The following is a 136,218-nucleotide window of genomic DNA, read 5'->3' on the forward strand; positions in this document are numbered from 1 at the left end:
GGGCCAGGAGCAGCTGGGAACCAGAGATAAAGAGGAGGAGAAGGGAGACGGCACCGGGCGCGGGAAGGTGTCAGGAGACGGGCGGGTGGATGGATGGATGGATGGATGGATGGATGGATGGATGGATGGATGGATGAGATGAGCAGAGCAGGGAGGAGGGAATGTGGAGAGGTGTCCACAGGGCTGTGGGGGAATGAGCAGAGTGCCCAGCATGGCGTGGGTGGGGGCCAAGCAAGGTTTGGGGTCCAGCCGTGCAGGAAGGGGTGAGAAGTGCCTGGAGCCACAGGGGTGGGAAGGAGCAGGTTTGGGATCATGCCAGGGAGCTCCACAGTCATGGGCTGGGACACACGTGTGCCAGGCACGAGGGATGGCACGGGCAGGGGGCATCGGGGCCCTGGCTCTGGGCACACGGGGAGGGGCTGGCAGGGCAGGGGGCTGGGAGAGGGCACAGAGGGTGTGCCTGAAAGGGGAGTGCAGGGCCTGGGAGGTGAGGGCTGTGCAGGGCTGAGTGAGCGTGCAAGGCGTGCAGGGCCGGGGGGGTTCACAGTGAGTGTGAGCAGGGTGGGAATATTTGTGCAGGGATGAGTGTGAGCTGTTGGATTTGCTCATGCAGGGATGAGTGTGAGCAGGGTGGGAGTGCTTGTGCAGGGATGAGTGTGAACAGGATAGGATTGGTCACAGAGGGATGAGTGTGAGCAGGGTGGGAGTGCTCATACAGGGATGAGTGTGAGCAGGATAGGATTGCCCATACAGGGATGAGTGTGAGCAGGATAGGATTGCTCACAGAGGGATGAGTGTGAGCAGGATAGGATTGCCCATACAGGGATGAGTGTGAGCAGGGTGGGAGTGCTCATAGAGGGATGAGTGTGAGCAGGATAGGATTGCCCATACAGGGATGAGTGTGAGCAGGATAGGATTGCTCATACAGGGATGAGTGTGAGCAGGATAGGATTGCCCATACAGGGATGAGTGTGAGCAGGGTGGGAGTGCTCGTGCAGGGATGAGTGTGAGCAGGATAGGATTGCCCATACAGGGATGAGTGTGAGCAGGGTGGGAGTGCTCGTGCAGGGTTGGGTGCTCACGTGCTGAGCGTGCAGAGGGTGCAGGTGCACACGCAGGGTACAGTGCAGGTGCATCTCCAGGCAAGGCAGTGCCTGTGTGCTGCACAAAGGTGGCACCTGTGCCCTGACATCCCCGGGTCCCCACACCAAGGAACAGGCTGGGCACAGCCTGGCACTGGCACCCAAAGGGGGTGAAGGGGCAGAATCCCAAGCTGAGCTCCCAAGGGCTGTCCTGAACCCCCCAGTGCAGGGCCTGGCTCAAGGACAGAACCCCAAATCCTGCCCAAATTCCCACCTCAAATGCCCAGGTGAAACCCAGATGGAGAGAGGGCCCTGCCATGGGGTGATACCACCTCCCAGGCTATCAATAGCTCTGCCTTTACCTCCACACACAGGTAAATGTTATTTTGGGAGCTCCAGGGAGGGTGTCAGGGAGAAAGGGACACACAGGTGGGGCAGTGCAGGACCACGGGGATGTGAGAGCACCCATGGGAATGAGATGACGGGAGGTGTGTGGGGTGGCACTGTGGAGGGTGACAGTGCCCTGGGCAAGGTGTGGGTGCTTGTGCAAGGTGTGCCAGCCTGCAGGGTGCAGGACAGGCCTGTGCATGCAGGTGACAAAGCACAGGAGGGACTGGAGAGGATCTGTCCCCAGCTGGGACAGCGATGCCACCGCACTGGGGCACAAGCAGGAGCACACAGAGCCAGGAGAGGGGGGAAGGGGTATCCTGTGTGACCTGGAAAGGGGAAGATGCTGCAGCCCTGTCCCAGAGGGATGGTTTTGCTCTCTGGATGATAATTCCCAGCGTTTGGGGCTGTCAGTTCGTGCTTAGCAGCTCCCCCTCCGCGGAGCTGCTCCGTGCAGTTGACACCACAATTGTTTTCTGAAGAGAACACGCGACTCTCTTCTTATGTATTCCCTTTCCCGGTGTTTGTATTTGCTTCAAAGTCTCCTCATCACCCTGTTTGGTGACAAAAACTCATGTCTGGAGATCAGGGTAATGTGTTGCTTTTCAAAGCTCAGGGAGGAGGGGGTTGGCAGACATGGGTTTGCTGCATTATTTACATCCCTGCGGCACCCTGCCTCCCTGGCAGCCCCCCCTCGGGCTGCTGGGACCCCTCTGTGACAGCTGGGACCCCACCCTGGCAGCTGGGACCCCCATCCTGACAGCTGGGACCCCACTGTGACAGCTGGGACCCCCATCCTGACAGCTGGGACCCCACCCTGACCAGTGTGACCCCTATCCTGACCACTGGGACCCCTCTGTGACAGCTGGGACTCCACCCTGACCAGTGTGACCCCCACCCTGACCATTGGGACCCCACTGTGACAACTGGGATCCCCATCCTGACCACTGGGACCCCCATCCTGACAGCTGGGACCCCACTGTGACAGCTGGGACCCCACCCTGACGAGTGTGACCCCCATCCTGACAGCTGGGACCCCCACCTTGACAACTAGGACCCCCACCCTCACCACTGTGACCCCACTGTGACAGCTGGGACCCCATCCTGACAGCTGGGACCCCCATCCTGACAGCTGGGACCCCTCTGTGACAGGTGTGACCCCCACCCTGACCAGTGTGACCCCCATCCTGACCACTGGGACCCCCATCCTGACAGCTGGGACCCCTCCAGGTGCTCAGCACCCCCCAGTGTGCTCTGGGGTGGTTGGGGGCACCCTGGCACAGCCAGGATGAGTGCAGTGCTGGGGATGCCAGGGTGAAGAATCCCCCTGGGCAGGATTTGGAGCACTTACACCCTCCCAGCTTTGGGCTCCCTGTGTCACACGGGGTATGTGGCACAGGGATCACCTGCACCCGTGGTCACCTTGGCTGGTGGCCTGTCCCCTCCACTGGGGACACCAAGCACACCCAGGGTGGGCACAGCTCTCCCTCATTGAGGCGTGGGCACTGCCAGGTGTGCTGGCACAGCCCCCCCTCCTCGTGTGCTCAGTGCCACGAGCACAGGCAGTTCTCTATCTAATTGATCAATTAATTATCTCCAGCATTCAGCTGCATATTGGTTTTAGATGAAGGGAGAGGCTAACAAGAGGATTAGGCATGTGAGGCTTCAAGGGAGCCAGCGAGACGTGGGAGGAAGGGAGAGAGATGGGAGACAGGGAAACACGGGATGAGCACTCTCATGGTGAAAAGGATGGGGCTGGGAGCTGGAATTGGCACTGTGGCCACTGGAATAGATCCCAATATCACCGGGTGGGACGTGCCTGGGCTCCTCTGGCCCTTGCTGCTTGACCAGAGGTGGCCACTGTGGTGTTTTCACCTCAGAGACACCCCTGGCTGGCTGGATGCTGCAGCTGGCACGTGGAACAAGTCCAGGCAAGCAGGAATTCAGTTTTTACCTCTGGTGGAAAGGCTTTAGGCGAGGTGAAGAGGAAAAGGAGACTGATTCTGCCAGAGGGTTTAATCCAGAGTTTTATTCCATGGTCACAGATCTCTGAATCTTGTAACAGCTCCAACAGAATCCAGACTGCGTGGTCCCGTGTGTTTTTAAGCCCGGGGAAAGGGGAAGGGGAAGGGGTCTGACTGCCACCAACCAGGTGGGAGGGGGGAAAGGCTCAGGGGACAATGACACCTGGATAGGCCGATGACTCCAGGGCTGAGAAGCATCTTTTGAACTGCACTAATCACACCACACCCTTGCTGGAATGTTAAGATTGATGGGCAGCACTTAGCAAGGGGGCAAGGGAGAGGGGAAGGGAGAGGTTGGCACACCTGGGAAACTGGGATAGCTAAAACAGGATATTGCTTCACACTGCAACACGCGGGCACAGCTGCAGTGATGAGGAACTGAGCAGAGGATGCTCCACAAACGGAGATGCCAAGGCAGGGGATGCTCCAGAAATGCTGATGCTGACACCAGAGGATGCTCCAGAAATGCTGAGGCAAGGGGATGCTCTAGAAGGGAAGGACTGAGGCAGGAGGATGCTCCAAAAATGGCGATAATGAGGCAGAGGATGCTCCAGAACTGCCATGCCAAGGCAGGAGGATGCTCCAGAAGGGATAACCTGAGGCAGGAGGATGCTCCAGAAGGGATAACCTGAGGCAGGAGGATGCTCCAGAAGGGATAATCTGAGGCAGGAGGATGCTCCAGAAGGGATAATCTGAGGCAGGAGGATGCTCCAGAAGGGACAATCTGAGGCAGGAGGATGCTCCAGAAGGGATAATCTGAGGCAGGAGGATGCTCCAGAAGGGATAATCTGAGGCAGGAGGATGCTCCAGAAGGGATAACCTGAGGCAGGAGGATGCTCCAGGAACGGTGGGAGGGTGATGCTGTGCCCCAGACTCTCTCAGGGTGCCCAGTGCCCACCATGACCGGTAGCCCGGGCTGGGCTCAGCCTGTCTCCAGCTCCTTCCACCCTGCCCAGGATGGCTGGGGACAGGCAGGGGACACTGCTGAGCCCCTGCACACTCACAGGCTGCACCTCCTGGAACCCTCAGCCTGCCGGGCTCAGGCACACCCAGGCAGCTTCCCAGCGACGTTCGGGAGAAACGGCGGCATCAGTGTCACCGCCCAGAGCCCCCCCGGCCGAGGCTGGCGGTGGCGAGCCCTGGGGATGGCCCCAGGAGGTGGCCGCGGGTGTCAGCCGGGGGCCTGGCAGCGGCTCATTAGCGCGACAGGCTGTCACTCAGGCTGCAGCCAGCCCCGGGGCACCCCCAGCGCCGCAGGGACCCCTGGCAGCGGAGGGCAGCGCCTTTGCAGCCCCTGCACGCTTGGGGACAGCGGGGGGACAGCGGGGGGACAGCGGGAGCGCTGCACGGCCACCCCCGGGCAGGGCAGCGGGACAGAGGTGACAGCACGATCCGCGGCCCCCTCCTGTCACCCCAGAGCGCCGCAGCCCGGAGCGGTGTCAGGCGCTGGTGGCAGCTGTCAGCACGGGAGGTGACAGCCGCTAATGACCGCTCCGCACGCAGGGGAGGGACGATGGTGACATTCCCGCAGCCCATGGTGCTGCCACCGCTCCCTGCAGCCCTGTCAGCCCCGCCGTGCCCTCGGCACCCTCTGCAGCACGGACACGCCACGGCTCCGTGTGGCACAAGCGCTCGCTGGTCACACACGCAGCGAGGTATGGACGGGTACCCCTGGAATTCAGCCCGGATCGTAAAATCACGGAATCCCAGAGCGGCTCGGGCTGGAAAGGACCTCAAAGCCCATCTCATTCCACCCCCTGCCACGGGCAGGACCCTTTCCACCATTCCAGGTGGCTCAGAGCTCCATCCAAGCCCTGTCTGTTCACACAGCCACACATTCTCTGTGGGATGGGGGCGCTCGGGAAACACCCCCAGGGGCTCGAACACCCCTCACCCCGGGGTGCTCAGCCCTGGGAGCTGCATGCAGGCACTCCCAGCCCGCTCCCTGCACAGCCACCACCTCCCCAGGCCAGGGCTCTGGGGCAGGGAGCACCCCAGGCTCCTGCCCGGGCACCGCAGGCATCAGCACATCCGGATTGTGCCAGCTGGGAATTCTGGCCTGTCCCCGCTGAGCTCCTGCTGATCCTGGCACAGCACAGTCCCATCCACCAGGCCGGGCAGCCACGGTGTCACACAGCACGGCAGGAGCAGGAAGGAGGCGAGCCGGGCAGTGCCGCGACACCGCCAAAAGGAGGAGGACGAGGACGGCGACAATGCCAGGCAAAGCTGCGGTCACCGCGGGGTTGGCTGCCTGGCTGGCTGTGACAAGGCCGCGGTGACAACGGCGCTGTGACAGCGCTGCTCGTGTCCCCAGGGCAGACAGCATCTCCCTCGTTAGGAGCGCTCGGGCCGCCCGCAGCTGCTGCTGCTGCTCCCGCCGCTCTCTCCCCGTAATTAAACACCCAACGACCTTTGCCGGCTGCCGGAGACGCTGCCACAAATGAACGGTAAGCGCCAGATTAGAGCCCGGCTCAGCGGCCCCGCAAATCCCTTTAATGAGCATTTAGGCAGGGCCGGCGGGGCGCCTGCTGCCGGGGTGGGCTGGCACGGCGGGGATGGCACCGCGGCCAGCCCGGGGACAGCGACACCGAGATCCCGCTGGGCCCGGAGCCGCGGGGCATCACCCCCGCAGGCAGCCGGCACTCAGCCCTTGTTGGAGGGCGGCTCCAGCTTCTCCCACATCCCCCTTTGCACCCACAAGTGCCCCAAAGGATGTGGGAGCAACGCTGTGAGTGGCACCAGGACCAGGCTCCTGCAGGGACACGGGGTCCCAGGGAGTGGGGACAGGGCTGGTGGCACTGGGAGCAGGCTCCTGCAGGGACAGGGGGTCCCAGAGAGTGGGGACAGGGCTGGTGACACTGGGACCAGGCTCCTGCAGGGACACAGAGAGTGGGGACAGGGCTGATGGCACTGGGACCAGGCTCCTGCAGGGACACAGAGAGTGGGGACAGGGCTGGTGGCACTGGGACCAGGCTCCTGCAGGGACACGGGGTCCCAGGGAGTGGGGACAGGGCTCGTGGCACTGGGACCAGGCTCCTGCAGGGACACAGAGAGTGGGGAGAGGATGGTGACACTGGGAGCAGGCTCCTGCAAGGACACAGAGAGTGGGGACAGGGCTGGTGGCACTGGGACCAGGCTCCTGCAGGGACAGGGCTGGTGGCACTGGGACCAGATTCCTGCAGGGACACAGAGAGTGGAGACAGGGCTGGTGGCACTGGGACCAGGCTCCTGCAGGGACAGGGGTTCCCAGAGAGTGGGGACAGGGCTGGTGACACTGGGACCAGGCTCCTGCAGGGACACAGAGAGTGGGGACAGGGCTGGTGACACTGGGACCAGGCTCCTGCAGGGACACAGAGAGTGGGGACAGGGCTGGTGACACTGGGAGCAGATTCCTGCAGGGACACAGAGAGTGGGGACAGGGCTGGTGGCACTGGGACCAGGCTCCTGCAGGGACAGGGGGTCCCAGGGACACCCAGGGAGCCCAGCCCAGCACTGCAGGGAGGTTGATCCCCTCCATTGCAATATCAAAAGTGGAAAAGCCTGAATGAGTGGCAGGGCCGTGTGGCTGGGGGTCGATGGTGACACGGCACGCGATGGCACCGCTCAGATTTGTGCCAAATGAAGCTGTTTGCTCCAAGTTGCCCCACACAAGGAGGAGCCAGGGCTGGCACAGGGAGCAGAAGATGGATGGTGATGCTCAGGGCCCAGAGGGGGGGTGTTTCCTGCCCTGACAGATAATTTGGAACAACAACACCTCCCTCTCCTCGCCCTCAGCTTTGGAAGGTGCAGATGTGCTGGGGGGACTGGGAGAGTGCCAGGATTCCATCCAGGCAGGCTGAGCACCTGGGATTTGGGCTCATCCAAGAGAGCCTGATAGCCCTGTCCCCCTTCTGGGACCAAAGTGTCCCCAAGGTGCTCAGTGACAGGGTCCAGGTGGATCAGGAAACACAGGCACATCCCATCTGGACTCTCACTGAGCTGACTGGTGTCCCCAACTCCTCTGCACTGTCCCAGCATGTCCCTGCTCCAGGGGTTATCTCCAGTGTCCCTGTGTGCCTCTGAACAGGGGCATTTATCCCTGGTGTCCCTGGCTGAGGCCATCCAGGGCCATTTATCCCTGCTGTCCCTGGCTGTCCCCACCTGAGGCATTGATCCCTGCTGTCCCTGGCTGTCCCTGCCTTGGGACATTGATCCCTGGGCTCCCTGATCTCAGGGTTACTCTCCACATCCCCGTGCCAGGTGTTTCTCTCCAGTGTCCGTGGCATTCAGGGATTCTCTGAGCCCCAGGGCCTGGCCATGCCCAGCCCTGCCCCATGTCCTCTGGCCACCCCATGGCTGTGACATCGTCCCCATTCCAGCTGGGGAGTTCCCAGCTGGCCGAGTACCCATTCCCAGCAAAATCAGAGGGAAGAGACCCAGAGGATCAGGGAATTCAGGTCAAACTCAGCCAGCCCAGGAAGCAAAGCAGGGATGCCACACAGGAGAGCAGCAACATTTTCCAACCTGCTGATTGCAGCGTGGCTTGTTCCAAGCTGACCTTAATCCCTGGCTAGCCCAGCCAGTGCCTGGCACCTCCTGGTGGCATTTGGGACACGTGTGACAGCCAGGCAGCGCCCAGAGCCGGGGGTGGCGGCGCCGGGGCCGCTCCCGCCTCCGGGAGAGGGCAGCGGGCAGAGGCGGGGGCCGGCAGCATCCACCTCATGCCTTTTAATAAAACATGAATTAGGTGCCAAGGCGTATTAGATTCACTTCCCCGGTGACAGAAAATCAAAGGCTTCTCCCATCTTTTCTAGAGGCGCGTTCCTGATTGATCTGGAAGAAGCAGCTCAGTGCGAGGGAAGGAGTCTATACACACCGAAACAGCTCTTTAATTTCTTAATTTAATATCTGACACGTAAAGATTCTCATTAAGCCAGTCAATGAAGCCTGGAAATACAATTTTCGTGCAAACTGTCGCTATCATAACTTACACGAAACTTCAGATGGTGCCCTGTGAGCGCTGTGATTAAAACCATTCATCTTCCCTGGCAGCCGCCGCTCCCGCCCCCCGGGCCGGCCCCCGCCCCGTGCCCACCCGGCAGCTCCCGGGGTGCCCCCACGGCCGTGGGCACCCCCGATGGATCCTGCGGGATGCGGGCAGCGCTGGCTGCAGCGGCAGGAGGGCTGGGGAAGGACCCTGGGCAGATCCCACCGGGCGCAGCATCCCCAGCGCGTCCCCGAGCACGGGAATCTCCCCCATCGAGGCATGCGCGGGAGGGAGAGCTTCCCAAAGACGCTAATTAGGCAAATTAATTCCTACTGAGTCGCGGCTCTTCGCTGCCTTAAAAGAGGGGAGGAAAAAAAAAAAAATACAGAAGCTACTTATTTCAGTGCTGATTAAATCCCAAATATTGAGACACGGATTAGAACTGAGAGTTTTCCGTGGGAGGTGACCCCACAGCAGAACCCACAGCAGAACCGGTGCCCACCGGGCACAGAGCAAGGGGGAGCCCCGAGGTTGGCATGGGGACATGAGCCCTTCTGCTCATTCCTCACATCCCCTGGTGCTGCCAGCTGGGCTCCTTCCTCCTCCACGGGCTGAGGAAGAGGATGGTGACGCCATGTGGGCACAGGACACCACCTTGGCACAGGGCTGAGCCTCGGGGTGCCCTCAGGAACCACCATGAGAGGGATCCGGGCAGGGATCCATCCTCAGCAGGGCCTATGAGCAGATTCATCATTTCCTGCCTCTCTCACCCTTCATCCCTCTCCACTGATCCAGCCCTGCAGAACATTTCAGCTCCAAGGAAACTCCAGGAATTTCCCAGCAGCTGCAAATCCATTCAGGACATCAGGCTGGGAAAGAAAATCCACCCCAGGGACTCTGCAAAGGCTGCTGGATCTGTGTCACTGCACTGGGAGCAGGGAAGTGTCACACAGAATCCCAGAATGATTCGGTTTGGGTTGGAAGGCACCCCAAAGTTCATCTCCTTCCATCCATGGCAGGGACACCTCCCACCATCCCAGGCTGCTCCAAGCTCCAGTGTTCAGCCTGGCCTTGGGCACTTCCAGGGACCCAGGGGCAGCCACAGCTGCTCTGGGCACCTGTGCCAGGGCCTGCCCACCTCAGGGATTCCTGTGCCAGCCACTGGTGTCCATCAAAGAGGAGCTGGGGATGGGATTGGGGACAGGGGCTCCGTGGGCTGTCCAGCCCTTGGGGCTCTGCCACCAGCCCAGTGCACCCCACGAGGTGCTGCCTGTGGCTGTTGGGTGTCCCACACTGTCCCCAAGCCCTGCCCTCCTGCTGGGGAGGGGACACATTCCAGATGGATTCCCCAGGGTCCAGCCACCATGCCTGGAAACCAAAGGATGCTCCAGCGAGGTGGAGACTGGCGAGAGCCTCGAGCACCAGGATGGCCCCTGCCCCCCTTGCCCATGGCACAGGATGGGGTGGCACTGGGACCACCTAAAGGTGTCCAGCTCTGCTCCCCAGGATGCCAGAACTCCATGCAGCTCCAGGCCAGAGGGAGGAGACGAGTGGGCACCAGCAGGGTCACCCAGCCCTGCCTCTTTGAGAGACTGTGACTCCAACCTGTCAGAATCTCTGCTGCTCAGAGTGACCCCAAGAGATGTTAAAAGTCTCTTTTCCCATCCTGGCACTTGAAGAAGGAGTCAGGGCTCTTCATTTCTCAGTCTCAAGGTTGTTTATTGTACCTTATCTGTAAAAAATTCTCTCCTGCCCTGTCGAGGTCCATCCAGCAGGACAGTTCCAGGCACTCTGCCTGCCCCCAGGGCAGGGTTATGTCTTTATACTAAATATACTAAAAAACTACCTGTACAATGTTTACAATTCCTTTCCAATACCTATCACCTATGTTAGACAGTGAGCTTCTACTCTAAACCAATCCCAAAGTGCCACCATCACAGCAGAAGATGGAGGCCAAGAAGAAGAAGGAGAAAGGCTGGACACACCCAGATCCCTCCATCTTGCCTTCTGAACCCCCATACCAAAAACCCCCAAAATCTACTTTTCCACCCCATGATAACTTCACTATCACTCTACCTAATTTGTCATGGCTTGCAGATCTTCATCTAAGGTTGGTAACTTGCTCCATGGGCCATAATCAAACCCACGCAGGCATTCTGGGCTCTGTGCCAGGGTCTCTGAGCCCCCTGGCAGGGGTGTCTGGGCTGCTCAGGACAGCCAGAGGGATGTGCTGGGTTCCCACACCAACCCCTGGCTAGGGACCAAACCCGCACCCAGCTCACCCCAGCACGGCTCCTGCACCCAAGGGGCACCTGTGGGTGTCCCGGGGGCTCTGGAGGGCGCGGTGCCCGCTCTCGCTGCTGCCAGAGCCGCTCCCCTGGTCCCCCTCCCGCGCGTTATCGGGGCCCTCGGGGTGGCAGCTGCTGCCAGCGCTGCCTGACGTCGGCGCGGCTCGGAAGCGCGCGTGGCGTGTTTGATGTCAGGATTACCGGCTGGCTGTATTGTAAATGCTAAAATGAAATAAGGAGATTAGAGAAGAAAAGCGCCGCTCCGCAGCGCGCGCCTGCCGATTGCCTGCCGAGGGCGGGGGGGACACGGCCCGCTGGCAGCCAGCCCTGCCAGGCAAGGGTTAAACGGGGCCGAGCGGCTCCAGAGGCGCCGGTGCTGCTGCCACCGAGCCAGGGGAGAGGTGGATGGAGCCCTTTGCTCTCCCGGGGGTGCTGGGATTCTCTGGCTCACGTGAGTATTGATCCTGTCACCCCAGGTGGCTCCTGGCAGCCCTGTGTCCCCGGGGCAGAGCAGGTAGGGGTCACCTGGGCTTGGGTGGGTGTCTGCAGCCTGGCTGGGGGGGCTCTGCATCCCTTCCCACCCTGCTGCATCCCTGCCCAGGAATGAGGGCACGGCTGCCTCCCAGCCCTGGGAGCTGGTGCTTGGAGGGGAGGGGGCTTGTGCAGCCTCAGAGGGGGTGAGGACCCTCTGCAGGCCTTGCTGGGGGAATCTGGGGGCTTCCAAAGCACAGGATGGTGCTCTCTTCCCTCAGGACGTTCCTGAGCCCAGATCCAGCAGGGAAAGAGAACCAGGGATCAGGAATGTGGGCACCTCCACACCCCTCCTGCACCTCCTGCTCCCCCCACAAGCCTCTGTCACGGCCCTGCAGGGAAAGAGAGCCGGAGGGAGGGAAGGAGGGAGAGCTGGCACAGGGTCAGGCCCTGCTGAGCCTCTCTCCATCTCCTGCTGACAGCACCGTGCCCCAGGCACCTCTGCTGGCACCCCAGGGCCCAGATCCACGCACACCAGGCTCTCCGTGGGCAGCAGGGCACGGGATCTCAGTAGCAGCATGATTGGTCTTTGTTTTGAGCTGCACCCTTGGCCTCAGCCTGGCAGAGCTGTGGGTTGTCCTGCTGGGCCCAGCGCTGGAGGAGGAAGAGGAGGAAGATGAGCTGGAAGCCACACCAGGATTTTCCCGGCATTTTTTGTGCTGGTCCTGCAGCAGCGTGTGGGGCACAGGGCTCAGCCTCACACACAGTCCCACATCCCTCCTGGCAGGATAAATCCTGGGCCTCGCAGCTCCTCCCGGTGCAGCAGAGCACCCTTGGCATGACCCCACCCAGCCGGGGCAGGCTCATCCCTCCGGGAATGCTGCAGGATCCCCGGGGCTGGATGCAGCAGCCAGGAGCATCCCAGGTGCTGCTCCATCCTTCACCTGCTCAGGGCAGCCCTGGGGCAGGCAGGACAGTGTGAAAGGAACCTTCCTTCCCTTCCCTTCCCTTCCCTTCCCTTCCCTTCCCTTCCCTTCCCTTCCCTTCCCTTCCCCTTCCCTCCCCTCCCCTCCCCTCCCCGGGGCCTGGCCCTGTGCCCGGTCCATCCCGGTACCTTCTCTCCCGCATCTGTTCCCAATCAAAGCCTCCTTCCAGCCCTCAGAAGGTTTTTCTGCTCCTGCTAACGAACGCTATTGTTTCCCCGATGTTTCCCCGATGTTTTCCCGAGCCCGGGAGCAGCGGCTCGGGCCCTGCCGGTGCCAGCTCTGCTCACACACGTGCGGAGAGAGCCTCGAGCAGGATCCTGCTCCTCTCTCCTCTCCCTCCTGCCGGGACGGGGGTGAATCCATCCCCAGGGCGCAGCGTGGGGCTGGAGCGGGGAATATGGGGCTGGTACGGAGGTAACTGCGGGTTTCACCCCTCTGCCCCTCAGTTTGGCGCTGGCAGCACTCGGTGCCCGGGTTAATGTCCCCACAGGGCTGCTGGGCAGGTGACACCATCACAGCGCCCACCCACCGCCCCAGGCCAGCCTCGCCCAGGCCGTGCAGACCCCGCTCGCCCCCCGGCCGGGGCTGCTCCGTCCCCTGCGGGACTCACCCCTACCACGTTGCCGCGGGGCTTCTGCTGCTTCTGCGTGCCATTAATGAGCTTTAATTGCCTGTAAACACATCCCCGGCAGCGCCAGGGCTGCCTCAGGGAGGACGATGGTGTCGGGGAAAGGGAATGGGAAGAGGAAATCGTGGTAACTGTTGCTACGGCTGGAGCCGCCGTTCCCAAATGGGGCTGGGGGCTGGGGCGGTGCCCACGCGGGGCCGCTGGCACCGCCCAGACCCGGGCGGGGGGCACAGCACAGCCCCCGTGCCCCCCCCTCAGTGCCACCAACCCTCTGTGCCACACGGGGCTGGGCATCACCCCGAGAGCCCCCAGCTGGGATGTGACTGCATGGGGGTGCCACAGAGGGGCTGTAGGGACAGTGGGGTCCCTGCCCTCCCCTTTTTGCTGTGTTTGAGGTCTCACAGAGAGGGTTGTAGGGACAGTGGGGTCCCTGTCCTATCCCTCTGGCTGTGTTTGGGGTCCCACAGAGGGGCTGTAGGGTTGGAGTAGGGGGCAGGGGTGTCCCTCTGCTGTCCCCTCGCTGGACACACACGCGGCACTGATGGAGCCTGCACAGGGGCTGGCTGTGCCCGGGGAGGGGGCTGTAAATGCCATTTTCTAGCTCAGCGCCCTGGAACTCTCCCTGAGCTGGGGCTCCAGCACCACAAACAGCGCATTTTGGTCACCCTGAGAGCTCCCTGCCTCCATGGCGGCCCCTGGCCCTGCCCCCTGGCACGGGACAGGTGGCGCTGGGTGCCCAGCGCTGCTCCCGAGGTGCCCCCGGGCGCGGGGACCGATGTCACAGCAGGCGGGAGCGACACCGCCCGTCCCGTGAGTGGCACTGGGGGCGTCACAGGGGCCACATCCCTCGGGGGAGGGGGGGGGTGGGAGGGGTCTCGAGGTGCTCGGGAGTGGCCACGGGGACCTGGACAAGCCCGAGGAGGTTTAACAACACCAAGTGATGGTGCTGCCCCGGGGTGGGGACAAGCTCCGGGGTCAGTCCAGGCTGGGATGAGGATCTGGGGGTGCTGGGGGTGGGAGCTGGACCTGCCTGAGTCCAGAACCCCCAGCCCTGGGCTGAGCCCACAGCAGGGCAGGGGGGATTCTGCCCCTGTGTCCCTGTGCTCAGGTGATTTCCCACCTGCAGAGCTGCCCCAGCCCTGGCCCAGCACAGGCAGGAGCTGGAGCTGCTGGAGCCAGGCCAGAGGAGGCTCCAGCATGAGCAGAGGGATGGAGCAGCTCTGCTGGGAGGAAAGGCTGGCACAGCTGCCATTGTTCACCTGCACAGGAGAAGCTTTGGGGGGACCTCAGGGTGGCCTTGCAGGGCCTGAAGGAGCCCCAGGAAACCTGGAGAGAGACTGGGGACAAGGGATGGAGGGACAGGACACAGGGAATGGCTCCCAGTGCCGGAGGGCAGGGATGGATGGGATATTGGGAATTGGGAATTGTTCCCTGGCAGGGTGGGCAGGCCCTGGCACAGGGTGCCCACTCTGGATCTCTGGCAGTGCCCAAGGCCAGGCTGGAGCACCTGGGACAGTGGGAGGTGTCCCTGCCATGGCAGGGGCGGGATGGGATGAGGTTTTATGAGGTTTCAGCGCTGCAATCCGAGCAAGTTTCACCCTGAGGGCTGGGTGTGGGAGCAGCGGGAGCAGCGGCAGAGATAAATTCCTGCCACAAAGTTTCTTTCGCTGCTAATTTTCTGATTAGGCGCTGTCTGATGCGGAGCTTATTCCGAGGCGGGGTAATCTCGGTAAGCAGCAGGAGGGGCAGGGCCGCGCTGAGCCCCGCGCACCGAGCCCCGCTCCGAGCCCGTCACTCCTCAGGGGCTGACAAGCGCTGTGGAAATCCTGTCTGCGGATGAGCCGAGAGGATTCTCCCGCTATCCCCTAAAGCCTGCGTGTCACCTAGTCCAATAAAAGGCATTATCGGCAGGCTGGGATTTTGTTCTGGCGTATCTCGGGCCTCCAGCCCAGCCCCGGCTCGGCTGATTTGCATGAGAACGGGGGGGTTTGGGTACGGTGGGTGCTGGGTGCTGCCTCCAGGGATGCTGATGGGAGGGGAGATCCCGCCCGTTTTCCATCCTGCATTTTCACTGGCCTGTGGCCGCCAGCCCTGCCCCTGGCTGGCTCCTGCCCTGGGGATGGCAGCAGCGCCCAGCGCTGGGGCTCGACCCACCCATCTGCCTTCACGGGGGCATGGGGAGCTCGGGGGGCTCAGAGCATCTTTAGGGTGCCTCAGCTTCATCCTGCTCCATCCACCAGCTCAGAGTGATCCTGCCCCGGGTGAGCACAGCCAGCTCTGGGGAGGCATGCCCAGGCTGGGAGGAGTGTCTGGAAGGGAGTGCTGGGGTTATCCCCCCCAGAATGAAGAGCTCAGGGTGCAGGGCGTCACTCTGGGCTGTGCCATGTCTCCTGGATCCTGCTCCTTGCAGGAGATGCCACATCCCCAGGGATGGGGTGGGTACCAGGGCACAGAAACCGGCTGTGCCCACACCTGAGGGGACATCAGCCTGAGTCCTGAGCTGGCAGGGGATTCCGTGCAGAATGAATGGGTTATCCTGGGTTATCCCCTCCCAGAATGAAGCCCTCAGGGTGCCGGGTGTCACTCTGGGCTGTGCCATGTCCCCTGGATCCTGCTCCTTGCAGGAGATGCCACATCCCCAGGGATGGGGTGGGTACCAGGGCACAGAAACCGGCTGTGCCTACATTTGAGGGGACACCAGCCTGAGTCCTGAGCTGGCAGGGAATTCCATACAGAATGAAGCCCTCAGGGTGCAGGGTGTCACTCTGGGCTGTGCCATGTCCCCTGGATCCTGCACCCCACGGGAGATGCCACATCCCCAGGGATGGGGCAGGTACCAGCTGCTTGCTGTGCCCACACCCGAGGGGACACCAGCCTGAGTCCTGAGCTGCCAGGGGCTTCCCTGCTGCCACCCAGCCCCGGGAGGAGGGCAGCAGGCACGGGCAGCCTGGCAGTGGTGGGAGCAGCCACGCCTGCTGCGCCCGGCTAATTTACTGTGTGGCTGCGCGCTGCGCCAGCCAATAACTTTGAAATGATGTGGAGATTTGCAGCCAAACCTTCTCATAAAGAGATTTAGGAGGGTGACAAAGATAATTAAACATCCTTCCCTGAGTATTGACTTGCAGCTGAAAGGGGAAAAAATAACTACATTTTTCACAGTCCTTTTAAATCATCCTGAGGCCTGGCTGGGCTCTGTGCAAATAAGGCTTGGCCTGGCAGCCGTGGGGCTGTGGGTGCCAAATCCCTGCCTGCCAACATGGGAATAACAACTGTGGGGAGCAGGGAGGGAGTTCGGGGAGCCCAGAGTGGGCAGGGAGGAAGGCTCCAGGGCAAAGAAAGGGGGGGGACATGAGCCTGGCTGTCCCCTGAGCTGCCCTGAGGATGAGGATTCGGCTGAAACAAGGAGAGGAGGGGTGGGAGGGACAGGAAAGGAGGGACACAGGGACACAGGACAGGGACAGGGGGAGGTGGCAGCTGTTGGAGGATATGAAGGAGTGGCAGAGAGACTCAGGAGATGGATCACAGCATGGCTGGGGTTGGAGGGGACCTTGAAGGCCACCTCACCCCAGTCCTCCAATGGATGGAGTCCCACCATCCTTCGGAGGCTCCTGCAGTGGGGCAGAGCTGCTGTGGGACCCCCAGGAGCCCCCCATGCACTGAGGGCACAGCTGAGGCCAAACCTCATCCCATGGATGAGCAGCAGAGCCCCACCCACCCTTCCCTGCCCGTGTGGGCAGTGCCAGCCCCGGGAATGTGCCTGGCTCCTGCCACACCCCGTGCTGTGCCAGCGGCGCCACCCGGCTCTGCCCGCTGGGACCTGCCAGGGCTGGGCACCCCGGGCTGGGCTGGGCACCCCGGGCTGGGCTGGGCACCCCAGGCTGGGCAGGGTCCCGGCTCCAGGGACTCTGGGGGTGACCCCACTCACACAGAGACTTTGCCTGAGCCCAGAAACTCCCCCAGTGCCCACAAAAGCTCCGTGTTAGAGCTGGGGGTCCCGGGCACAGGATGTCCGTGCTGTCCCTGCTCTGTCTCCACTCTATCCCTGCTCTATCCCCTCTCTGTCCTCACTCTATCCCCGCTCTGTCCCCTCTCTATCCCTGCTCTGTCCCCGCTCCGTCCCCGCTCTGTCCCTGCTCTATCCCCACTCTGTCCCTGCTCTGTCCCCTCTCTGTCCCCTCTCTGTCCCTGCTCTGTCCCCGCTCTGTCCCTGCTCTATCCCCACTCTGTCCCTGCTCTGTCCCTGCTCTCTCCCCTCTCTGTCCCCTCTCTGTCCCTGCTCTGGGGAGCTCGGGATGCCCAAGGTTGAGGGGCTGGGCTGCTGGGAGCTGCCAGGAGCAGCAGGGATGCAATGGCAGCATAAGGAGGAGGAGGAGGAGGAGGAAAATTTCCGAGCGATTTCCACCCCATCCTCAGTTTGAGGGTGACATTTCCGGACAGAGTCCCCTCTCAGCCGAGGGCTGACATCACAGTGGGACAGGGGGACGCTGCCGGTGTCGCGCTGCTCCTCGGGGTCCCTTTCCCGGCCGCTCCCGGCGCTGGCCGTGTCGCTCCGTGCGTGGAGCACGCGTGACACCCGGTGGGCGAGCGGGAGACTGCAGGAGCCGGTGCCCGGGCACGGGGCACTGCCCGGGGGTGGCACCGTGTGCGACACAGGCGCCTCCCGAGGGCACGGGCTGGCCCTGCCCGATGGTTTTATGGGGTTAACCCGGGTGGGGAGCGCTGCAGTCCCAGGGCTGGGGGCGCTCTCTGGGGTCTCCCCAGGACCTGGTGGCTGCAATGACCTTGGGGTTTGGGGTGTTCCCAGGACCTGGTGGGCCCTGTGACTTTGGGGTTTTGGGGTCTCCCCAGGACTTAGTGGTTCCTGTAACCTTGGGGTTTTGGGGTGTCCCCAGGACCTACTGGATCCTATAACCTTGGGGTTTTGGGGTCTCCCCACTACCTAGTGGGTCCTGTGACTTTGGGGTTTGGGGTCTCCTCAGGACCTAGTGCATCCTGTAACTTTGGGGTTTTGGGGTCTCCCCAGGACCTACTGGATCCTATAACCTTGGGTTTTGGGGTCTCCCCAGGACCTGGTGGGTCCTGTAACCTTGGACTTTTGGGGTCTCACAGGGGCTCTGGGGTCTCTCCAGGCACTCAGGGGTCCCTGCAGCCCACAGCTCTGGGGTCTCTCCGGATGTCTGGGGATCTCCTCAGGAGTCTGGGGGTCCCTGGAGTCTCCCCAAGGCACTCGGGGGTCCCTGCAGCCCTGAGGCTCTGGGGTCTCTCCACACCCAGGGTCCCTGCAGATCTGGGGCTCACCAGGGCTCTGGGGTCCCACTGGGGCTCTGGAGTCTCTCTAGGATCTTGTCCTTGTAACTTTGGGGTCCCACCTGTGTCCTTGGGCTCACTGCAGCCCCAAGGCCCTGCTGGCCATGGGGCTCTGGAGTCTCCCAGGGACCCCTGGGGGTTCTGCAGCCCCCAGGCTTTGGGATCTCTCCAGAGCCCCTGTGGGGGCCCCTGCAGCCCTGGGGCTCTGAGACCACTCAGCTCCAGGGCACCTGCAGGCCTGGCCCTTTGGGATCTCCCCCTGCAGCCCCAGTGTTTGCTGCCTTGCACCACTCCAGGGTCAGGATCTCCCTTTCCCTGCCTCTGTCTGTGTCCCTCAAGGACCCTGATGTCTCTCAGGTATTCAGCACCTTCCTGGGACCATCCTCACCTCCCAGCCCCATCTCCTGGTGCAGCTCTGACCCTTCCTGGCTGCTCCAGCTGGGTTTCTCTGGGACAAGAAACTCTCAACCCATCTTCTGCTTTTCCTCCTGGCTCTCTTGTTCATTCCCTGGGGGATAAACCCTGCAGGAACAAGGATCTGAGAGGAGTCAGGGCTGTGCTTCACATAAAGCCAAAGCAGAACCGTTTTCTGCAGGAAAAACATTTTCATTCCAATTTGCAAAGGCTTTCAAAGGTGATTCTCAGAGGAGCAGGAGCAGCTGCTGCAGAGGGGATTGGATGTTCTTCTCCAGCTCTGGAGAGGCTGGGAGCTCATCCTGCTGAGGCATCCAAGTCATTAATGGATCTGTGAACACCCACATGCAACACCCTGCAACCCCACTCCCAGCATGGAAACCCCACATCCCGGCTCTGGGGTCTGTAAAGACACTGGGAGGGTTTAAATGGACCTGGAGAGTGAAAAGGGGAGCAGGAGGAGGGAGGGAGCAGACAGGACAGAGCTGGGTGCTCCTCATGTGCCCCAAGCAGGGCCCCACATGCCCTGACCCCAGCAGGCTCTGCTCAGGGCATGGGGGGACCCCTGGAGCTGCTGGTGTGACAGTCCCTGTGTCCTCCCCTGCCAGGGACAGCGTGGCCCAGAGCAGGACCCTGCTGCTCCCAGCAGCTCTGCTCAGCCCAGGGAGTGGAGCTCCAGCCCAGATGGGACTGATGGGACTGTTGGACCTCAAGGGCACGTCACAAAATTGCCTCTGAGATGAAAGAATCCTCACAATCCCAGCATGGTTTGGGTTGGGAGGGATCCTAAAGCTCCTCTCATCCCACCCCTGCCATGGCAGGCACAGATCCCACTGTCCCAGGTGCTCCCAGCCCCAATGTCCAGCCTGGCCTTGGGCACTGCCAGGGATCCAGGGGCAGCCCCAGCTGCTCTGGGCACCTGTGCCAGGGCCTGCCCACCCTGCCAGGGAACAATTCCTGATTCCCAATATCCCATCCATCCCTGCCCTCTGGCACTGGGAGCCATTCCCTGTGTCCTGTCCCTCCATCCCTTGTCCCCAGTCCCTCTCCAGCTCTCCTGGAGCCCCTTTAGGCCCTGCCAGGGGCTCTGAGCTCTCTCTGGAGCTTCTCCTCTCCAGGTGAGCACCCCCAGCTCTCCCAGCCTGGCTCCAGAGGGGCTCCAGCCCTGGAGCAGCCCCGTGGCCTCTCTGGACTCACCCAGCAGCTCCATGAGGAGAAGTTAAACCAGATGTGACAGAGACAACACCAACATGAGGCTCCACATTTGCTGCACTGATCTTCCTCCTCCCTTGGGCAGCTCCCAGAGCACCCCCAGACCCAAACCTTGGCTGCACAAGAACCAAAGACGGTGGTGAAGGGGCTGGTTGGAGCCCTGAGTGTTCCAGGTGGGCCATGGGAGCCCAGCTCAGCCCAGCTGGAGGCTTGCAGGGGGATGTGGTGGTGAGCAGCAGCTCCTGGGTGACCTGTACAGCTTTCCCCAGGGGCTGCTGCAGAAGGGAAGAAAGAGCTTTCCATTCAAGTTTCCAGCTGGAAGAGCCAGGGAGAGAAAATGCTGACACCCCTGAGGTGCAGAGCGGGGCTGGTTCCACCTCAGTGGTGCTGTGCTGCTCCTCCACTGGGGATCCTCCATCCCAGGACTGCAGTGCCCTCCTCCTCTCACCCCATGGACACCTGGGCAGCTCCAGAGCCCCAGCTGGGCTCCCACCCACAGGAGCCCCTCCAGGCTGTACCTGGGGACAGTCACTCACAGCACACTGCAGCACGGGGCTGGACAGCTCTGGGCTATAAATCTGTGTGGCCAGAGCTGCTCCACAGCCCCAAGGCCACCCCAAGGTCTTTCCAGGCCGGGATCTGCCCCTCCCCTCCACTGCAGCAGCTCCTCAATGGAGCGTGGCACTGCCAGCCCTGCCCTGGCTGTGGCACAGCCCCAGGGACAGCCTGGGTGCCCGGGGAGCAGCAGGGCAGCCTGGGGAAGCCTGGGGCAGCCTGGGGCAGCCTGGGGCAGCCTGGGGCAGCCTCTGCCCTCTGGGAGCAGCTGCAGCTCCCCAGGTTCCTCCCTGCTCTCCTTCCCTGGAGTTTGTCCCCATTTCTCAGTGCCCCGGGGATGCTGTCCCAGGGTCAGCACTGGGGCTGTCCCCAAATCTCATCCCAGGGCTGGGTGAGGAGGGAGTTGCAGCCTGGCCTTGCAGGTGAGGCTGATCCAGGGGGAAGGGATGTGAGAGTGGTGCAGCTGCATTCCAGGTGGGCTCCAAGAACCCCAAAATTCCAGTCAAGAGAAACCTTGTGGACATCAACAGGATGGGCAAGATAACCCCAGGTGTCAGGCAGGCTGGGGCCTGGGGGCTGAGCAGGATCCCAGTGAAAGGTCCTGGAGAAGGCTCTGGACAGGAGGATGGACAAATGGACAGCATGAGGAGGATGTGGTGGTCTGGGGCCTGGGTGCTCTGTGCAGTGCCAGGGAAGCCCAAGCTCTGTGCTCAGGGTGGTTCCCAGTCCAGGGAGAGATGGAGGGGCTGGGAAAGGAGCAGCAGATGCTGCTGGCAGGGCCAGAGCTGGGGGAGAGCTGGGCTGGGCTCTACCAGCACCCTGCAGGTGCCCTGGGGGCAGAGCCAGTCCCTCTCAGCAGGGCATGACTGGTGCCCAGGGACAAGGGACATTCACTGCAGCCCCCGGCTGGGCAGTAGAATCGATATTTCACCCTGGGGAGGTGGCACAGCTGTGGCACCGAGGTGGGCACATCCATCCGTGCAGGCTGGGCCGAGCCCTGGGTGACCTTTCCTGTGCTGCTGGTGGGAGGGGGCTGGACACCCCCGGGGGTGCAGCACGCTGGGAGCCCAGCGAGGGCCCCCTCCCCTCCCCAATCCTTCCCCCAAGCCGCAGGGAAAAGCTGATAACCCATCCTGAGCCCGGAGCCCTGTGCACTGGGCCGTGCCCCCTGCCTGGCCCACATCCAGCTGATGCCTCCGGGCAGCCGCTGCTGCAAAGTCAGGCACTCAGATTGCCGAGGAAGCAGCGAGGGGACAGCAGGGGTGGCAGCCCGGGGGGCTCGGGGAGCCGGGGGCAGCCGTGCCCTGAAAGCCGAGCCACCTGCGCGCTGCTACCTGCTGAATAATAGAGGAGCGCAGAGAAATGTGATGCTGCTGAGGCGGCCCGGGAGGACATCCGAGCTGCCGACAGCAGCTGCGAGAGCGACCGCAGCCAAGGAGCCTCCTCCGAGCCCCACGGAGCCTCCTCCGAGCCCCACGGAGCCTCCCAGCCCCGCGGGCTGCCCGCAGCGCTCTGCCCGGCCTGCCCGGGGTGCCCGGGCCGCTGCAGGGGCACGGGCTGGGACTGGCAGGACCATGTGAGCTGCCCGGGCACCCAGCGAGCGCAGAGCCCAAGGGCAGGGCTGGGTGTCCCGGCAGGGGAGGCAGAGGCTGCCCAGAGGCGGTGCCCGCGCCCGCCCGGGGGCAGCAGCTCAGCCCCATGTCCAGAGGAGGGGAGATGGTTTATATCCCCGATGACTCCGACTTCAGCTCCTTCAGGGATCAGTGCGAGAGCCTGGAGGGCTGGCACTGCCGCTACAACAAGGCTGGCGTGACCGTGTGGAGTCAGGGCCAGGAGGAGAGCTGCACCGTGCAGAAAATCAAGGTAAGCGGAGATTCCCTGCCCCAGCCGTGTGCCGGCGGCTCCGAGGGTCCCTGGGCGCTGCCCCGTGCCAGCCCGGCCTGCCTGGGGGTGTTTCTGCCCCGAATTACAGGGCTGGGCAGGGTTAGACCCCCGAAGCTGCTTCCCAGCTGCTCCTCGGGCTCCTGCTGCCGGCCCGGGGCTGCACCCGCCGGGATCCCCCAGCTGCTGCTCACCTGGGGCTGTCCCTGCTCCCCACAGCATCCTGCTGCTCACCTGGGGCTATCCCTGCTCCCCACAGCATCCTGCTGCTCATATGGGGCTGTTCCTGCTCCCCACAGCATCCTGCAGTTCATATGGGGCTGTCTCTGCTCCCCACAGCATCCTGCAGTTCATATGGGGCTGCCCCCTCTCCCCACAGCATCCTGCAGTTCATATGGGGCTGTCCCTGCTCCCCACAGCATCCTGCTGCTCATATGGGGCTGTCATGTTCCCCACAGCATCCTGCTGCTCATATGGGGCTGTCATGCTCCCCACAGCATCCTGCTGCTCATATGGGGCTGCCCCTGCTCCCCACAGCATCCTGCTGCTCATATGGGGCTGTCCTTGCTCCCCACAGCATCCTGCTGCTCATATGGGGCTGTCCCTGTTCCCCACAGCATCCTGCTGCTCATATGGGGCTGTCATGTCCCCCACAGCATCCTGCTGCTCATATGGGGCTGTCATGCTCCCCACAGCATCCTGCTGCTCATATGGGGCTGTCATGTTCCCCACAGCATCCTGCTGCTCATATGGGGCTGTCCCTGCTCCCCACACCGGCAGGAAGGCCCCAGGATCAGTCACATTGTGGACATGGCCCTGCCAGAGCCCCCCCCAGGCTCATGGGACGTGTCCCCAGTGTCCCTTCCCCGGCTCTGCCGTCCCCTCCCATCCCCACGGGCTGGGATCCTGTGGCAAGGCCAGGTGCTGTTCTGGGAGGTTTGTCACTTGCCAGGGGCCACAGCTGGGGTGCTGCAGAGGGACAGGAGGCTCAGCCATCCCTCAGGTACCTTTTGGTTGGTCTGCACCGCCCCAGTGGCACTGCCAGGCAGCCCTGGGCATGCCAGGAGTGGCTGCAGGGGGCACAGGGTGAGCCCAGGGTGAGCATCCCAGGCTTTGGCTTTTCTGGCACCAAGAATCCCAGCCCCTGGGCAGGGATGGGACCTGCGAGGAGAGGAGAGGAGAGGCAGAACATCTGACCTGCAGGGCAGCCCAGCTGCTGGAGAGCATCAGGGTTAAGGTTAGAGTTCACCCAGCAGTGTCACCACAGCCTCGGGGAGGTGAGGAGGAGGGAACAACGCCCTGGAAGAGGCTCCTGAGCACAGGACAGCCAGCAGTGCCTGTCCTGCAGCTGGGGCACGAGGAGGAGCTGGGCACACACGGCTGCCATGGACAGAGACCCCTCAGGGCCAGGGGGAGGAGCAGGAGCAGCACTCTCGGCAGGGCTGCAGCTCCAATTCACATTTCCCTGCTGCTGTGAGCCGGGAAGAGCTTCTGCTCCTGGGTCAGGGAGCATTTAAACCAGCTGGGCATGCACAGGATTAAGGAGTGCTGAGGGGTCAGGCCAGGACCTCTGTGAAAAGTCCTGGTGACTGCAGCAGGTCCCTGACACGTGGGAAGAGGCAAAAATCACATTCCTGCCCCAAAAGGAAGCTCCAGGGTGGCACTGTGGGCACTGTCACCTCCATCCCCGGGAAGGACATGGAGAACGTGCTCCTGGGAGCCATGTCCTGAAGGACGAGGGCAGTGGTGGCAGCAGCAAGGACCTGCCAAGGGCAAATCCTGCCTGAGCAGCCTCTGCAGGGAGAGCTCTGGCTCTGTGGGCAGGTCCAGCCTTGGCCAGGCCTTCCCGTGGTGAGATCTGGACTGGAGATGTGGATGCTGCTCACAGTGACCAGGACAGGCTGGCAGAAGCCCCTGGAGTCCCCAGCCTGGCAGAGGGGCTGCAGCTCTGTCCCCCCTGCCACCACTGAGCCCCGCAGGGAGGGGACCCCAGAACAGGCAGGTCCTGGGCAGTCAGGGAGCATCACCAGCCTGGTTCAGGGCAATCATGGGGGTGTCCCTGCCCTGGAGAGGGCCTGGGCACGGTGCAGGGGTTGGCACTGCACCTTCCAAAACGTGGATGCAGCCTGAGCTGCAGAGCTCTCTTGGGGTCAGGAGAGCCTCAGTCTGTCCATTAACTGAGGGAGTTAATTACCTCAGATTCCCTGAGCAGCTGGAGCTGTGGATTTTTTCCCACTCGAATTCCCTGTGGATGGGCTCTGTGCTTTCCCCATCCCTGCTGCTGTGCCTGGCAGGGCCGCTCATCCGAGCCCGCAGGGGGTGGTGGGCAGGCTTTAGTGGGGCATTTGGGGCTGCGACGCTCCCTCCGTGACAACCGGAGTCTCCTGCAGGCCCATGAGCTCCACCTGCAGCTGGAAAAATCCATTTCCTTGCAGCAGCAGCAGCTCCAGACCCCGCTGCAGCCAGGGAGGGAGAGCAGGAGGCGGGGGCTGGGTGCTGCCACCCTCCCCGTGCCCTGGGCACTGCAGCACATCCCCGAGCCCGGCCTGGGCACGAGTCCACCCAGCCCCGGCCACCAGGGAAAGCTTGCCCGAGATTGATGGCACCTGCCACGCTCACGGGGCCATCTCCGCTTACACGGCGCCTCATCAAAGATGCAAAGGCTCTAACGAGGAGCAGATGACATCTCCCTCCTGCCGGCACTCGGAGGAGCAGGGCGGCCGCCTTCATCAATAATGCACGGCTGGCGCGGCCGGGCAGCTCCGGAGCTCCGGTTACAGCCGGGCCCGACAGCGCCGGGAGCGGGCCCGAAACCCCCCGGGAGGGGGCCCGAAACCCCCCGGGATCGGACCCCACTCCCAAAACTATCATGAAGCACACGGGCAGCCCTTTGTTTGCCCTGCCAAATAGGGTAGGGGGCAGGCACCAAAGCTTGGACCAGCGGGATCACTGGTGTGAGGGTCATTCCAGCCCCACAGTGGCTCCGGGGCTGTCCTGCAGCAGGGACTGTCCTGTATCCTCCATGGCACAGGGACAGCCCAAACCCCTCGTGCCATCCTCCATGGCACAGGGAAATGGGACAGCCTGAAGTGCTGGTGCCATCCTCCACGGCACAGGGACAACACAAAGTCCTGGTGCCATCCTCCATGGCACAGGGACACGGGACAGCCCGAAAGCCCTTGTGCCATCCTCCATAGCACGGGGGAACAGGACAGCCTGAAGTGCTGGTGCCATCCTCCATGGTGGCACAGGGACATGGGACAGCCCGAAATCATGGTGCCATCCTCCATAGCACGGGGAAACAGGACAGCCTGAAGTCCTGGTGCCATCCTCCATGGCACAGGAACACAGGGCAGCCCAAACCCCTGGTGCCATCCTCCATGGCACAGGGACAGGGGACAGCCCAAAGTCCTGGTGCCATCTTCCATGGCACAGGGACAGCCTGAAGCCCTGGTGCCATCCTCCATGGTGGCACAGGGACAGGGGACAGCCCGGAGTGGGCCCAGCCCGGGCTGGTGCTGCCCCTCTCCCCGCAGACGCGCATCTCCTGCAAGGACGTCCCTGCAGAGACGCTCTATGACGTGCTGCACGACACCCGCTACCGCAGCAAGTGGGACTCCAACATGATCGAGACCTATGACATCGGCCGCCTCACCGTCAATGCTGATGTGGGATACTACTCCTGTGAGCACCCCTGAGAGCCCCGGCCCCCTCCCCAGCCCCCTGAGTGTGTGTGGGGCCACGGGGCCGGGGCTAACGGGATCTGCCCGCAGGGAAGTGCCCCAGCCCCCTGAAGAACCGGGATTTCGTCACGCTGCGCTCCTGGCTGCCCCTGGGCAATGACTACATGATCATCAACTACAGCGTCAAGCACCCGGTGAGCCCCGGCTGCCCCAGGCCTGGCAGGGCTGTCTGCGGGCACAGGTGGGGCTGGGCAGGCTCTGAGGTACCCGGAATCTCCCCACAGAAATACCCACCCCGCAAGGATTTCGTGAGGGCCGTGTCCCTGCAGACCGGGTACCTGATCAAGGCCAACGGGGATGGTGCCTGCATCCTCTATTACCTCACCCAGGTGGACCCTCGAGGTGAGTGCCCCTCACCCAGAGCTTACCCCCCTGGCTCTGATTTTATATTATGCCACTTTTGGTTTCCCCCTTCCCTTCTCCAGCCTAAAAAGGTTCCATCTGTCTGCTAATCTCTGATGCTCCCAGCCATAAGAACTACTGTCCAGTCAGTGGAACTCAAATTTTGGTTTGTAGGATCATGGACTAAAGGCTTTGGGATCCTGTGTTCACAGAAATATGCGTGTCACCATATGTGTGTCTCTGCTATGCAGGTTTATTGCATGTCTTTTAATGCTGCAGAATTCTTTCCAGAAGGTAGGCTCAAGGCCAGAGGTCATGTAGGAAGACATGGTATTAATTAGAAAAAGAGTAACTCTGGCCTGGTGTTCTGCATCTGCAACAGTCACAATCTTCTATTAATTCAAAAGTAATACAATTTATTTTTATAGAATAACCTCTTTTTCAAAATCCAACAGTAGAATTAGTTCCACAAAGTCATTCTGAAGCCCTCCCATTACTACATTACCTATGCATATCCAAATGGCTCTCCATCACCCAGGCACCCAGGAATGGGGACAGCCTGAGGATGCAGGGGTGCCACGCCAGCCCTGGGGGTGCTGCAGGCCCGTGGTACCTCCCCTGGGGCTGGCCCTGCTTCTCTGGTGACAGAGCTTTGGGCTCTTGCAGGGTCCCTGCCGAAGTGGGTGGTGAACCGCGTGTCCCAGTTTGTGGCACCAAAGGTAAGGAAGGGGATGGGAATCATGGGCAGCAGGGATGAGCTGCCCAAATTACCCCGGGTGAGGGCAGGGTGGGTGAGCCCAGGGCTCACAGGGTGGGTGCTGGGTGACCCAGGGCTCTGAGGAGGGATGCTGGAAGACCCAGAACTCATGGAATGGTCCTGGGAGACCCAGAACTCATGGAATGGTGCTGGGAGACCCAGAGCCCACTGAGCAGGTCGTGGTTACCCAGAACCTGCAGGACGGGTGTTGGGTGGTCCAGAGCTCACAGGATGGGTCCTGGGTAATCCAAGGCTCAGAGGATGAGTCCTGGATAATCCAAGGCTCAGAGGATGAGTCCTGGATAATCCAAGGCTCTCAGGATGGGTGCTGGATGACCCAGAACCTGCAGGATGGGTCCTGGGTAATCCAAGGCTCTCAGGATGGGTGCTGGATGACCCAGAGCTTGCAGGATGGGTGCTGAGCAATGCAGGGCTCACAGGATGGGGCCTCAGTGATGCAGAGCTGCCAGGAGGAGTGCTGGGTGACACAGAGCATGCACTGGACACGTTGCTGGGGCAGCCAGGCCCCAATCCCCTGCCAGCACCCCAAACCCTGCAATGGGGTGCTGGGAGCTGTGCCCACAGCCCAGAGCAGCCCAAACCCCAGCCCTGCTGTGCCCTCAGGCCATGAAGAAGATCTACAAGGCTGGGCTGAAGTACCCGGAGTGGAAGCGCCGGCACGACCCCGGCTACAAGCCCTGGGTGTACCCCGAGCAGAACACGCTGCCCAGCGTCAGCCTGGCCGAGCTGTCCGTGCAGCACGCGGATTCCCTGGAGAACATCGACGAGACCGGCCTGCCCGAGGAGCACCTGAGCACCAGCGACCACGAGGCCTGAGCCCTGAGCACAGGGAACCCCCTCAGCACCCAGGCTTGGCACCCAGGGGGCACAGCTGGGAATTCGGGCTCTCCCTGCTTCCCCGTAGTCACATCTGCTCTCCAAGTCCTTCATCGTTGACCCCTCTCCCTACCCAGGCAGGGGGAACTGTCCTGTGGGATCTGTGCAGCCACAGGGGCTGGGAAGAGGCAGGATGGGCACCCTGGTGGCCCCTGTGCCCATGGAGATGTCCCCACAGGAGACAGAGCGGGCAGTGGGTGTTCAAGAGAGGCTGGGCAGGAGCTTTGCTGGCACCAGGATACGGCTCTGCCTCTCTAAGACCCTGAAAGGCCCAGAAGTGGGGGGTCTGTGAGGGTCCTGCCCAGGCTTTGCAGCAGCACAAGGTGTGGATTGACCCTGTCTGGCCTGAGGTCCAGCTCAGGCTGGACCCACTGCAGCCCCTCCAAGCTTAGTGTGACCCCCCCATCTCAGGGAGCCCTCCCAGGCCCTCTGCTGAGCACCAGGCTCACCTCTGCAGGCTGGCTCCAGCCCAGCTGGCTCTGGAGGACCCCTTCCCCTGCTGGTTTGGGGGGTTTGTCCTGGCACTGGGGTCCTGGGCCTCCTGTGTCCCCACTCTCCCAGTGTTTGCCGCTGCTGTGGTTCCTGGCACAATAAAGGGGTTGGTGTGTGTGAGAGCTCACGGGGCTGGCACAGCATGGGGAGGGGGCTGGCACAGAGCCCACCCAGAGGATCCAGCTCTGAGTGGGACAGGAGGGCCCCTCCACACAGCCCCAGCACCCTGGCGTGACCCTCAGCAGGGACAGAAGTGGCTCCAGCAGGGCAGGACAGGGATGCTGGGCTCTGCACCCCACGGGAGCGTGCGTGGGCAGGGGGCAGCTTCCACCAGACAGCGGGAAGTTGGTCCAGACAGGCACTGCCGTGGGAATTCGCTGACAAATGAGGGATTTTCCACCCCCTCCTCGCCCCCACACCTGAGGCAGCTGCTGGGCTCTGTCCCCAGCTGGGTTTGAGCCTGAGCTGTGCAAGGTCAGAGCGAATGGGGGTGTCACTGCAGCTTTGGGGGTCCCTCTGACCCAGCTTCACCCCCCTGAGCCCCCTGACACGCTGGTCCCACTCCAGAGGTGTCCTGTGTGTGCTTCCCCCACTCCTGGAGCTTTTCTCCACCCCAGTATCTCAGGCACGGATGCCTGCTGTCCCTCTTTAGCCACCCTGTTATGTCACAAATGTCCCTGCTGCCTCGGGGGACATCACACACACACAGAGTGCTGGGAGGGGGACAGCAGGGTCTGGCTGGCTGTTGGGACAGCTGGATCCGGGGGTTTGCAGCAGGGCTGGCTGCACAGAGGCCACCTCTGCAAGGAAAATGTGGAAAACAGGCAGGGGATGTGCAGCTCACAGGGCTCCCTCTCCCCACGCTGCTCCCACCTCTGGCAGCACACAGGGATTATTTTACCTGTTAAAAGACACAAACCAGACCCAAATTGCCCCAAAACTGCCCTGGCAGAGTTGGGAATTGTAGAAAATCACCCCTGGGTGCTGCCCTAATGGGGCAGATCCCTCTGGCACCCCGAGCCCGGGGGGTGCTGGGGTGCAGACCCTTCTCCTGCAGGAAGGATCCTCATCCCTCGTCCCCTGGCATTCCCGGATGTTTCCCTGCAGGATCCAGGCTGGGGCTCTGCCGGGAGTTATTTTTAGCCAGCCCTGAGTGGGAGTCAGGAGCTGCAGCCTGAGCGCGGGGAGCCCCAGGGAAAGCTGTGCAGGGCTGGGTGACACCTCAGGCCGGGATGTGGCACAGGGAGTGTCCCTGTCACCATCCAGCACTGGGCTCTGAGAGAGCTCCTGGCCCCCAGAACGAGCCAGGGTGGGTCCGGGGGGCACCGTGGGGTGTCAGCAGCCCCAGCACGGTGACTTCTGTCATTGGTATCAATAAATCCCCCTCTAACAAACCACCCATCGCTCCAAGCACTACCCCCTGAACCTGACCATGAACTTAAGCTTCTTTGAGCAGTTTTCCAGCCCATCCTTCCTAGGAATCCCACTAATCCTCATCTCAATAGCATTCCCAGCCCTCCTGCTACCATCCCTGGATAACCAATGAATCACTAACCGACCCTCAACCCTCCAACTATGGTTTATTAACCTAGTTACAAAACAACTAATAACACCTCTGGACAAAAAAGGACACAAATGAGCCCTAATTTTAACATCCCTCATAATCTTCCTCCTACTTCAACCCTCCAGGATTACTAGGTTTCCTGTGGCACAAACAGGAAAGGGACCGGCCACCGGCATCCCCGTGGGGCGGGCAGGGTGTGGGGGGCTCGGAGCCCCCCGGGGGCCTTCGCTGGGGTTTTGGGGGAGCGGGTGGCCCGGTGGGACGAGGGCCAGACCCGCGGGGGCTGCGGGCCCGCACGAGAGCCCAGCTGGGCGCTCTTCCTGCCCGGCTCCGAGCGCGGAGGAGCCGCCCGCCCGCGCGCAGAGGTTGGAAAGGAAACGGGAAGCTGCTGCTGGATGGGAGATTAGCCCGGGGCAGTGATGTCAGCCGGCCCTGATGGATCGGGGGCAGCGGCAGCGTGCGACGGGCCCCATCTGGCCACACACCGTGTCAAACGTGTCCCTGCTGGGGCAGGATGTGACTCCATCCCTGGATCCCGTGATTTGTGACTCCTGAGCTCATGGATAGGTCTTGGGCAGCTTTCGGCCCCACCACCCAGACCAGGACAGTGAGGAGCCCCCCCAGCAGCCTCGTGGACTGGCCTTGAGCAGGGCTTTTGCCTGGAGAGGTCCAGCAGATTTCCAAGACTCCAGTTTCCTCCTCCCCAATCCCTGCCAGGGGCTCAGCTCTCTGCTGTGCCCTGCAGACCCTCAGGGTCAGTCCCAACCCCACATTCCCAGCTGTCCAGGGTGGTATTTCCTCTCTAGGGATGAGCCCTCAGTGTCCCTCACCCTTCCTGCTCCCCAGAGATGCTCCCACCATCACCCCACATGTGAACTGCTGGGGCTGAAGGTGAAGCAAAATCTGGCCCCGGGTGCAGAAAAACTGATGGCTGGGGAGGGAGGGATCCATGGAGGGATGGATGGAAGGAGAGGAGAGGAGAGGAGAGGAGAAGAGAGGAGAGGAGAGGAGAGGAGAGGAGAGGAGAGGAGAGGAGAGGAGAAAGGAAAGGAAAGGAAAGGAAAGGAAAGGAAAGGAAAGGAAAGGAAAGGAAAGGAAAGGAAAGGAAAGGAAAGGAAAGGAAAGGAAAGGAAAGGAAAGGAAAGGAAAGGAAAGGAAAGGAAAGGGAATGGAGAGATGGAGGGAAGAAGGGCTGTATGGATGGATGGATGGATGGATGGATGATGGATGGATGGATGATGGATGGATGGATGGATGGATGGATGATGGATGGATGGATGATGGATGGATGGATGATGGATGGATGATGGATGGATGGATGGATGGATGATGGATGGATGGATGGATGGATGATGGATGGATGGTTGATGGATGGATGACGGTTGGATGGATGGATGATGGATGGATGGATGGATGGATGATGGATGGATGGATGGATGGATGGATGGATGGATGGATGATGGATGGATGGATGATGGATGGATGGATGGATGGATGGATGGATGGATGGATGAGGGATGGATAGATGGAGGGATGGATGGATGGATGGATGGATGGATGGAGGGATGGAGGGATGATGGATGGATGGATGGATGGATGGATGGATCGATGATGGATGGATGGATGGATGGATGGATGGATGGATGGAGGGATGGATGGAGGGATGGATGGATGATGGATGGATGGATGAGGGATGGATAGATGGAGGGATGGATGGATGGATGGATGATGGATGGATGGATGGATGACGGATGGATGGATGGATGGATGGAGGGATGGAGGGATGATGGATGGATGGATGGATGGATGGATGGATGGATGGATGGATCGATGATGGATGGATGGATGGAGGGATGGATGGATGGATGGATGGATGATGGATGGATGATGGATGGATGGATGGATGATGGATGATGGATGATGGATGGATGGATGGATGGATGATGGATGGATGGATGGATGATGGATGATGGATGATGGATGGATGGATGGATGATGGATGGATGGATGGATGGATGGATGGATGGAGGGATGGATGGAGGGATGGATGGAGGGATGGATGGATGATGGATGGATGGATGATGGATGGATGGAGGGATGGATGGAGGGATGGATGGATGATGGATGGATGGATGGATGGATGGATGATGGATGGATGGATGGAGGGATGGAGGGATGGAGGGATGGATGATGGATGGATGGATGGATGGATGATTGATGGAGGAATGGATGGATGGATGGATGGATGGATGGATGGATGGATGGAGGGATGGATGGATGATGGATGGATGGATGGATGGATGGATGGATGGATGGATGATGGATGGATGGATGGATGGATGGAGGGATGGATGATGGATGGATGATGGATGGATGGATGGATGGATGGATGGGTGATGGATGGATGGATGGATGATGGATGGAGGGATGGATGATGGATGGATGATGGATGGATGGATGGATGGATGGATGGATGGATGGATCGATGATGGATGGATGGATGGATGGATGGATGGAGGGATGGAGGGATGGATGGGCACCTGGACACAGGAATCTTGAGGGACACTGTCATCCTGGGTACTGCCCAGAGAAGGGAAGGATCCTTTCATGCTGGAAGGTTCCAACCTTCATTTTGATGTTTGCTTCCTGCATTCCCTGCCAGCATCTTCTCAAAGCCCAGTCCAGCCCCGGGGGGGTTTTCTGATCCTGCCCATCTGCCTCCTCCTGGGAGCAGGCACGACCTTCCTGCTCTGTGGCCATGGCAGGACAGGGCTCTGTGCCTCTGCTCAAGCATGCTGCTGTCTAAATATATAAATATAAATATATTACTATAAATTTAAATATAACTATAAATATAATTCTAAAACAAAATATAAATATAAATATGAATATAAATATACCTATAAATATAAATATAAATGTAAATGTAAATGTGTCCCATCAGCAGGCTGGCAAACACTAGGAGCAAGCAGAGGCTTTGAAACCTGCTCTGCAGTACATGGGCTGATAGGAAGCCCTCGGGAAACCTCCCATCCCTGTGCCCTGCCCTGGTGCCCTGCTGTGCCCTGCTCCCCTCCCTGTGCCAGCTCTGGGTCTCTGGGGTGGTCCCATGGCTGGGGGATGTCCTGGGTGGGGTCTGGGAAGGAGCACTCCCCCTTGGACACCAGGTGCTTGAGCAGGAGCTCCTCCTGCCAAGGGAACAGAGCCCCAAACCCAGGAATTCAGTGCCTGGGAAGGAGAAGGGAGCAGTGGAGAAGGTTTTCTGCACCAAACTGCCCTGTAAGCAGCCATCAGGGTGTGGGAACTACACCCTGTCCTTGGGCACACCAACCCTGCCAGGACAGTGACCTGCCATGGTGAGGACATCCCAGAGACAACATTTCCCTGTCCTGCTGCCCATCCCTGCCCTCCTGGCAGCAGGGAGGAGCACTGCTCCCAGCAGCAGGTTCTGAGGGCTCCCCAAAGCACTGCCAGCAGAGCCCTGTCCCTGTGCCCAGCCCTGGGAACACCTCTGGGGTGATCCTGCCCCTGTGCCCAGCCCTGGGGACACCTCTGGGGTGATCCTGCCCCTGTGCCCAGCCCTGGGGACACCTCTGGGGTGATTCTGCCCCTGTGCCCAGCCCTGGGGACACCTCTGGCTGCTGTGTCCAGCTCTGGATCCTCAGCACAGCAGGGACAGGAGCTCCTGGAGCTGAGCAAGGGCCTGGAGCATCTCAGTGCCCAGGAAAGGCTGAGGGAGCTGGGGCTGCTCAGCCTGGAGAGGAGCCCCAGGGAGAGAGAGGGGCCTCAGCCCTGGCTGTCCCTGGGTGTCCCTGTGTCCCCAGTCTGTCCCTGTGTGTCTCAGTCTATCCCTGTGTCCCCAGTCTGTCCCAGTCTGTCCCTGTGTCCCCAGTCTGTCCCTGTGTCCCCAGTCTGTCCCAGTCTATCCCTGTGTCCCAGTCTGTCCCTGTGTCCCCAGTCTGTCCCAGTCTGTCCCTGTGTCCCCAGTCTGTCCCTGTGTGCAGGGCTCAGGGCAGCCCCAGGCTCTGCTCCAGGCCCAGCCATGGCCCCAGAGCCACGGGCAGGGCCTGAGCCCAGGAGCTGCCCCTGCCCAGGAGGCAGAGCTGCTGCCCTGGGCAGTGCCAGCCCTGAGCAGATGGTGCAGAGGCTGTGCAGTGTCCCTGCCTGGGGCCATGGCAGAAGCCTCTGGACACAGCCCTGTGCCCTGAGCTGTCTGAGCAGTGAGTTTGGACCAGAGGAGCCCCTGTGGATCCTCCCAGCCTGGCCCTGCCTGGGTTCTGTCCCTGGAGGTGCTGCAGGTGCCAGTCTGCGCTCTCTGCTGCAGCACAGCAGGACAGAGATGGTGACAGATCTGTGCTCTGTCCCTCCCAGCCACACCACAGACCTCAGCAGCCTTCCTCAGAACAGCAGGGCCCAACAGCTTCCTCTGCAAGGCAGGGGGATGGCAGGACAGACTGTGCCCTCCCCCTGCACACCCCGAGGGTCCCCTGGCACCCCGAGGGTCTCCACACCCCACGCACAAGGGGGTCCGTGGGATCACCCCTGCCCTGGGGATGTGTCACTCCCTGCTGGAGCAGCTGCTGGGGAAAGGGAAGGAAGGCAAAAGCCTTGCCAGGCTCATGCTGAATTCTGCTTCTGCTTTGCAGCAGCAGCCTGTGGTGAGTGCCTTTCCCCAGAGCTGCACGCAGGGGTTTTGTAGGGTGGCCCTCCCACACCACCCCCACAATGGGCACTGCTGGGGTGGGGAAGGACCTGCAGGAGCTGCAGCTGGAGCAAGGCAGTGCTCAGCTCACAGGGCAGGGAGATGTTATCAGCATGGCATCAGGAGGGAGATATCAGCCTTGACAGCCTCAAGGTTGGGTAAGAGCTGAGCTGGGCAGCCCTGCTGGGGCTCTTGCAAGAGGTGTTGTGTTAAAAGCAGCTGGGCCAGGCTGTGCTGAAAGCTCAGGCTCCTTGCAGGATGGAATCCCGTTGGATGTCCCTGTTCCACGCCAGCCCCTGCTGCCATCCTGCCCCTCAGCTCACCCCACACCCCCTGCCCAAAGGGCACCAGAACTGGGATGAGGTGCAGCACTCCTGTCATCCCCACAGCACAAAGGTGTTGATCTCCCCAAAATTTCACCCAGCCAGCCCCCCAAGTGCCAGTCTCTGATTCCCATAAGCAGCATGAATATTTTAGCCTCTTTTCCTCAGTTTAGCCCCAAGGAAGGCAGAGCCTGGTTGAGGGACAGGACCCAGCGCAGCCGGGGCAGCGTCATGCCTGGAAGGGACAGGACAGAGGGTGGGACACGATGGGGACCAGAGGGCTGGCCTGGAGGAGGGACCGGCAGTGGGAGGCGCAGCCTGGGCGCCGCGGAGCCCGCGGCAGTTCCTGCACGGGACTGCCCTGGCATCCCCCTGGAGCCCGGAGAGGGTGGCCCGGGAGCCCAGAGGACGCTGTCACCCGCTGTGCTGCCCCACCAGAGCCAGGACACTGCCACCCCGCGTGCTGCCCCGCCGGAGCCGGCCCGGGGGGCTGCGGGCCGCCAGAGGTGAGCGACAGGCGCGGGGGTGGCAAGTGAGGGATGGGACAGATTTGGGCACGCTGGGGAAGGGCCAGGGCTGGGACAGTCCGTGCTCGCTGTGCCAGCTGGGCAGGGGTTTGTGGGCACGGGGATGGCGCCCACCTGTCACTGCCCACGCCCTGCACTGCCCCAAAGGGCCACACCACAGCACGGTGCCCGGCACGGCCCCGGAGCCCCAGGCACCGAGAGGTCTCAGGTGCCAGCTCCTCACTGGAGAGGCCCCAGGCAGGGCAGGCAGAGGGCAGAGCCGGCCGCAGATCCCTCAGGGTGATACAGGCATGAAAAAGGGGGAAATTGCCCCATTTTGGGCCCAGCTACTGGGCAGAAGTGGGTACAGCCCTTCCACCCTGGGGCACAGACACCCAGCCCACATCGCTGGGAGACATCGCTGCCCTCCTCTGCCCTGTCCTGCCCTTTTTGTGAGGGACATCACTGTCCTGCTCTGCCCTTTCTGTGTGGACATCACTGCCCTGCTCTGCCCTTTCTTTGAGGGACATCGTTGCCCTGCTCTGCCCTGCCCTGCCCTTTTTGTGAGGGACATCACTGTCCTGCTCTGCCCTTTCTGTGCGGGACATCGCTGCCCTGCCCTGCCTTTTCTGTCGGTCCTGCAGAGCCTGACAGCTGCCCTGTGCCCCTGTCCCAGGCCCTGTCCTGGCTGTCCCTCCTCCTCCTCCTCGCTGACAGCGTCCCCCACGTGCTGGCGGGGGCACCGCAGCCTGGCAGAGCACCCGGGCAGCCCTGGCACGGGCTCGGGGGCTCAGCCCGGCTCTCCCGGCTCTGTTCGGGACGCGGCTCGGCGGGAGGGGGCAGGGGATGCGTGGGAGCGTGCAGGCAGCAGGAAGGAAGCCTGCGCCGAACAATAGAGGGAAATGGAGGAACTGGAAAAAGAGCCAGTGGCAGCACAGTCAGCACAGATGGTTTAGCGCGGAGCTGCGTGATTCATGGGAAAAGGCCCTCAGCAGGCTCTGTCCCGGGCTGTGCCGCGGAGTCATCTCGGGCTGAGCGTCCCTGGTGGCACCCGAGCCCGGCCGTGCCTCTGCAGCGATGTGCGGGCGGGTGTGTGGGTGGGTGGGAGTCTGTCCCCCCTCTGTCTGTCCGTGAGTCATGCTGACCTCTCCCATGCCCTCGCCAGCAGTGAGAGAGACAGATTATGGTCTGGCCCTTCCGGCCGCAGAGCCCTCCCCGCGCTGGCCGGCACAGGAGCTCATCATCCCCGGGGAGGGGCCCGCGGCTCCCCCGGTATCTGCCCGGGCCCCCCCCGCGGCTCTGCCCGCCCGCCGGCCCCGCGGAGCCTCCCGGAGCTCGGCATCTGCCCCGGCCCCGCTCCCCGTGAGCCCCCGGAGCCTCGGTCCCTGCCCGGGCTCGGGTCACGGCTCCGGCAGCCCCGGGGAGCGCTGCAGAGGCTGGGAACAGCAGGACAGAGGCTCCCGGAGCTGGGAGTGGGAGGTGAGCGGCTGCGGGGACGGCAGCGATCTGTGGGCACCTCCGGGAGCATCCCGCGCTCCCACCCGCGGGATCCGCGCCCCTCACGGCAGCTGAACCCACCCCCCTTCCCTTCCTGCCGCCTCCTCAGCCCCTCTCTCCCCTCCTCGCACAGATGATGGGCTGAGCATCCGTCCAGAGGCACCCCAGGGCCATGAGCTCCCCGTGCGGGCCTGACTCGGATATTGCAGACTGGCTGGCCAGCATCCACCTGGAGCGGTACCGGGATGTCTTCAAGCAGCACGGATACCACGTGGCCAGAGATGCCACCTCGCTGGACAGCCACCACCTGCAGCAGATCGGCATCACCGCCACCGGGCACCGCAAGCGCATCCTCACCCTGGCGCAGCAGACTCGGCTGCTGAGCCAAGCGCGGGGCAGAGCCGCGGCAGGAGACTCCCATTGCCGAGGCACGGAGGTGCTGGATGCCCCCCAGGAGGGCAAGGATGCCATGAGAGCAGAGCCGGGAGGGACCAGCGACGCCTTTGGGACGCAGCCGCGTGTCACCGTGCCGGGCCAGGCACCGCCTGGAGCCAAGGACGCTGCTCCTCCCGCCCCGAAGCCGGTTCCCAAGCCCAGGACGGTTTTCCCTCGCTCAAAGGCGGAGCAGGGATCTGTGCCCGTGCCCCCGGCACGCCCCGCGGTGCCAGCGCACGGCCCGGGCAGCGAGCGGGCACCAGCGGCCTTTGTGGTACTGGAGGGCTTCGTGCCAGGGGAGAGCTCCACGGATTTGGAGAGCCCGGAGGCGGCTCCGGGGGCAGCTGTGACCATGGGCGCGATCGCGTCCCGGCTGCGAGGGCGGGACAGCGCTCGGGAGGAGACGCGGCCATCCCCGAGCCACGGCCAGGGCCTGGAGACAGCGGAGAACAGACAGACATGCCCCCCGTCCGTGCCCAGCGTGCCCCCACGGCACAGGCACAGGGCCCTGGCAGCCCAGCCCAGCCCTGGCAGTGCCCAGGAGGCTCCCCCGGGCAGGAGGGAGCCCTCGCCGTGCCCCAGGGCAGCCTCGTGTGAGCCGGGCTCCGGGCAGCCCCGGCTGGAGATGGTCTCCAATGTCATCTACGAGGGACTCGAGCGCCCGGCGGCAGCCGCGGAGGAGCCGGGAGGGGAGGACGGGTCCCGGGGGGAGGGGGTCCCGCCGCCCCCGGCCCCGTGCCCGCAGGAGCACAGCCGGCCGGAGGACAGGTCTGAGCGAGCCCATGCTTCCCCTCAGCGCCGAGGGAGGGGCGCAGAGCAGGCAGAGATGAGGGTGCAGAGACCCCCCCAGCCCCGGGACTCCCCCAGAGCTGCCCCCAGGTGCTGACGAGCCCCTTTCAGCACCCTCGCCGTGCCTTTCCCGAGCTCTGGTGCGGCAGCTGGGATCCCTCTGGGATGACAGGACGGCCCTGGGCCCCCCGATGGCTCCTTGTGGATGCAGGGGGAAGCTGTGCCCTTTCTGTGCCCCTCTGGCAGCAGCGCTGGGGGTCCCCAGCATGCTGAGGGGGTGGCTGAGTGAGGTTCTGGAGCTGGGCCTGCTGGGAATGAGGTGGGAGATGTCAGAGGGGGGAGATGCTGCGGTGGGAAATGCCCCACAGAGCCAGAAAATGTCCCAGCAGTGCCAGGGTGGGAAGGGAAGGGAGCAAGGAGGGCGCTGGGAGCGGGGAGGGGACGCTGCACATCCCAGGGGACAAAGCCGGGCTCGGGAGCAGCCAGAGCGGCCAGCACGGGCCCCATTCCGGGCACATAACCCTGTCCTGTTTCCCTGCAGCCCTGGCTGGCCCGGGGCCCTGCCCCCCATCCCACAGAGAGCCACCGGCAGGCCAGGTGAGACCCCGGGGCACAGCAGGGACCGCGGGCTCCCGGCAAGGGAGAGGGCGTCACCCACACCCCTGCCTGCCCCTGCCCCTGCCCCTGCCCCTGCCCCTGCCAGGACCGGGGTGGCCATGCCAGGCACAGCCCAGCCCCTGTGCCACTGTGTCACTGTGTCACTGTGTCACTTTGTCACACTCCCTGCGTGTTGGGGGGCACTGTGGGGTCCCTCCCAAGGGCTGGCAGTCCTGGCTGCTCTCTGCCTCCCCTCTGATGCTCTCCCTGCCCTCTCTGCCCACAGAGGGGAACGATCCCCCCATCACCCCCTACAGCGAGACCATCTTCGGCCATGTGGGGCTGCCCCGGGAGCCAAAGGTGAGGGGACACTGGGGGTGGTGGCTGTCCCCTGCTGTCACTCTGCATCCCACCAGCTGCTGCAGAGCCTGGAGCTGCAGCTGGGGAGGCCACAGTGCCCAGCAATGCCCAGGGAAGGTTCTGCCCCCAGAGGGTGCTGGGCACTGCCCAGGCTGCCCAGGGAATGGGGATGGATGCAGGAGCTCCACCAGCCCAGCAGGCACAAAGGGGTCATGGCAGGAGTTCCACAGTGCCAGGAATATTGGGGGGACACAGGGAGGGAGCAGCTGGGCTGGGTGTACAGCAGGGAGCAGGATTTAGGATTGGGGATCTGCCTGGTTTCCTTTTGCTGCCTGTGAAGAGGAGAAGGACATGATGCCAGGGGTTTGGGGACATTTGGTGGTGGCCTGTGTGACATTCCCTAAAGCAGGGAAGCCCCAGCCTTTGTGCCATCACACAGGACTGGCTGAGCCTCGAGCTGCTGGTGGCCATGGGGCTCCTGAGCACTCCCAGAGATGCAAACCCCAATAGCCCTGAGTGCCCCAGAGCTGGGCTGCCAGAGCTCCAGGAGCCTTTGGCTACCAGGGATGCACAGGGGGGACTGCTGGGGGGTCTGGGCAGGGACAGGAGCTGGGCTGGATGTGTCCTTCCAGCTCAGGAGATTCTGTGCTTTTGGGTTAGGGTCACAGGTGAGCCCCTGCACTGAGGGCCAGGCAGGCTCAGGGGCTCTGGGATGGCACAGGGCACAGCAGATGTGACCATTCTCTCCTCCCAGGGTGTTGGCAGCTCCTCTGAGCAGAGCTACGAGGCCGTGTCCGAGCTGGAGCTGGAGCGGGAAGGCTGCAGGTAGGGATCAGCTCCTGGGGCCTCAGGGGCTGAGCTGGGGACAGGGGACAGGGCACAGCCCTGGGGACAGCCTGAGAGGGAATAGGGGTTTCACCCCACAGCAGAGCTGATCAGGAGCCTCTGGGATGGTGTCAGCTGCCTCTAGAAGGGCTGATGGGTTTGGAGATGAGCAGGAGCTGTGCTGGTGGGAGATTTCTGAGCCACAGCTGGGGCAGCACCAGGGGCACTGCACACCTGTACACCCAGAGGAACCTGGGTTTGGCCTCTGGGAATAGGGAAACACCATGGGGGATGGGGATTACTCAGAAATTAGCTGGTTCCAAGCTCCAGATGAGGGGCTGTGCAATCCCTGAGGGCTCCAGCAGCATCAGATCAGCATCTGCTGCTGCTCAGGCACTCTGTGGTGGAGGACAGTGAAATTGTGAGGGGCACCTTTAAAACACTTTTGAAATGTACTTTCCATAACTCCTGATAGCATCTCAGAAAGAGGAAGGAAAGCTGCTCTTCCCATTTCGGATGGGGAGGGTTCCTTTTCCTGTGTTGCTTAGTGAGGAGGAGGTGAGCTGCAGCTCTGTGGCCTTCAGCCCTGCTGTGGCCTTGCTGGCCAGTGCATGTCCCTGTCCTGCCTTTCTGCCCACTCTGGGGACACTGCCAGTGCTCTGGGTGTGTGGCACTGTGGTGGCACCTGATCCATGGCACAGATCAGAGCCACGGATGGGGAACTGCAAAGTTTTCCACCCTGTGATATTACACACTTCTAATCAACTACACAGCCGTAATCCCAGTGCTAGCAATCAGTTGTGGAAGCCTTTTCCATGGCCTCAGGTCACATGCAGTGCTCTCCTGGGGGTCAGAGTCTGTCTGCACAGAAAGTCTAAAATTCTCAGGCTCCAGAACTCCAGCACCTGGGTATTGGAGTTTTGTACAGAGAAATACTGAAATCTCCTGTGGAGCCCCTGAATCAGCTCAGAGAGGAGCTGGGCACTGACCTGTCTGCATCCAGTGGCTTCCAGGGACTTGGGTTCCAGAGCATCCCAAGGGAACTGGCCAGGCACTGGCAGCTGTGGGGTTTTGCAGCTGGACTTGCTGAGAAGAGGCAGGATGTGACCATCAGCAGTGCCAGGGACAGCAGTTCACAGGTTTTTTTCTCCCAGCCAAGCAGGGCTGGGGTGTTGAGAGTGGAAGAGGAGACAGAAAAGCTCTGAGACCCATTTGCCCTGTGTTCCCAGCCTCCATCATCCCACCCCAGCCCCTCTGGTCCCAGCCCATTCCCTGGAGCAGAGCTGTGGGGTCCTGCTCAGCTGCTGGGGGGCTGCTGGCCAGCCCTGGCTGCCTCTGTGGGACCTCCTGATCCTCCCCTGCAGCACTGGTGTTTCTCCAGTCCTCATCCTTGTGTCACTGGGAATGACCAGGTGTCCTCTGCCCACCCATCCACTTTGGGTCATGGGGAATATTTCCCAGTCCCAAACCTCCGAGAGGCCCTTCTGCCCCTTTTCCTCCCTGTGGTACCTCCTCTTGCCCTCTTCTGGAGGAGCTTTGTCTGGCCCACACTGCTCCCTGGCTTGGGGTGTGCAGTGCCAGTGTCAGGGGTGAGCAGAGCCACCTCACCTGCAAGAAAATACCCCAGAAAGAGGAAGAGGAATGCAAAATTCCTGCAAACTGGGAGCTGAGGGTGCAGCAGGAGGGATTTACCTGCTCTGAGTCTGAGCACCCCCATCCACGCTGGTGATGCTCAGCCCCCTGAAATGCTGGTGCCCTGCTGCAGCCCCAGCAGGACACAGAGGTGGCACAGCAGTGTCCCTGTCACCCCACGGAGCTCAGGGGACGGGGTCACACTCACCAGGCACTGTGGGTGCCTGATGCTCAGTGTCCTCTGTCTCTTTGCAGCTTCATTGATTGTAAGGCCCGGCTCAGGGAGGGGCTGCCGTGGATTTTTTCCCGTTTTCCTCTTTTCCTGCCCCATTCCGTGGGTCTGCCTCCCTCTCAGCCCTGGCACTCAAGGCTGCTGCCTGCCTGTGACTCGGAGTCCCCCAGCCACACCGTTGTTCCCTGTCCAGTCCCTCCTGAAGCATCTGCAGACAAGGCTGGGATTCCAGCCGGATGAGTCACCGTGCCAAGGCTCTGTTGTGCTAATTAAACAGCGATTTTCCTTGTGCTCCGAGCCTCGAGGCCAGCCAGGGCCATTTCTTGTCTTTCCTGGAGCCACTCCGGCCGTTTTCCCTCTCCATCCCTCCTCAGCCCTGGCCCTACCCCGCTTCTCTGGGCAGACCCAGCTGGGATGGCTCCAGCATCTTCCCAGGCAGATTTTGGGGTTGCTCCTGTCCCACGTGGATCAGGGACAGCTGATCCTCAAAAGGTGCCTGCCCAGGGCCTGTCCTAGGATGAGGCAGTGCCCAAATCCAGCTGTTGGCAGAGTTTAGGAGTGTTTTGGGTCCTTCCCCTGGTCCTGAAGCTTCTCATGAACTTACACTGGAGACACTTTCTCACATTCTGTGGGATTCTTCTCCAAAAATGTCTCCATCTCCAAGGAGGGTTCCTAGAGCTCATCTGCTCCTCTCCCACATGGTTCTGCCCCTTGCTCCTTGGCTCTGTCTGATGTCCCCTCTCGGGTTTTTGGTTGTTAACCGCTGCCCCGAGATGTGCAGGATGTCTCTGCTTTGGCCTGTGCAGCTGAAGAACGAGTCAGAGCTCTTCAGTTTTCAGTCTTGATGTTGTTTATTAATTCTTACCTATAAAATTTTCTTTCTGCCCAGCCGAGATCTGCTCAGCAGGGCAGCCACAGGCTCTCTGCCTGCCCCCGAGGCAGTGTTGTCCTTTTATACTACAAACTGTATAACATATTTACACTTAATTCCCAATACCTACCACCCATGTTAGACAGTGCTCTTCCATTATAAACCAATCCCAAAGTGCCAGCATCACAGCAGAAAATGGAAGAACAAGAAGAAGAAGAAGAAGAAAGGCTGGACATGCCCAGATTCCTCCATCTTGTCCCCATAACCCCCATACCAAAAATCCTAAAATCGACATTTTCACCCTGTGATAATTTTATTATTGTACTATTTAAACTTCTGTGACTTTCATGTCCCCATACAAAGCTGGTAATTTGCTCCATGGGTCAAAATCAAAGCCAGAGGTGCTCTGGGCTGTGTGCCAGGGTCTCCGAGCCCCCCGGCGGGGTCCTGGCAGCTCTGGGCACCCAGAGGGATGCACTGAGTTCCAACAATCACCCAGCTCCTGAGGCTGAAGCAGTGATGGCCAAGGGAGTCCTTCCAGTTCTCCTCATGGCCCTGCCCCATCACCCACCCTGTCCCCTGGAGATGCTCAGGTGCTCCTCAGACAGAAGCTGGGACAAGACTTGGATTGTCCTTGTTGCCTTTTTAGGATCCTTCTCTTCACCCTGGCATTGGATTCCTCAGGGGAGTTTGGCATGGATGCTGTCCTCTGGGTGCTGGGGTGTCCCAGGAACTGTCTTCTTCCCATCACCATTGCACCTGGGCAGGCCCCTGTGACCTCCTGGGACTGCCAGACATTTCCCAGCACATTTCCTTTCCAGGGAAAGAAAAGCACTGGCTGAGAGGGCTGATGGGAAGGGGCAGGTTTGCAGTTTATTTTTATAATTTCCTTTTATTGTTATGGCTGGAGAGTCCCAGCAGGGCTGGTGGGCGTTTAGCATGGATTCCCAGGAATGGGGATGGATGCAGGAGCTCCACCAGCCCAGCAGGCACAAAGGGGTCATGGCAGGAGTTCCACAGTGCTGGGAATGTTGAACAGGGAGGGAGCAGCTGGGCTGGGTGTACAGCAGGGAGCAGGATTTAGGATTGGGGATCTGCCTGGTTTCCTTTTGCTGCCTGTGAAGAGGAGAAGGACATGATGCCAGGGGTTTGGGGACATTTGGTGGTGGCCTGTGTGACATTCCCTAAAGCAGGGAAGCTCCAGCCTTTGTGCCATCACACAGGACTGGCTGAGCCTCGGGCTGCTGGTGGCCATGGGGCTCCTGAGCACTCCCAGAGGTGCAAACCCCAACAGCCCTGCGTGGCCTAGGCAGGCCAGGCTGAGGCCAGGAGCAGTGCCAGGTGTCCCCAGACAGGGTGGCATTGCCCAGGAGCAGTGCCAGGTGTCCTCAGTCAGCGTGGCATTGCCCAAGACTGTGCTGTGCTGTGTGCTGCCCAGCCAGGAGCAGTGCCAGGTGTCCCTAGGCGGGGTGGCATTGCCCAGGAGCAGTGCCAGGTGTCCCCAGATGGGGTGGCATTACCCAGGAGCAGTGCCAGGTGTCCCCAGATGGGGTGGCATTACAGTGGTGTCCCCAGATGGGGTGGCATTGCCCAGGACCGTGCTGTGCTGCCCAGCCAGGAGCAGTGCCAGGTGTCCCCAGACATTGCCCAGGACCGTGCTGTGGTGCCCAGGCAGGAGCAGTGCCAGGTGTCCCCACATGGGGTGGCATTGCCCAAGAGCAGTGCCAGGTGTCCCCAGATGGGGTGGCATTGCCCAGGACCGTGCTGTGGTGCCCAGCTCCCTCCCAGCCCCTTTTGGCACAGGACCAGCAGCGAGTGCAGCAGCGAGGGCCGCAGCGAGGATGAGGAGGGCCGCAGCCGGCTCATGGAACGCATGGCCCACACCGACAGCGAGGGCTATTCCACGGTGGAGGCGCCGCGGGCCCAGGGCTCCCCGTTCAGCCTGCCTGCCCACCTGTACCCCGACGAGCTCCTGGACGACCTGACCATCTCCCCCTACGCCAGCTTCACCTCGCTCTGCGAGCCACGGCCCACCATGCTCAGCGGCTGGCTGGACAAGCTGTCCCCTCAGGGGTACGTGGGGCTGCCGGGGGGTCACAGCTTGGCTGGACAAGCTGTCCCCTCAGGGGTACGTGGGGTCACAGCTTGGCTGGACAAGCTGTCCCCTCAGGGGTACGTGGGGCTGCCAGGGGGTCACAGCTTGGCTGGACAAGCTGTCCCCTCAGGGGTACGTGGGGCTGCCGGGGGGTCACAGCTTGGCTGGACAAGCTGCCCCCTCAGGGGTACGTGGGGCTGCCAGGGGGGTCACAGCTTGGCTGGACAAGCTGCCCCCTCAGGGGTACGTGGGGTCACAGCTTGGCTGGACAAGCTGTCCCCTCAGGGGTACGTGGGGCTGCCAGGGGGTCACAGCTTGGCTGGACAAGCTGTCCCCTCAGGGGTACGTGGGGCTGCCAGGGGGTCACAGAGGGCTCGGGTTGGGAGGGACCTGAAGGTTGTGCGGATTTTTCGTCACTCAGGGTCACCAGTTGTGGTGGTGTTCACAGGGGTCGCAGGAAGAGGGGAGAGATGAGGATCTGACTCCATGTTTCAGAAGGAATTTATTATTTATTATATATATTTCAGAAGGAATTTATTATTTATTTATATAGTTTTCATATATTATATATATTTATTATATATTTTATAGATTTAATATATTTATAATTATTATAATTCTTCACATATTTTAATATATTTTTATATATTTATTATTATTTATATTTCAGAAATAATTTATTATTTATTCATATTATATATATTTATTATATATTTATATATTTATATGTTTATATATTTTTATATATTTAATATATCTATAATTATTATAATTATTTCTATATTTAATATATTTATATATATTTATTATTCTTTTATATATTTCAGAAGGAATTTATTTATTTATATATTTATATGTATTATATATACTTATTAAATATTTTTATATATTTATATCTATAAATATATATTATAATATATTTAATACATTTATAAATATTATAATATTTCTATATTTAATATATTTATATATATTTAATATTATATCTTTCAGAAGGAATTTATTATTTATTTATATATTTATATGTATTATATATACTTATATATTTAATTATCATTTTAGTTATTTTTATATATTTATATATTTAATATGTTTATAATTATTATAACTATTTCTGTATTTAATCATTTATATATATTATTAGTGTAGTATATATATATTTCAGAGGGAATTTATTATTTTATGATATATATATTATATTAAAACTATGCTAAAAGAACAAAAGAAAGGATTTCATCAGAAGGCTTGAAAGGAAGGCAGAGAATGGAATGATAACAAAAGCTCCTGACTCTCAGAGAGTCCGAGCCAGCTGACTGTGATTGGCCATGAATTAGAAACAACCACATGAGCCCAATCCCAGATGCACCTGTTGCATTCCACAGCAGCAGATAACCATTGGTTACACTTTGTTCCTGAGGCCTCTCAGCTTCTCAGGAGGAAAAATCCAAAGGAAAGGATTTTTCATAAAACATGTCTGTGACATTAAGATCATCTCATTCCACACCCTGCCATGGACAGGGACACCTTGCACTATCCCAGGTTGCTCCCAGCCCTTCCAACTGGCCTGGAGAACCTCCAGGGATGGGGCAGCCCCTGTAGGTAAAGCTCCCTTGGGCAAGGTGAGGTAGCTGCACTGGACACTGTGCTCCCCTTGGAAGAGGAACCTCTTGGGTGCCCCTCTGTGCAGCCGTGCCTGGGAGGAGGAAGGGTCTTTGAGGGCCAATCCTCCCCTTCCCAACAGTTTTTCTGCCATCCCAACAGGAACTATGTCTTCCAGAGGCGCTACGTCCGTTTCGATGGGAAGAACCTGATGTACTCCAGCAGTGAGAAGGTACCAAAGGCACAGCAGGGCAGGGTGGGGAGGCTGAGCCTTGACACCGCCTGGGGAGCTGCCACATCCCCTTGGCCTCCCCTTGTCCTTCTGGAAGGAGCCAGCAGTGCTCTGCCATCACCAGGGTGGAGCAGCCAATGCCTGGCAGGCTCCCAGCACAGCCTCAGCCGTGGGGAGCCCAGGATAGCAAGGGTCCCTCTGCCAACAGGGAGCAGAAAAGGGGAGATCCTGGTGGAAACAGGGATAGCCATGGATCCACCCCTTCCTGGATCCCCAGCACTCACCTGGCTGCTGGTGCCCGCAGGCAGTGCCGTGAGGCAGCACCAGCAGAGCACCCAGGGCATGTGGAGGATGGGCCAGGTCATGGAGGTGCCCTGTGGGAAGGGCAAAGGGGGTAACCCCACCTGGGGCTCGTTCCAGGAGCCCTACCCCAAAGGAGTGATCCCGCTGTCTGTGATTGAAATGGCTCGTTCCACCAAGGACAACAAGTTCCAGGTCATCACCAGCCATCGGATCTTTGTCTTCCGTGCTGAGAACGAGGGTGAGTGAAAACCTGGGCCAGGGCCCACCAGCCCTAAGTACCCATCCCTGCCTCCCTTCTCCAGGCAGAGCACCCTACAGGCAGCTCTCACCCCATCCCCAAAACATCCCCTGCTTCCCTGCTTGCCCTCTGGGTGCTCTGCTCCATGCCAGGGCTGTGGGGAAGGGCTCAGCCCCGCTCCCTCCTGCCTGGTCCCCAGCCCAGAGGAATGAGTGGTGCTCCACGCTGCAGAAGAAGGTGATGGAGCAGCGCCTGGTGGGGTCCCGGCCCCGGCCTGCCAACACTGCCCACTGCCAGAAGTCAGGAACCCTGGAGCTGAAGGGCCACAAGTCCAAGGTTTTCGCAGCCCTGAGCCTGCCTGAGATGTGGCTGTACAAGAGCGAGCAGGTTTGTGGCCAGACCCCCACGTGGGATGAGAGGGGTGGAGGGAGCTGAGGCAGGGCTGGTGCCAAAGAGAGAGCAGAGAGGAAATGGGTGGGCAGGGAAAAGGGAATGGCAGAGCAAGAAGCTGGAGATCATCATCTCCACCAGGCATTTTGGTCTTGGTCACACCAAGCATCCCAAGCCATCCCAGGGCAGCTGCATCAATGGCCACAGAGTCAGCAGCAAACACATCTGCTGCAAGGGACACTCACAGGGACAGCTGGTCCCTGTCACCTCTCACGCTGCTGCTGCTGCTGTTGCTGCCCACAGAATACCTCACTTCCTTCCTGCTGAATTTTCTTAGCACCCCTGGTTTTATTTCCATCACTTCACTTGCAGGTGCCTGCTGTGTACTAAGCAGCATCAGCTCTGAGGAGCTGGCTCAGGTTGATATTTGTTTTATGAGGGTGCCTGACTCAAATCCCCAAAAGAAAGGGACCTGGTGTCTTGGTTTGGAAAGACAGGTGTCTGCTAAGGAAGAGATCCTCCCCTGAAATGGAAAATGTAAACCCCTCCCTCTGAATTGTTTTAATTTTAAGAGGCTCTCAAAGATATGGGAGCAGGAATAACAGTTCCTTACTAGGAAAATTAAAAATACAAATGCAATAGCACAAACAAAAACTAAACCAATGCCAGAGTCAGATCAGGCCCTGTCCCCTGTGTGTCAGGGGGGTGGCACAGCCCCATCCCATGGGGGCTCAGCCCTCCTGCAGTGCCAGCTGTGGCTCTGCTGGAGCAGGGATCCTGCACAAGGGGGGAGTTTTCCTCTGCAGCTCCAGGGCTGCTGCAGATGGGCCTGGGCTCCCTCTGGCCATGCAGGGCAGCAGAAGCTGCTCCTCTGGCAATGCACTGGGCAAAGGCTGCTGGGCTGTGCCAGGCTCACATTGGATCCAGGTAGGAATGCTTGGCTCCTGCCCTGGGCAATGCAGCATCTCCCCATGGGATGCTGGAATTGGATCAGCCCTGCAGGGACACTCAGTGGCCATGGACAGCAGAGATCTCCTGCAGGGAGGATTGGCTGGGGGAGAGAGAAAGAACAAACTGCCCATGGACAGCAGAGAACTGCCCCAGCTCTAATGGATGGGAAATAGAATAGAAACCACATCTTGCAGCCCAGGACACGTGGGTATTCACATTTCAGGGGTTGTGGGCAGAAGCTGCCTTTCATTTGAAGGTGTTTGCAGGGTGCTTTATGTCAGATGAGAGGTGGCTGAGGGAGCAGCAGGGGCTTGTCCAGGCAAAGCAGGGATGGGATGCTGGGGATGCCATGGCTGCAGCCCCAACCCCACAGGCGTGCCCAGGGTGGTGCCCAGCAGAACCAACAGCGCTGTCACCCTGAATTGCAGTTCTTCAAGATGGGCATTGCCATGTGCTTCATCGAGATGCGCGGCTCCACCATCCGCGAGGCCAAGAGCCGCAGCTTCGAGCTCATCACCCCCTCCAAAACGTTCAGGTACACTGGGATCTGGGCGATGGGCAGGGAGGAGCAGCCCGGGCTGGGCTGGGCGCTGGTGGCTGCAGCCCCTGAGCCCTGGCTGTGCTGGTGCTCCCAGCTTCGTGGCCGAGTCGGAGCGGGAGAAGCGGGAGTGGATGGAGGCGCTGCAGGAGGCCATTGCTGAGATGCTCTACGACTACGAGGTGGCAGAGAAGATCTGGTCCAACAAAGCCAACAAATACTGTGCTGACTGCTGGGCTCAGAGTCCTGACTGGGCATCCATCAACCTGTGCGTGGTCATCTGCAAGCAGTGTGCAGGTGGGACAGCTCCTGGGGGGCACAGGGGCATCCTCGGGGTGTGGGCTGGGCTGGCTGGGGCAGGCATGGTCTGCCTGGGACGTGGGCATTACTTGGGGCCCAGTTCCCTGGCAGGATCAAGGGGTGCTGACTGTCCTGCTCCCTGCAGGGCAGCACCGCAGCCTGGGTTCCAACATTTCCAAGGTGCAAAGCCTGAAGCTGGACACCAGCGTCTGGTCCAATGAAATCGTGCAGGTGAGACACTCAGGGGTGCAATGAAATCGTGCAGGTGAGACACTTGGGTGCAATGAAATCATGCAGGTGAGGCACTTGAGGGTGCAAGGAAATTGTGCAGGTGAGACACTCAGGGGTGCAGTGAAATTGTGCAGGTGAGGCATTTGGAGGTGCAATGAAATCATGCAGGTGAGGCACTCAGGCATGCTGTGCTCAGGGGCCAGGCTGCTTCTGGCGGGGCAGCAGCATCCCCACAGCCTCCCTCAGGATGCAGGAACACCGGGAACGCTGCTCCTCCTGCTGACCCTGGGGCTCGCCATGACCGCGGGACTCTCCCACAGCTCTTCATCGTGCTGGGAAATGACCGAGCCAACCGGTTCTGGGCCGCTCGGCTCCCCACCGCCGAGGCCATCACCCCGGAGAGCAGCGCCGAGCAGAGACGGGAATTCATCGCCCGCAAGTACCGGGAGGGACGGTACCGCCTGCCCCACCCCCAGTACGCCACTCAGGAGGAGGTGCTGCAGGTAGGGGACACCTCCAGGGGCTGGGAGCCCCCCAGAGCTCCTGGTCTGAGGTGCCAGCCCCTCCTGCCTGGCTGCGTGTGCTCACTCCCTCATGCCAGGCAGATTTGGGGAGGTTGTGCCCTGGTTTGGCTGCCTTGGAGCAGCCCTGGGAGGGAGCTGGGGTCTCCATAAGCCAGGGCAGGGTCCCTAAATGTTCCTGTTTCACCCCAGGCGCTGTGCTCTGCAGTGGCAGGACCAGCCCTGCTCAAGACCATCCTGCAGTTCTTCTCATCCTCGGAGGCTGCTCTGGCCTCTGACCCTGCTGCCAGCGAGGCAGCCCCGGGGGCCGACCTTTGGTGGGGACCAGAGAGCAAAAGGCCCAGGAACCTTTCAGGTAAGGAGGAGCCTTGAGCCCCACCTGGCTGCGGTGGAGGAAATTCCGTTTTGCTGCTGGCCCTGCCCCTCCTGGCATGGCCCAAGGCCAGGGACACTCAGGGTGTCAGGTGTCGTGGCTCCCTGGGGGACTCATCCTGTTGAAGGATTCCTCTGGAATCTCTGATTAGCAGGTTCCTCTGGAGTCCCTTTTCAGAGAACCCCATGCCTGCACACCCCGTTGCCTACACCTGCATGAGGGGGATCTCCCTCTGTACCCACAATTTGGGGGTGCCTTCTTCCCCCCACCCTCTGTACTGTGTCCCACAGGGAGCCCCCGAGCACAGGACCCGGGTCCCGAGGGTGTCTACAACGAGATCACCCAGCCAGTGACACACAGCGGGTACCTGTACCGGGCCACGGCCCCCCCAAAGCTCCCAGGGGCCAAGAAGAGCAAAGAGGGTGAGTGTGGGCAGCGTGGGAGGGCAGGCAGAGGGTGCCCACCCCAGTGGCACTGAGCCCCTGTTCCTGCAGACTTCCAGCGCACGTGGTGCTCCCTGGAGAGAGCCCTGCTCTTCTTCGAGACTGAGAAATGCACTGAGCCCCTGGGCCACATTGACAGCGGGGATCTCATCTCCCTGGGGGTCAACAAAGCCCACCAGGCACTCACCAGCCCTGGTCCCACTGAAAGGTACCCCCGGCCGTGCCCCCAGTCCTGCCCAGACAGCGTGGGGCACACAGACAGCAGGGCTGGGCTCCCTGCTCTGGCTCTGGGGGCAGGGACAGGGCTGCCCTCATGGCTGCTTCATCCTCTGCAGGTTTCGCTTCACCCTTGAGCTCTTCCTCACTGGGGAAAAAGTGCAGCAGCTGGGAACTGATGGGCCCGAAACGCTGCAAGCCTGGGCCAGTGCCATCGGCAAGGTGAGCCAGCCCCAGCGTGTCCCCAGACTGTCCCTGCTCACCTACTGTGACTCCTCACAGCTCCCCATGCCCTTCATTCACTGTGGGAAGCGCTCTCCTCCCTTTCCAGGGCTCCTATCCTCCCTGGTGAGCTGCCCCCATCCTCGTGGGGGTCAGCCCTGGGGATGTCTTCACCCCGCTCATCTGTTCCATCCCACAGTGGTTCACCCCCGTGAGCTGCCACTGCCTGCTGGGCTACGAGTTCCAGCGCGTGGGCCAGCTGCGCTACAAGTGCATGCTGAACCCCGAGCGCTGGCAGAGGGCCTTCTTCATCCTGCAGAAGAGCCACCTCTTCATCTGCCCCGCCGAGGAGGATGGGGCTGAGGACAGCATCAACCTGCGGCGGCTGCAGGAGCTCAGTGAGTGCCGGGAGCTCAGAGGGCCGGGACGGGCACCGTGGGGCAGCCCTGTGTGGCTCCGACTGCTCAGCTTCTCGCCCAATGCAGGTCTGGTTCCCCCCACGGACACCCCGGAGAAGAAGGAGCTGCTGGTCCTGGTGGAGATGGGGAGGTGAGTCCTGGTTGTGGGGGTGATGGGGAATGAGCCAAGCGACCTCGGCATGCTGCCCAGGGCAAAGGCACTTTGGGATGTGTTGGGATTCAGGTGTTTGTTGGTTCTTATCTCACAGTCTCACAGACCCTGAGTTCTACAGCACTTCACTCAAGCAAACTAAAAAATGGAGCCCCATCTCTCTCTCTACAAGGCCTTTTAAGGATAAACTCTCCAATTAAGAAATGACACCTAAATTATTTTTACTTTTAACCCAATAACTAACCACCCGTGGCCCGCAATGAGGACTTTTTTATTCAATTACACAAAACCACCCAAACCCATGGAGAAGAAGATGAACAACTAGCCTCTGCCCTAAAACCTCCATCTTGATTTATTTATATTACTATATTCTAAAACCCCAAACCCTAAGTTTCCCACCATGTGATATTACACACTTGTATTCAAACTCCACACTCACAATCCCAGTTCTGTCATTCCATTTTGGAAGCCTTCTCCATGGCCTCAGGTCAATGCAGTGAGTGTTCTCTTGGGGGTCAGTGCCTGTCAGCACAGACAGTCTGAAATTCTCAGTAGCCAGGGTTCCAACAGGGATGGGCCAATGCTGATCCCAAATCCCTGGTGGGGAAGTTACAGGGACAGCAGGGCTGAGACTGAGTGCCTTGCAGGGGTGTTTTGGTGGGGTAGGGTGTCCCTCAGCTCAGCCTGCCTCCCTGTCACAGGCAGGAGGGATAACCTGCCCCTGGGACTACCCTCATTCCCTCTTTTCTGCCCTTGTTGTTCTCAGGACATTTTACCTGCAGGGCTTGTCGCGGGCAGACTCGGCAGCGTGGTACAGTGACATCCAGGCATCGGCAGGGGGCCGGGGCAACGCTCTGAGGGACCAGCAGCTGAGCCGGGGGGACATCCCCATCATCGTGGACTCCTGCATCGCCTTCATCACCCAGTACGGTGAGCCCAGCACCCCCAGCACCCTCCAACACCTCGGGATGGCCAGCAGATCCAGGCAGGAGGCACCGCTCCGGGGCCACCAGCTCCATGAGGGATTCTCTGAGCAGGACCCGGCCCCTGTGACCCCGTGTCCCTGTCCCAGGGCTGCGGCACGAGGGGATTTACCGCAAGAACGGAGCCAAGTCCCGGATCAAGGTACTGATGGAGGAGTTCCGGCGGGACGCCCGCAACGTCAAGCTGCGCATCAGCGACAACTTCATCGAGGATGTCACTGACGTGCTGAAGAGGTTCTTCCGGGAGCTGGAAGATCCCATCTTCACCCTGGAGCTGCACCCGCAGTGGAAGGAGGCTGCAGGTACCTCCTTCACCCAACCCTGCTCTGCACTGGCTTCCCTGTGTAGGAGTGACAGGGGTAGGACGGTCGGGATGGATGGAGAGCAGAGATCTCTGCAGCCAGGTCATGGAATTTGGGGTTTATTGCAAAGGGCCTGGGTGCAGGGCTCTGCTGGGAGCTGCCAGGCACAGCTCAGAGCAGGACTGAGAGAAGAGAGAGGGAGAGAGGATGAGAGGATGAGAGAGTAAAAGCATAAGAGAGTAAAAGGGGTAAGAGCGTAAAGGGGTAAAAGAATAAATGGGGTAAGAGAGCGAGGTTCCTGTTACAATACAATAAATCATCATCTGTGTTGAATATTCTCATTCTCACTAACCAATCTAGTACACAATATACAAATGCTATAGCATTTACATACAGCCTATAAGAATCCCTACATTACCATACTGTGTTACATTTTAAACCCTAAAAATTCCTCTTTGGGCCCCTTCTGCCAAGCTGTAGGGTCTGCTCTGACCCTTGGAGCTGCCTGCAAGCAGAGGGTGTTGTTCCATCCAAAGGGGATCACCTTCAGCTGGCCACACCATTGTTTTCCCGTTGTTCAGTAACTGAGGGATCTCAAAGCTTGCTTTCATTTCAATCTCGCTTATAGTTTCCATATTCTCAAAATCTTTTGCCAGACAATCATATTTATAAGGCTTTCCTGTTTCATCTTCCCCAAAACCCTGGGGCCAGTGTTTCTCTGGATGGGTCCTGGTGCCAGCCTTGGTGCTGTGTCACCTCTAGATCCGCTGGGTTCAGCCAGGATCTGGTTTTCCTCTCTCCAGAGATCTCCTCGAAGCCGCAGCGCTTGGAGCGGTACAAGGAGCTCATCCATCGCCTGCCTCGCCTCAACCACAAGACCCTGGCTGCGCTCATCGGACACCTCTACCGGTCAGTGAGGCCCCCCAGCCAGGGTTCCCTGGTCCTGCCAGCCCTGTGGGGTCTCCCTGCTGCCCAGGGAGTGCTGGCTCCTATCACTAAGGGACAGGGAGGGCCCATGCCCTGCTCCACCCACACATCTGGTGCTGGGACACCTTGAACATTCCCAAAGTCATCCTGCAGCAAGGGGGAGCAACAGGAGGTTTGGGACTAGGGGACACCACCCTGTAGGATGTAAATGTCATCCAGTGCCCCCAAAAGACAGAAAACACTCAATTCCCATTGTGAGTCAGAGTTTGAGGTAGCGCCGTTGTCTGGTTTGATATCAGAGGGAAGTTCTCAAAACAGGAACTGCCCAGTTTGGAGTTCCCACTGCTGAGGGGCTGGGGGTATCCAGGCTGTTTGTATGAGGCAGAGGAGAGTGGCTGGGGCTGAAACCATACCCTGAGCAGGACCAGCCCCTCACCTGTGTGCTCCTTGTGCCAGGGTGCAGAAATGTGCAGACCTCAACCAGATGAGCACCAAGAACCTGTCGCTGCTCTTCGCACCCAGCCTCTTCCAGACTGACGGCAAAGGGGAGCACGAGGTCAAGGTGATGGAAGATCTGATCGACAACTACGTCAGCATCTTCAATGTAAGCAGGGGCCTGCAGCCCCCTCCGTGCTGGCCCTGACCCCTTGGATCCCCCCATAGCCCCACCTCTGCCTCCCCCTGTGTCCCTCCACCCTGGCCCTGTGTCCTCAAGCTGGATCCCGCTCCACTCTGACCCTGTGCACCCTTCCTCTGGCAGATTGATGAGGATCAGGTATCCCAGATGGATCTGGAGAACAGCCTGATCACCACCTGGAAGGACACCCAGGTACTGGGAATGTGCTTGTTGGCCCCACCACATCAGGGACCCCTGGGCTGAGGGGACTGCCTGGGGGATGGGGACACTCCCAGCTGCCCACCATGGGTCCCCACTGTCCCATATCCTCATTTGGGAAAGGATGTTCCCCCTCTTATCTCCCCTGTGCCCACCACCCTGAGTCTCCTGCCCAGGGGAGGAGCAGCCCCAGTTTCCCAGGACACCATCTCCAGCCCCAGGAAAGTGGGATGTGCTCAGCACCCACACCAACATCTCACCAATGCCACCACTGTCCCCACAGCTCTCCCAGGCAGGAGACCTCATCATCGAGGTGTACCTGGAGCAGAAGGTGTCCGACTGCTGCGTCACCCTGAAGGTGAGTCCCAGAGCAGGGCTGTGCCAGAGCATGTGGGGAGGGAGCTCCTGGCTCCCCTGGGACCCATCCTGCACCACCCACTGCAGCTGCCCGTGTGTCCGGCCCCAGGTGTCCCCCACCATGACAGCAGAGGAACTGACCAACCAGGTGCTGGAGATGCGCAACGTGCCCGCCAGCCTGGACATCTGGCTGACCTTCGAGGCGCTGGAGAACGGGGAGCTGGGTGAGCACGGGGGGATGGCCCAGGGGGTGCGCCTGCCATGGCCAGGCTGCTGAGGGGCAGGCATGGGGGACAGCGAACCAAAACCACCTAGAACAAGAACCCACCAACCACAACCGAGTCTTTGCTACAACAGTAATTCTAGCTCAGCTATTCATCCTCTTGGCCTTCTCGGCCTCAGAGCTAAATACTCTTTTACATCACATTCAAAGCCACCCTAATCCCCACCCTCATCCTCATCACACGATGAGGGAACCAACCAGAACACCTAAACGCTGGCATTTACCTCTTATTTTATACACTCGCCAGCTCACTCCCACTACTCATTGCTATCCTCCACCTGCACAATCAAATTGGTACACTGTACTTCCCAATACTCAAACTTTCACATCCTACATTAAACTCTTCTTGATCAGGCCTGGCTGCAAGCCTAGTTGTTCCACTAGCCTTCATAGTTAAAGCCTCCCTATAAAGCCTGCATCTGTGACTGCCTAAAGCCCACGGAGAAGCTCCCATTGCCGGGTCCATACTGCTAGCAGCCCTGCTTCTAAAACTTGGAGGTTATGGTATTATACGAATCACAATCCTAGTAAACCCAACATGAAATCGCCTTTCTGGTGGTGGCAGAGGGGACAGGAGCTGGCACGGTGGTGAGAGTGTCCCTGTGTCCCCAGAGCGGCCCCTGCACCCCAAGGAGAAGGTGCTGGAGCAGGCCTTGCAGTGGTGCAAGCTCCCAGAGCCCAGCGCCGCGTACCTGCTGGTGAGGAAGGTGCCCATCGGCGAGGGCAGCTGTCTCTTCACAGGTAGGGTGGGCACAAAGGGACCCAGCCCCTCGGGGTGTCCCCAGAGGGGCACAGCTCTGCCTCAGCTTCCCCTTGCAGCCATCAGGGGCACATCACCGATCCCACAGTGGGATCCCCCTGCAATGCCACCCTGCCAGCCCCCTGACCCTTCTGTCCCCACACTGGGCAGGTGCCAAGCGTGAGACCCCCAAGTGTGGGCTGCTGAAGTGCCGGGAGGAGCCCCCCAAGCTGCTGGGGAACAAGTTCCAGGAGCGTTACTTCGTCATCCAGGACAGGAGGCTGCTGCTGCTCAAGGAGAAGAGGGTAGGGGGGATGCTCTGGGATGGGCCTCAGCCCCGGGGGTGGCATGAGGAGCCTGGGGACAGCAGCAGCACAGTGGGGGCTGCTCTCCTGGCAGGGAGGCTGGCACCAAGCTGGGCTGACCTACTGGATGTCCTTTCCCAGAGTGCCAAGCCAGAGCGTGAGTGGCCCCTGGATGCTGCCAAGGTCTACATGGGCATTAGGAAGAAGCTGAAGCCACCAGCTCAGTAAGTGGGACCTTCCCGGGCATGGCACTGGGGCAGATATCCATCCCACAGTGCCTGCTCCTGGCACCCAAACCCTGGAGTACACCTGGACCCAAAGCCTGTGCCCATGGGGCGAGCTCAGCCCCCTGCCCCACTGTCCACAGACCCCAGGCTGTGTCTGAGCTTGACACTGCTGTCCTACAGCCTTGTGTTCCTTTCCAGGTGGGGTTTCACGCTGACCCTGGACAAGCAGCAGCTGTGAGTACCTTCCCCTGCTGTCCTGGGGCTGGGAGAGGTCGAGATCTGTCCCCAGTTTTGGTGGGGGTGGGACAGCCAGGGCCACTGGTACAAGGCACTGGGGCTGGGGCAGAGCTGGGGCTATTGAGAGGCAGAGTGGTGGCACCACATTGTCCCTGGCACAGGATGGGAGCCAGGCTCCAGGGGCCACCCACATTCCTGCCTCACAGCCTTCCTGCCTCCCCACCCACCCCAGCACCCCATGGGTGGTGCTGGGTGCCCTAAAAGCTCCCAGCTTGCCCTAAAGCAGCTATTTGGGCACACAGAGATTTTCAGAGATTTAGCCCTGAGGGATGTAGATGAACCTGAAAGCCCCAGGCTCACGGACAAGGTGACAAGGTGACATGGGCCCCACTGGCCCCACTCCTTGGCAGCTTCTCCACTATTTGCTCTGCAGGTACCTGGTGTGCTCAGGGCAGGCCGAGCTGTGGGACTGGACCACCAGCATCCTCAAGGCTCAGGTGGGTGCAGGCTGGCAGTGCCACCCAGCTGGGCAGGGCCGGGAGGGGGCTGGCAGGGCTGGCAGGGGGCTGGCAGAGGGCTGGCAGGGCTGGCAGGGGGCTGGCAAGGCGTGACCCCCGTGCCCACCCTGTCCCTGTGCACAGCACGATGACCTGCGCCCCGTGGTGCTGCGCCGCCGCTCCTCCTCCGACCTGGCCAAGCAGAAATTCGGGACGATGCCGCTGGTGCCCCTGCACGGGGACAGCACTGATGCCACCATGCTCTCTGCCAACCAGACCCTGGTAAAGCCCCTGCAGCTTCCCCTGCCCACAGGTGCTCCTGCACCCATCCTGCTCCTTGTACCCGCCCCAGGCCCCCGTGCCCACTGCCGGGCTGGAGAGGCTGGCGCACCGATGGGTGCTGTGTGTGCTGTGTGCCATGCTCGTGTCCGTGCCCGTGTCCGTGGCAGCTCTCCGTGCCTGCAGGCTCCTGCAGCCTCTGCCCTCCCCTGCCTGCCCAGGCAGCCGTGGCCCTGCTCTGTGCTCTCCGTGCTCACCCCTGTCCGTCTCCTCTGTTTCTAGCGCCGCCTGCACACGCGAAGGACTTTGTCCATGTTCTTTGTAAGTACCTGCACAGCTGGAGCACCTGCTGCTGGCTTTGCACTGTGCCAGGGCTCACCTGCAGCATGCCACAGGCACTTGGAGATGTGCCCACCTTGTGTGGCAGATGAGGGGGGGCCCACTGTTCTGCATGTTCCCTGCTTGGGGATGTGGGTCCCTGCATGGTCCCGGTGTGGGCAAGCAAGGGCACACCAGTCCAGCCCAGTTCCAGAGCCTCTCCCATTGGGCACACATTGCCCATAGGGTATCAATGGAAGAAATGTGAGGAAAGAGGTTTAGGTGTGCCTTGCCATCAGGTTATTTCCAAAAAGGCCACTGAACCACATCTCTCCTGGCCTTGTGCTCTGCATGGGATCCACCTGCCCACCCCACCCTGAACGCTCTGCCGAGGGGTGCTGGGCTGGTGGCATGGACCATGCCCAGGCAGGGACCAAAACTGCCCCTTCCTCAGCCATGGGGAAGAAAGGGCAGCAGTGCCTGAGCCGAGGGACCTGGTGGAGGGCGGGTCCCCTGCAGGTGTCAACCCCATGGTGAGGTTCAAGGATCCCAGGCAGTGCAGGGAGGGCAGGGTGAGGGGGACAGAGGGGTACAGCTGAGCTGTGTGGACAGTGCCCCTCACCCTGCCCCCTGCCCTCCCCAGCCCATGAAGATCCACCAGGACTCCCTGGAGGAGCAGCAGGAGAAGGAGGCAGACATCGATCCTGTCTATGAGGAAGTGGGGAACTTCCCCGAGCTGGCGGCGCTGGACCTGGGGCAGGGGCTGCTGGCAGAGCTGGCGGCCGTGCCCCCTGTGGACAGGTCCAAGAAGCCGTCCCCGTTCCCTGAGGAGCCGCCAGGCACCGCCCTGCGCTCCTCACTGCCTGCCAACCCAGCCCAGAGGGTGACAGGGCCCTCTGTCACCAAAGCTGTGTCCCTCGAAAGGGGCTTGAACCTGGAGAGCAGCAAAGCCCCGAGCCCGGGGCTCAGACCCACCAAAACGTCCTCTTTGGAGAGGAACATGGAGCCTTCCCTGGCTCTGGGCAGGGACTGGGAGCAGGCAGCCACACCAGGGAGCAGCCCCACTGCAGAGACCTCCCTGGAGCTGCCCAGGAAGAGGAGCTTGCAGCCTCCCTCTCCCATCAGTGACAAACTAATGCAGGAGCTCAGCAGTGTCATCCTCAGGAAGAGCGATGGGCAACCCCCGGGGCCTGGCCAGCCGGTGACGTGACCTGCTGTGCCAAAGGGGTGGCCACCGACCTGGGGTCAAGGCGTGCCCGGTGGCAGCGATGCTGGGTACCCCAGTGGCAGAGAGGATGGGTACCCCACACTCCCACATCGTGGAAGCCCCACCCTGCTCCTCCTCCTCCTCATCCCGGAGCCAGGCTGGGATTGGGAACAAAAGGGACAAGTGGTGACCAGGATGTTGGGCCGTGGTACCCCCTCGTGGGAGGGCTGGGACTGCTGCCACACACTGTGCCCTTGCTCATGGGTGGCACACCTGTCATGGAGCCCAGCACCGAGGGACACAAGTAAAGGGGAAAACAAAACAGGAACGTGGTGCCCGTATGGTTTGGCAGCACAGCACCGTGCCAGGCAGGGGCATGGGGTGCCTGCCAGTACGGGGGCACACAGCGTGTCCCCTCCAGCTCTGGGCCTGCAGGGCAGGGCCAGCACACCCAAGCCATCCCCCCTGCCCCTCTTGCATCCACTGGGGCATAGTCTGGGGGGACAGGGGGAGCAGCAGGAGCAGGGCTGGCCGTGTGTGCCTGGCGTTAGTCCTGGCGATGGAGGGCAGCCCCTCCTCTGCGAGGGTGTTTGTACCTTTCCTGCCACCAGCAGGGAGAAATAAAGGTTTATTTGTACTCTGGAGGGTTTGGTCACTGCAGGAGGAGGGGTGAGGGATGCCAAGGTCTGGCGGGTGGGGAGATGGGGGTGCCAGGCACCCAGCTGAGGGTCCCAGGGAATTGGGCAGCGCTGATGTCACCAGGGGGGCAAAACCAAGGCAAAATCCTTGTGAACCTCAATCCAGATACAATTTTTTGCCCAAGTCTATTGTCAGCCCTTCATGGTGGGCATGCTTCAGGCTCCCCCATCCCCTGGGCAGGGTGACACAGCCTGGCAGCCGTGGCTCTGCTCACTGGACCTCAGGGGCAGGGCTGTTTTCTCTGTGGACCTCCCTGATGAGGCCTCGAGCCCCCTCAGGCAGCGGCCTCCAGCATCCTGGAGCCAGCCCCGAAAATCCCGGGAAACGTAGAAGTAGATGAAGGGATCAAAGCAGTTGTTGCAGGCGCTGAGCACCAGGGCCAGGGCATAGGAGATGTAGGTGCCGTTGTTGCAGCCCGTGGGCTCCAGCAGGTAGTGGATGAAGAGCAGGACGTTGCTGGGCGTGAAGCAGAGGATGAAGACCAGGAGGACCAGGGCCAGGACACGGATCACCTGCCCGTGGCTCCCTCCCTTGGCCAGCAGCCGTGCCAGGATGCAGCTGTAGGAGATGATCATGAGCACGAAGGGCAGCCCAAAGCCCAGCCCCACCAGGAACAGGAAATAGTAGCCAAAGAACCTTTGGGTTTCCTTTTCAAGCACATCATGGCACGTCGTGATGTTGAGGCTGGAGATATCGTGAGTGTGGGAGCGCAAAAGCAGAGGGCTCATGCCCAGCCCCACCAGCAGCCAGATGCCCACAGAGATGCCCACTTTGCCCCTCGTCCAGCTGGAGCTCTTCCACAGGAAGGGGTGTGCCACGGAGATGTAGCGCTCCAGGCCGATGCAGGTGAGGAAGAAGATGGAGCTGTACATGTTCCCGTAGAAGAAGGCCACCATGGCACGGCACAGGTAGTCCCCAAAGGGCCAGTGGTTGCCCAGGAGGTGGTAGGAGATCTTGAAGGGTAGCAGGAGGACAAAGAGCAGGTCAGCCCCAGCCAGGTTGAGCAGGAAGACGGCGCTGGAGCATCTCCTGAAGTTGGTGGCCAGGACGCAGCAGGCCAGAGCGTTGGCTGGCAGCCCCACCAGCAGCACCACGGAGTAGAGGGCGGGCAGGAGGCGGGTGCTGAGGGTGCTATTGAGAAAATCTTCCTCGGAGGCCTGGGAGCACACGTTCTTCTCCTGGGGAGTGAGGGGGAGCAGGGCTCGCCCTTTCTTGTTGGGCACTGCGGGGACACAAGGCATCGGGCTCAGCCAAGGGCAGGAGCTGTCACCCCTCCCTGCAGAGCCAGCACTGCACACAGGAGGTGGCATCTCCCTGTCCCATGGCAGGGGAGCCCCCAGCACCCTGCTGCACTCACCCTGCAGAGCTGTGCCCTGTTCTGTGCCAGCCCCCACCGCAGCAGGGCCAGCCCAGCACGGTGCCCTGCTCTGAGCCTGGATGGGCTCTGCTCCCACAGCCCTGGTGCTGCTGGTGTCCCTTGTCCTGCCCAGCCTGGCACAAAGGGATCAGGAGGGCAGCACGGGGCTGGGATAGTCCCAGCCGTGTCCCCAGCTCAGCTCCCCACCACAGACAGAGACATCTCCTCATCCTCCTGTGGTCAGGGGATTTTCATTGCGTGCAAAGAACTAAAGTGAAGAACAGGAAGGTCCCAGGACACCAGAGAAACAACCCAGGATCAAATCCCTTTTCTGGCTTGCTCAGAAAAAGAAACTAGACAGGCTCTACACGTCATCTCCAGCTGCAGAATTTCTATCCTGATGGTCCCCAGAACACCCTGCCCTGGGGGGCTTTGGTTATATCCAACACAACTCCCACAACCTCTGCCCCCTCTCCACATCCAGGGGATGGAAAATTCAGGTTACAAGAGCAGCAATCTGAATTTTGCTGCCAAAAGGGGAAATGCTGGCTGGATCTCAGGTCTTCACTCAGATTCTCAATGTGGACACAGAGGGAAGGCAGCAGAGCAGGGCCCCAAACTCTCCCCATGGTACCTAGCCATCACCTCCAAGTGTCACAGGACGTGATGTTGGGGTGTCCCAGTGAGATGTCCCTGCCCTACCCCATCACCCCAGACCCACCCCAGACCCACCGAGGCACTTACCTGAGGAGGGATGGGCAGCAGAGCCAAGCCAGGCACAGCTGAGCAGGAGGATGACACAGGCAGCAGCAGAGGCAGGTGACAGCACCCTCCAGGACATCTCTGCAGAGTGGCCGCTCTGCCAGCCGGGTCTGCACCAATGGCACAGGGCTGGTGACACGGCGGGGCTGTCACCCGTCCCTTTCCCTGCTGACACCCCCCTGTGTCTCCACCACGTCACAGCAGCGTCCTGCCCACATCCCTGCGGTGTGGCAGCCAGACTGAGGCGCGGGGTCACCGCCAGTCGTCACCACGGCGAGAACCCGGGGCACGCCATCGCCATCGGGGGGAAATTTCCAGCTGCGTCACACGACCACACAGACCGTGGGGAGGAGGAAGCAGCGGTGGGCAGCTGAAGGCAGCCAGGAGAAGCACAATGGGGAGATGGAGCTGTTTGTGCCCCGTGCGGGGGACAGGAAGGTGGCAGCGGGTCCCCAGCCTGGTGACGTAGGGCCCTGTCCCACTGCAGCACTGCAGGGCTCTGGGCATCCTGCCTGCCCAGCCCTGTCAGGGCCACACAGCCCCAGGATCCATCACTGGGGCCAGGCTGACATGCTGGTGTCACAGCTTGGTGTAGATGGTGCCAGCCTGCATTGTCCCTTTCCTGTCACCAAGGTGGCTGGGTGACCGCCGGTCCATTTTTCCAGCTAAGGAGGGGAATACCAGAGCCAGTGGCACATCCCCAGCCCAGCCTTGTGCATTGTCACACACCCAGGGACCAGGACATGCACAGCCAACCCCAGAAATGTCATGGGAGGAGAAAGATGGGGACGAATGGGACAGTGGGGAGAGCCACGAGCTGTGCAGGAACAGAGAAATCCAGACAGAAAGAGAAGTGAGAGATGAAGGGGGTGGGAGAGTGTTGGGATAGACAGGGACTGGTTCGGGTCCCTCATGCTTCCAGGTGGCCCCAGTGAATGCCACTGCTCAGCTCTGTGCCCCTGTCCCCACAGCAGGGTCCTGCCAAGCCAGGGGCTCTGTGTCCTCCATGTGATGTGGGACCCCACATGTCCCTGTGCTGGGGCTGTCCCCTCAGTGTCCCACATGTCCCCACATCCCAGGGCCAGTGCCCCAGCACCTCATGTGTCACTACATCCTGGGACCAGTGTCCTGTGCATCCTCATGCACAAGGACTCAGTCCCCAGAGATCCTGGGGACTGCCCAAGGACAGTGCTCCCCATCACCCCATGTCCCTGTGATGCTGTGCCCACACATCCCCATCTCTCACAGCCCTGTGTCCCCATGTATGTCCCTGTCCTCCTGTCTCCCATGTCCCCATGTCCCCACGTCCCTGTGCCACATATCCCTGTGTCCCCATGTCCCTGTCTCTCCATCCCCATGTCCCCACGTCCCTGTGCCACATATCCCTGTCCTCCCATGTCCCTGTTTCCCCATCCCCATATCCCTGTGCCACATATCCCTGTGTCACCATGTCCCTGTCTTCTCATGTCCCTATGTCCCTGTCACCCATGTCCCATGTCCGTATGTCCCTCCCTCTCATATCCCTGTGTCCCCATGTCCCTGTCTCCCCAATTCCCATGTCCCCACGTCCCTGTGTCACATATTCCTGTGTCCCCATGTTCCTGTCTTCTCATGTCCCTGTGTCCCTGTCTCCCATGTCCTCATGTCCCCAAGGCCCTGTCTCTCATATCTGTGTTCTCATATCCCTGTCTCTCCATCTATGTCCCCATGTCCCTGTGTCACATATGCCTGTGTTCTCACATGCCTGTCACCCCTTATGCATCCCCATGTCCCTATGTCACATATCTCTGTCACATGTCCCTGTCTTCCCACATCCCCATGTCCTCATGTCCCTCCCTCTCATATCCCCGTGTTCCCATGTCCGTGTCTCCCCGTCCCGCTGTCCCCGTGTCCCAGCGCCCCGCCCACACGTGCACCAGCGACCACCAGGCGGCGCTGCAGCCCCCGAGGGGCGGGGCTTGAGATGGGCGGGGCTCCCGGCAGCGCGGGTAAAGGGGCGGGGCTGGTTGGAGGCGGCACTGGGGGCGTGTCCGTCAGTGAGTGGTGGGCGGGGCCTGATGGGGCAGGGCTCGTCTTGGGGCGTGGTCTGTGATTGGGCGTGGTCTGTGAGGGGCGTGGTCATTGGGCGGGGCGCGGGCAGTGGGCGGGGCGCGGCCGGCCCGGCAGTTCCGGGCTGCGCGCACGCGGATCGGGGCGGCGGCGATCGGCACCGGGATTGGGATCGGCACCGGCACCGGGGCAGCGCAGCCATGCAGCCGCCGCCGCGCAAGGTGAGCGCCGGGCCGGGGCGGGCCGTGCCGGGTCACCGGGGCCGGGTTCTCCCTCGCTGCCGTGTCCTGCAGCCGTGACCGAGACTCGCCCCCGGCGGAGCCTCCCGGGGCTGGGGAAGCGAGGCCGCGTTTGGGCGGCGCTCAGGAGGGGGGGCCGGTGGGCAGCGGTACCCGGGCAGGGCGGACAGCGCATCCCCGCTCCCCGTGCCCGCCGCGGCCGCGGGGCTGAGCGGGACCTTCCCGCAGGTGAAGCTCACGCAGGAGCTGCGGGTCCATCTCCTGGAGCAGCTGTCGGGCCTGCAGAGCAAACAGCAGCGGGACGCCGAGCTGCTGGAGGACATCAGGTAGGGCCCGCACCGGTGACACGGGGGTCGAGCTGACACCGGGCAGATCATCCCCTGTGTGTGTCTATGTGTGTGTCTGTGTGTGTGTTTGTGTGTCTGTGTTTGTGTGTGTGTCTGTCTGTGTTTGTGTGTCCCCAGACTGAGATGAAACAGCTCGTCCCACCAGTGTGTGTGTCTGTGTATGTCTGTCTGTCTGTGTGTGTCTGTGTCTGTGTCTGTGTCCCCAAGCTGAGACCGGGCAGCTCATCCTGTGTGTGTGTGTCCCCAGGCTGAGATGAAACAGCTCATCCTGCGTGTGTGTGTGTCCCCAAGCTGACACCGGGCATCTCATCCCGTGTCTGTGCATGTGTGTGTCTGTGCGTGTGTCTGTGTCTGTTTGTCTGTGTCTGTATGTGTGTGTCCCCAAGCTGAGACCCGGCACGGGCGGGCCAGGGACCGGGCTCGGCTCACCTTGAGCCTGTCACCTCGAGGTCATGGGCTCCATCACCCACTGGGGTGGCCTGATGGGGACAGGATGGTGGCAGGGGGACATGGTAAGAGGAGGATGGTGGCAGCCGGTGATGGAAGGGGTGGCCCATGCCTGCCCCTCTCTGTGTGTCCTCCCTGTGTCCCCTCTCCCCCCAGGTCCTACAGCAAGCAGAGGGCCACCATTGACAGGGAGTACGGGCAGGTAAGGAGGTGCCACGGGATATGGGATCAATGTCCTGGGGGGCCCAGGCCCCATCCTGCCGGCCTGGGGCAGGAGCTGGGCAGGCCCCACTCAGGCAGAGGGCAGCCTCGGAAATCACCCGAGCGTGGCTGCTCCGTGCTGGCCCCGCAGGGTGGTGGCAGATGGCTCATTCTGCCGGGAGGACCCTGACCACGTCCAGCACCCGCTGGGGGCTCTGCTGAGCACGGCGTGGCCCAGACCTTGGGTGTTTTGGGAGCCTGGAGGGAAAACCTTGTGGGGGAGGAAACCGCTGGGCTCTGCTGTCTGCTGGGTCATTGCAGGGCTCTGCTCTGAAATGTCAGTTTGGTTTTAATGTGAGATGTCCCTGCAGCATCCCCTGGGGACATACTGCAGCAGAACTGTGTCCCCCCTTCCTGCAGCTGGTCACCGTGTCACTGCCCTCCCTCGCACCCCCCAGGCTGGGGGTGACCATCCATACCCCCAGGGTTGGGGTCTTGCTGTGCTTGGCTTTGCTGGGGCTCCTCTACTCTGTATCTGTAGCCAGTGTCCCTCAGTGATGTCCCCTTGCAGGTGCTCTGTGCCAAAAGCCACAGCGGGGGGATCCTTTCATTGTGGTGGCTGCCCCCCAAGAAGGTTTTGGGGAGCACAATTCCTGCTGACACCGAGCCATGGGGATGTGTCTGTGCTCTGAGGGGACACGTGTGTGTCCCCAGGTCCATGGGGTGGGCAGCCAGGGTAGGGGAGCCCCGTTTTGGGCCCAGGGGGGGTTGGTGGGTGCTGGGCTGCTCGGCAGGGTCAGGCAGTGCTGGTGATGCTGGTTCTGCCTGCAGGCTCTGCAGAGGCTGGCCAGCCAGTTCGTGAAGAGAGACTGGCAGCGGGGCCGTGGCGAGGCTGGCGACTCCAGGTGGGCTGGGGACAGGGACAGGGCTGGGGACAAGCAGCTGGGGCTTGCCATACCTGCCCATGGCCCTCCCAGTTTGGAGATGCTTAATGCCAGCCAGGATTTGGGTGTCACTGGGACACAGCTGTGGGTGGGATGTCCCCAGTTCCAGTCTGCTGTGACTGGGGGTGCTGGCAGTCCTGCTGGGCATCCCCAAAAGGTGTCACGGGGCAGGGAGTGCCTGGCCCTGTGTTAGCCCTGTGCCCACAGGAGCGTGGCAGCTGTCTGGAAAGGCGTCATCGAGGGGACAGCACACGCTGGGCAGGTCCGTGTCACCGCCTCCGAGAGCTACCGCGCCCTGGCCGCCGAGGCCGCCCGCAGCGCCCGCCTCTGCAAGGAGAGGACGCTCAAGAAGGTACCGGGGCAAGGCCATGTCCCTGTGCCCGGGCGGGGGGACAGCTGTCCCCCCCAGCTGACACTCCCCGCAGGGCATCGAGCGGCTGCAGAAGGCGCAGGTGGAGCTGCTGGAGACGGTGAAGGAGCTGGACAAGGCCAAGAAGCAGCTCAGCCACCTGCGGCGCAGCAGCGAGGTGGCCAAGGACAAGGCGGCCGACGTGGAGGCGCGGTGAGTGGGGCACATGGAGCCGGGGGCTGCGGTGGCTCAGGGTGGTCTCACACCCCCCTCCACCCTCCCCAGCCTCCGCAAGAGCGACCGGCGGATATTTCACACCAAGGCCAGCCTGCAAAAGCTCAGTGCCAAGGTGGGTGGCATGGGGGATGGCAGGGTACCCATGCTGGGGACACGGGGCACCACTGCCAAGCCTCGCTGCCCACGTCCCCACAGTTCTCAGCACGACTGGCCGAGCACTCGAGGCAGCTGGCGGGGGTGCAGAACGAGTACAGCTTCGCCCTGGTGTCTGCCTCTGCCCACCTGGAGCATTACCAGCGTGTGGAGCTGCCCGCAGCCATGCAGGTAGGAAATGCCCAGACCCCCCGTGCCCCTTCCCCAGGGTCCCACAAGGAGCATCTCCCCACTGCCAGCACAGAGGGTCCCACTGCACAGGGTCAGGGCTGGCTGCCCTGGGGGTCAGGCATGCTCCAGTGGGAGGATGTGGCAGTGCTGGGGGGTTCCCTCTGCTTTCCCCCAGGCTCTGGATGGGGACCTCTACGAGCGGCTGCGGGAGCACTTGTCAGCTGCCAGCAGGACGGAGGTGGAGACCTGCAGGGCCACCCGGGACTGGTTCCAGGGTGTTGTGGAGGCATCTGCACGGGTAAGAGCACTGTCCCCCGAGCTGGGTGGGACACGAGGGCACAGGTGAGCCCCTGGCCCCACGCCGCTCCCCTGCTGCAGGTGTGCCGGGAGCAGGACCTGCTCCTCTTCCTGCAGGACCACCCCGCCTTCTCCCTGGCGCCCGAGCAGCGCTTCCAGCTCACAGGGATGGAGGAGGTAAGTGGAGGGGATAGTTACAGCACACTGGGGTCTGCACAGCCACCCCCTTGTCACCGCCGTGTCCTTGCCCAGGTGTGCCTGCTGCCACCAGCAGATGATGGGGCCAGCCTGGAGAAGGAGGCACGGCGCTGGGCCACGCGGGTGGCCCGGGAGCACAAGAACAGGGCACACAGTGAGGAGGTGGGTGTTGTCCTGCCCCGCGGGGCTCAGGGAGGGGCTTTTGCAGCTGCCACACCCTCTGAGCTGTGGGTGCCCGCCCAGGTGCTGCAGCGGCTGGAGGCCAGGCGGCAGCAGGGGCTGGAGGCGGAGGCGGCGGCCGTGGAGCGGCAGATGGAGGAAGTGAGGGAAAACATCCGCAAGGCAGAGGTGGGAGCCCCCATCAGGGAGCTTGGGGTGACATCAGGGTCTGTCACCCCCAGGGTGGGGGATGTAGGGACAGGGAGGGGCGGTGGCTGGGATGCTGCACTTGGGGTGTGATGCTGGGGATGCCACCACGCCTGGGGATGGGGGTGATGGGGTTGGGACACCGCCAGAGGTATCCTGGGCACTGTGACAATGTGCGGTGTCCCCAGGTGAGCCGAGTGAAGGCCGAGGCACGGCTGGCACTGCTGCGGGCAGCAGGGCTGGACGTGGACGCCTGGCTGGCCGGGGCCATGGTGGGGACAGGCGAGGAGACGCCCACAGGGCTGGACCTGGCTGAGTTCGATGACTACGAGGACAGCGATGAGCCCGATGAGGACGATGAGCCTGGGCCTGCTGCCCGCACCTACCCCTACACCTGCAGGGTGATCTTTGGCTACCAGGTATGGCCCTGCCTGCATGGCCCTCACCCTGCCTGCCCAGAGATGGCACCTCAGCCTCTCTGCCACGTTGTCCCCATCTCCTGCAGGGCTGCCAGGCAGACGAGCTGTCCATCAGCCAGGGCGAGGAGCTGGAGATCATCGAGGATGGGGACGCAGAGGAGTGGGTGAAGGTGGGAGCAGGCTGAGCCCCCCTCCCTACTGGGGGACACCTTTTGGAGGTCCCCAGGCTGACCCCACTCTGGACCCTGGGATGTTCACGTGGTTTCTGCCTCCTCAGGCTCGGAACAAGGCAGGGCAGGTCGGCTACGTCCCTGAAAAGTACCTGCTGTCCCTGGGGTGTGACTCGGGGGCTGGGCTGGGCCCCCCAGGCCCCTCTGCCTTGCACCGCCAGCTCTCCAGCATCATGGCTGCAGAACTGGTGCTGGAGCCTGGAGGTGGGTGCTGGGCATCACCCCCACCCCAGAGAGGGGGGCAGGATCCAGAGGGTGCTGAGCCCCCTCCCCACCCTCCCCTCAGCCTGGCTGGTGCGAGCCCTGTACGACTACGAGGGGCAGAGCCCCGAGGAGCTGAGTTTCCCTGAGGGGGCCATCATCCGGGTGCTGCCCCGTGCTGCTGGCGAGGTGGACGATGGCTTCTGGACCGGCGACTTTGACGGCCGCGTCGGCGTCTTCCCCTCCCTGGTGGTGGAGGAGCTCACCGGGGCCCGGGAGGCAGCTGGGCAGGTTGGTGCCAGGAGGGTCCTTGTGTCACCCTGGCACTTCCATGGGTGCTGAGGTGAAGCCCCCTTCCCACCATGCCCATCCCTCTTGGCTGTGTCTTTTCCCAGGAGCTGCCATCACCATCCCCTCCGCCCTTCTCCCCTCCTGGCCTCACACCCGGGGCCAGCCTGGTCCCCAGCTCTGCTCCTGAGACAGCGCTGGGAGGTGAGTGCTGGGGAAACTGTGCAAACTGGGAAGGGGCTGGGGGAGCCCAAAAGCCAGGCTGAGCTGCTGGGCACTCCCAGGTTGCCGGCAGGATGGCACGGGCAGCGGGCAGAGCTCTCCAGACCTGGCAGCCACGCGCCTGCGGCCGGTAAGTCCCTTCACAGGGATGCTGTGACCCCAAAATCTGCCCCAGCCCTTCTGTAATGGAGCCACCCGTGTGTTTTGGGGGGTCTGAAGGGGGATGAGTGGCCTCAGCATGTTGGCACCACTTCTCTCCCTCTCCTTTCCCTCTCCTCTCCCTCTCTGCAGCTCCGTGCGCCGCCCCCACCACCCGGCAGAGCCCCCGAGCCCGACCCCGAGCTTCACTTCAGCTGACCCTGTGGATGCCCCCAGCCCCCTCCCCCAAAAAAGCTTTGCCTGAGCAAACCACCACAGGCTGCTGTCCCAGCAGCAGGAGCTGCTGCTGCCCCGTGCCCCGAGCTGGTCTCTCCAGGGGCTGCACCCTGCTTGCAGAGTGGTCCTGCATCCCAGTACAGCACCCAGAACCCCTTTATGGGGTGCCCAGTGCCACAGCCAGGCCCCATCTCACCCTCCTTTTGCCTCCACCCTTCCTGCCTGGCATCACCCGTGCACTCCCAGCCCAGCCCTGGTTCCTGGGGGGCTCCTCTCCGGCCCCTGCCAGCCCCCACAGGCAGGAGTGGGCATGGGGGGCTGTTCCAAATAAATCAATAAATCCCGCTGGCCCAGCCGAGGGGTTCAGCAGCTTTAATGGTTGTAGCTCGTCTATGTACAGGGCGTTACACACCGAAGCTGGCGCGGCCCCGGCGCTGCCCGCTGGCCTGGCCCGGGGCCATCCCGCCCCCCGGGCCTGTGCCGGGGTGGGGCCGGGAGCTCCTCTCTCCGCCAGCATCTCCCAGGGACCTGCCGGTGCAGGGTTTGTGCCTGTGCCCGCTCTGCGTGGCAGGGGTGCCCGGGGGGGCTGTGCTCTGTGCTGAACGTGCCCGGTGGGCGGTGGGGCTCAAGCCGCTGCCTCCATCCCTGCCCCTGGCCGCGGCCCCCTCTGATCCTTGCCCCGAGCTGGGGGCCGCGGGGGCAGCGGGCTCTGGGTGCCGCCCTGCCCCTGCCGGGCCCGAGGGTCCCTCGGGGGGGTCTCCGGGGAGGGTGCGGTGGGTGGGACTCGGGTACCTATTGCCAATGGGATGAAGGCTGGCGCCGAGCGCGGTTGTCGGTGTCGCGGGCGCGTCGCTCCGGCCATGCCAAGCGCGTAGCTGCCCACCCGGGGCCGGGCACGGCTGCCCGCGGCTGCCCCACGGCAGAGCCCCAGCCCCGAGGGGCCCGGGGGCTGCGCGCCTCCCGTGCACGCTCCAGCCGGGAGCGGAGAGGAGCTGTGGGAGAGAGGCGGGATGGGGCTGGTCCCCGCAGCCACGGCACCTCCCCAGCACCCAAATGGGACTTCCCGGGGTCGCTGCCTGCGGCTGGGCACGTCCCGACCCCTGGAGAAAGGGTTCAGCCTCTCTCCATCTCCAGCAGCAAGCTGAGACCCAGCAGGGCAGGGACACCGGCAGTGCCCTCCCACCCCCCAGGCATTGTCCCAGGGGCAGGGGACAAGGGCAGGGACAGGCACTCACCTCACACACGGTCCTGCTCCGCGGCGCTGGGCTCCTGTGGGATGGAGGAGAGGGGTGAGCGCTCCCATGGAGCTGGGGCTGAGCTGGGCTCCCCCGTGGCCACAGCAGTGACCCAAGGGGCAGAGCCCCACCGAGTCTCCAGGAGCGAGGACAGCCCAGGCACCTTCTCTGCCCTTCCCCACCACCTGCAGGACGTGAGGAGCAGCAGCCAACAGCCCTGGTGCTGGCTCTGACTGCGACTGAGGCCATGGGGAATGGTCCAAGTGGCACCAGGGCTTGGTGACAAACATCCCAGGGAGGTCCTGTCACCGTTAGCCATGGGACCCTGTGTCCTGGAGCACCCCAGCACCATGGGCAGCATCCAAGGCAGGAGCCTGGCACTGGGCTTGCCCTACACTTAACTGCTTCCCCAGGGATCAGAGGGATTCCCAAGGCTCAGTGGGACGCAGGAGGACCTGTCACTACCTCCCCATGTCTCTGGGGAAGGGCTGCAGCCCATCAGCTCTATCCTGCCTTGCCCTTCTCCATGAAACAGCTCAAACCTTCCAGCCTGCTCACCAGAAAGCAAAGGGGGAAACGGTGGGATCCTGCTTTGTCCTTATCCAGCATCCAGCCAGGCACCTTCCCCAGGCCTCTCCCGTGCTGACCCAGTCCTGCCCCATCCCACTCCCTGCCAAGGGCTGCTGGCATGTGCCCAGCCCGTGCAGAACCAGCCCCAGGGGATCTCTACGGCTTTGAAGCATGCCAGGAATTTTACCCAGGCATTTGGCTTCCTTTTTCTTCCAAGGGCTTTGCCACATCGTGCTGGTTTTGTGAGGCAAGTTAAGGCCCAGCTCTTGGAGCTGCTGACACTACACAGCCCCCTTCCATGAAAAACACCTTTTCCCAGATGCAGAACCACAAATGAGTGTGTAAGCGAAATTCTGGGTGTCTGAACTACCACCACCAGCCTCATTTGCTCACTGGTACCAGCACAGAGGCAATTCCAGGGAGAAAATCCCCTGGAGCTGTCTAACCCCTCCAGCAAGGTGGTTGGGTGGGACATTGGGAGGTACCAGGGTACTGGGAGCTCCAGGCAGGGTGGGCTTTCCTCCTCTCTGAGCACAGCTCCTCAGGAGCAGGGAAAGCAACCAAGACATGACCACTTGGCTTTGCCATTTCCTGGCCTTCGAGGTAAGGAAGGCTCCTGGAGAAATCTGCCCCTGCCTGTTCCTGACTGGCCACACTGGACTCCAGTGAGGCTACAGCTCTGGGGACACCACGTGCAGCAGTGGAGCTCTGCCAGGTCAAAATCCCAATGGATGTCCCCAAAGGAAAAGGAGTTCCTTGCCAAGGGGAATGGGCAGCAAGTGTGCAGCACCTCCCACTGCCCCTGAAGCAGGGTGAGACCTGTCACAGTGACTGTGACTGCCTCAGACACTGAAAAATAGGTGGGAAAAACAACCCCCCTCCAGCCCAGGGGACCACATGGGGACCAGGGGGAGGAGGAGGAGGAGGAACATACCTGCTGCTTCCCATCCTCCCCTCCGGACTGTTTCCTGCCGCTCTCGTCTCTCCCCAGCTCCTCGGCCTGCTCCTGCAGGCTCAGGCTCCCGTGAATATCCGACACTTCATCTGCCGACGCCAGTCCCATCTCCTCCAGGCAGACGCCGGCTCCTTCCCTCGCCAGCTCTCCCGGGATGTTGGGACTCGATGCTCCCAGCACCGGCAGGCTCAGCAGCCTGCGCTGCCGGCTTGAGCTCCCGGGAGCGGATCCAGCACCCAGCAGGGACCCTGCCCGACCAGACCCTGCCGTGCCGGACCCAACCGTGCTGGACCCCACCATGCTGGACCCAACTGGGCCAGACCCAACCGGGCCAGACCCAACCATGCTTGACCCCGCCGTGCCGGACCCAACCGGGCCAGATCCAACCAGGCCGGACCCAACCGTGCCCGCCCGCCGGCTGTCACAGGTGCCGGAGCTGGCGGGTGTGTTGGCGGCCGGGCTGGTGGACACGCTGTGCTGGGCGCTCCTGGCACTCTGTGTGCCCGTGTGGATGGCTCCGTTCTGCAGGCCAGCCGTGGGGACAGTCCCGTTGAGCAGCTCGCTGCTGCGCTCCAGCTCCTCCGTGCTCGGCGGGCGGCTGCCCGCGGGCAGGGCCCCGTCCGGCTGCTCCTGCAGGCACGGCTTCTTCCCGATGTGTGTGACACGGAACCTGCAATGGGAACAGGGCACAGCGGATGGTGGGGAAGATGAAACAGGAAAGCCTTAAAAATGTGATTTTCTGGCAGAAGATTTTGAGAATATAGAAACTATAAGTGAGATTGAAATGAAAGCAAGCTTTGAGATCCCTCAGTTACTGAACAATGGGAAAATAATGGTGTGGCCAGCTGAAGGTGATCCCCTTTGGATGGAACAACACCCTCTGCTTGCAGACAGCTCCAAGGGTCTGAGCAGACCCTACAGCTTGGCAGAAGGGGCCCAAAGAGGAGGTTTTAGGGTTTAAAATGTAACACAGTATGGTAATGTAGTGATTCTTATAGGCTGTATGTAAATGCTATAGGATTTGTATCTTGGACTAGATTGGTTAGTGAGAATTAGAATATTCAACACAGAAGAAGATTTATTGTATTGTAATGGGAACCTCGCTATCTTACCCTTTTACTCTCTCATCCTCTCATCCTCTCTGCCCCTCTCTTCTCTCAGTCCTGCTCTGAGCTGTGCCTGGCAGCTCCCAGCAGGGCCCTGCCCCCAGGCCCTTTGCAATAAACCCCAAATTCCACGACCTGGCTGCAGAGATCTCTCATCTCCATCTGTCCCAACCATCCTACCCCCCAACACTCCTACAAGCAGTTCTTTTCCATGCTGTCCCACCACTGGATTCCCAGCTTTTCTCTACCTCCAGCCCCGGATCTCCTCGCTTTGCCGTGATCTCCAACCTGTCTGACCCATTCACACCTACAAAAGCCGTGTCCCCAAATTGATTTTCCCCTTCATTTTGAGCAAAACAAACAGAAAGGGAAGGATGGGAAGTGCAATCCAGGTCTTGGCTGGAGCAGAGCTTGTCCTCCCAGCAGCAAGATGGATCACAGCTCTTGGAAATGCTCCAAGACAGCCTGGATGACAGCATGCCCTCAGTGAGGGCAGGACAGGGGTTTGGCAGTGATTTGGATACAGGGATCAAAGGCTGGAGGAGTTTTTTGGCTAAAATCTGCCAGAGCACATTTTGCACCATCCCCTGGATGGGCAGATGGTACCTGAGTGTTCAGCAAGGTTCCACCATGAGCAGGTAACAGCTCAGAGCTCTGGGTGGGCAGGAGGAAAGCTGCAGAAATGGGTCTGACAGCTTAAAGGGTGGGCTCATAATCAGAGGTGATGCAACCTTGCACGTGGGGAGAAGAGAGGGGTAAGGGATCATAGATTCAGGGAATGGCTTGAGTTGGAAGGAGGTCCTAAAAGATGATCCAGCCCCACCCCCTGCCATGGATAGGGACAACTCCTCAATCTGGTGGCTCCAAGCCCCATCCAGCCTGGCCTTGGACACTTCCAGGGATCCAGGGACAGCCACAGCTGCTGTGGGCACCCTGTGCCAGGGCCTCCTTACCAATTCCTCATTCCCAATATCTCTTCTAACCCTGCCCACTGGCAGCAGGGAGCCATTCCTCCTTGTCCTGTCACTCTGTGCCCTCATCCCAAGTCCCTCTCCAGCTCTCTTGGAACCCCTCTAGGCACTGGAAGGGGCTCTAAAGTCCCCTTGGAGCTTTCTCCTCTCCCAATTCCCTCAGCCTGGAGGGGCAAGGTGTCAGCAAAGCCTGAAAATCTGAATTGTGATTGTGCTGATCGTGACTCCTCCTCACCAGCACTGGACCAGCAGAGAGGAAATCTCCTCCATGGTGAGCTGGTGTCCACCAGGCAGAGCACTCCAATGGCAGCACTGAGAGCTCGTGCAGCCCACCAGCTGCTCTCACTGTGCTTGGATCACACATGGAAAACCAACAGACCTGGCTGAGTTCAGCTGCAAGGCAGTGTCAGGGCAAAGCACAATTTCAGGAAGTGCCGCTGGTGTGGAAAGAACAGCAAGACACAAAGGTCAAGCACATGGCAGCACTGCTCTTCAAAGGAAAAAGCAGAGAGGTCCAAAAGATAAGAACAGATGCCAGGAGAGTTGGCAGAGATGAAGGAGACCACTTCCAGGCTGGAGCCCAGCCCGTGGGCAGCAGCAACCCCTCAGCAGGGCCAGAAAGCTGCTCAGGATTGGGAGGGTGGAGAAGAGAAAAGCTCCAGCTCCAGAGAAGGTTCCCAGGCCAAGCAGCAGCAAATGTGACCTTTCAGGTCTGTCCAGATATTCGGAGATAAGACACCAGCACTTTGGGGAGACCAAAGAATGTTCTGGCCCTGAAGAGGAACAGGAAGGAGACACAGTGACAGGATCACTTCTTGGTAATGCCATTGAGCAATGTCAGCCTGGAAGAGTCAGGAGTGGAGTCAGAGAGCAGGAAGGGTTTGGACCAGAGAGGGCACAAGAAGTAACATAGCCAACCTCTGGGGGGAAAGCAGAGGAGCCCTGCCTGGCTGCCTCATCAGCATCCCTGGGATTCAGTGGGGTGTGACACACTCTGGCTGATGGGGCTGAGGACAGAGGGTCAGACACAGATGCTTTATGGACAAGCTCTGCCACTGACTACACCTGGCTGAGGGCAAGCACTGAGCTAAGTGGTAAATCATCCTATTCCATACATAACCCTGAGTCCCACACAAGTTTAGAACAATTTAGGTGCAAAAAGCCCTCAGGAGGTCTCAATTCCAGACCCCTGCTCGTATCTGGGCCCCCTCCTATCCTCAAGCACTTTGCCCAGAGCCCTGTCCAGTCAGGTTTTGGAAATCTTCAGGGATGGAGATTCCTCCACTCCTCAGGGCCCTGTCGAGGGCTGCACTATCCTCATGGCAGAACAGATTCTCCTTGCATCTTTTCTGGATTTCTCTTGTTGTAACTCTTGGCCATTGCCTCTTGCCCTTCCCAGTGCAGATCTCTGAGGAGAGTCTTATTCCATTTCATTTAAATTCCACCCACCCTTTGGGAAGTGTTAGAGGACAATTAGATCATCCCTTTCTAATGCTCCAGGCCAAAAAAGCCTCCTCAGGTGCCCCATACTCCAGCCCTGATGATCTTGGTGGACCTCCACAGCTCCCATCCTTTCCACTCCTCAGGGATGAGCCTGTGCCTACCAGGGCTCATTCCATGTAGGAGGGGGCTGGACTCTCAACCACTGCATCCAAGGCAAGAACAATACCAAAAACAAAGGAGAACAAGACCTGAGAGTGTGTCTTTAACTCTAGGGGTGGGTTAAAGAAGTCCAGTTTTGTAGGGTCAGTGCTGGGTCAAAGTACTTCAAGATATTTGTCATAAATAAGACACAGGAGGGGCAATCCTGGAGGATCTGGAAGGAAAAAGGGGCCAGCCTGGAAATAAGAAGCAGAATTTAAGGGTGGGATTGTACCTCGTGGGCACATAGGTCCCTTAGCAGCTGGACCTTGTACAAAGAGATTCAGGATTGAAAGTAAAGCCCTGGAGAAGTGGGATGACTGCCCTGTGGAGAGGGCTGCTGTGGGGTGTGACACTAACAGGGTTAAAGAGGAAAAACAGGAATTGAGGGAAGGTGCCTTTGGGAAAGGAGAGCATCTTGTCCAGCACTCCCAGTGCTGAGAGGAGGCTGGAAGAGCACGGACAGAGGACATGGAGGAGGGGATGGAGCTGGGCACCAGCCAGGGAATGAATTAGTGGTGAGCAGGAGCTGTGCAGAACCCCAGCCTGCCGGGCACCACCTCCAAGGACAGCCACAGGCACGGAGCAGCCAGGAGCTGGCAGTGCCCACGAGATGTGATCCAAGCTGAGCTGGGCCTGGTGAGTCCAGCAGGTCTCCCTGCTTCTCCAGCTGCCCAGAAAGCCCCAGCTCACTTCCCTGCTGAGGCTCCTGCCCGTGGTGGTGGAAAAATCCACATGATAGGACACAGGGAATGGCTTCCACTGCCAGAGGGCAGGGATGGATGGGATATTGGGAATTAGGATTGTTCCCTGGCAGGGTGGGCAGGCCCTGGCACAGGGTGCCCAGAGCAGCTGGGGCTGTCCCTGGATCCCTGGCAGTGCCCAAGGCCAGGCTGGATGGAGTTTGGAGCACCCTGAGCTAGTGGAAGGTGTCCCTGCCCAATGAGATGAACTTTGAGGTCCTTTCCAAACCAAACCATTCCACAATTCTATGCTCACTTTGGCTCAGCATTCCCATGAAAGGACTGTCTCTCTGGACCACAACATGAAGTTCTGTCAAGGCTCAGGCCCTGAATGAGGACCTTGTGCACAATCTGAGCATGGCAGAGCTTTGTGTCTCACCATGGTGACCATCCAGGGACCAGCAGCTTCTTGCCACCCTGCCCCAGCCACCACAGCCGGAGGGAGCCAAGCCCAGGAACTTTCCAAACCCTTCTGCTGGGGAATGGGGCAGCCTGGGTGAGCCTACAGACTGTTCTACAGGTTAGTGACGACACAGTGAGACCACAGGAAGCTCAGGAAGTCCCTTGAGGTGAAACCAGGTGGGGATGGAAAGCATTTGTGGGAAGTATCAGGAACACTCCCCTATTCTTACATTGCTGCTGTGTCATCTAATTACAGACATCGTTGGAGGCAGCGACCTGGAGCAGCACAGCCACTCTTTCATCCTGAGCAGGTGGTGGCTTGCACCTGGGACATGCTGTCCCCTCTGTCCCCGCCAGTGAGGTCCCTGAAGCCCCCAGTTGGGCAGCAAGGCCCTGCTTGCACTGAGCTGGGACAGCGGGCTCTGGAAGGACATGGAGCTGGGGCTGTGCCCAGCACTGACTCAGCAGGAAAACCCAGCTTGAGTCACCTTCCCGGAGAAGGAGGGAAGCCACCACCGGTGCATCACAGCCTGCCACATACCACAGGCATTTCCAGGTGCAGCAGCCACCTGGCTGCTCAGGGGCTCCAGCTGCAGAGCTGCTGCTGGGGCATCTCCGTGTGCAACAGCAGGAGGGAACCTTGGGCACGTGGGGAAGGGACAAGGAACAGGAGGACTGAGGAGAGCCTGTAGTGCTCATTCCAGCTGAGAATGGCTGGCAAAGCTCGTTTGGGTACCTGCCCACTGAGAAGACGGTGGTCTCTCCAGGATGCATCCTGCTTTTGCCCTCCTTGGAGCGCCCCTGGCGCTGCAGGGGGTGCCTCTTCCTCCTGCTGCAGTGGATGCAGGGGGCGTGCGTGGAGCCCAGGTGCACCGTGTGGTGATGGGGTGGGCCCCCGTCCTGGCTGCTGCTGTGGTGACAAAGGCTGCAACAGAAGATGACAGGTTGTGTCACCCTGGGGAGACGCCCCAACCCTGGTGCAGCCCCACTGCACCACGGCCTGGGAGCAGCAGCTCTGGAGAGCTCTGGAGACAGGAATGAGGAAGAGCTGCTGCACTTGACAGTGGGGTGAAGCACTCCTCAAAGCCCTCAGGAGAGCAGGACTCCCCGTTGGGAAGATGCTTTGTAGCAGCTGGAAAGGGGCTGCTTATCCCTCACTGTGGAGCAGCCACAAGCTGCTGTGAGCTTCCCTCACCTGGGCACTGGCACTGGCACTTCTGCTTCATTTTCCCCCAGCATCTCCTTGAGGGCCTCCACGTTTGCTGAAGAGAGAGGGAAAAAGGGGAATGCTGAAGGGAGAGGGAAAAACAAGCCAAAGTGGTCAGCATGGCTCCAGGCCGGCCCAAGAAGTGCTCACCTTCATTTTGGATGATGCATCTCACAATCTTCTCCACGGTGTCATCGTTCTTCTCGGCCTCATCTGAAAAGAGACAACGTGGCACTGAGGGCTGGGATTCCAGGGCTCTGCTCACTCATCCCTTCCCAGGAGCAGCTGCATCAGCAGAGTTGTTGGAGAAGCCTCGAGTCCCCTGTCACACTGGGAAGCCACTGGGGAACACCAGATCCCTCATCCTGGAAAAGAAACGGCTGAGCCAGCAGCTGTGTGTGCAGAGAGAGGGGGTGTGTGCAGAGCATCTGGAGAAATGACAGGGAAGCAGGTTCTAAAAAATTGAAAGAGGAGGGTCCTTGTCCAGCCCAGGACCCCCTGGCTGCAGGATGCTGCAAGTGCTCAAGGCTCCAAGGATAGACAGGACACGTCCACAGAGAATAAACCCACTGGGATCCACTAAATACAGAAATGGGGAACACACAGTGACAGAGAGAGCCCCAGAGCTGCACACTGTTGAAAGCTTAAAAGACTGTTCTGAGTAATCTTGGCTGGTGCCTGCTCTGCTGTGGAGTTCACCCACAGCATTAACTCAACCTGCTTCCAGCCACTGTTGGAGGCAGGAGGCCTGGATGGATGGATGGATGGATGGATGGATGGATGGATGGATGGATGGATGGACTTGTCACCCTGCCAGGACCTCCAGCCTGGTCAGCAGTGTGAGATGTTCCTGTAAGCAGGTTGGAGCCATGGTCTGGCAGGCAGCTGCCTCAAAGGCTCAAGAGCTGCTACCATGATCTCGGAAGATCTCCATCATCCCATGGAGATGTTTCCCTGGGCTGTGGCGTGTCCAGAGGGCAAAGCCCATCCTGGAAGGCTCAGAGACTGTCTCCATGTAATGTACAGCCAAGACATTAAAGCCAGAGGAGCGCATCCATGGGCACGTGGGGGCTCTGGCTGCACCGAGGACGAGCCCGAGGAGCTGCATTTCCCTCCTGAGCTCAGGCAGCAGCAGCAGGAGGTGCTGATCCTCCCCAGCACTGCCACAGTACGTGGAGCTGGAGGAGTTCTGTGGCACCATGTGGCTGTTCCCAGCCTGGGAAGCAGCCGGAGGAATGTGTGTTCCCCCTTCAGCAGAGACTCAGGAAAGCACCGGATGACAGAGCTCGCTTGGGCCGGGCACCCACGCTCAGTGCGGCAGTGACTTCCCAATCCAACCACCCCAGAGCGACTTGCAGTGCCCTGAAGCCATGGGAAAAATTCCCTACAGTCCCTTCCCCTTCCAACACCAGCCCTACTTCTGTGGTCTGCAAGAACACAGCAGGGACCAGAAGAAGACATGGCCAATAACAAACCCCAGCTGGCTCCCTGCCAGACATCCTAATGCCAGAGGGGCAGAGGCACTTGTGCTCCAGCTGGGAGAGGTTTTCCTTGAGGGAACAGGGGTTATGACTGAAATGCTGGATGTTCATCAGAATTACCTTCTGGTGATAATGCTCCTTTGGGAAGGGCCAGGCACTGGCTCCCACCTCCCTGTCACCTCCAGCCGTTGTCAGCTCGTGGATCAGAGGGATCCCTGGCCCTCACACTCCCAATCCCCAGGGAACACCATGCTGCTCTCACCGCCCCAGCCCTTTATACCAGCCCAGCCACACGTGACAGGTAACCCTCCCAGCCCCATCCCACAGCCCAGAAGGGCACATGAGGAGCACCAGCCCACAGCAGGCACAAGGCTGAGCCCCCAGCGAGCCCCCACTGCCCAGCACTCACCATCCTCGAGCTCCTCCACCTCGTCTTTGTCATCTGGGTCAAGCTCGTCCCGGAAGGTGCGGCACCGGTAGCCCTTCTTCTTCAGGACATGGCAGATCAGGAACCCCACCAGCCCCATGATGAAGAAGACAAGGACAAGGAGGAAGACCACAGTAATGCCGTGCTGGGGTTCTGACTCCCCATAGTGGGGGTTGTGATAGTCTGACATGCGGATCTAGGAGGAGGGGGAAGGCAGGTCAGAGCCGCGGCCCTCACCCCCACCCTGTGCCATCCTCCCGTTCCTCCTGCGGGGCCAGGGGCAGCTCCCAGCCGGGGGCAGCTCCCAGGTGGGGCAGCTCCAGCCGGGGGCAGCTCCCATCCAGGGCAGCTCAGCCCGAGCCCCGCAGGGTCCGGCGCGGTGCGGAGGGCAGGACCAGCCGGAGTTGGCTCCTGGCGGTCTCCCAAGGACACTGCTGCCCCGCACGGCCCCGGCAAGAGGCATCCCAAGGGCAGCGCCGGCGGCAGCGTCCCCGCAGGCCCCGCCGGCCCCGGGCTGCGGCGCTCCCCCGTCCCTTGCAGGCGGCTTCCCAAGGGCACCGGTGCCCCGGCCTGCCCGGGGCTCTGCGGCGGGCGGCATCCCCGGCTCGCCCTTGCCGGAGGATGGCTGAGCATCCTCCCGCGCCGCGCCGCTCCCCTCGGTACTCACGGCCGAGGCCCTCCACCGGCACCGGCACCGGTACCGGTACCGGCCGCGGCGGGCAGGGAGCCGTGGCAGCCGGGCTGGCGGAGGGCCGAGCCGCCGGCCGCTCCCGCATCGTCCTCCCGCAGCACCGAGCCGGCTCCCTCCGCCCCGGCTCCCCCGGGCGCTCCCGGCTTCCTCCCCGCTCGCCGGCTCCGCTCCCCGGCACGGAGAATGTCCCCCCCCGCCTGTCCCCCGGCCCCGCTGCGGCGCTACCTGGGCCTGCGGTCCTCCGCAGCGCTCTCCTCTTCACCTTCACCTTCACCTTCACCTGCCTCCTAGCAACCCCGCATCCCCGCGGCTGGGCACCGCGGCGAGCATCCTCCGGCCCCCGGGGCCCGGCTCCGTGCCTGCCTTCCCCGCGAAGGAGCCAGCTGCCTCTGCCTGCCGCTCTCTGCGCGCTCTGCCACAAGAGCACCCGCCTGTCCCGAGCCCAGAAAAAAAATCTCTCCGGAGCTGTTTCGGCGGAGGAAGGTGCGGAGAGGAGCTCGGGGAGATGCCGGAGGCTGCAGCAGGACACGCAGGAGCGCTGCTCAGGGAAGCTGCCAGGCTGCCGCCCGCCCCGGGGTGAATAACCTCACCCGCACGCGTGCCAGCCCCGAGCTCCCCTGGCACCTTCCTTCCCTTGAATTTTAGGGCACTGAGCCCTGGCGATGGGAGGGAGAAGGGTGGAAGTGGGGCTCAGTGAGAGCAGGACTGATCACACAGCAGCGTGGGGGGGCAGAGGGGTGCAGACCCCCACACGGGGATCCCAGCACCAAGGAGAGGGTGGAAAAAGAGCCCCGGGAGACTCCTGTGCCTCCCTCCCTCCTTCCTAAAAAAGGAGTGGCTAAGCCATTGGAAATCTCACGCTGTAGTGGTCCCATGACCTCCTTCTCCATCTCCACCACATTATCCTCGCTCTGGGAGGCTTCACCCACCACTCCTTTGCTACAGAAATCAGACCTGCTTCTCTCCATCCTTCAGCCACCTGCCAGTTCTCCGTCCAAACCCTGAGGAATGCAACCCTTGAAACCCCTCCCAGCCCATCTCCACCGAACTGAGCTCCAATCCATGCACACATTCCTCCATGGGAGTTATCCCATGGGAATCCCTAATGGGAATTATCCCACTACAGTCTGTCACACAGCCCGTGCCTCCTCCAGGCTCTCAGCTCTGCCTCAGGGCTCCTGTCCCTCTGCACAGGTGACCAGGTTGGCTCTCAGGAGCCTCCTCCATCAGCGTGACTTCAGGATGTCACCACATCACAGGTGACACCCACCTGCCCGCTGTCCTGACAGGGAGACAGGAATGGAACATCTGGGCAAGAACAAGAACTTCTCCTCCTGCCACGGATTGCTGAGCCACAGGAGAGGAGAGCTCTCCAAACCCTGGACCAACAAGCTGCTGCATCATGCAAGTCTCAGCTGAGGAAGAGCCCACAAAGCAAAGCTCAGAGGCAGTTTGCTCCTTGCCCCTGTTTCTGTGTACAGGGGGAGCTGACAGCTCTGGGTTTCTGCAGGGCCCTGAGGGGATGCAGTCATGGCCAGTGTATTCCTGTTCTCCCCGTGCCCACGCACGCTGCCCTGCACAATAAATCTCTCTTTCTCCTCCTGGGCGTTCCCACCCACCCAGAGCATTGCTGCACCCTGCCCCCTTCCAGCACCCCATCCCCTTTCCTGACTCCAGCCATGCCAGGCTGATCAGGACTCCCCATTCGAGGGGACATTCCCATTTTCACACAGTCTCTGGTGTGTGGTGGCATTTCCACAAGCGTGGCACAGCAGCCTGGCCCTGCCTGAGGGCAAATCCTGGCCTTGGTGGGGTGAGCCAGGGTGAGGAGGGGGTTCTGGGGCTGTCAAGCTGCTCCCTCCTGGCTCTGCAGCTGGATTACCCCAGCTGATTGTTTCTCTTCCTGATTCTCCCAACCAGGGATCGCCTGTTCCCCGTCTCCATCCTGCTCCCACCACCTCAGCTCAGCTTCAGAGTCCCTCCAGGGCCTCAGTCCTTGTCCCACTGCAGGAACCCATTAGCATTTTAATGGTCCCACACAGCACCTCACAGGTGAGCCAGAAACAACACCCAGGCACCTCTGTGCCCCAAAAGCAGCCAGCATTTGATGTGTGGACCCACACAACAGAGCTCCCCCTTCTGAGCAGGCTGGCCATGTGAGAGAGCCCCACACCAAGCCAGGGAGGTGCAGCCATGGCTGTGGGCTGCCTGCTGGTGGCACATCCACTGTCTGGACTTCCTCTGTCCCTCCTGACCCCATCCCAGCTCCTCTCCCGCCCTGTGTGACCCCAGCAGCCAAGGCAGTGGCATCTGAGACACAGGACAATCCAGCTGGAGCTCTGGGGTAGGCAGCTGCCTTCTTTGTGCCTGCCCACCTCATCCAGCACCACCAGCTGGAGGAGGAGGAGGAAGAGGAAGAGGTTACATGGTCCAGAACATGGCACAGTGCTGGTCCAGAGAGCCCCCTCTGCCTGGTGAGGGGCCCTTCTGTGGGATTTGTCCCTGCATTTCCCATGTCCCTTTCAATGAACTGAGCTCCTCTTTTCCCATCTTTTCAGGACCTATGAAACCTCCTTGCTCGTGGATGAACCAATTAGTGATGAGCTCCCCTACAGTGGTAAGTTGGAGTTGCCTTTTCTCCTCATGAGCTCAGCTGGAATTCTTGGGATGTTCTATTCTGCATTGACCAGGGCCAAAGTGTCAGCACTTCCTGACCTTGGAGATGGCCTTAGCCATGCCTGGAAGTGTCCAAGGCCAGGTTGGATGGGGTTTGGTCTAGTGGGAGTGGGTTGGAAATGAGATTTAAAGTCCCTTCCAACCCAAACCATCCCCTGCCCTTCCTTCCCAGGCCCTCCCTCGGGGTTTCCCTGAATCCTGGAGGTCCTTGGAAGCTTCACTCCCTCTCCAGATATTGCCTGGAAACACTGAAATTTCAACCTTTGGAGGCTGGGGAGGGAGGGGACAGAGTGGCTGAGGAGAGGCTGGTGGGACAGTGCTGTCCTCTGTCACCCTGTCCCTCAGCTGGCTCCAGTCCCAGTGAGATTCCACGTTACCTCTTGTCCGCTCTTTTCCTGCACCTCTTCCGCAGCCGTTGGAGCAAATGTCACCCCACAAACAATGGGACCACGTCCTTTTGGGGGATCAGCTGCCCTGGCCCCGCTGCTTGTCCACGTGGCAGCTAAACAGGCTGGGCTGCCCAGATCCAGGCTCCTCTTGGGGTCTTCTCTTCGATGCTCAGCCCAAAAATTGTCCTCACGTCTGCAAAGCTGCTCCATCCCATGGTGTCAAACGTGTCCCTGGATCCTCAGCCCTGCTCCATCCAGCTTTCCAAACATGCCCAGCAGCTAATGGCCCTTAAACCACAGCCTGCTTTTGCTCTCTGAGCACAAAGAGCATCTAAAAATATCCCTCTGTGACACTTCCCTGCTCTGCTCCAACACCCGTGAAGATGCCTGGAGCAGCACCCGGCTTCCAGAAGGACAGCTCAGGCAGCAGAGAGATCCCAGCTGGAAACAGGGATGGGCCTCCTCTCCCCAAGCAGGGCTGTTTCTCTGCTCTGTTCAAGCAGGGCTGTGTCTCTCCTCAGGCAGGGCTGTGTCTCTGCTCTGTTCAAGCAGGGCTGTGTCTCTCCTCAGGCAGGGTTGTGTCTCTCCTCTCCCCAAGCAGGGCTGTGTCTCTGCTCTCCTCAAGCAGGGCTGTGTCTCTGCTCTCGTCCCCTGTCCCCAGGCAGATACCTGGACGTGTCCTGGGTGGCTCCGTGTCCCGGGTGGCTCCGTGTCCTGGGTGGCTCCGTGTCCCGGGTGGCTCTGTGTCCTGGGTGGCTCCGTGTCCTGGGTGGCTCTGTGTCCCGGGTGGCTCTGTGTCCTGGGTGGCTCTGTGTCCCCAGGCTGGCGTTATCTGGTGGCAGCAGCTGGTGGAGCAGGGACAGGACACTCATCATGAGGGAGCACCAGAGCAGGGACAGGACAGGACAGGACAGGCGTCATGAGGGAGCACCGTCACAGCTCCAGGGGCTCCCAGCATAGCCGTGCTGCTCAGCACATTCAAACCCCAGAGATTTCCTGAGCAGCTCAGGCCTCAGCGAGCACCAGCCATGCCACTTGTCACTGCTCTTATCAGAGTTTGCTCAGAACCCTCTGGAATCCATCAAGGTTTCTAAGACATAAACTGTGCTAAAGAAGAAAGAAGCTGAGAAACAGAATTCCAAGACCACGAGAAGTAAATAACAGCAGCAAAGCAGCTGGACTGTGACCAGTCCCATATTCTGAGAGGTGCACTCACAACACGTGGACCAAACAAAGGCACCAGTAAGAAATGTGTGCAGAGAGTTAGAAAGTGGAAATAACTGTATAATGTAAACAATAAACAGCTTCTGCTTAATCATATTGGTCAGTGGCCAGGAGTCCTGAATTTCCCCCAGTTTCCCAGGCTGGGTGCTGGGCTCAGTCCCAGGTGCCCTCTGAGTGTCCCCAGCCCCAGCTGGGCCCTGCAGGGTCACAGTGAGAGGGTCCTGGCTCTCCTCTGGAAGTGTCCCTGCCCCTGGCAGGGATTGGAATTAAATGACCTTTAAGGTCCCTTCCAGTCCTATCCCCTAAACCAGCCTATAATCCTTGCTCCATGCTGGAGCTGGGATCCTAAAAGGAAATCCACACAAGGAGCAGTGTGGAGGGGGCACTGTGCCCACAGGGGGGGACAGAGACAGCCAGAAATATCCTTTAGTAACCCCACAATTTCATCCCACCTTGGCACCTGCAGCCAGCACAGCACCCAGAACTCACAGCCATCCCACCAAGCCCCATCCCATACAGGCAGGAAGCTCTCTCCTTGCTGCTTCCAGGGGGTTTCCGTGCCCTGGGAATGCCAGCCTGGCACCCACTGAGCTGCCAGGGAACATCCCAGTGCCTGCCTGCCCTGGTGCCCATCCTCAGGCAGCTCTGGGGGTGCTGCCCTCTCTGAGGAGCCTGGCTCCAGCACAGCTCCCTTCATCCCAAACTGCAGGGAGCACCAAGCAGGAGGCTGACAGGACAAAGCCTTGATTTTGGCTTGGTTTTCCAAAACTTTGGACCAGGCTTCCTGCTCTGTCCATCTGTCCTTCCCTCCAGCCCCATTCCCACACCATGCTCCTGTTTCCATCTGCTGTCAGCTCCAGCTTTCCCCCATCCCGCTGCCTCCTCACCCCCAGGGATTTCCCACCCAGCCTTTGTCCTCCTTGTGCCTGGCAGCGCCTCCAGAGGGTTCTCCCCAAAGCTCTGGAGAGCCTGCAGCCCCCAAGGTGGCACCTGGTGACAGCTGGCAGGTCCCCATCCCTCAGGGACTGGGATGGAATGAGCCCCATCAGGGTGTGGGTGTCCCATGGGAACCCCACTGCCCACCCCCTGTGCCCTGGTGTGGGGCTGTGGGGGTGACAGGGGAGCTGGGAGTGACTGGGAGACAACTGTGAAGAACTGGGGGGAACTGGGGGCCACTGGAGGCCTGGAGAAGAGAATCCAGTGGCCAGCTGGGCTCACTGGGAGTGACTGGGGCAGCTGGGAGTGACTGGGAGCAGGTGAGGAGGAGGGAGGAGTGATGGTGGCACCTGAGGGAGCAGGTGGAGATTAATAAGCAGGGGGAGAACCAGCAGGCAGCTGGAGGTAACTGGGAATGACTGGGAGACAGCTGCAGGCCTGCAGAAGGGAATCCAGTGGGCAACTGGGGGCATCTGGGGGTAACTGGGAGCAGCTGGGGGTAACTGGGAGCAGCTGCTGGGGGTAACTGGGAGTAACTGGGAGTAACTGGCAGTAGGTGAGGGGCAGTGAGGGGTAACTGGGGGAGCTGAGGATGACTGGGGAGCTGACACGGGGCTATGGGGACAGTCCAGCCGGTAGCTAGGGGCAGGCACAGGGCAGGCAGGTTACACTGGGATGTGGCCGCGGGTCCATGGGGGCTGATGGGGGCGGTGTGTGGGCACACGGAGCAGCGGGGCGAGCCTGGGGGCAGCTGTGGGGCGCTGGTGGCAGCTGGGACCAGTCTGGAGCAGCCGGGGTTGACACTGGGAGTAACTGGGATCTGCTGGGGGGTGACACTGGGAGCAGCCGTGGGTGACACTGGGACCGCTGAGTGCCCACGCCCCCGCTCTAGGCCGCGCCCCTTTCTGGGTGTGGCTTTTCCGTGGCCCCGCCCCAGGCCCGGCCCAGGCGGGTGTCGCGGGTTGATGACGTAGGCGGGAGCGCGGCGCGCGGCGCGGCCTGTCCGCCATGGCGAAGACCGTGGCCTATTTCTACGACCCGGACGTGGGGAACTTCCACTACGGTGCGAGCGGGGCCGCGCGGGGCCGGGACAGCACCGGGGCGGGGCAGCGGAGGCGCTGCTGTGGGGCTGGGGCCGGGCGGGGCCGGCTGGAGGCGGGGGCGCGGCCCTGCCCGCCCTCCCTGTCCCCGTTCCCCGTCCCCGCTTCCCTCTCCCCGGTTCCTCCCGTCCCCTCATGCCCGGACCTGCTGCGGAGCGCGGCGGGCGGCGGCAGCGGCCGTTGTGCTGCCGCCGGCGGCCCCGTTAATCCCCGCGCGGTTCCGTTCCAGGCGCGGGGCACCCCATGAAGCCGCACCGCCTGGCGCTCACGCACAGCCTGGTGCTGCACTACGGCCTCTACAAGAAAATGATCGTAAGCCACGCCGGCCGGGCGGGGTGGGACAGCAGGGCACCCCGAGGGCTCAGCCAGCGGGACATTGAGCCCCCAGGGCTGCTTTGGGGACCCCAGGGGTGGAGATATGTTCAGTGATGGTTTTAGAGCTTTGGGAGCCCCGCAGGTGGGTGACAGTGCTCAGTGATGGTTTTGGAGCTTTGGGGACCCCATGGGTGGGTGACAGTGCTTAGTGATGGTTTTGGAGCTTTGGGGACCCCACGGGTCGAGGACGTGTTCAGTGATGCCTGTAGAGCTTTAGGAACCCTATGGGTGGGTGACAGTGCTCAGTGATGGCTGCAGAGCTTTGGGGACCCCAGGAGTGGGTGACAGTGCTCGGTGATGGCTGCAGAGCTTTGGGGACCCACAAGGGTGGGTGGGTGACAGTGCTCAGTGATGAATTTAGAGCTCAGTCCTGTGCAGTTGTAGAGGATTCCAAGGAGCTGCTGAGGTCAGGCAACTGTAGAGATACAATTTATGAAAAGAATTTTAGGTGTTCAGATGTGAGAAAAGTTTCCTTAATTAATAAAATTCCCAAATAAAACCACATCCAGGGCAGTAACTGTGGAAATGCAGCACTTGGGGCAACTGTGGGGAGTCTTTGCAAAGTTTCTTTTCCAGATTTTTACTGTCACTGTGTGGACTTCCACAAGTAACTTCCCCAGAGTTTGTGTTTGGGTTTATTTATTTCCAGAAGAAACTTCCCCAGAGGTTTTGGTTTTTTTGTTGTTTTTTTTTTTTATTTTCACAAGAAACTTCCCCACAGGTTTTTGGTTTGGTTTTGGTTTGTTTGGTTTTTTTATTTTATTTCCACAAGTAACTTGCCCAGAGTCGGGCTTTTTCTTGCAAGAACACCCAAAAATCGTGTTCTGACCTAACACTTGTAAATGGCAAATCCCTGCCTGAAGGAGGCAGTGGGCAGAGCTGTACATTTTTAGTCTTGAAATTCTTTTTTTGGGGGTTATTTTTCCACAAGCTGCCACTGGAAAGCTGAAAATCTCAGAGACAATTTCATCTCTAAACAGTCAGGGACTGGCCAAGTCAGAAGAAACAAAACCAGGGATTTGGAGCAGCTGGGATTGCAAAATCCCTGCTGATTTTATGTTGTGGCTGCATTTTTTCTGCCTCCTTACAAGTCCAAGGTTGAGATGCTGCTGGGCTGGCTCTGCCTCTTCCCCCCTTGGCCAGCTCAGGGAGGTGGGTGGGATTGCTGGGAAGGCTGCAAGGAGCCAGCTCTGCTCTGCCAGCAGCTGAGTGAACATTGCAGCCTGCTTTTCCCTCCCTTTCTGTTGGATTCCCACATCCCTGCTCTAAGAGCCTCAGGCTGTCCAGTGGGAGCCATTTCTCCTCTCTTTGCCAGCAATTTTGGGCTGGTTTGGTTTAATGAACTATTCCTGGGGGATCCCTGGGAATAAGGAGTTGCCTCATCCTCTGTTTGATTGTCAGAGGCAGCAGCCTCTGAGAAACACCAAATTCCACATGGAAAGCACCAGGAGAGGAGGAGATGGGCTTGTTCTGGTTTATGGTGGCTCTGGAAATGCCCAGGTTTCCTGCTCAGCACAGAAAACAGGAACATGCTGCAGCTGTCCTGAGGAATTTCCCTTTGGACACCAGCTTGTGCATCTTCCTGTTATGTTCATGTTCCACTTTTTCTATGAAGTGGTTGCTTTAAATAAGACAAATTTAAATAAGAGGCATCACAGAAAACATCTCTTATCAATTGAATTCCCTCTCCCAGTGGGGTTAATTTTTAACTTCCCCTCTGCTGAGGGATGTGCCCTAAGTGCCAAACCTGTGTTGTCACAAGATTCTGGATTTGAGTCCATCCACCTCCCTGGCCATTTCCCCCATTTTCCTTCCTAAAGGAAACAAAACTTAGGGAACTCTTCCATCTGTCTGGGAGGTTTCCCCAAATAATTTGGAGCCTGTCAGTAAATTTAACAGAGGGATCAGAACCACCCCTAGATCAAACTGGTGAGTGAGGAAGGAAGGATCCCCCAGGGAAGGAAAAGCTGTGGTTTATTTTGCTGCCCAAGCAGGAGAATGTGCCATGGGGTAGGAAGAAATTTTATGGCAAGAGCTGCAGTCAGGAGAGGCAGGATTTGGATTTATGAAAGGGAAAAATGAGAGGAGAGCAGGTTCCATGGAGCAGCTGTTGAATTTAAATGAACACAATTACCAGTGTTTATGTACCTCATGCAGGCCACTTGTCAATTAGCTTGAGATTCCTTCCAGCCCAAGGAACCAGAGTTTGGATGGGAAATAACTGCTGCTTTTGTCTCTGGAAGGTGTTCAAGCCTTACCAGGCCTCCCAGCACGACATGTGCCGCTTCCACTCCGAGGATTACATCGACTTCCTGCAGAGGGTGAGCCCCAACAACATGCAGGGCTTCACCAAGAGCCTCAACGCCTTCAACGTGGGTGACGACTGGTGAGTGCCCAGGGGCTGCCCTGCCCTGCCCAGGGCCCTTCTGGAATGTGCCATTCCTGCCCTGCTTTGGGCAGCACGAGGATGTGTCCTTCCTGTGCTGGCTGGCTTTGAACAGCCAGGTGTGTGCTGAGGAAGGCAGGAGCCTCCCCTGAAATGGAAAATGCAAACCCCTTCCTCTGGTATTTTCAGGGTTCCCTGTGGTAGGAAGGGAATTGTAAGAGCATGAATGAGAGATGTGGGACTCCAGGCAGCTCTCCAAAATTCAGTTTATTGGATCCAAGATGTTCCAGCAGTGCAGGGTCATGGGTGACAGAGCTGTGCCTACAGCTGTCAGCTCCAGCTGCAGGCAGGCCTGGAGAGACTTTGGTTTTGGTCACAATGCATTATAGACTTTTCTTTGCTGAGCATCTTCATACAGTAGAACCAATCTATACCTTAACTATTACCTACAGCCTATCATAACTGCTATAATTACCATATTCATGTTACTGTTCTGCAATCACTAAAAGTCAGTACATTACAGTTTAAGCTAGAAGTTGTTTTTCAGTTTTCTTGCAGTGAAAAATTCTGAGACCTTTTTTCTACTTGCAACATTTGCTGACTTGTAAAAACATCCTTTTTCCTTTGCTCTAAGTCATAAAAACCCCTTGTAACTAACACACTCTTTGCCTCCTTGGTTATCCAGTGAGACTGGCTCAGCAATTCTTTTCTTCTATATCAAAACTTGATTCCATCTCTATTCCTTCTTCAGATTGTACATTCAAAAATCTTTCTGCCAAGCACACACGTCTGTGAGACTTTCTTGTCAAACTTTCATCCTTCCCAACAGGAAATGATAAATCTGACTCCATGCTCTTAGAAGGCTAATTTATTATTTTATGATATTATATTATGTAAAAGAATGCTATGCTAAAACCATACTAAAGAATAGAGAAAGGATCCTTATAGAAGGCTTAACAAGATACTAATGAAAAACTCAGGACTCCTTCCAGAGTCCTGACACAGCCTGACTGTGATTGGTCATTAAGTCAAAACAATTCACATGAAACCAATCAAACAATGACCAGCTGATAAACAATGTCCAAACCACATTCCAAAGCAGCAAAACACAGGAGAAGCAAATCAGATAATTATTGTTTTCATTTTTCTCTGAGGCTTCTCAGCTTCCCGGGAGAAGAAATCCTGGTAAAGGAATTTTTCAGAAAATATGACAGTGACACCCTCCCTCCAAATTGTTGTAATTTTGAAATTAAGGGGCTCTCAGGCAAAGATATGGGAATAGGAATAACAGTTCTTTACTAGGAAAATTAAAAATACAAATGCAATAGAACAAACAAAAACCAAACCCCTGCCAGAGTCAGACCATGCCCTGTCCCCTGTGTGTCAGGGAGGTGGCACAGCCCCATCCCATGGGGGCTCAGCCCTCCTGCAGTGCCAGCTGTGGCTCTGCTGGAGCAGGGATCCTGCACAAGGGGGGAGTTTTCCTCTGCAGCTCCAGGGCTGCTGCAGATGGGCCTGGGCTCCCTCTGGCCATGCAGGGCAGCAGAAGCTGCTCCTCTGGCAATGCACTGGGCAAAGGCTGCTGGGCTGTGCCAGGCTCACATTGGATCCAGGTAGGAATGCTTGGCTCCTGCCCTGGGCAATGCAGCATCTCCCCATGGGATGCTGGAATTGGATCAGCCCTGCAGGGACACTCAGTGGCCATGGACAGCAGAGATCTCCTGCAGGGAGGATTGGCTGGGGGAGAGAGAAAGAAAAAGCTGCCCATGGACAGCAGAGAACTGCCCCAGCTCTGACAGATGATAACAGAATTCACATCCCCATTTCCAGCCTAAGACATGTGTGGATAAGGGTGTGGAGCCTCCTTGATTCCTTTCCCTTCACTGGGGGTGTTGCAGTGCTCCGTTTTGGCTCTAAATTGCAGACTCTGCTTGTTCTGGAAGAGCTTCCAGTTCTTCTGGAATGTGGCAATTATCTTTGGTAAGAGTTTGATTGAGTGCTGCATCCAGCTCTGGGGGACAAAGAACATCAACCTGGTGGAGCAAATCCAGTGGAGGCACCAGGATGAGCAGAGGGGTCGAACAGCTCTGCTGGGTGAGCTGGGATTGTTCAGCCTGAAGAAGGCAAAGGGTGATCTAATTGTGGCCTTCCAGTACCTGAAGGAGCTGACAAGAGAGCTGGAGAGGGACTGGGGACAAGGCATGGAGGGACAGGACACAGGGAATGGCTCCCAGTGCCACAGGGCAGGGATGGATGGGATATTGGGAATTAGGAATTGCTCCCTGGCACAGGGTGGGCAGGCCCTGGCACAGGGTGCCCAGAGCAGCTGGGGCTGCCCCTGGATCCCTGGCAGTGCCCAAGGCCAGGTTGGACAGAGCTTGGAACAGCCTGGGACAGTGGGAGGTGTCCCTGCCATGGCAGGGGGTGGAACAGGATGAGCTTTAAGTTCCCTTCCAACCCAAATCATTCTGGGATTGGGAGCTGTGACAGTGCCCCCTTCTCCTTAGGCAGTGTCTCATCATGCCCCAGCTGTGGGCAGGAGACTGACAGACTTTGGGAACAGTGAAACCTTCTCAAGGGTGGTTTGGGAGCTTTGGGAATCATTCTCAAATTCCCTGTGTTCCCCACTGTGTTTGCAGGCAGCTCACTCCCCTGCTGGGGCTCGGTGAGTTACAGGCAGGGTCAGAGTGATCCTGATCCCAGATTAACTCTTCCACACAGAACTGAGCTTTATTCTTGCTCAGGTGTTACCCCTGGCCAGTTTGATTCATTTTTCTCTGCAGAAAAAGGGAGGAATGAGGATTCTGAGTTGAAATGTGCTTTCTTTTTCAGCCCAGTGTTTCCAGGCCTCTTTGAATTTTGCTCTCGTTACACTGGGGCCTCCCTGCAGGGAGCAACACAGCTGAACAACAAGGTAAGGGGCTGAGGTGCTGATCCTGTGGAACCCAGCTGGAGCTTTGGAGGAGGAAAAGCCAGGAGGGTGCTGTGGACCCCTGGGATGGGCAGGTGGCAGTGGGAAGGAGGGTACAGTGTTGTTGTCACCATATTGTCACTGTAAACTCGCTTCTCTTTCCTCTCTTAGATCTGTGACATTGCCATAAACTGGGCAGGGGGTCTCCATCATGCCAAAAAGTTTGAGGTAATGAGATCTATGCATTCCTCTTGTCTTTGGGGCCTGGGCTCTCTTGATCTCATCCTAAAGCTCCTGGGGTTTCTCTCCCTTCCAGGCTTCAGGCTTCTGTTACGTCAACGACATCGTGATCGGCATCCTGGAGCTGCTCAAGTAAGGACAGATCCAAGGGCTGAACTCTGCTGCCTGCTTTGTGCTTTCCCTCTGCTTTTTCTCTCTTTCCCTGCCTCATTTGCCTTTCTGGAATCCAGGAAGCCCAAAAACTTCATTTTTGTCCTGGCCTTACCTGGAAGACACATTAAAGGGTTTGAGCATCGGAACATCTGACAACAGTTTTGTTGGAGTCAGATGTTTTGTTATCTCTCAGGGAGCTCGAGGGATACAGAAGAGTTCTTCAATCCCATTTCAGGGGCTTCTGAGTCTCAGCCTTTTTGCCACAGTGAGCCTTTTGTAGGTGAATGCAAGTTTTGGTTCACTGGAGACACAAAAATGACTCAAATCTTTCTGGAGTTGTTTGAGTACCTTAAGAACAGGATTTGGGCTGCACATGGATGGTCAAAGGACACTTGGTCTCCATAGAAAAGAGTCAGGTTATTTTTCACTTTAGGAAATTAAAACTAAACTCAGAATGAGAGGAAAAGTTGCAGAAATAGATTTAGTTTCTTGAATTGATCTGAGATTTTTTTTTTTTTTGGTACTTCAAAGTGCCCTCCTTGTCACTGAACCTTGGACAAGCTGTCATGGAATTAAAAAGGATTTGGAGTTGATCAAACAATAGTTACATGACTGCTGGCAAGTTTACTCAAAGTCAGATTTATGGGATGTACTGGGGTTTCTTGTTCCCCCTTCCCTGCTCAGTTTGGAACCTCAGGATTTCCCTGGCAATCCCTGCTCTCCCATTTCCTAATCCCATCCACAAGAGGCCTCAAGTACAGCCCAGTTACCCCTCATGGAATGTTATTTATGTCCCTGTTCTTCTGTTGCCTGTTTCCAGGAACCATTTCTGCAGAGGTGACTGCATTTTGAGTTTGCTTCTCTCTCTGTGTCTCTGGCTGATTCTCCAGTAAATTTAGCCCAGCCTGGAAATTTTGGTGCTCACCAGCTGGGACAAAGTGCTCCATTTCCCACCTCCTCCATGCCAGCTTGCCTTTCATTTCCTGGTATGATTAAAATCACTGGAACTCTTAAAGATTAACTATGAGCACATTGGAAACAAGAATCTGCAACTTGTGAGCATCCAGCTGCTTAAACAAGTTATTTTCCAAGACATTTCTGGCCCTATCTAAAACCTTTTTGTTCTAATATCCATTTCCAACCACCTCAGAAGAAAATGTTTTAAATACCAATTTCCAAGCACATCAAAGGAAGATGTTTGAGTGTGTACAGATGCCTGGAATCCCAGCTTTGATGTGTTCCACAGGTATCACCCCCGGGTGCTGTACATCGACATCGATATCCATCACGGGGACGGCGTGCAGGAGGCTTTCTACCTGACAGATCGTGTCATGACAGTGTCATTTCACAAATATGGCAACTATTTCTTTCCTGGCACAGGTAAGTTTTGAATTTCTAGTGGGAACCTGCTTCAGAATCCTTTGGAAGCTCTGCTGGAGTAGAAAAGAGAAAATCCCAAAATTTGAGCTGCGGGGGGAAATGGTGGGAGAAAGCGGTTAGAGAGGAATAGAGCTGTAGTTAGTTTTAAGAAAGGAGTCCTGATTAAGTGGAAAGACTCAGCCCAGCTCAGACCTGGCTTTGCACAGCTGTGAAGCCTCAGGGCAGTTGTGCCTGTCCTGTTTTGCAGGTGACATGTATGAGGTTGGTGCAGAGAGTGGCCGTTACTATTGTCTCAACGTGCCCCTCCGAGATGGCATCGATGACCAAAGTAGGTGTTCCCTCCCCTTTCCCCTTGGCCCCAGGGCTTTCCTGGCCCTTCTGCTCCAGAGCCATGACAAATCCACCTCTCTCTCTCTCTCCAAAGGTTATAAGCACCTCTTCCAGCCAGTCATTAACCAGGTGGTAGATTACTATCAGCCTACCTGCATAGTCCTGCAGGTAAGGAAGCAAACCTCTGTGCACACATCCACGCCTGCAGAGGGCTCAGAGGGCTGTATTTGTGTTACCTTCTGTCCCCTGGTGGATCTGGAGAGCAATGCCAAATTGGTTTTCTGGTTTTCTTGTTTTTCTGTTCCCCAGTGTGGTGCTGATTCTCTGGGTTGTGACCGGCTGGGATGTTTTAACCTCAGTATAAGAGGTCATGGGTAAGTACAGCAGGGCTGGGCTCAGAAAAACCACCTGAAGGGCTCTGAGGAGTCTCTGCTGTGAGGTTGGAGCTTTGGCTTTGGCCTGACAGCAGTTTTTGAGGGGTTTTTTAACATTTGTGTGACTGGAGGAGGTTTGAGAATGAGGCTTTGTAGGAGGTGCTCGGGGGTGCTGAAGGAGGAGGAGGCCATGGAGATGGTCCTAAGGACTGGAGCCAGCCTGGGAGAGCTGGGGAAGAAGAGAGGGCTCCAGGGAGAGCTCAGAGTCCCTTCCAGGCCCTAAAGGGGCTCCAGGAGAGCTGGGGAGGGACTGGGGACAAGGGATGGAGGAACAGGACACAGGGAATGGCTCCCACTGCCAGAGGGCAGGGATGGATGGGATATTTGGAATCAGGAATTGTTCCCTGGAAAGGTGGGCAGGCCCTGGCACAGGGTGCCCAGAGCAGCTGGGGCTGCCCCTGGATCCCTGGCAGTGCCCAAGGCCAGGTTGGAGCAGCCTGGGACAGTGGGAGGTGTCCCTGCCATGGCAGGGGGTGAATGAGATGAGCCTTAAGGTCCTTCCCAACCCAACCCAACCCCTGTGCTGGACATTCCTGGGTGGAAGCTCCAGGTGTATCACACCAGCCATGGTGCTGTTGGGACTTCAGCGGGGCATTTCTGACACATGAAGCTGTGCTGCAGTTTCCAGCTCTGGCATTTTGCTGTTTGGGGTTTATAGGGAGTGTGTGGAGTATGTGAAGAGCTTCAACATTCCCTTGCTGGTGCTGGGAGGAGGAGGTTACACGGTGCGGAACGTGGCTCGCTGCTGGTGAGTCCCTGTGCCTGCTGCTGAGGGGCACTGCTGGGCACCTCTGTGGGATTTATCCTTGCATTTCCCATGTCCCTTTCAATGAACTGAGCTCCTCTTTTCCCATCTTTTCAGGACTTATGAAACCTCCTTGCTCGTGGATGAACCAATTAGTGATGAGCTCCCCTACAGTGGTAAGTTGGAGTTGCCTTTTCTCCTCATGAGCTCAGCTGGAATTCTTGGGATGTTCTATTCTGCATTGACCAGGGCCAAAGTGTCAGCACTTCCTGACCTTGGAGATGGCCTTAGCCATGCCTGAAGTGTCCAAGGCCAGGTTGGGTGGGGTTAACTCTAATGGAAGGGGGTTGGAATGAGATGAGATTCAAGGTCCTTTCCAACCCAAACCATTCTGTGATCTCCCACCACCTACTTTGCTGGGCAGACACAGCCATGTGTGTCCAGGGTGATTCAGTTTGCACAATTTCCTGTTGTTTTGTCTAATCCCCTGCACTCAGGGTTGGATATCACTGTGCTTTTTAAGCTCTGCTCTCCCCCAGACAGGTGGGAGGGTGAGCTCTGCTCTCTGCACAGCTTCTGCCCCTCTGTGCTCTAACTCTGCCTCCTTCCATCCCAGAGTACTTTGAGTACTTCGCTCCAGACTTCACCCTTCACCCTGATGTCAGCACGAGGATTGAGAATCAGAATTCCAGGCAGGTGAGTGCTTGCAGCCATGCTGCAATATCACCTTGGAATTTCCAAAACCCTGTGGTTGATGCTCTGTCCTGTGAAACCAGCTAGAGCCCAGGGCAAAAAAAAACAATGAGAAACAACGACTGGGTTGTGTCAGTGCTTCCTGCTTGGGTGGCAATAATTGAATTCACTCTGCTCTGATAAGTAACTTTTTGCACAAATGTGTTGCTCTTGGCCAGCACAGAGGTGATGCAGGCAGGTGATAGAGCTGTGACACATGGCCCTGTAGTGATCCCTGTGTGTTGTGTCCCTGTAGTACCTGGATCAGATCAGGCAGACCATATTTGAGAACCTGAAGATGCTGAACCACGCTCCCAGCGTGCAGATCCACGACGTGCCCTCGGACCTGCTCAGCTACGACCGCACGGATGAGCCTGATCCAGAGGAGAGGGGCTCAGAGGAAAACTACAGCAGGTACCAGAGCCTGTTCTGGAGCAATGGGCTCCCCTTTCTGGCCCTGGGAGGGGGTGCAGAGGAATCCATCTGAGTCCTAGAACAAGTCATAGAACCCCAGAACTTGGGGCTGGCAGGGACCTTAAAGCCCATGGGCAGAGAAGTCACTTCTGAGTCCCTTGATTTTACCCAAGGATCTTCTGTGGTCTCCTGCTATGACATTCCCTCAGGCCCCAGGGGTTCCAGGTCTCTGTCCCCTCCCTGACAGGGATTTCTCTTCCCCCAGGCCTGAAGCTCCCAACGAGTTCTACGATGGTGACCACGACAATGACAAGGAGAGCGACGTGGAGATCTGAGGGCTCTGGGCTGCGGGGCCTCCCGCCTTGGACATGGATGCTTGCAGCACACAACTGGGCCCTGCAGGAGCCACTTTAGCCCTCTCTCCATCTTGGACTGCGTGTGGTGGCAGCAGAGCCAGCCCCACTGAGGGCTCCTGCCACCTGGAGAGGCACAGAGGTGACGTGTGCTCCTTACTTGTCCCCACGTCACGGTTCCGGCCGTCACCGCTGTGGGCACGGAGCCCTGCTGAGTCCTGGCTGGCAGCTGTGGGACTGCCACAGAGCCTGAGCCACCTCCATGGTGCCCATGCAGGCTCCTGCCAGCCAGCTGGGAGCTGGAGCAGCTGTGCCTATGATCTCTGCCTCTCTGCAGCACTTGGGATCCATCCTGCTGTCCCTGACCTGCACTCAGGTACCACCCTGCTGTCCTCTGCAACCTGCACTGAGAGCTGCTCCTGGTGTCCCTTCTAAGCAGCTGATGCTCCACAGCTCCAGGAATTATTGGATAAGACCAGTTGTGGGGTAGGGATGTCCTTGGAGCAGCTCAGTGGGGTGGATGGAAGGATGTGTGCAGAGCATGACAAGGTCATTCCTTCCCCCCAAACCCAGATCTGCATTCACAAACGAGTTCTGCAGCACTTTGCTGAGTTGGACACAACCTCCCTGTTGTTTTTATTCCTTGGGAGGCTTAAAGCCCTGTGGAGCAGAGGTTTGGCTGCCCAGGTCAGTACTTAGTGTGTCCTGCACCTCTAATGTAGCTTCCAGCTGTGTTCCCCAAGTTCACACATGGTCCTGCTGTGTGTCAGCAGGAGCTCTGGGCTGTTTGCTCTGAGAGGAAACAGTTCTGGGCTGTACCCAGCAGATACTGCTCTGCTGCTGGATGAGGGAAGCTGCTTCCTGCAAGTGCTCTGTTCCTGCCCTCACCCAGCAGAGATTTCCCTTGGCCATCCCTCCAATCCCAGATTTTGCTGCTCCTTCTCCTGAGTGCTCAGCTGGTACCTGTGGTGGTTTGGAAAGTGCTGTTAGGGGAGGGGGGGGTTCAGCCTCTGTCTGTACGGTTCTGTTTGTTTACTGATGTCTTTGAACATTAAAGAAGAGGCAGTATTTTTCTTACCTGACCTGTTGTTTGTCTGTTTCATCCCCACACCTTTTTGGCTCCTGTTCCCCCAAGGCTCGAGCATGTCCCTGGCAGGGCAGTGTCATCCACTGCCTGAAGGAATGGAGGGAATTCTGCTCCTCAGAGTAAATGTTGGTGAGTTTTTGGCATCACTGCACATGAGGGGAGCACCCTGAACTCCTTTTCAAGGGGCCAAGTGGGGTGGACACTCTGTTACGCCTCTCAGTCCAGCAAAAGCTTTGCAGGAAGCCCATTCAGGAGATTTTTCCTGCAGTTATTTAAAATGCCATGATTTCTGTGTCTGTAACAGCCTCTGCACTTTGCACTCCCACTGTCCCAAAGCCCTTTTGGGGACTGTTCTGTAGTTCTGGTCACTACAACATGAAGCAGGCCATAAGTCAGGGGATCAATGGGTGTCCAGAGAAATCCCTCAGAAATAAATGGTGATAGAATTAGACTGGGGGTGGAGAAGGATGATCAAAGGTCTGACACAGATCCTGTGTGAGGAGGGATCTGGTGGATCAGGATCCTTCAGCTGAGGAGGGAGAACTGAGCAGGGAAGGGATATGGGAGGGTAATGTCATAACCAAGAGTGTCAGAGAGGGTTTCTCCAAGAACCAGACTGCCAGAGCAGGGCCTGGAGTGCCAGGACACAGGGAATGGCTCCCAGTGCCAGAGGGCAGGGCTGGATGGGAGATTGGGAATGAGGAATTGTTCCTTGGGAGGTGGGCAGGCCCTGGCACAGGGTGCCCAGAGCAGCTGGGGCAGGCCCAAGGCTGGCAATGCCCCTGCTGGGAGGGTATTTCCACCTGGAGCAGGCTGAATTCCCTCTCAGTGTGCTGAGGCTCCCTGTGCAGAGCCGTGCTCGGACACCAGGTGGCACCTGGATCGCTGCCATTCTATGGAGGCCCTGCTGTGCAGGCACTGCAGCCCCACAGAGGGGCTTGGGCTGGGAGCAGAGTCCTGGCTGTGTTCTGGGGGTTCTGGGCACTCTCAGGCCTGGCTGTTACCAGGGCACAGGGCCAGGGATTGCTCCTGCTGCACCTCTGTGACTTCCCTGTGTGAGATTCCACCCTTGGCACCAGGGATGGGGCCAGGCTGGCACTGCCCTTCCTGCTCAGAATCTCCCAGAGATTCCCTCCTGGGGAGAAATGAATATTCTGTCTTAATTTCCCACAAAAAATTACATTAAATACTTCCTTTTTTTTCCCTGACTTCAGGCTTTACCTGACTCTGCCCTGGCTGTGAGCCCCAAAACACAGCAACCCCAAGTTAATAAACTCACTGCACCATCTGCTGGAGCTCAGGCTGTTCCCAGAGGTGGGAGCTTTGTGCACCCCTGTGCCTGGGTAGGAAATTGGGATAAGAACATCCTTGTTGTTTTGGGTGCTCTGGGAAGTGTTTGTACCTTCCCTGGTTCCCACCTGTGTTTATCAGAGCCTGGAGGGAACTTCCCACCTCCCAAACTTTCTGTAGCACAGCTGGGATGTTTGGCTGCTGTTTACACCTCACACCAGTGCCTGCTTGCCCTGTAGCACACACTGGCACTGACAGGAGCTGGTTTTGGGATGTGCTGCCCAGCCAGGTCTGGCTCTCACTCCCCAAACCCTGTTCCTCACTCCCCTCATCCCAGCAGGCCCAGGGAATCAGGAGCATTCCCTGCTGCCCCTCCAGGCACTGCCACAGCCCAGGCTGGTGCCCCATTCCCAGGGTAAGGTGCAGCACAGCCATGGGGGTGTCACCTCTTCCCCTTCTCTGATCTTTTAGGGAATGAGAGTTGGGGGATAGAAAAGTGCTTTCAATCTTCTCCCTCCCTCTGTGCTGAGCAAAGGGGGAACTTGGCAGGCCCTGACCCACCTGAGTGTGCTATTTTATTTTGTGTTAACCAAATTTCCCAGGTGGAGATGTCCATGGGACTGGGGAGTGTGGATTTGATTGCCCTGGGGCAGAATTCAGCTGCAGGAAGGAAAAGCAGAGGTGTTTCCTGCAGGTCTGTGCTGGGCTCAGCCCTGCCTGTGTGGGACAGGTCAGTGACAGTTCAGGTGCTGCAGGGGGCTGGGCTGGGGTGCCAGGGCACTGCAGAGCCCCTCAGGGGCAGCTTTGTGGCCTGGCTGTCACCAGGAGCAGAGTTTGCTCCTTTGGCTTCCCTCTGTGAACTTCTGGCCTAACAAATCCTGTGCCACCCCTCCCCAGTGCTCCCATTTCAGTTTAAATCCCCCACCCTTGTCCTGTCAGCACAGGCTCTGGTTCAAAGGCTCTCTCCACCTTCCCTCTAAACTCCATCAGCACCAGGGGCTGCTCAAATCTCCCTTCCAAGCACAGCATTAATTAATTCATCTCAGCATTACCCCACTACCCTCATTGTGCATTTCCTCTGTCCATTCTAAACGTCCTTCTTCCAGTTTAAACCCTTCCTCCTCCTCCTCCTGTCATGGCAGGCCCTGATAAAAAGTCTCTCTGCACTTCTCTTATCAGCCCCTTCCAATGTGGGAAGCCCCAGATAAGGTGTCCCCACACAGTCCCCCCAGTCTGATGTCACATTAAACACTGCAGGTCCCAGGATGGACCAGCCCAAAGTCAGGCCAGGTCAATCCAAAGTTAGGGATTGTTCAGGGCATTTTGCAGTCAAGTTGGAGTCCCTGCAAGGCCAGACATTTTCCAAGCTCCTCTCTCAGCATAACTAAAAAAAACCCAAAAATTATTTTTTGTTTAGTTGGTAGAATTTGCTGTGTTTTTTGAAGGATGTTTTGTATTATTATTTCAGATTATTTTTGGAGTATGAGGAAATGGGATTAATTTTTTGTTTGTATTTTGTAAAGATTTTTTTTTTTTAGGTTTTAAGGGTTTTTTTTGGTTTTTTGCATAAGGAACTGGTTGTTGCTTTTGTTGTATATTATTAGAACTGGAAGGTGTAATAACAGGAGTGATTAGAGGTGGAGGTTGAATGTTTTGTTGGTTTTAACATGGTGTTGGTGGAAGGATGTAGGTATTGTTTATAGAAGTATTTAGGGTGTTGTTACTTTGTTGTGTGGAAGTTTTTGAGATGGTATTCTGTGTTTAGATTTAGATGTTTATTATTTTTTATTTCTATAATAAGTTGTGACTTGCTGGTTTCCATTTGGACCTGGAGATGTTGTCTTGTAACTCCTGGATGCAGCCCCCCCAGGGAATTCCTTACCCATCTCACATAATGCAGAGCAATTCTGCAAGTCAGTGACCCCTCAGGTCCCTGAGATCAGATCCAGGATGGATTTAGCTCCTGACACGTGGATTTGGAGATGCCCTTAAAGGCCAGTGGGACTTCACTCACCCAAGCTGGGGCTCAGGGCCCTGAGCTCCTCATGTGGACCAAAATCAAAGTTTCTCTTGGGATTGAAGCTTTGGGGTTTCCTGGCAGTGCTGGGGACCAGTCCCAAAATTCCAGTTCCTGGTTCTCTGCTTGTCTTTCCAGCATTCCTGAGTGCTCTTCCCATGCCCTCAGATTCCCAGGATTCTCTGGCATCCCTTCCCCTTGCTCACAGATATCTGCCTGCAGGCATCAGGGGCTTCTGTAGCCAAAGCCTCCCTCCCCTTCCTTGTCCATCCCAGTGTCCCCAGCTCTGTCCCCTCAGAGGCCTTTGGGATTCTGTGGCTCCTCTCTCCCTCCATCTGTTCCTGATGTGCCAACGTTGGCTGAGAAGTGGCAGCAAACAGGGACAGAACCTTCTCTGTGCCTCTGGAATATTCTCAGGAAAAATGGAGAAATCTGTCCAAAACCAGGAGCTGGTAAATCCAAAAGTTTCTGCTGAGGAGAAGGAGCAGGGGGAGCTCACCAGGGTCCTTCTTCACAGGATGATTTTGACTCAAAGGCTCCTCTGGAGGGCTCAGGCCCATTCCTCCTGCCCCAGGTAAGGCCAATCCAAAGTTAGGGATTGTTCAGGGCATTTTGCAGTCAAGTTGGAGTCCCTGCAAAGCCAGACCTTGTCCCAGCTCCTCTCTCAGCATAACTGAGCTCCTTTCTCTGCTATTTAACCACCCTAGTGAATGTATTCTCTTTAAATAAATCAGGATTTGCCTGATGGGAGCTGGTGGCTCTCATCCCTTCACCTTCTCCCTGCTCTTGCCTCCTCATTTCCCTGGATTGGGGTTGGGAGCACCCCCTGGCAGCACCAGGGTGCTCTGGCAGGGCTCTGGGAGCAGCAGTGCTGGGAAGTTCTGGGAGAGGTTCTACAACAGCTTCTGTGGGCCAGAGAGGAGTTTGAGAAGAGGATCCACGTTCACCCCTGAAAGAATTTCCTACCAAGGTCACTGACACAGAAACCAAGAAAGAAAGAAGGAGAAAGAAGAGAAACCTGCAACTGCCTGCTCCAATGAGCACTTTGTTTGTGTCTCCTGACCAAAGAGTAAAGTGCAAACCCATGAGGTTTGTAAGAATAAAAATCGTGCTTGCTATAATAAAAACAGGTCTGAAGCCTTCTGCAAATTGAGTGTGTTGCTTTCTATTGCCTCCACCTCAACATCTATGACAGGAAATGAATGTTCCTTTGCTTTCTGGAGCCTCTTTGGAGAACCTTCTCCTTGGACTTCGTGGTGAGAGTGATTCCTGCAGGATGTGTGGGGTGCCTGCTCCCTGTGAGCCCTGGCAGAGGGGTTTGAGGCTGTTCCTGCAATTCCTGGCAGCTGCAATCATTCCCAATCTCACACACACAGTCTGTAAGTACACGTGGGGTGCTCTGGGAAGGGTTTGTACCTTCCCTGATTCCCAGCTCTGCTTATCAGAGCCTGCAGGGAGCTGCCTGTGCATGGGCTCTGCAGGCCAAGGGACTGAGTTAGCAGGGGAAGAAATTGATAAAATGTGAGTTTATCCATAGCAAAGAAGAAAGCAGGGCCACTAGCATGGAAACCAATAAACCAGACACAAAAGGGATATCTGCAGTTAGAGGACACCTGCCTTAGTGAGCAGTATTTGTGCCTTAATAATTTGTTATAAACTCTTACCAATTCATTATTGCCATTAATTACTTCATACCTATAAAATACAATAAGCTATTGCTTTGTCCAGTAACTAATGACTTCAAAACACACTTTGTTAAGGGTATAAAAGTTAGGAACAACTTAGAATAAAAAAGAAGCTGCTGTTGTCACTGCACAAGTGTGTGTGTGTGTGTGTGTCCATCTCAGCTGAACTTTTTGTAGCTCAGCTGGGATGTTGAGCAAGGGTTTACACCTCACACCAGGCACTGGTGTTGCCTGCTGGTCTTGGACTGCCTTTCCCTGATGTTTTAGTGCAGCAGCTCTTCCCCTGCCATTCCAGCACCATCCCTGGGGCCCTGGCCTGGCGCAGCCTCTGCAGCCATCCTGGCCCAGGCATTCTCCTGGCTGGAATTGCTGCTTTTAGCAAAGGACACCTGGAAAAGGGAGTGGGAGCGAGGCCAGGCTGAGTCCCAGGCCTGAATCTTTGGGAGTGAGGGGCTCCTGCTGCTGTCCCATCATTGCTGCTGTCCCCATCCCTGCTCCTGTCCCATCATTGCTGCTGTGTCCCATCCCTGCTGTGTCCCCATCCCTGCTGTGTCCCATCCCTGCTGCTGTCCCCATCCCTGCTGCTGTCCCCATCCCTGCTGTTGTCCCATCCCTGCTGTTGTCCCCATCATTGCTGCTGTCCCATCATTGCTGCTGTCCCATCCCTGCTCCTGTCCCATCATTGCTGCTGTCCCATCCCTGCTGTGTCCCCATCCCTGCTGTGTCCCCATCCCTGCTGTTGTCCCCATCATTGCTGCTGTCCCCATCCTTGCTCCTGTCCCATCCCTGCTGCTGTCCCATCATTGCTGTCCCCATCCCTGCTGCTGTCCCATCCCTGCTGTTGTCCCATCTCTGCTCCTGTCCCCATCATTGCTGTCCCCATCCCTGCTGCTGTCCCTATCCTTGCTCCTGTCCCATCCCTGCGGCTGTCCCATCATTGCTGCTGTCCCATCATTGCTCCTGTCCCATCCCTGCTGCTGTCCCCATCATTGCTCCTGTCCCATCCCTGCTGTGTCCCCATCATTGCTGTCCCCATCCCTGCTGCTGTCCCATCCCTGCTGCCACTGCAGTGGCTTCACCTGGTGCCAGTCCCGTGCCACCCCTCACTTTTGGGGCCCTGCAGGTGCCACCTGCCCCCAGCTCCTGCCTGTCCCAGGGCGCTGTCCCTGCAAGCAGCGCCGGGGCTGTCACTGCTGGGGCTGAGCGCCGCTGCCTGGGGCGCACTGGGAGGCACTGGGAGGCACTGGTGGGCCAGCAGTGCCCACCACACCCCCAAAGTTCTCCCATTGGGGCATCACCACTGAGGAGCGATTTTTTGGGGCAATTTAAACTCTGAGGAGCCCCTGCCTGAACCCTGAGCTAGACCAAGCATTTCTCCCAAGGCTTCCTGCCTTTGCGGGGGTGCCGGGGGTGTCCCGGCCGTGGCAGGGGGGCGTTTCCCGGTGCCCCCCGTGCTGTCGCAGTGTCCCTGCAGTATCGCTCTCATCCGCCAGGTGCGCGCAGTTGAGCCGCGCTGGCGCCGCTCCCGGGATGAGCTCAGCGCGCCGCGATTGGGAGCCGGGATCAGCTGCTGCGCTGACGTGCGGCTGACGCGGCCCCGCATCACCCCCCGAACCCTCCCCGGAACCCCCCCGAACCCCCCGCACCCCCCCGTGACCTCCTTTCGCAGACAAAGACGGGAAGCGGCGCCTGCGTGCGCATCCCGCCCCTCCATCCCCCCCTTCTCCTTCCCCTCCCTCCGGCCCCCGCTCGGAACCTGGAAAAAACAGCTCAGCTCCTATTTCAAGGAGCTTTTGTCCTCCCCGAGAGCTTTCTGGGGGACATTTGTCTTTCTTTCTTCTGCCCGTGACGGGAACAGAATTGGGAGTGGGTCTCCATCTGCTGCGGGGGGAGAGGGAGGGTCCAGGGCAGAGATCACAGCAAGGAGCATCCCCAGATTTTAGGGCTCTTTGGATGGGGCATTTTGGGAGCAGGAGCGGGGATTTGCAGGGTTTTGTGTCGTGAAATGGATCAGGAATCAGGGATTGTGCATTGCCTCTGCTGTGGGGCTCCCCCATCTCTGCAGTGCCCCCCACACCCGGGGCTCTGGGCCCAGCAGTGCCAAAATCCCAAATCCCACCCCAGATCCTACCCCAGATCCTGCCCCAGATTCTATCCCAGATCCTACCCCAGATCCTATCCCAAATCCCACCCCAGATCCTATCCCAAATCCTATCCCAGATCCTTATCCCAAATCCCACCCCAGATCCTATCCCAAATCCTACCCCAAATCCCACCCCAGATCCTACCCCAGATCCTACCCCAGATCCTACCCCAAATCCCACCCCAGATCCTACCCCAAATCCTACCCCAGATCCTACCCCAGATCCTACCCCAAATCCTACCCCAGATCCTTATCCCAAATCCTACCCCAGATCCTACCCCAAATCCCACCCCAGATCCTACCCCAGATCCTACCCCAAATCCTACCCCAGATCCTACCCCAAATCCTACCCCAGATCCTACCCCAAATCCTACCCCAGATCCTTATCCCAAATCCCACCCCAGATCCTGCCTTCCCACAGCTCTCCCCGTGTCCTGCCCAGCCCGGGGCCACCCTGATGTGTCACTTGTGCATTCCCAGCCCTGCCAGCCTGAGTCACTGGGGTGTGCTGGGAATTCAGCTGCCCTTGGAGCCCCAGAGCCCAGGTTTTGCAATTTTTTCAGTCCCCCATTGTTCATGGGATGAGCTGTCCTGGCACCCCTTCTCCTGATGCTCCATTTTATGCAGCAACACTGCAAAAACTCCCTGTCCCCAAGTGCCACTCCCCTGCCAAGCTCCTGCTGCCCCAGTGCCACCCTCAGTGTCCCCTGCCAAAAAATAGGGGGGACATGCCCCTATTTTTTATGTATTTTCATATATATATATATATATATATATATATATATAACATATAATATATATTAATATATATTAAAATTATATATAAATTTCATATCATATATATTAATGTATATTATATATTCTATATTTTTTAATTATTTCTTTTTACATATATATTAATGGCAATAACAAAGTCCAGGCTCCCTGCGTGTCCCATCCTGCCTGTCCTCCACTCCATTCACCCCCAGGCATCTCCCCAGAGCTCCAGCTCTGGGTCAGCTCGCCCTGATCCCACAAAAAGCTCTGCTCTGTGTCAGAAAGGCCCCTGGAGGAATTCTTGCAGTTATATAAATTGTAGAAGTTACATAAGGACTTTCCCTGTGCAGCTCTGCAGGGCTGAGGGCTCAGGTTGGTGCTGGGCCCCCATTCCTGCCTGAATCCCCCCCCTCAGTGCTGCCATTTTACCTCCCATCACCTTCAATTTTTTAAAATTCCTTGCTTTTCTTCCTCATGCTCTCAGTGTTTAAATTATTACCAGACAAAAAAATAAAAAGGAAAAAAAAAAAAGAAAATTTGGATCCTGGATTTTTTTGTGCTTTTTCACCTCCTTCCTGAGCGATGCCTTTTGGCCCTTTTTGAACTGATCTTGGGAGATTTTTTGCAAGATTTCCTCGGAAATTTAAGCCTCAGATCCAGCAGGATTTGGCCTTACCCTGGCACCCTCCTGCCTTGAAACACCCAGGGAGAGCTTGCAGGGTTTGCCATGGGCCCTTTCATCCCCAAACCTTTCCTGGGGTTTTCCCTGCTCACCCCACTTCAGGTGGGGCTGGTTCTCCCTTTATATCCATCCTCAACCCTTTTTCCCATCCCACAAGAGAAAATTTGGGTGCTCATCCTAATGTGGAACTTCATATAAATGAAATGTAATGAAATTTCTCACACATGGAAAACTGCATCACTGTGCAGGGCAGTGGCATTAATTTTTAAGAATTGTGTGTGTGAAATATTTTGGTTTTAATACAAATTGCTGTCATTTTGCTGAGGATTTTAAATGTAACACAGCAAGGAAAATAGGAGTGTAAAATGGAAGGAGAGGCAACCAGGGGAGCTCAGGGAGTGACAAAGCTGCTAAAAATTTTTTAAGCAAAAATAATTTCAGTCTCAGATCCAGCAGGATTTGGCTCTAAATGAGGTCACCCCATTTCAGGTGGGAGCTGATTCTCCCCTCAAATCCACCTTCAACCCTTTATCCCATCCCACAAAAGAAACCACAAAGTTTCGGGTGCTCATCCTAATGTGGAACTTCAAACAAATGAGATTTAATGGGTTTTTTCAAACTTGGAAAATTAAATAATTGTGTGGGGCACTAGCAATAATTTTCCAGAGCTGTGTGTGTGAAATATGTTGATTTTAATACAAAATACTCTCCTTTTTCTGGATATTTTGAATGTAACACAGCAAGGAAAGCAGAAGAGTAAAAGGGAAGGGAGAGGCAGCCAGGGGAGCTCAGGGAGTGACAAAGCTGCTGAAAATTTTTAAGCAAAAAGAATTTTAGCCTCAGATCCAGCAGGATTTGGCCCTAAATGAGGTCACCCCATGTCAGGTGGGGGCTGCTGCTCCCTTCAAATCCACCTTCAGCCCTTTATCCCATCCCACAAAAGAAACCACAAAGTTTTGGGTGCTCATCCTAACATGGAACTTAAATGAAATTTAAAGTTTTTTCAAACCTGGAAAATTATATAATTGTGTGGGGCACTGGCAATCATTTTTAGGAGCTGTGGGTGTGACAAACGCTGGATTTAATACAAAATACTCTCATTTTCCTGAGGATTTTGAATGTAACACAGCAGGGAAAATAGAAGTTTGAGAGGGGATGGAGAGGCAACCAGGGGAGCTCAGGGGGTGACAAGGCTGCTGAAAAAAAAAATTTAAAAGAGAATTTCAGCCTCAGCTCCATCAGGATTTGGCCCTGCACTGACACAGTCCTGGATTAATAGTTGGATATGCAGGGAGCAGCTTGCAGGGTTTTCCATGTACCCTTTCACCCCTAAACCTTTCCCTGGGCACCAAACCTGGTCACCCCATTTCAAGTGAGTGCTGGTCCTCCCCTCACGTCCATTTTTAACCCTTTTTGCCATCCCAAGAGAGAAAATATCAAGTTTTGCGTGTTTGTCCTAATGTGGAACTTCAAAAAAATTAAATTTAATGGGTTTATTCAAACCTGAAAAATTCCATAATTTTGTGTGGCACTGGCAATAATTTTTAGGACCCGCGTGTGCAAAATATTTTGGTTTTAATACAAAATACAGTTATTTTGGGGGGGATTTTGAATGTGACACAGCAATGAAAATATAAATGTAAAATACGTAGCAGGGAGAGGCAGCCAGGAGACCTCGGCGGGTCACAAGGATGCTGAAGCTTTTTAATCAAATATTTTGACTATCACAAGAATTTTAATCACCCGGTTAAGGAAATTTGGGGGTTTTTTGTTGCTTGGGGTGTGCAGGGTTGGAGCAGGGCCGGCGAGCTCCTGGCGCCCCCAGACCCATCCAGCAGCAGAGGGTGCTCATGCACTGCTGTGAGATTCCTCCTTCTCCCTCAGCCATCTTAGGGAAACATTTCCCTGCCCTGCAGTCTCCATTTTATGTTCCTGACGCAGAAAATAAAAAGGTCAGCACGGGGGGGAGGGAGGATGGGCCGGGGGGGATGCGGGAGGAGCTGAGGCAGAGCTTGGCTGTGGGTTTGGGGTGCCAGGGCGGGATGTGGGGCTGCAGAGGGGGGCACTGAGGGTCCGGTGCCCAGGGGGGTGCAGGGAGAGGGGCTGCAGGGAGGGAGGGCAGGACTGGCCAGGGGGGAGGTGGAATTCCAGCTGGAATGCTGCTTGGAGCCCCCAGGGCGGGGCTGCCCCCTCCCTGCATCCCTTCCTCCATCCCTGCATCCCTCCCTGCAGGATGCTGCAGCTGCAGGCTTCTTTTAACCCCTGTCTCCACAGGAGGCTGAGCAGATCCCCCAGGCTGCCTGGAAGCAGGATGGGGTCAGGATGGGGCTCAGGATGGGATCAGGATGGGATCAAGATGGAATCAGGATTGGGATCAGGATGGGCTCAGGATGGAGTCAGGATGGGGTCAGGATGGGGCTCAGGATGGGATCAGGATTGGGGTCAGGATGGGATCAGGATGGGGATCAGGATGGGATCAGGATGGAGTCAGGATGGGCTCAGGATGGGATCAGGATGGAGTCAGGATGGGCTCAGGATGGGATCAGGATGGAGTCAGGATGGGATCAGGATTGGAGCTCAGGATTGGGATCAGGATGGAGCTCAGGATGGGATCAGGATGGGATCAGGATGGGTTCAGGATGGGATCAGGATGGGATCAGGATGGGCTCAGGATGGGATCAGGATTGGGATCAGGATGGAGCTCAGGATGGGATCAGGATGGGATCAGGATGGGATCAGGATGGGGCTCAGGATGGAGGTCAGGATGGGCTCAGGATGGGGTTCAGGATGGGGTCAGGATTGGGATCAGGATGGGATCAGGATGGGCTCAGGATTGGGATCAGGATGGAGCTCAGGATTGGGATCAGGATGGGCTCAGGATGGAGCTCAGGATGGGATCAGGATGGGGCTCAGGATGGAGGTCAGGATGGGCTCAGGATGGGGTTCAGGATGGGGTCAGGATTGGGATCAGGATGGGATCAGGATGGGATCAGGATGGGCTCAGGATGGGATCAGGATGGGATCAGGATGGGGTCAGGATGAGCTCACGATGGGCTCAGGATGGGATCAGAATGGGGCTCAGGATGGGATCAGGATGGGATCAAGATGGAGCTCAGGATGGGATCAGGATTGGGATCAAGATGGAGCTCAGGATGGGGCTCAGGATGGGATCAGGATGGGCTCAGGATGGGATCAGGATGGGATCAGGATGGGCTCAGCTTACAGCCCTTGCCAGGCTCCCCAGCCCGGAGGAGCTTTCCTGTTTTCATTGTTCAGGACACCAAGATCTGTCCTTGTTCTTTCTTTCCTTCCTGCCTGCACACATTCGGGAGGGGGTGGGGTTGCCCCAGCTCCGTGACCAACACACCCTGGCAGCAGCAGCAGCAGCAGCACCTTCCCCAGCTGTGTGGAGAGTCCCAGGAGAGCTGCCAGCGTTTATGGAGCAACTGTTGTCATCATTCCCATTTGTGGGAGCCTTTTTTTGTTACTCATCGCTGCCTGCTCCGTGCTGGGCAGTGCTGAGGGGTGAGCAGACACCCCCAGTCCGGGATATGAAGCAGCCCAGGCTCCCAAACTGCTCCAGTTCCACCCACCCACCCAGCCAGGGATGCTCAGGATGGGCTGTGGTCCCCCCTGGCCCCTGCCTGTCTGTGCCCTGTGATGGGCACAGCACATCTCCCCCTTCCATGAGGGCTCTGGGAGCTTCCAAAGGATTCCTGGGATTGTCTGAGTGCTTTCCAGGCTAAGGAGAGCAGTTTGGGGAGGGGTTTTTTGTGGCACCTCAACCTGAGAACCCAAGTGCTGTGCCCTCCCCTTCACAGGACCGTGCACAGAGACAATCGGGGCTGTTGCTGCATCCAACAAACTTCAACCAGCCCGAGCTGCCAGCTCCAAAACCTGCCCGAGGTGGGGATTAAACATTCCCAAACTGGGGCCAAGTCCATCAGCAAACTCGAACAAAAACCCTGGGAGAGCTGACTTGTGTGCCCAGGCAGCTCATCCCTCAGAGCCAGGGAGGGGAGGAATCCCTGTGGCACCATTCCCAAATCCCTGTGGCACCATTCCCACAAATCCCTGTGGGACCATTCCCACAAATCCCTGTGGCACCATTCCCAAATCCCTGTGGGACCATTCCCAAATCCCTGTGGACCATTCCCACAAATCCCTGTGGGAGCATTCCCACAAATCTGCTCCTTCCACATCCTGCCTGTCCTTGGGCTTATCCTACACCCAGTTTATTCCAAACTCTTTTATTCCTTTCCTAAAAACCTGCTTTTGCAGCTCAGTGGAGTCAGTTTTGGTCCATTTTGGTCCATTTTTGTCAGTTTTGGTCCATTTTGGCCTGGCTTGGTCAGTTTTGGTCCATTTTGGTCCGTTTTGGTCAGTTTTGGTCTGTTTCGGTCTGTTTTGATCAGTTTTGGTCCATTTTGGTCAATTTTGGTCAGGTTTAGTCAGCTTTGGTCTGTTTTGGTCTGTTTTGGTCAGTTTTGGTCAGTTTTGGTCAGGTTTTGGTCCGTTTTGGTCAATTTTGGTCCATTTTGGTCCGTTTTGGTCAGTTTTGGTCCAGTTTGGTCAGTTTTGGTCCATTTTGGTCTGTTTTGATCAGTTTTGGTCCATTTGGCCTGTTTTGGTCCGTTTTGGTCAATTTTGGTCCGTTTTGATCAGTTTTGGTCCATTTTGGTCCATTTTGGTCAGTTTTGGTCAGCTTTGGTCTGTTTTGGTCCGTTTTGGTCAGTTTTGGTCAGTTTTTGGTCAGCTTTGGTCAGTTTTGGTCAGTTTTGGTCCATTTTGGTCCGTTTTGGTCCATTTTGGTCCGTTTTGGTCCGTTTTGGTCCATTTTGGTCCGTTTTGGTCCATTTTGGCCAGCTTTGGCCAGTTTTGGTCAGTTTTGGTCAGTTTTGGTCTGTTTTGGTCCGCTTTGGTCCATTCTGGCCAGTTTTGCTCAGTTTTCCCCCAGCTGCTCCATCCCTTTCCCGCATCCCACACGAGGATGCTGCCGGGCAAGAAAACATCCCAAAGCCTCTGTGCTTTCTGGGGACACTCAGCTCACGGCGAGCGACTTTTCCTTTAAATACCCCGAGCTAAAGCTCCCTTTGTCTGTCATCTTGCGCCTGCCTGGACACGAAAATAGGTCAGTGATTCCCGATTCCGTGCCGGGCTGGCGGAGGCAGCGCTGCCCCAGGCGGCGGGAGGGCTCGGGAGGCTGCCGGAGGCGGCCCGGCCATGGGGGAGGGATGCTCGGGATGCTCGGGATGCTCGGGATGCTCGGGATGCTCGGGATGCTCGCAGAGCTGGCTCAGCCATTGGCTGTCACAGACATAATTTCTGAAAAATCCCTTCTCTGGGGTTTTTCTCTTGAGAAGCTGAGGGGCTTCAGGAACAAAATGCAAACAATAATTATCTGATAGCTGTGGAATGTAGTTTGAAGATCGTTTACTAACAAGGGGATCTTTGGTTGGTCTCATGTGAGTTGTTTCTACTTGATGACCAATCACAGGTGCAGCTGTGTCGGGACTGTCATCAATCACAAGATTTTATTATTCATTCTCTTCTTTTCTTTGCGAGCCTTCTGCTGTCTTCTTTTCTCTTTCTTTAGTATCGTTCTAATAGATCATTTTCTTTTCATATAACATTATACCATAAAATAATAAATCAGCCTTCTGAAACATAGACTCAAAATTCCCATCTCTTCCCTTGTCCTAAAAACCCACAAACACCAGGCCAGCTCCGGGGGAGGGATGCTCGCCGAGGTGGCCATTGGCCAATGGCTGGGGCAGGGATGCTCGGGATGCTCGCAGAGGGGGCCCAGCCATTGGCCAGCGCCGGGGGAGGGATCCTCGCCCTCCCTGCGCTGTTACCAGGCAGGAGCCGCGCCCGGGGCTGCAGGGGGAGCAGCAGCCCCGTGCCCACCTCTCGCCCGGCACAGCTGGGTTTTCAGGATGCTTCTCTGCCTTTTCGTGATGTCTTTTTGAGGGCAGAAAAATAAGGGAATAAAAAGCAGTTTATTTATTGAAGGGCTTTCAGGTACATTTAGGGCAGATGAAGCCCATCCAGGGGTGTTGGTAGCCTGGATGCTGAGGATTTTAAACTTTCTGTGCTGAAAGACACAGACCCGCAAGAGAACACTGCATTTGGCCTGAGGCTGTGGAGAGGACTTCCAAAATGGAATGATAGCAGATTATGAGACAGGGGCTTCCAAAAATGGCTTCCAAAATTGACTGATAGCAGATTATGAGACAGGGGCTTCCAAAAATGGCTTCCAAAATTGACTGATAGTACATATTATGAGATGGGGGCTTCCAAAATTGAATGATAGCACAGATTATGAGACAGGAGCTACACCCAAAAATGGTCACGGGTTTTCACACTTTTATAAATTTGGTCCGTTTGCATATTGGGGATTAATGTTCCAATTACAGCTTCAGGTAATGAAGTCATTTCACCCCAGTTTGCTCCCTCCCAAGTCACTTTTGTTTCACATTTCTCAGGGCCTGAGGTGTCCTTGATTCCAGGCCTGGAGAGGAATTGTTGTGTCTGCCCAAACTGGGGAAGCAGCAGCTCCCACTGTACATGGAGTTGAGGGCTCTACACTAAAGAACTGCAGGGTTACAAATAGATGAAAAATACAAAAGCTGAAATCCTGAGGCTCATCCCTGCTCAGGGTGCAAGTTTTGGCATTTGTGGGCACTCCAGGATGGGCACAGCCCCCGTTCCTGCTTGCTCCAGCCCAGGGTGAGGCACTGAGCGTTCAGGCACTGAGCAGGGAACTGTGGGAACACAGTAAAGGTAAGAAAGCTTTGAGGAAGTTGTGAAAGCAGGCCTCAGAAACAGAGAGGAAAAAAAACAACAAAAAACCCCAAACAAAAACACACCAAAAAAACAAACAAAAAAAACCCAAAACAAAACCAAACAAAAAAAAAATAAACCAAACAAAAAACCCCAGAAACTTTGAGCTAGCTGCAGCTGCAAATCTAAAAGTAGAAAAGTTAACAATGGTACAGCAAGCAAGGACATGAAACAATGGTTTGAGCTTTGGGCTTGGCCAAGATAGACCTTAAGACTGCAGAAAAATATGCTTAGCAAGGTAGCAGAAGGTTTTAAGCTTAATAATAGAGTATTGTGTATTGTTGATAGAAAGCAGACAAGCAAGCTTTGTGTGAAGCAGGTGTACGTGCGCTTTGAGTGGTTGGCTAAAAATCTTTATTATTTATTTCTTTCTTTTTAGCTATTAGCTGTAGCAATGTGCTATTGGCTGGAAAGTGTTCAAGATGCTCTGGAACAAAGCAATCTTTGGCTGCTGCTGGCTGTACATGGGCTTTGCCACCTTCCCACTGTCTCAGCCATGCAGCGAGGCTGATCCTATGAGCATCCTGGATACATTCTTCTCTTATGAGGGAAGGCTGAGACAATTGGGACTGCTCAGCCTGGAGCACAGGAGGGTCTGGGGACACCTCAGAGCCCTAAGGGGGCTCCAGGAGAGCTGGAGGGGGACTGGGGACAAGGGGTGGAGGGACAGGACAACGGCTCATGGTTTTAACTAAAACTGGGGGGACTCAGACTGGATACAGGGAAGAAATCCTGCTGGGAGGGTGGGCAGGCCCTGGCACAGGTGCCCAGAGCAGCTGGGGCTGCCCCTGGATCCCTGGCAGTGCCCAAGGCCAGGCTGGAGCAGCCTGGGACAGTGGGAAGTGTCCCTGCCATGGCAGGGGGGCAGTGAGATGCTCCTTTAAAGCCCCTTCCAGCCCAAACTATTCTGCGACTTTTCATACACGCAGAGATGCTCTCAGCACCTTCTCCTGAGAGAAAAATTGCATTTATTCCTGCTTTTTCCCCACTCCACCTCCTCCTCTGTGCTCCTTGCAGCATCTCTGCATTTCCCTGGTGTTAGGCTAAAGGTGCCCAGCCAGCCTCACACACAAATCCATCCTCAGCGTCTGCTGCTTGTGCTAAACACCAACTACAGCAGGAAAATTCCTTTTTCAGGCACAGGGAGGAGGAATAAATAGGGGAAAAGAGCAAAAAGGAGAAGGGAAAACTCCCCAGTGGCCATCTGGGCTGAGAAGCAGCAGGAATCCCTCACTGATCCCTTTCTCCAGGGTCCCCCGGGTCCTTCTCCCACTCTCTGAACCTCCCCATGGTCAGTCCCGAGGCTGGAAGTGCTGACTGGAGGGGGCTTTGATTAGGAGCAGATGCTAATTCCCCGTTAATTAGCCTGCTGAGCCCTGGTGATGATTAGCGCTGCTTTAATGCCCCTTGTCCCCTCTTGTTGTCGTCTGAGGGTCCCGGCCTGAGGTCAGAGCTCCAAGAAAGGGCAGGAAAGGTGAGAGGAGCATTCCCAGCCCTTGTAATTAACTCTTGTAATCGCTGCCACACACAGCACCCGGCTGGGCTGGTTTTGAGATAAGGGTTAGAGATCGGCAGCTTAGGGCACTGGGTGGCCTCAGGGTTAGTCCTAGGCCGGGATTTGGCAGCTTTCCCAAGGAGAAAGACATTGGAAAATCTCTTCTGCCTGCCCCACATCCTGTCTGGCAGCAGGGCCTTTATTTCCATTTCCTTTATTTCTATTTTTCTTCCCCATCCTGCTTTCTGGGAATGGTTTTTAGTTATGACCAAGCAGAGATGAATTCAAGTCCTGGTAAAAGAAAAAAAAAAAGAAATGAGAAAAAGAAAAAAAGAAAAGAAAGAGAGAAGGAGAGAGAGAGAGAGGGGCAGAGTGAGAGAGAAAGAAAGGAAGAAAGAAAGGAAGAAAGAAAGAGAGAAAGAGAGAGAGAAGGAGAGAGAGAGAGAGGGAGAGTGAGAGAGAAAGAAAGGAAGAAAGAAAGGAAGAAAAAGAGAAAGAAAGAAAGAAAGAAAGAAAGAAAGAAAGAAAGAAAGAAAGAAAGAAAGAAAGAAAGAAAGAAAGAAAGAAAGAAAGAAAGAAAGAAAGAAAGAAAGAAAGAAAGAAAAAGAAAAGCAAGGCAGGCTACCAGTGGCTTTCACCTCCATGGACATCAATTCATCAATTATTCCCTTGCACTGATGAATTCCAGCTTTGTTCCCTAAATTTCCAGATAAACCAACCCTATTCCTGTAGGGAAGGCAGCTTTAGCATCACATTTTGAAATGGGGAGCATCTAGATGAGGGAATTTTGGACTGGATGGATTTTGAAGATCCAAGCAATATTTTTTTATATATATGTTCTAGAAAATCTATTTTCCCTGCCTTTGTTCCCATTCAGAAATGTGGTTGCTTGGCTTCACACCCCCATCCTTCTTTTTTTAAAGGCAGCAAAAAGGGAGAGTTAAGAGCTCCCTATTTATATTCCCCAAATATCCTGAGAGGGTCTCAATTGTCCTGGATTTTTCACAGAAATCCTGGGTTGTCCACATTGGAGAAATCTGGTCTTTGAAATGGGAAAACTTCAGTGGAAAAAGTCATTTTCCCCGGACACATTGAATTCCAAACAGAAATAAAACATTTTGGCTCTGCAATGTCAGTAGGAAAATCTCATTGTGATTTTTTCCCCTTTCTGCAGTGCAAGAAGTCAAATCTAAGTTGTCAGAACTAAAAAAGTCTCCTGCAGAAGAATTTAAGTGAAGAATTTAAGTGTTCCCAGTGCTGTTTATCCCTGCTGGGGGATAATGGGGGGAAGGGAGTGGGGTGGGAATGGGGAGAGCAGGGGCCTGACCCAGGGATGGGGCTCCCAAAACCAGGACCTCAAAGGAGAAACAGGGCAGTGGAAAATGAAGCCAGTGCTGTCCCCAACACAAGGTTTGAGAAGCACAGGGAGGGTGGAACACCTTGGAAATGGCTTTTCCTGTAATTTTTTCCCTTTAATTGATCAGAGCACTATTTTTACCCAGTTCAGATGCTCTCAGGGCTCAGAGGCTGCTCTCTGGGGAGGAGGAGGAGGATTCTGTCCTTGCTGATTCATTCAGCCCTGGCTCAGGATCTTTCTGGAAGCAGCTCCTGTGCCCAGGTGTCAGAGTTGAGACAGAGACAATACAAAGCAACACATTCCATTTTCAGAAGGCTTTGAACTGTTTTTATTATAGCCTGAATGCTTTTCATACATTCTTACAAACCTCAGAAGTTTACACTTTACTCATTGGTCAGGAGAGACAAACAAAGTGCTCATTAGAACAGGCAGTTGCAGGTTTCTCTTATTTCCCCTTCTTTCTTTCTTGGTTTCTGTGTCAACGACCTTGGTAAGAAATTCTTTCAGGGGTAAACATTAATCTCTTATCAAACTCCTCTCTGGCTCACAGAAGTTATTGTAAAACCTCTTCCACCCCCAGGTGTGTGTAACCTGTCTGGAATTGGCACCCTGAGATTCTCCTTCCTCCTCCTCAGCTCCTGGACATCTCTGTAAATCCATCTCTGGCCCTGATCATGGACACTCAGGCTGAGATCTTGTAAAGAGGGCAGGGTTAGATTTGATTTCAGAAAGGTTAGATTCGATTTTAGAAAGGTTAGGTTACACTGTAGGAATGTTAGATTCAACTTTAGGAAGGTTAGATTAGATTTTATGAAGGTTAGGTTAGACTTTAGGAAGCCTAGATTAGATTTTAGGAAGAAATTCCTCCCTGGCAGGGTGGGCAGGCCCTGGCACAGGGTGCCCAGAGCAGCTGGGGCTGCCCCTGGATCCCTGGCAGTGCCCAAGGCCAGGCTGGGCATTGGGGCTTGGAGCAGCCTGGGATGGTGGGAACTGTCCCTGCCATGGCAGGGGTGGGATGGGATGAGCTTTAAGGTCCTTCCAATCCAAAAGGCCCAAGGATGGGGTCTGAGTGCAGAACTGCTCTGAAGACAGAATTTGCCTGTTCAGAAAACGTTCCTGTTGCTGTAACACGTTGGGAAGCAGCACAAGAGCAGCTGTTTCTCATTAAGTGCCTGTTTCCAGGCCTGTGGGGCTCCAAAAAGCTGCAGGTCTCTCCATGAGCTGCTGCAGGACCTGGGGCACAGACATGCTCAGCTCAGGAAGCATCTCTTGATCTCTGCTGAAACACATCTTTGCCTCATCCTCCTGCTGCTTTCTGGGCTTGTCCCCGTGCTGGGCTCTGCCTCAGGCCAGCAGGACACAAATGCCTGATTGGGCTGAGGCCTGTGGGGCTGCAGGAGTCCTTTAATGCTCTCTGCATCTGATGCAGCAGGTGGGAGCTGGGGATGGCAAGGGAAAGCTCCATCCCTGCCAGGGCTGTGCCTGCACAGCTCTGCCCCTGCCAGGGGGCACAGAAGGGCTCAGGAGGGGGTTGAAAGGCCTCTGCTCCACCCCTGCCATGGCAGGGACACCTCCCGCTCTGCCAGGTCTCCAAGGCTGTCCAGCCTGGCCTTGGGCACTGCCAGGGATCCAGGGACAGCCACAGCTCTTGCCACCCTTTGCCAGGACCTCCCCATCCTGACAGGGAAGAATTTCTTCCTAAAATCTAATCTAAGCTTCCTACAGTGTAACCTAACCTTTCTAAAATCGAATCTAACCTTTCTGAAATTGAATCTAACCCTGCCCTCTTTACAAGATCTCAGCCTGAGTGTCCATGATCAGGTCCAGAGATGGATTTAGAAAGATATCCAAGAGCTGAGGAGGAGGAAGGAGAATCTCAGGGTGCCAATTCCAGACAGGTTACACACACCTGTGCCAGGGCCTGCCCACTCTCCCAGGGAGCAATTCCTGCCCAATATCCCATCCATCCCTGCCCTCTGGCACTGGGAGCCATTCCCTGTGTCCTGTCCCTCCATCCCTTGTCCCCAGTCCCTCTCCAGCTCTCCTGGAGCCCCTTTAGGCCCTGCAAGGGCTCTGAGCTCTCCCTGGAGCTTCTCCTCTCCAGGTGAGCACCCCCAGCCCTCCCAGCCTGGCTCCAGAGCAGAGGGGCTCCAGCCCTGGAGCAGCTCCATGGCCTCTCTGGACTCATCCAGCAGCTCCAGGTCCTTCCTGTGATGCTTTGTGAAGGCCCTAGAACAGAGACTAGAGAGTTAAAGAATAAAGCAGGGATTTATTAGGAGGCCTCAATGGTTCCACCTTGGGCAGCACAAGAGCCCAGCCAGGGCTGCACCCAAAATGAAACAAAATGGTCACAAAATGCACAGCTGGGCACGGGGTCTCTCCCTTGGATCAGTTCTGCTCCATTTGCATCTTGCAGTTCATTGTCCCATTCCAGCTTTAGCCCATGCAGTCCCATCCTTGTTTTTCTCTCTTCAGCCCACGGGGTTTGTGCTCTTGGGCCTGAGGTTTGGATCATTTGTCCTTGGTCCCCAGCTAGAGCAGGAATTGTTTTGTCTCCCTGCTCTGTGCACAGAGCTCACCATGCCCTGATATGAAGCCCAGCCCCACACACTAAAGCAGCACAGAATCTGAAAAATAGAAAAGCTGAAACCTGAGGCATCACAAGGGCTGTGGCCCCCAGGGCTGGATGCTCCAGGTGGGTTCCAGGAAGAACACCAGAGGATTTCCAGTTCCTGCAAGCCCCTGCTGCTGGCCAGGCTCCCAGTCCCTCCTGCACAGTCCCCTTTTCCTGCTCAGATGTTTTCCTGACCAGATTTCCTCACATCCATCTCCAAAAAACCCAGTCCTGGGATCAGAGTGATGCCAGGGCAGGTGAGGTGATTGCTGGGAGTGGGGAACAGGGAGCTGGATCATGGCAGCTCCAAGCAAAGCCAATTTTAGCTCCTTGCTGAGTCTGCAAAGCCCAAGGCTGCATCCCAAAGATGCTTTATTTGAGTGGCTGCAGTGGAAAGCTTTTTATTCTGAAAGCTGTGGCTGTGCTGGGCTGCACAGGGAGGGAATTATTGATGGAATAAGGGGATGTGATGCCTGGGAGGAAGGATACCTATTGTTCTGTCTGGGATGAAAGGCTGCTGCTGCTGCTGCTGCTGCTGCTGAGTCAGTGGTGGGAGGAAGGAAAGCAGGAGCAGGATATGGAGAGCAGATGCATCCGTCCCTGAGGGGCTGAAAGCTCTGCTCAACCCCTGACTGTGCCCCCAGTGCTCTGCTCTGCCTGACCTGCTCCAGTGTTGGCATTCAGCCCCAGATCTTCTCCTAACCCCCCAGAAAATCCCAGCCCCTGCCCTGTCCCAGGCTGCACTGGAGCTGGGCACCCCTCAGAATCTTTTTACTGCTCAAGCTCTTCTTTCAGTCTCAAAACATCTTCGAGCAAATCCAAAGGAATCCCCCTTTTTGTTTCACCTTGCAGACTGGTAAAACATTCAGATCTCCCCTGGTGAGTGTGTCCCAGACCAAAACACTAAAAAGGAAGCTGGGGAGAGCCTGGGTGCTGCCTTGGGGAGCATTTATGCTGCAGAGAGCTCAAACCTGCCTGGGAAATGCCCAGGAACATCAGTGTGATGAGCTTTGCCCATGCTCTGAGCACACCCCCCAGCCAGGGGCAGAAGGATGAAGGATCACATTTCCCAGGAGATCTGCTGCTCAGAAATTGCCTGAAGCAGTTAATTCTCTTTTGGGGGGGTTGTTTGTCTGTATCTAAAGAAGGGGGATGAGTCCCACTCCTGGCAGGGAGGTCAGAGGGTTCTCAGAGGGTACAGCTGGAGTCCTGATGACTCCAGGATAGGAACTGCTCCTGCTTAGAGCAAATATTTCAGGAATGTCTTCCTCTATTTTTATGTCTTTTTTTTTTCAGTGTCTGCTGAGAACTTGAAGAAAAGCTTGAACAGGACAAGGGGATGGATTTTGAATGTGCAGTGGAATATTCTGAACTTCCCAGCTGACACAGATAAGAGTGACAAATCTGTGGGGGAAAATTGACAATATCCTCTTGCTCTTAGGGAGAAAAACGTTTCAAAGAGGATGTGAGCTATGACAAAAGGAGGCCATTTCCCCTTGTCCACCCTTCCCACAGGAGGTGAAATGTCACCCCAGCACTGAGCAGATTAGGCTGGGCTCATCTTTGAGTGCCCTTGAGCTTCTCTGGGCAGCTGTGCCAGGGCCTCACCACCCTCCCAGGGAAGAATTCCTCCCCAGGGTCCCCTTCCAGCTGCCCTGCCATCCCCAGGAACATCCTTAACTGGAGCAGATTTCCCAGAGCCCCACTGCTCAGCTCTGCCATGCTCCTCACTCCCCCTTAAAGAGGATTTAACCCCTTTTGTGAGGTTTTCCCTCTCCCACCCATCACAGCAGCTGTTCCTCCTGTCCTGCAGGAGCTGCCATGGACAGGCAGGAAACTCGATCTGCCAGGCTGGGGAGGGGAGAGGCAGAGGAGAAGCAGCAGGGAGCAGCTGCTGGACATGGATGGGGTGCAGCTGGGTGTTTGGGGCAGCAGGAGCTGTGGGCTGGATGCAAAGAGAGCTCCAGATGAAGAGAGGGATGCTCTGGAGCTGGAGCCCCAAGGATGGAGACTTGGGGCAGCACAAGGGGCATTTCAGTGAGAGGAGAAGCCTCGAAAGCAGCAATTTCAGGTTTGCCTGCAGAGCTCCCCCTTCATCTGAGGGACACCCCACAGCAGCCCCAGGGCTGTGCAAAGGCTGCTGAGCTCCAGAGAACCTTTTCCATGCCCACAGTGTTTGTGCTCTTGGGCCTGAGCTTTGGATCATTTGTCCTTGGTCCCCAGCTAGAGGAGGAATTGTTTTGTCTCCCTGCTCTGTGCACAGAGCTCACCATGCCCTGATATGAAGCCCAGACCCACACACAGCAGCACAGAATCTGAAAAATAGAAAAACTAAACCCTGAGGCATCACCTGTGCTGTGGCCCCCAGGGCTGGATGCTCCAGATGGGTTCCAGGAAGAACCCACAAAATGGATTCTTTTGGCCCTAAAAAATGCAGCAATTTGCAGCCCAAAGGCTGTGCACCCCTGCAGTGCTGCACTCCTGTATTCCATCTCCTCCTGGATTTCCTGGGAAGCTCAGTGGGTGTCAGCACCAGAGCTCTTTTCCCTCTTCCCAAGCTGTGATGCTGTGCCAGAATCCTCCATTCCAACCACACACATTTCACATTTATTTCAAATGTGGTTGAAAAGGGAGGAGGGGACAGGCCATAAATATTCTTTCCCAGGGCTGTTGTCTGAGCCTGGGAATACCCAAAGGAGTGGAATGGCCCCAGTGGGGTTGGCTCTGTGGGACAGACCTGTGCAGCCCCTGGTGGCTCTTTCACCACCCCAAATGTGTCTGTACCCCTGGCTGAGTAAATCCCCCCACAGCAGACAAAGTTTTGGGGAGCAGAGAGGACCTGGCCTCGCTCCTGGCACTGCCCATATTTTCACATTTCCACTTTCCTCCCTGGCTCAGTACATGCTCAGGGCCATGGGTGTAGAACAAACCCTGTCATTTTGTGATGAAGCAGCCATTTCCTTCACATTTTTCCTACATTACCCACGAAATTTGGAAGCTACTGAGTGTAATTTTGGAAACCTCCTGAGCCTGCAGCCAGCCCAGGCACAGACCTGCAACAGTGACCCCTCTCAGCAGTTGTGGCTGCTCTGAATTCAACCTTCTGCTTGGCCCTGGGGGTTAATGTGGCTCTGCATGTCCCCTGCTGTCCCCACGGCGTGGGCCTGCTCCCTGCTACCAGATGCATTCTTTGCTTCCAACATATGGCCTCAATAACTGTCCTCTCCCTTGATTTCCTGCCTCTCTGCCTTTCCTGAAACTCATCCCTTCCTCCTGGCAGCCTGAACTGCCTCCTCTCTCCTGCACTGAGATGCTTTGCAAGCTCTCACATTCCTCCCTGCCTCCCTGCTGCTGCTCTGCTGCCTCTGACCAGGGGGTGCTGGTGCAGAGCAGGCACACAGGAGGCTCAGACCCCCCCCGGTGCTGTCACTGAGCCCAGGAGCCCCAAGGTCTGGCTGCTCACAGCCAAACTGCCCAGCCCAGTGTCCAGCAGGGCTTTGTCCAGAGTCCCCCCCTCCCTGAGCACCCATCCCACACCCCCCTGCACTTTTCAGGGGTTTTTTGTTTGATTTGCAAGGCTCAGGCTCCTTTTTATTTCCATTCCTCCTGAGGCTGGGGGCATTCCCAGCCTCTGCCCTTTGAAAGGATCATCAAACCACTCTGGGTTTCCCCTGGGCACTGCTTGGCCTCGTTCCTGGGCACTTACCCCTGCAGAAAAGCCATGTGCCCGTGGCTTCTGCCTCTCAAAGCTTTGGAGGAGGGGAGAGGGCTCTGTCAGTGGCTCTTTGTGGGAAATGGATTTGTAGAAAACCCTCAAAACTTGACAGAAGGCTCATAGAGTGTGTAAAACCTGGAGATAAGAAATGCTGACTTGGAAATGCCATGAAGTAGGACAGACATTGTTGAGAGAGAAATGGAGCTAGAAACAAGTTTCAAAGGATGGCCTTGTAAAAAAGGCTAGATACTTTGGAGACATAGAACTATGAAAAAGGCATTGTAGTGGGAGCCATGAGGGGTAAGTTCATATTATTGGCTTTAAGGCACTTACAACATGGTGTGACAAAAGCTGATAGGCCAAGAAATGTTTATAGTGTATTGTAAGTAGGAAATAATTGGCTTCTGATTGTGATGGAGTGAATTATAACGTGTATTGTCTCACCCTTCTCATGAGACTGAAAATAGAAGAAAAGTTTTTAAAACACCTCTCAGCTGCCCCATCTCTGGGTTAAAAAAAAATCCAACATTTCTTCAGCCCCTTCCTGCTGCTGGGGGGAGCCCCAGGCCCTGCAAATCCTGAGCAATCTGAGCTTATTCAGGGCTCAGGGGGAGCTGGGACCGGTTCAATCCCACAAACAGCCAGTTAATGATTCCCATCCCCTCGCTGGCACGTTTCAGGCTTTGGAAGGGGGTCTGGCCAGCAGCTGTGCCAGCAATTGGAGCTCCAAAAGAGCATTTTCTTTCTGTGTCAGCTTTCAGCCATGGCCCCTCTGCATTCCCCTGGTGCCTGTAGATGCCAGAGTTTCCAGGACTCCTGCTGCTCCAAGCCCCTGGGACTCTTCCCTCCCATCCAGCCATGGAGCTGTGTGATGGGGAGGGGGTGAAGAAGGCACTGCTTGCCCAGTGTTTGCTTCCTCTTCCTGTCCCGTCCTTCCCTGAACATGGGAGAGGCTTTTTCCTGGGATAAAGACAGCTCAGCAGCATTTGGGAATGGCAGGAAAAGCTGAGAGCTGCACTTCTGAGCACAGCAGTGCAGGGGAGCAGTTTGGGATGCAGTGGGGGATAACAACATTTACAGCTGAGCAGCCACAGCCATGTTCAGCTGCAGCAGCCCCCTTGAATAATAAGGTTTCTATACGTATATATCAATTTTATCTATATTGAATATTGTAAACAAAATATGTTTACAACATAGAAATAATATATTTTTACAATATATAAATATTATAAATATAATACATTTTACATATAATACATATTTTATATAATATAATAAATATATTTTTACAATATATAAGTATTGTAAATATTTTAAAACTGTATTATAATAAGCCTGGACACTGGTTTCTGACTTTCTGGTTGAGCAATGCCAACAGGAGCATCATTGGTGGAGTTACCATCTCTGGAAGTGTACAAAAATTGTGGATATGGCACTTGAGGACGTGGTTTAGAGGTGAACACAGTGGTGCTGTGAATTTGATGATATTAAAGTTGTCTTCTCCAACCTTAACGTTTCTGTGATCCCCTGAAATGTGTGGCACCTCCCCAAATTCCTCCTCACCTTTTCCTGGTGCCTCTTCCTGTTGAGAGCAGAGGTGGAAGCATGGAGAAGGAAAAGTCCAAATTTCTGAAATCAAATACAAAGCATTTTTAGAAATCCTGGAGTTCACAAAAGCTGGAGGGGAGTGGATGGAGCACAGAGCTGAGGATCCAGATCACAACATCTCTCCACAGCCCTTGAGTGGTTTGGATGAGTTCATTCCAAAGCTGTCACAGGGCCACCACCCTGCCTCCCCCTCAGAGACACTTTACAGCTCCCCAAACCCACTCCAAGCACCCCAAAAGCCCCAGTAGGTGTCAATCACTCAAACCTCCCCCAGAACTTCGAGGGGTGAATTTGGGCAGGTTTGTCCCTACCAGCTCAGATCCCAGTGCTGGGGCTGCTCCTTCCCAGGACACCCCAAAGCTTCAGGGGCTGTGAACCGGCACCCCAAAGCTTCAGGGACTGTGAACCGGCACCCCAAAGCTTCCTGGGGCTCGGGACTGTGAACGGGCACCCTCAACCCTCCCGGCCTCCCCTCAGTAGCCCCAGGGGCGCTCCCGTACCGGCCCCTCACGGCCCAGAGGCTCTCCCAGCCCTCACAGCCCCAGGGGCTCTCTGGTACCGACCCTCACGGCCCCAGAGGCTCTCCCAGCCCTCACAGCCCCAGGGGCTCTCCCAGCCCTCACGGCTACAGAGGCGGTTCCGGTACCGGCCCTCACGGACCCAGAGGCGGTTCCGGTACCGGCCCTCACGGCCCCAGAGGCTCTCCCAGCCCTCACGGCCCCGTCCCCGCGCTGGGATCTGGGGTGCCGGCAGGTGGCAGCCTGGGCAGGCGGCACGGGCAGCCTCTCGCAGATGTTTAATGGGATTTCCGAGCTCTGGGATCCATCGGGAGCTGTTGTCACGGAAACGCAGAGCTGCGAGAGCCCGGCAGCTCCGCCTTAACCCCCTCGGTGCCGGGGAGGATGCGCCGGAGGGGAGCGCTCCGTGCCCGGGGCTCCCAACCCCTGCCTGGCTCTGTAGGGTCAGCTGTTTTATTTAGGCTTGGAGTTCCGATTGCCTTTTAAAACCTGCCTCGGTGCTGCTGGAGCCCCGGTGCCCCAGGAGGGATGTCCTGTCGCCTGCCTGCGTGTCCTGCTCCTCTCCTCTTCAAGTTTGGGAGGTTCCCACACCAAAAGCTGGACCAGTGGGTGAGGTTGGGTGCCCATCTCCCATCTTGGGGGACAAATATCCTACTAATGGCTGCTCCCAGCGCATCCCACCCCACTCGGGGCTGGGGCTGGACGGGAGAGGGCACCAGAGCTGCGCTGCCACGGGGGTGGTGGCCGTGCATGTGTCACCCCCGCACGTGGGGGACAGCCCAGCCCTGCGCTGGAGAGGCCGAGCAGCTGCGGCCGGGTTAATCTGCTTAGGCTGAGCACAGCACGGGAGTGAAAGGGAGATTACAGGGCAGGGGGGCTCCGGCAGCCCGGGATGCTCATTGGAGAGGCACCAAGAGACAACTGGGGTGAGCACAGAGGGACAAGAACCCGGGGGAGATGAGAAGAGCAGCCAGAGAGGCCTCGGTGGGCAGCAAAGAATAGCTGGGGGCTCAAAGGAAGGGAAAGGCTTTAGGAACATGCCCAAAAGTCCTTGTGGAGCATCCCCCACCTCCTTCTCCCCAGGAGGAAGGTGTTGCCAGGCAGTCTGGCCCCAGCCCATTCCCTCCATTCCAGAGGGGGGAGTTGGATGCATTTCCAGCCCCCAGTCACACTCAGGGGCATAAAAACATTCCCTGAAACATATTCAGAATGGAAACCCTCTGGACTTTACCCTCTCCCTGAAGGACATGGGATATTTGCTGTGCTTTCCTAGGGTAGGAACAGGATGCCATTTCCTGGAGCAGAGCAGGGTGTGAGGCTGCTGCTCACAGAGGCTCCATGAGGGATTCAGGGGCTGGAATTCCCTGTTCCTAACACGCTGCTCTCACAGGTCTAGTGTTTTCCTTGCCTGTGGCTATTGGGGCACAGTGATGGATGTTCCATGGGGAGTCCTGCACTCCTGCCATGTGGAAGAGGTTTTACAGTGACTTCTGTGAGCCAGAGAGAAGTTTGACAAGGGGATCCATGTTCAACCCCTGAAAGAATTTCCTACCAAAGTTGTTAACACAGAAACCAAGAAAGAAAGAAGGAGAAATATGAGAAACCTGCAACTGCCTTTTCCAATGAGCACTTTGTCTGTCTCCTGACCAATGAGTAAAGTGTAAACTTAGGAGTTTTGTAAGAATGTATAAAAAGCATGCATGCTATAATAAAAACAGGTCTGAAGCCTTCTGAAAATGGAGTGTATTGCTTTGCATTGTCCCCATCTCTACCAGGACACTGCTGGGGCAGGGCAGCGTGGCAGGGCAGGAGTTGCTCACTGAGCTGTGTCTCTGCTGTGCTCCTTCCACAGGGAGCTCCAGGGCTGGGAGGGATGGAAAAAAGCAGTACCTGCTCTTATTTGTAGTGTTTGTTCCTTCCTCTCAGCTGTCAAGGAAACCATGGCATGGGCCACATACCCAGCTGGGGTTGCTGTGGTTGCTGACATGTTCTGGCCTTTTAATCCAGATCCAAAATAGCTTCTCCACCCCTCCATTTGTGCTGGCTGACAGAGCACCTTCCTCGGTGCCATCGTCTGTTCTCCTGCCCGGGAATGAGGCCCAGAATGCCAAAGTGTTTCTTAGAATCATAAAATCACTGAATAGTTTGGATTGAAAGGGACATTTAAAGGTCATCTGGCTCCAACCCCAACCACCTTCCACCAGGGCTGAAGAGTGGGGAGGAAGATCTCTCAAGCAGGCATTTGGAAAAAGAAAACCAGAGTAGAGAGGTAGAAGTGGGGATGCTACAACTTTTCTATTTCTCACACAGAAGGAGGAGAAAGGTCAGGAGAAACATGAAGAGAAATCCCAAAGTTTCCACAGCCTAGGCTGGCAGTGGGATTTTTGCTCATCTTTTACATGCAGAAAAGAGCAGGGACTTAAAGTAACATTGAGGGGCTGGAGCATGTCCAGGGCAGGGAACGGAGCTGGGAAGGGGCTGGAGCCCCAGGAGAGGCTGAGGGAGCTGGGCAGGGGCTCAGCCTGGAGCAAAGGAGGCTCAGGGGGCCCTTGTGGCTCTGCCCAGCTCCTGCCAGGAGGGGACAGCCGGGGGGGCCGGGCTGTGCTCCAGGGAACAGGGACAGGAGCAGAGGGAACGGCCTCAGGCTGGGCCAGGGCAGCTCAGGGGGGATTTTGGGGAAATTTCTTCACTGAAAGGGCAGTCAGGCCCTGGAGCAGACTGCCCAGGGCAGTGCTGGAGTCACCATCCCTGGAAATGTCCAAAGGCCACATGGATGTGGCACTGGGGACACGGCTCAGTGATGACCACAGCAATGGTTGGACTCAATGATCTCAGAGACTTTTCCAACCTAAACAATTCTGGGATTGTAATGGACTCTTCTGCCTTTTGGCCTCAGTGGGTCTGGGGTTAATCTGTGCTTAGCCCAGCCTTGCTGACCCAGCAGCCAGCAGCAGCTTGGCCCCTGCCATGTCCTGGTGCTGTGACACTCGAGGTGTCCCTGTACCCCCTCCCTGACGGCATCAGCTGTGGGCACAGCACCCCATGTGTGCCCAAATGCCACCTCAGCTGGTGGTGACAGTGTTCCCTGTGTCCCACTGACACTTCCCTGAGCTGGTTTCACCCCTGCAGCTCTTTCCCAGAGGATCACTGTGTGCTCAGACCACAGGAATCTCTCTCACTGCAATCAAAACCCTGAGGGGACACTGAGCACTGTCACAGCCAGTCCAGACCCAGCTTCCCTTGGAGGGGAGGAGTTCCCCTTCCACAGCTGCAACAACAAGGGAGGGTGCAGGGGACACAAGGGCTCCACTCATGGGGATAGGAGCCAGGGCAGGGAGTCCCAGGCCCATGAGCCTGAACTCTGCCTGTCCCCATGGGATTTTCTTCTCCTGACCCTTGGGTTTTCCCTTTTTCTGCTCTTTTCAGAAGGTGATTTCAGGGCAGGGTGGCATCTGTGTGGTCCTGTCATGGCTGAACCCTGGTGAGCTGCTAAACACCAGCAGCTGCTCAGTGACCAAACACCTGCCAAGGGGAAGTGATGAATGAATTCCTTATTTTGCTCTGTTTGCAGGCTCAGCTCCTGCCTTATCTATCAAACCACCTTTATCTCAACCCTCACCCTTGCAGTCCTGCCCCCATCCCGCTGTGTGGGGCAGAGCTGCCAGGCCTGGGCTGGGTCTGGCATTGCTCTGGGTGGGATCCTGCTGGAGCTGGTGCTTCCCTGAGCCCGCCTCCTCATGGACCCCCTCTCTGATGCTCTGTGCAGCTCTCCCAGTGGGGTTCTCCTTCAGCTGTCAGGACATTTCTCCATGCCCTGTCACGGTGCCGAGGAAGGCAGGAGGAGCTCAGTGTGGGAGTCGTGGCAGCTCTGATCCCCATTCCCACTTTGCCCAGGCAGCTGAGCCCATTCAGCCTCCTGCAGCTCCATCCCCAGACTTGGGAGGAAGGGGAAAAGCTGTGGGGCTGCTGCTTGAAGGAGCTGTTGTGGGGCAGTGAGGTCAGGGAGAGGGAGAAGCTGCAGCACCATCCAGGGAGGGGAGAGGACCAGGGCAGGGTGTAGCAATGTACCTGAACAGCTCAGGCTGCAGTGAGCACCAGCCATGCCCCTTGTAACTGCTCTTATCAGAGTCTTCTAGGGCCCTCTGGAATCCATCAAGGTTACTAAGACATAAACTGTGCTAAAATAAGAAAAAAGAAGCTGAGAAACTGAGTTCCAAGACCACAAGAACTGGCTAATGGGGAGCGATGAAGCACCTGGACTGTCACCAGTAAGAGCCTGAAATGAGAGGTGTGGGACTGCAGGCAGCTCTTCAAAATGTGTTCATTGTATACAAAATGCTGTTTATTGTGTGGAAGATGTTACAGCAGTCTCAGGTCGTGGGTGACAGAGCCAGGCCTACAGCTGACAGCTATAGGCAAGCCTGAAGACAATTTAATTTTGGTTACATTGCACTATATATTTTTCTTTGCTGAGCATCTTAATACATAACTACCAATCAACACCTTTACTATTACTTACAGCCTATCACAACTACTATCATTACCACATTATCATCATAACTATCCAGTCACATGAGTTAGTATGTTACAGTTTAAGATTAAAGTTGTTTTTCAGTTTTCTTGCAGTGGAAAATTCTTAGACCTTTTTTCTACTTGCCACATGGCATGTCTGTTTGTCTGTGGTATCTTCCTGCTTCTTCTAAGATCTATTTCTGCCTGGTAAAAACATCTTTTTGTTTGTGGTCAACATATCCTTTGCTCTAGTCATAAAACCTCCTTCCAACTCAACTTAACCTTTGCTTTTGTAGTTGTCCAGTAAGACTGGCTCAGCAATTGTCAATTTACACATCTATTGTTCTTCTATATCAAAACTTGCTTCCATCTCTGTTCAGCTCTCAGGTTCCACATTCAGAGAGCTTTCTGCCAAGCACACATAGCTGTGAAACTTTTTCTTGTCAAACTTTCATCCTTCCCAGTGACCAGTCCCACACTCTGAGAGGTGCACACAGAACAGGTGGACAAGACAAAGGCACCAGCAAGAAATGTGTGACCAGCATGTGCAGAGAGCTAGAATGTATAAATAAGTGCATAACATAAACAATAAACAGCTTCTGATTCATCATATTGGTAAGTTGTCCTGAATTTCCCACAGGGCTCAGTGTCCTGGGCTGGCTCAGTGCTTGTCCTGCCCCCAGAGCTGCACCTGCACAGTTCAGAGCTGCTCTGTGCTTTCAGTGACTCAGCCAGTGTCCTTCTCTGTCACCTCGATGTCACAGCTCTGCCATCTGCTCCCAGCACACGGGGAAGTGAAGGCAGAAAATCGATCCCAAATCCAACACTGCCAGCTCAGGGAGAGCAGGGCAGAACCAGGCTGGATGTGGGGGACTCTGATTTCTCAAAGCAGGCCCTGGTGCAGAGATCAGACACGTTACCCCAGTGCCCAGGCCCTTCCCTGCCCTGTGGGCAGTGATGTTCCTCTCTAACCCCAAATGGAGCCAGGGCAGCAGGGCAGGCTGCAGCTTTGCCAGTGACAAAACCATGCTGGGACAAAAATCTGTGTGTGGTGGGTAGAGGCAGAAATTTCTGAGTCTTCCTGAAGTGTTTTGTCAGTCCTGTCCAAAGCCACTGCAGTCACAGATTGCAGATCTGCTGGGGATAAAAACCAGCATCTTTGGGCAGGGGCTCCAGCCCAGCAATCCCTTGGCCAAGCCATAAACACTCATTGCCCAAAATGCTATTAATGCTCAGTAATTCTGGGGTTTTCCTGTCCTGCTGCTGATGGCAGGCTGATAAAGCCCATCTGAATTTCCAAAGGGGTCTCTTGAAGGAGCTGAGTTCCTGTGGGAGGAGAGGGGAGGTTCCTACATGGCTTCAGCCAGGTATTGAGCTGGCTAAAAGGCAGGAAACAAATTACAGCAGGCAGGCTGGCAGTAGTAGGAATATTTCTGACAATGTTCCAGTAGGGAAAAAACAAAAGATGGATTGTGAAGGGATGCAGAGGGAGCTCACCTGGATGTTTGGTGGCTCAGAGGGCCACAATGATGCTGTGGGGGCTGGGAGTGCTGGGGAAGAGAAGGCTCCAGGGAGATTTTAGAGACCCTTCCAGTGCCTAAAGGGGCTCCAGGAGAGCTGGAGAGGGACTGGGGACAAGGGATGGAGGGACAGGACACAGGGAATGGCTCCCAGTGCCAGAGGGCAGGGATGGATGGGATATTGGGAATTAGGAATTGTTCCCTGTGAGGGTGGGCAGGCCCTGGCACAGGTGCCCAGAGCAGCTGGGGCTGCCCCTGGATCCCTGGCAGTGCCCAAGGCCAGGCTGGACACTGGGGCTGGAGCAGCCTGGGACAGTGGGAGGTGTCCCTGCCATGGCAGAGGTTGAAACAAGATGATTGTTAAGGTCCCTTTCACCGTTCTGTGATTTTATGATCTCAGAAGGATTTTCGTGCTCTGACTGCTTTTCCCATTTAACTCCACAAACAGAGGGATGCTCCAAGCCAACAATTTCCAGCTGGAGCAAAACATGGATGTGTGGGGTGTCCATATCATCTCTGCAGTAGTTACAACCTCAAATCCCCCTCTGAGATTGAGAAATCCCTGAGAAAGGAAAGAGAGGAAGGAAAAGCAACCACAGCAGTGGCTTTTTTCTTCTCCTTTGTTTTAATTTCGCTGTGCTGCCTGCAGCTCTGGCTGTGCTGCCTGAGGAGGGACCTCATGAGCCAGATCAGGTGCAGAGGGAGGCAGCAAAAGCGGTGGGATAGCCCTGGAGCTGCTTAATTCAGGAAAGGGGCACGGAGGAGGCATATGAAATGAAAAACTGGAGGTGTTTGTGTCCCCGTTTGTAAGGAAGAGCTGAATGAAGCTGGGAGGGGCAGCTTTAAATGCCAAGCTGTCACTTCCCAGCCCTCCCCTGCACAGGATGTCGCAGATCCTTACGGGTTTGTCCGGGTTAAAAAAAGCAATGGGATCCATTTATGGAATAAAAAGGTGGGAGGATGTGAGAAAATTCACTGTTTGAGAAAGATGAGAGCGTCGGTGGGGGCGTGAGGGAGCTGCAGGGAGCGGAGGCAAGGGAGGAGGGAAGGAGGGCAGGAGGGAAGAGCAGTCTGCCGGGTTCGTGCTGGGGTGGGAAGGGGGTTAGCCGGGGGGAGAGACGGGCTGTGGGAGGAGGATGGCTCTGCCCGGAGGAGCGAGAAGCTGTCGGGCTCAGGAGAGGGACTGGGAGCGTGGGAGAGCAAAGCCCGGGGGGAGCCGGGGCTGCCGGCTCAGAGCGGGGTTTGCAGGGCAGGAGGACAAGCGGTGCATTGAGAGCAGGCTCCGGCTTCCTTTCAGCCCCGTCCAGCTCTGCCCAGCCCAGCTGGCAGCTGGGGGGACACCCCACATCCCCCCCTTCCTGCAGCCCCAGGGGCTCAGGCACAAAGCCTGGCAGCTCTGAATGCTCCCTGTGTTGTCTGCGCTCACCAAATGCTCCATCCCTGCTGCTGCTGCCAGAGCCCAGGGGCTGTGACCCAGCAGCAGCACCCACACAGAGCCAAAATAATACCCACGGCTGGGGGGGACAGCTTGGAAGGGGGAGGGATGGGAGACGTCCAGGTTTGGGGGCTGGGGGTCCCCTCCCAGGCAGGCTCTGTGTGTGACAGCCCCGCCCTGCACAGCTCAGTCCTGCCGGAGCCCCGCTGGGCACAGCCAAGTCTGTGATTCAGGGCTGAGGACACAGCCAGAGGTGGCATCTCCTGCCCACTGTGCCGCAGTTCCATCTTCCTGCATCTGCAGAGGGGGCAAATGCACCAAGGAGGGACGAGGGGGATTGTCAGGGATGCTCCAGTGATGCCTTGTGCAGGCTGGCCTAGAACAGAGGCTGCACAGAGCTAAAGAATAAAGCAGGGATTTATTAAAAGGCCTCAATGGATCCACCTTGGGCAGCACAAGAGCTCAGCCAGGGCTGCACCCCAGGTGAACCAAAATGGTCATAAAAATGGACACCTCATCATGGGGTCTCTCACTTTTTAAAGTTCTGTTCCATTTGCTTATTGGAGTTAATTGTTGAATTATAGCTCAGTCCATGAAGTCCCATTCTTGTAATTTTTTCTCTCTTCAGCCCATGTTTTTTCTGCTCTTGGGCCTGAGATTTGGATCATTTGTCCTTGGTCCCCAGCTGGAGCAGGAATTGTTTTGTCTCCCTGCTCTGTGCACAGAGCTCACCATGCCCTCATATGAATCCCAGACCCACACACTAAAGCAGCACAGAATCTGAAAAATATAAAAGCTGAAACCTGAGGCATCCCCAGGGCATGGAGATGGTGAGAGAGGGGTGCTCAGTTTGTGGTTGTTGTTTAGCAGTCACCAAAAGGATTTTAAATCCTACAGCCTCTTCCTGCCCAGTCTCACATGCCTGCCTTTGGAGGAGGGGATGCCTCAGGAGCTGGGGAGGACAGCACGGGAAGATGTTCAGCCCTGGAAGAGTTAAATCCTCCCTCCTGCATCGCCTGGGCAGTAACTCAGCTGCTGCTGTCCCTGAGCAGGTCCCCTCCCTCCTGCCGCCTCCTCCCGATGTAAAAACGCCGCTCCCGGGGCACCGCGGGCCGGTGCCGGTGCCAGCCCCGGTGCCAGCGCCGCGGCCGGGCCGTGCCACCCTCACCCCGTGCCCTCGGCCACCCGGCTGGCACCGGCAGCTGCTCTAATTCGGGGTTCCTGCCGCGGGCGTGGCGTCATGAGCTGGATGAGCTCCGGCTTTAAGCTGCAAAGGCTTCTTAAGGGGAGAAACCCCTGTCTGGGTCCGGTTATTGGGGCACCGGGGCTGGGCTTAGCGGGATAAGGCCGGGGAGCGGAGCGGGGGGGCCGGGGGGGCTCTGATCCTCTGCTGGCACTGCCCGGGAAAGCCTGGGACAAAAACCTCCGGCACAGAGCCCGCCTGAAGCGGGGAGGCACGGGGGATGGACAGGGTGAACAGGAGATGCACAGGGGATGCACGGGGGGCACAGGGAATGAACGGGAGGCACAGGGGATGCATGGGATGCACAGGGAATGCACAGGGAATGGACAGGGGATGAACAGGGGATGCACAGGGAATGCATGGGGTGTACAGGGAATACACAGGGAATGCACGGGATGAACAGGGAATGCACGGGATGCAAAGGGGATGCACAGGATGCACGGGGGGCACGTGGGATGCACAGGGGATGCACAGGGAATGAATGGGAGGCACATGGGGTGCACAGGGAATGCACAGGGAATGCATGGGATGAACAGGGAATGCATGGGGTGTACAGGGAATGTACAGGGGATGCATGAGAGGGACAGGGGATGCACAAGGAATGCACAGGGGATGCACAGGATGCACGGGGTCCACAGGGAATGAATGGGACCCACAGGGGATTCAAAGGGAACACACGGGAGGCACAGGGAATGCACAGAGAATGCACAGGGGATGCACAGGGATGCACAAGGAATGCACAGGGTGCACGGGGCACAGGGGATGTACAGGGTGCACAGGGAATGCACAGGATGCAGAGGGAATGCACAGGATGCACAGGGGATGCACGGGAGGCACAGGGAATGCATGGGATGCACAGGGGATGCACAGGATGCACAGGGAATGCATGGGGTGCACAGGGAATGCATGGGGTGCACAGGGAATGCACAGGGATGCACAGGGAATGCATGGGGTGCACAGGGGATGCACAGGATGCACAGGGAATGCACGGGGTGCACAGGGAATGCACGGGGTGCAGAGGGAATGCACAGGATGCACAGGGAATGCACGGGGTGCACAGGGAATGCACAGGATGCACAGGGAATGCACAGGATGCACAGGGAATGCACGGGGTGCACAGGGAATGCACAGGATGCACAGGGAATGCACAGGATGCACAGGGGATGCACAGGATGCACAGGGGATGCACGGGATGCACAGGGAATGCATGGGGTGCACAGGGAATGCACAGGATGCACAGGGGATGCATGGGGTGCACAGGGAATGCATGGAGTGCACAGGGAATGCACAAGAGGCAGAGGGAACACACAGGATGCACAGGGAATGCACAGGGAATGCACAGGATGCACAAGGGATGCACGGGAGGCACAGGGGATGCACGGGAGGCAGGGCCTGCTAAGGAGGTTGTGTCTGGAGCTCCACAGTCCCATTTGGGTCACAGGGCTGCCCATCGA

At 57.7% G+C, this 136,218-nt stretch overlaps 6 protein-coding genes and 2 long non-coding RNA genes across 11 annotated transcripts; 6 read left to right on the forward strand and 2 right to left on the reverse strand.

The window, feature by feature from the left end:
• The first annotated feature begins 16,277 nt into the window (after window positions 1-16,277).
• Window positions 16,278-28,554, forward strand: LOC139597567 (START domain-containing protein 10-like). The gene is made up of 6 exons (XM_071443012.1): window positions 16,278-22,183; window positions 25,738-25,885; window positions 25,975-26,078; window positions 26,169-26,286; window positions 26,953-27,005; window positions 27,668-28,554. Exons 1-6 carry the CDS (start codon window positions 22,019-22,021, stop codon window positions 27,878-27,880), a joined length of 801 nt encoding a protein of 266 aa, XP_071299113.1. The 5' UTR covers window positions 16,278-22,018; the 3' UTR covers window positions 27,881-28,554.
• Window positions 28,555-35,387: 6,833 nt separating this feature from the next.
• Window positions 35,388-60,120, forward strand: ARAP3 (ArfGAP with RhoGAP domain, ankyrin repeat and PH domain 3). Its single transcript, XM_071443013.1, has 34 exons — window positions 35,388-35,527; window positions 37,158-38,227; window positions 38,790-38,845; window positions 39,132-39,205; window positions 39,960-40,030; window positions 44,569-44,838; window positions 46,622-46,691; window positions 47,112-47,232; window positions 47,432-47,619; window positions 49,002-49,108; window positions 49,209-49,408; window positions 49,557-49,642; window positions 49,963-50,145; window positions 50,356-50,518; window positions 50,827-50,958; window positions 51,031-51,187; window positions 51,315-51,417; window positions 51,617-51,815; window positions 51,903-51,966; window positions 52,754-52,917; window positions 53,060-53,272; window positions 54,076-54,181; window positions 54,656-54,803; window positions 54,960-55,028; window positions 55,318-55,392; window positions 55,501-55,615; window positions 56,287-56,415; window positions 56,585-56,718; window positions 56,860-56,942; window positions 57,144-57,179; window positions 57,616-57,679; window positions 57,824-57,961; window positions 58,241-58,279; window positions 58,920-60,120. The coding sequence occupies exons 2-34, from the start codon at window positions 37,197-37,199 to the stop codon at window positions 59,484-59,486; spliced, it is 5,355 nt and encodes a 1,784-aa protein (XP_071299114.1). The 5' UTR covers window positions 35,388-35,527; window positions 37,158-37,196; the 3' UTR covers window positions 59,487-60,120.
• A 25-nt stretch (window positions 60,121-60,145) lies between these two features.
• On the reverse strand, window positions 60,146-62,380 carry LOC139597569 (proteinase-activated receptor 3-like). Its single transcript, XM_071443014.1, has 2 exons — window positions 62,284-62,380; window positions 60,146-61,404 (listed from the first exon to the last, which is right to left on the reverse strand). Exons 1-2 carry the CDS (start codon window positions 62,378-62,380, stop codon window positions 60,338-60,340), a joined length of 1,164 nt encoding a protein of 387 aa, XP_071299115.1. The 3' UTR covers window positions 60,146-60,337.
• A 2,056-nt stretch (window positions 62,381-64,436) lies between these two features.
• Window positions 64,437-70,410, forward strand: FCHSD1 (FCH and double SH3 domains 1). 2 transcript variants are annotated; one of them, XM_071443016.1, is made up of 19 exons: window positions 64,437-64,571; window positions 64,818-64,915; window positions 65,540-65,585; window positions 66,416-66,489; window positions 66,736-66,880; window positions 66,954-67,090; window positions 67,163-67,226; window positions 67,310-67,438; window positions 67,614-67,736; window positions 67,817-67,912; window positions 67,988-68,095; window positions 68,177-68,281; window positions 68,488-68,718; window positions 68,805-68,888; window positions 68,996-69,152; window positions 69,235-69,440; window positions 69,545-69,641; window positions 69,722-69,789; window positions 69,951-70,410. In XM_071443016.1, exons 1-19 carry the CDS (start codon window positions 64,551-64,553, stop codon window positions 70,014-70,016), a joined length of 2,055 nt encoding a protein of 684 aa, XP_071299117.1. In that variant the 5' UTR covers window positions 64,437-64,550; the 3' UTR covers window positions 70,017-70,410. The 2 variants fall into 2 exon arrangements, with proteins under 2 accessions (XP_071299117.1, XP_071299116.1); XM_071443015.1 differs by having other exon boundaries at window positions 67,817-68,095.
• Window positions 70,392-85,267, reverse strand: RELL2 (RELT like 2). 3 transcript variants are annotated; one of them, XM_071443017.1, is made up of 8 exons: window positions 84,517-85,267; window positions 80,755-80,968; window positions 79,015-79,077; window positions 78,853-78,919; window positions 78,394-78,582; window positions 72,774-73,464; window positions 71,270-71,303; window positions 70,392-71,026 (listed from the first exon to the last, which is right to left on the reverse strand). In XM_071443017.1, exons 1-7 carry the CDS (start codon window positions 84,736-84,738, stop codon window positions 71,271-71,273), a joined length of 1,479 nt encoding a protein of 492 aa, XP_071299118.1. In that variant the 5' UTR covers window positions 84,739-85,267; the 3' UTR covers window positions 70,392-71,026; window position 71,270. The 3 variants fall into 3 exon arrangements, with proteins under 3 accessions (XP_071299118.1, XP_071299119.1, XP_071299120.1); XM_071443018.1 differs by lacking the exon at window positions 84,517-85,267 and adding an exon at window positions 81,689-82,254; XM_071443019.1 differs by lacking the exon at window positions 84,517-85,267 and adding an exon at window positions 81,440-81,612.
• A 2,332-nt stretch (window positions 85,268-87,599) lies between these two features.
• HDAC3 (histone deacetylase 3) lies at window positions 87,600-99,323 on the forward strand. The gene is made up of 15 exons (XM_071443020.1): window positions 87,600-87,751; window positions 88,018-88,100; window positions 90,407-90,549; window positions 93,382-93,463; window positions 93,632-93,688; window positions 93,777-93,832; window positions 95,100-95,233; window positions 95,481-95,561; window positions 95,658-95,731; window positions 95,873-95,937; window positions 96,656-96,745; window positions 96,860-96,918; window positions 97,359-97,438; window positions 97,731-97,888; window positions 98,154-99,323. The coding sequence occupies exons 1-15, from the start codon at window positions 87,697-87,699 to the stop codon at window positions 98,221-98,223; spliced, it is 1,287 nt and encodes a 428-aa protein (XP_071299121.1). The 5' UTR covers window positions 87,600-87,696; the 3' UTR covers window positions 98,224-99,323.
• A 140-nt stretch (window positions 99,324-99,463) lies between these two features.
• On the forward strand, window positions 99,464-103,784 carry LOC139597574 (uncharacterized). The gene is made up of 2 exons (XR_011681649.1): window positions 99,464-103,209; window positions 103,370-103,784. It is a non-coding gene; the product is annotated as an uncharacterized lncRNA (long non-coding RNA).
• A 6,198-nt stretch (window positions 103,785-109,982) lies between these two features.
• Window positions 109,983-113,567, forward strand: LOC139597575 (uncharacterized). Its single transcript, XR_011681650.1, has 2 exons — window positions 109,983-110,217; window positions 110,502-113,567. It is a non-coding gene; the product is annotated as an uncharacterized lncRNA (long non-coding RNA).
• Window positions 113,568-136,218: the final 22,651 nt, after the last annotated feature.

The sequence above is a fragment of the Agelaius tricolor genome, unplaced genomic scaffold (genome assembly GCF_023055355.1).
Source record: "Agelaius tricolor isolate 1412-34295 unplaced genomic scaffold, bAgeTri1.0.p SCAF_18, whole genome shotgun sequence".
Lineage (NCBI taxonomy): Eukaryota > Metazoa > Chordata > Aves > Passeriformes > Icteridae > Agelaius > Agelaius tricolor.

Coding starts and splice junctions, on each gene's coding strand:
- RELL2 (XM_071443017.1), bottom strand. CDS start 84,738: ATGGAGCAGCTTTGCAGACGTGAGGACAATTTTTGGGCTGAGCATCGA. Junction 80,969..84,516: donor AGGAAAAGAGCGGACAAGAG/GTAACGTGGAAT, acceptor CCCTCCTCCTAG/ATCCGCATGTCAGACTATCA. Junction 78,920..79,014: donor ATGCATCATCCAAAATGAAG/GTGAGCACTTCT, acceptor CTCTCTCTTCAG/CAAACGTGGAGGCCCTCAAG.
- LOC139597569 (XM_071443014.1), bottom strand. CDS start 62,380: ATGTCCTGGAGGGTGCTGTCACCTGCCTCTGCTGCTGCCTGTGTCATC. Junction 61,405..62,283: donor TGCTGCCCATCCCTCCTCAG/GTAAGTGCCTCG, acceptor GTGTCCCCGCAG/TGCCCAACAAGAAAGGGCGA.
- ARAP3 (XM_071443013.1), top strand. CDS start 37,197: ATGAGCTCCCCGTGCGGGCCTGACTCGGATATTGCAGACTGGCTGGCC. Junction 50,959..51,030: donor GGCCAAGAAGAGCAAAGAGG/GTGAGTGTGGGC, acceptor CTGTTCCTGCAG/ACTTCCAGCGCACGTGGTGC. Junction 56,719..56,859: donor TGCTGCTCAAGGAGAAGAGG/GTAGGGGGGATG, acceptor GTCCTTTCCCAG/AGTGCCAAGCCAGAGCGTGA.
- HDAC3 (XM_071443020.1), top strand. CDS start 87,697: ATGGCGAAGACCGTGGCCTATTTCTACGACCCGGACGTGGGGAACTTC. Junction 95,562..95,657: donor AGATGGCATCGATGACCAAA/GTAGGTGTTCCC, acceptor CTCTCTCCAAAG/GTTATAAGCACCTCTTCCAG. Junction 97,439..97,730: donor AGAATCAGAATTCCAGGCAG/GTGAGTGCTTGC, acceptor GTGTCCCTGTAG/TACCTGGATCAGATCAGGCA.
- FCHSD1 (XM_071443015.1), top strand. CDS start 64,551: ATGCAGCCGCCGCCGCGCAAG. Junction 66,490..66,735: donor GGCGAGGCTGGCGACTCCAG/GTGGGCTGGGGA, acceptor CTGTGCCCACAG/GAGCGTGGCAGCTGTCTGGA. Junction 69,642..69,721: donor TCCTGAGACAGCGCTGGGAG/GTGAGTGCTGGG, acceptor GGGCACTCCCAG/GTTGCCGGCAGGATGGCACG.
- LOC139597567 (XM_071443012.1), top strand. CDS start 22,019: ATGTCCAGAGGAGGGGAGATGGTTTATATCCCCGATGACTCCGACTTC. Junction 26,079..26,168: donor ACTACAGCGTCAAGCACCCG/GTGAGCCCCGGC, acceptor ATCTCCCCACAG/AAATACCCACCCCGCAAGGA. Junction 26,287..26,952: donor CACCCAGGTGGACCCTCGAG/GTGAGTGCCCCT, acceptor GGGCTCTTGCAG/GGTCCCTGCCGAAGTGGGTG.